General features: G+C 38.9%; 3 protein-coding genes and 1 pseudogene across 3 annotated transcripts in view; 1 reads left to right on the top strand and 3 right to left on the bottom strand.

Moving 5' to 3' along the window:
• Positions 1-14,374: 14,374 nt before the first annotated feature.
• LOC139309169 (U2 spliceosomal RNA) lies at positions 14,375-14,583 on the bottom strand (annotated as a pseudogene).
• Positions 14,584-28,117: 13,534 nt separating this feature from the next.
• HIBCH (3-hydroxyisobutyryl-CoA hydrolase) lies at positions 28,118-84,081 on the bottom strand. The gene is made up of 14 exons (XM_070956844.1): positions 83,997-84,081; positions 82,853-82,895; positions 82,025-82,159; positions 79,916-80,000; positions 79,491-79,571; positions 78,198-78,250; positions 59,477-59,555; positions 57,079-57,224; positions 55,716-55,802; positions 50,524-50,582; positions 48,764-48,845; positions 32,105-32,224; positions 29,619-29,652; positions 28,118-28,308 (listed from the first exon to the last, which is right to left on the bottom strand). The coding sequence occupies exons 1-14, from the start codon at positions 84,038-84,040 to the stop codon at positions 28,193-28,195; spliced, it is 1,164 nt and encodes a 387-aa protein (XP_070812945.1). The 5' UTR covers positions 84,041-84,081; the 3' UTR covers positions 28,118-28,192.
• Positions 84,082-113,410: 29,329 nt separating this feature from the next.
• On the top strand, positions 113,411-126,991 carry MFSD6 (major facilitator superfamily domain containing 6). Its single transcript, XM_070956843.1, has 6 exons — positions 113,411-114,963; positions 117,524-117,621; positions 120,227-120,388; positions 123,192-123,290; positions 124,479-124,756; positions 126,759-126,991. The coding sequence occupies exons 1-6, from the start codon at positions 113,411-113,413 to the stop codon at positions 126,927-126,929; spliced, it is 2,361 nt and encodes a 786-aa protein (XP_070812944.1). The 3' UTR covers positions 126,930-126,991.
• A 3,234-nt stretch (positions 126,992-130,225) lies between these two features.
• The window catches only part of NEMP2 (nuclear envelope integral membrane protein 2), a 15,207-nt gene continuing 1,253 nt past the window's right edge, over positions 130,226-144,179 (bottom strand). The window contains exons 2-9 of the mRNA XM_070956842.1: positions 143,668-143,783; positions 142,421-142,649; positions 142,233-142,305; positions 141,075-141,168; positions 139,260-139,374; positions 137,144-137,369; positions 132,388-132,564; positions 130,226-132,124 (exon numbers count right to left, since the gene is read on the bottom strand). Coding sequence (XP_070812943.1) covers positions 131,890-132,124; positions 132,388-132,564; positions 137,144-137,369; positions 139,260-139,374; positions 141,075-141,168; positions 142,233-142,305; positions 142,421-142,649; positions 143,668-143,783 — 1,265 coding nt within the window. The 3' untranslated portion in view covers positions 130,226-131,889. The remainder of the gene's footprint in view (positions 132,125-132,387; positions 132,565-137,143; positions 137,370-139,259; positions 139,375-141,074; positions 141,169-142,232; positions 142,306-142,420; positions 142,650-143,667; positions 143,784-144,179) is intronic.

The following is a 144,179-nucleotide window of genomic DNA, read 5'->3' as shown; positions in this document are numbered from 1 at the left end:
CTTACAAAACATTTTGCATCTCTAATAGTACCTTGCATTTTGCAGTGCTTTAATACAGTAGCCTAAATCTATGCTTGTCGTCCTTTATATTTAGATAAATCCTCTTAGAAAAGATTGGGAAGATGAAAAGTTAATCTTTCAGGCAGAAAGCTTTGGGGTGCTTTTCCCCTTAAAACCCAGAAACATGCCATATTTTCTGAGAAAATCTGCTTAATTTGGAGCTGTATCTAACACTTTCAAGGCAAATAAAATCGGGTTCCCAAGCTAACAGATGTGTTCAATAATTAAACCCGATAAATTCGAACACTGAAATTTCGTAGTAAACTACAAAGGAAAAGCTGTCCGCTCTTTATTCCACAGACACAGGAGGAGGCGATGTCCAACAATGCAACATTTCGAAGAAGTGGCCGATAACCCACCTACAATTTTATTTGCCTTTCTTTTATCAATCTCTCGTGACCGGGGACAAAATTGGAAAATCTTTTTTTTAAAAAAAAAAAAACAACGTCCTTAGGCTAGTAAGGCTCACTCTCCTCCGGGTGTCGCTGCAGAATTAATACGCGCGGCTGGATTTGGAGATTGATTGAATGGTTAATTGTGCAGGTTAAGCGCATGGAGGATCGGGTGAATTGGTTGGGATTTTCTATAAACAACCGGCAGCCTCAATTTCCTGGGTGGACCGGTTGGCGGATTCAGACGTTTTTAAGTGATCCCGATTTTGGGCCCACTCTGTTCTGTGAAAGATGCGTCCCTTTTATGTTTCCAGGCGAGCGGGGGTTGGAGCCGCAGCAACAGCCTCGAGAAGAGTGAGTAGCCCAGGCAGAAGGACAATTTGTCCTTTTTTAAAAAAAATATATATATTATTATTATTATTATTCGTTAAATAGTCACTACGGGAGGGGCTGCTGCCTGGCGCCCTTTGGTGTCTCAGGCAGAAGGCTGCGTCGCGGGGCCGCCCAAGGAGGCAATTGCTCAGTGTGCAACCTGAGTGAAACCGGAGAGAAAGGGGAAGTTGGGCGGGAGGGCGCTGCCCCAAAAACAAAACGGTGTGTGACGTTCCTGAGCCACAAGGGGGTGAAGAGCGATTTGTGGCTTGGTCGGAGACAGCTCGCGTTTGTTTTTCTGCCCAGCTGTCCCCATCACGATCAAAGTGGCTGGAAAACTGTTTGCTTTCCCGGCGTGGCCCCAGCTCCACCCATATAGTCAGCGCTTAATATCTATTCCACCTCGTTCTTCTCCCCCCCCTCCCCCACTAAGTAGTTGGAAAGGCACAGCCACCTCCTTTACTCCGGTTAGCTTCTCTGAAGCCGACAAAACTAAGGCGGGGCGGGTAAGTGGGGTTGAAGCGATTTGCAACCCATCCGTTGCCAAAAGGTGGGCTTGGGAGAGAGTCGTCAGCAGGGGTGGAGAAGCAGGGCTGGATGAGTGGTGTCGCTGTGTACTTGCTGAAGAGGAATAGCTCAGGCCGGCTGGCGAGTTCCTTCCCTTGCCTACTAGGTGTAAAAACCCTCATTCGCAAAAGGCTGTACTTGCGCGCCCTTTGGTTCCCTTAGGCTTAGATCTTGACCGGGGGGGGGGTGTCTTAGTCTTGCAACTCGCAGACCTCTGCTCTGGGGACAGTGATGAGATCTTGACAGCTGGGCATACACTGGCTCACAGAGAGATCGCTGAAGACTTCCTTGTGTTCCCCCCACCCCACCCCCGACTGCGATGTAGTTTATTAGGCGGATAGAATTTGCAAAAAAACAAAAAAAAAAAATCCGTACAAGTAGACACACCAGGAAATGTGGCTGGGTGCACTTGGCTTTTTACATCCATCTTGGAGGCAACTACACAGTATTGTAGAGGGGAAAAGCTTGCTTAGGTTTAAATTGATTTAAGCTGCCTTTTATCTACCTCTAGAGGATTTCCCCCATCTTCCTGCCGGCAATTTACAAGATAAGGGCTAAACTGCAAGGTAAACATGGCTAAAAGGCAGGCTTGTGGATAGTAACAATTTTTAAAAAATATGATTTTGTTCCATTGCTCAATTTGTGCCATCTAGGTGTAGGTATTGGTTTTACAAGTAACTTTCACTTATAAGAAGGACTTAGAAATAGTTCAAAAGGTAACAAACTATAGCTCCCCTTCCCTTGCTTTTCATAAGTAAATGGTAATATATTCTATTATTATGAAGTTTATAATAAATTCATTAGTTATAGTGAAAAGAGCCAGCATGGAATAGTGATTAAAGATACAGTGCTAGATACTGAGAGACCATGAGTTCCAGTCCTGCCTTAGGCATAAAAAAATAGTGGTGACCTTAGGCCAATCATTCTCTCAGCCCTAGGAAGAAGACAATGGCAAAACAGTTCTGAAAACTTTGCTAAGAAAACTAAGAAATCATCCATTTAATAGCTAATGACAATCTTGACTTGTACTGTGTACTGAAAGCCAAATGGTATGCCTATCTAATGTGCTATGATCATGCTTGTTAACCAGTTTATTTCTTAATGTAATTTACATTCATAGAACTACAAAGAATATTTTGCAGTCTGAGGAAAACGTTACCTATTTAAATTACTAAAATTAAAACAATATTTTGAATATTTGCATAGTGAAAACAAATCTTGATTTCAGTAACTCAATAGCAATAACTGTTTTGAGCTGCAAAAAAACAATGATCACTCAATAGCACCAAAGAGTTGGATCTTTTTATAGATCCTTGTTAGTGGCTATCTTGATTTTTGTTTATATCAGTCGTAACAGAATCTTGGGCTTCTGAAAATGGTCATTGTGTGGTTGCTAGGAAAACAGCAAATTATATTTTAGGAATTATGAGAGTGATGAAAAATGAAACTGACAGTATTGTAATGCCTCTATGCCAGACCTAGGCATGTTATGGTCTGCAGGCCTCATCTGGCCCTTCAGCCATCCCTGTTGGCCAGGGGGGAGGGTGATGGCAGGGGATGAGGCAGGGTGGAAGTGGGCGGTAGTATCAGCCCTCCACAACAATCCAAGTTTCTCATAATTTTCCCTTTGGGAAAATTAATTGCTCACCCAGGCTCTATGCAGATCTGTGATAGTGACATATTTGAAATCATTTCTGGTCAACCAGCTGACAAAAAATGTGTTACCAAATTCAGCCTTCAAAACAGGCTCTCAAATTGAGCGTTTTCTTTGTGAAGAACACCTGTAGAGTCAAAAGAATACTGACTTATCCAGGAAAGATGGCAGGAAATTCAGGACATAAAAGACTGCTTCGTTATATATTACAAAATTTTATAGAATTCATATGACCATAGCTTGAAAGGTAAAATTTCCTTTTGAGTTATCCTCGACTCCTGCTGATTTCATGGATACATAAACACAATTGTCTTATAAGTGGCTTTACAATAAAAGTGGATTTGATGAGTTGCCCTATTAATGGTTGATAGTCATTATGTGTTTAATTGTGTTATCTATTGCTTCAGTCTAAGCACTCTAGGATATAGTAGTTACTAAAATTATTACACAACAATAATACAGTTCAAACAGATAGGTTGCATAGATTAGAGACAAGCTTGTCTACAGAAAGAAAAGTTGGTTCAAATTTGAGTTCATAAACTGATGCAAGCATTTCTACTCAAAATGCAAGCAACTGTTATTGATTAATGTACTCATCAGACTTTATAGAGTATAAAAGGATATATTCAATTTATTGGCAAAATGAAATAAAGTTAAAGAATTTTTTTTAATAAAATTGTACACAAAGTTCTTGATACTAGGATTACTCTAAAATTTTAACTCGTGCAACTGCACAGACTGGGAAAATGACTGCAATGGAATAGTCTGAAATGGAACAGTGAGGAGTAACCATATCTGCTACCAATCTTGCATAACAGATGGTTCAAGGCATCCCTGTGCTTTGTTGGGAAAACGGTTAGATATTCTACAAATTAAACCATCTGATTTCTATCCCAGTTATGCTTTTAGGAGAAAAGGGACATATGTGGTGTCTTGAGATCCCATTTGGCCCATTTTCACAAAATTTTCACTGGTTTTCCCTGTAAGTAGATGGAGCCTCCAGCGAATAGAATGTAGGGTAGGATAGGATAGGATATCCAACTCTGCTTAAAGCAGGAGACCTTATACTATCCTCAACAAGTGGTTGCCAAATCTTTTTTTGAAATCTCAGAGATGGAGCACCCACAACTCCAGAAGGCAAGCTGTTCCATTGATTAATTGTTCTCACTGTCAAGAAATTTCTCTTTAATTCCAGGTTGGATCTTTCTTTGATGAGCTTCCACTCATTGCTTCTTGTCCTATGGTTAGGTGCTTTGGAAAAATAAGTCAAATTTCTCTCTTCAGCCCCTCAAATAATCGAGGACAGCTATCATATCACCCCTAAACTTTCTCTTTGTTAGGCTAGACATACCTCACCTCCTTAACTGCTCATTGTACAATTTAGCCTCCAACACCTCCAAACACCTTTATTGTTTTTCTCTGCTCTCTTTCTAGGGCCCCAGCATCTTTTTTGTATTTTGGTGACCAGAATTGGATGCAGTTATCCCAAGCATGGCTTCACTAGTGCAGTATAAAGCGGTACTATCACTTCTCTTGAGCTTGATGCTATCCCTCTGTTAATGCAGCCTACAACTGCATTAGCCTTTTTGGCAGCCCACTAAGATAGAGGCTGTCTTATTGCCTGAGCATATATGAATGAAGCAGAAGTAACACAGTATCACTTTGTGACTATATGCTACTTGCCTGGGTAGTCGGTATAAAATATATTTTTTATCCTCCATACTTGTATTTACTTAGAAAAAAACTGAGATGTGAGCCTAGCACTGAGTTTGTATTCAGCAAAAGTAAATATAAGCTCTGGTAATTGGATGAATTATAGTAGAATTTGAGCAACCAGTGAGATACTTTAAATATATCTAGCCATAGGAAAGAAGCAATGAAATCCTGTTGTGCCAATAAGAAAACATTTATGCAACACAGCCCAAGGCCACTCTTATTAAACTTTGCCCTATCAGTGAAAGTGGAAATGTAGGAGTGCTATTACACTCTGTGACACAATAACTGTCAGAAAGAAGTATATATTTAATATATTCACATTTGCTTTGGCTTTTTGCATGGAATTGCATTTCTGTACTGCATTTAAGGAATGGCTTTAAGGTCCTTTCCCCACTGTTGAGTTAAAAGTGTTAACTGAACAAGTTTGAGTATAAATAAGACAATACCCAGCATGAAATACACTTTCCAAACTGCTACTCTCCCTTCCTGCCTATTTTGCATCTGTGTGAAATCACTCATCAATGTTGTCTTGTGTTTCAAGTGTGCCGCTCATTACAGGCAAAGCGGTCAATTTCTCTCCTCGCTTTGCTGATATTTTCTATCACTATATCACAAACTGGGGGAATCTCCATTTAACAGGCATTATAGCAGGAAACAGTAGGCCTGACTTCTGAAATCATTGTGGGCCTCTCAAGGGTAGCTTAGTTTCTCTTCCACATACTGTAGTATTTGGGTATTTTCCAAGTTAAAATAATGTCAAAGAAAGAGAGAAACACTTGGGAGAAAATGTTAGGGTTAGGGTTAGGGTTGGAAATATCTTCAGAATGGAAAGTGGCAGACCATCATCCCATGATTTTGAAGCTAGCCAGGCTCTGCAGAATTGGAGCAGTGAATTAAAATTGATCAGCTGCTGGGCGACTATTTCTGCTCATGGTTATGACTGAGGACAATGATTGAAAATAACACATGCTGAGAAGCTTGTTAGAAGCCTGGAAGGAAGCTGATATCAAAAATAGGAAATATGGTGATGGGGCAGGGATGACGAGGATGAAGAAAACTCTGGGGGAGCATTGCTGATGGAAAGAGCAAAAGCTGGAAGAGAAAGGACTGAAATGGATGCTAGCTACCATGTTTTCCCAAAAATAAGACCCTGTCTTATATTTTTTTGAACCCTGAAGTAAGCACTTGGCCTTATTGCCGTGCTCTCAAAAACCTGATTGGTCTTATTATCAAGGGATGTCTTATTTTGGGGAAAACAGGGTAGTAACCAGAATAGAGATGTTCCAATATCACACAACACTCCAAAACCAAACCCCTAATCAACTTCTCTATTATATCATTTGACTTTTCCTCCAAGATATGCCCACACATATAAATATATTTACATATCTTGATTCTGCCTTTGGACAATGTTGAAATAAGGGAAAAATACTTTTATAGCGATTCAACTTAATGTAACTTAATAATTGTGTCTCTCACAGGCTGGTGATGAAACAAAGGCATCATGGGGACACTAAAAATTGATTTTGTCAATAAGATGTGCCCTGTTAAGTTGCACGTCTATAAGCCATATTTGTCATCTCAATAGGATTCTTTTTTAAGATAACTGGTGCATCTAATACCTTTTGCCTCATTGTGTCAGATCTACATTGAAGTTGGTCCCACTCAGATTAGGAATTAATTCTAAAGATGTCTGAAATGTATGCTCATATATGACTTACATAATAACTTACATTGTCTGAAATGATATTGGGTTTCCTACCTGAGCAAGGGCGTTGGACTAGAAGACTTCCAAGGCCCCTTCCAATTCTGTCATTCTATTCTATTCTATTCTATAAGCATTTTCTATTTAAATTTGAACAATTATTGTATAATGTTTGAAATATAATTTTCAGTGTGCTGGGTAAGTTTGACTATAGAACACTTTGCGTATTTTATTTTATTTTTTTGTTATACTGGGATTATATTTCATTCTTCATGTGTCTAAAACATCAATAAATAATGTCAGTTATTCTGAAGACCTTTGTTCTTTACCCTTACAATAAAAATACAGAAGTATATTTTGACCCAAGGTTGCATTGCAAAAGGAATGCATTTTGAAGACTGTGAAGTATTTGAATATAAACCTTTAAAGGTTGGACACATTTTAAAAAGCAGTTATCTAGTTGTGTCACTGTAGCTCTTCAAACAAGCAGAATCTAAAGTAGTTTGTCACATGAAAAGCTAGTAAAAAGAAAGCCTTATGCATGCTTCCTCAAGCACATTCATCTCAATACTGCATGCTCTAAGATGTGTGTGTAGAATTTCCCATTTCTGTGCTCTTTGGAATTGTTAAAACATTCAGGAGCACTCAGATTTTAACTGGATTTACAAAAAACAGAGCACTCTAATAGTGCTCCACCTCGTTGCACACATATCTTTCTGTTGAGAATTCTTGCTAAATTGAGGCTAGAAGTCTTAAACATGCTTTTACCATAATGTAAATTCCATTGAAATCAGTGAGATTTATTTCTGGGCAAACTTGAATTGGATTGGATTCTAGGAATCCAGTTGGGGGCAAAGAGGTGAGAGGAATTGTAATTCATTTGAAGCTATTATTATTTAACAAGAACAAATTCTCTCTTGCTACACAGGAAACTTGTTATGCCTCATATTCTGTGGATCATTAGGAAAAATATATTCAAAACAAGATACTAATTGGTAAGTGGCCTTCATAAACCCTTATAGAGATCATTGTGGTTACATTTTCAGTGGAGAATCTGGCACATCTACTTTTGTCATTAAGACAGAATATGCTTGCATATGCAAGGTTTTGTTTGGTGGTTTCATTACACTTTCATTATAAATCATAATGAAAGGAAAGTTACAGACCTAGCTAGCCAATTAGGCTTGAGCAATAGATAAAATCTGTACGGGATGCATAACATAGTTTGAGCAGAATGTTTAGATATTCAGCTTTTCTGGGTGTTTTATTACCATTCTGAATTCTAATCACATAGTTCTTGTATAGAATGTACAGTGTATAGTGCAGCTTTGCTAGTGGAGCAAATTCAGCCAAATGTTAGCCTATATTCCACTATTGTAAGTGGAGATTTAGACATTTTATTTATTTATTATTTATTACATGTATTTATATGCTGCCCTTCTCCCGAAGGACTCAGGGCGGCGAACACAAGTTAAGAAACATGTACAATAAAATCCCATTTTAAACCAAATAACTAATTAATAATAAATAATAAAACCCGGAATCAGAGTCAGCCTATTTGCTTGAACAGCCAAGTCTTCAGGTCCCGATGGAAGGAGTGGAGATCAGGAGCCGTCCGGAGCTCGGTAGGTAACTCATTCCAGAGGGTGGGAGCACCCACAGAGAACGCCCTACCCCTGGACACCGCTAGACGTCATTGGCTCGCCGTCGGAACCTTGTGGAGAGCGGCCCTATGTGAACGAACAGGACAGTGAGAGGCAGGCAGGAGAAGGTCCTGCAAATATCCCGGATCTAAGTCATGTAGGGCCTTATAGGTGAGAACCAGCACCTTGAAGCGGACCTGGAGAACCACTGGTAACCAGTGCAGCTCACGCAGGAGGGGTGTTATATGGGAGTAATGAGGGGCTCTGTAACAACCCGTGCGGCTGCATTCTGGATCAGCTGGAGTCTCCGGGTGCATCTCGGGCAGGCCCATGTAGAGGGAATTGCAGTAATCCAACCGGGAAGTAACCAGGGCATGAGTGACTCTGCGAAGGTCATCTCGGTCCAGGAAAGGGCGCAACTGGCGCACCAGGCGAACCTATGCAAAGCCCCCCCTGGTCACGGCCGTTAGATGGTGGTCTAGGGACAGCCGAGCATCCAGGAGGACACCCAAGTTGCGAGCCCTATCAATGGGGGCAAGTTTTTCCCCATCCATCAAAAGTGATGGGGCCTCTGAAACCCGAGATGCCGGCATCCACAGCCACTCAGTCTTGGAGGGATTGAGTTTGAGTCTGTTTCTGCCCATCCAGGCCTGTACTGCCTCCAGGCAATGGGACATCACGGAAAGGGCATATCTGGAGTGGTCTGGGGTGGAGATGTATAATTGGGTATCATCAGCATATTGATGTATGATCAATATGTATATATTCATACATTTTGAGTATGGCTTCTTTTTCATATCAGTTGTCTTCACTTTACTGGTTTCTAAATATCTGACAATTAAGTTTTGTGTTTCATACACTAGCTTAATTCATGGATTGTAATGGACAGAACCTGGGGCTAAGAATGAAGCCAGTTGTTCTGAGATCATACAATGAAAGATCCTAATCTAAAGTGTGGTTGAGTATTGCAAATGATCATGTCACTTCATAGATTTCATTTAAAATAGTAAAGATTAAACACAGTATTGTGTGTTTAGAATATAATCCAAAGTTGTTATGAATTTCCCATATACTCTAATTTATTATCCATTTGATTTAAATGTACCGGTAAAATAGTGGAGTAAAAATTTGTACTGAGATTGGCTGTTGCGAGAAGAAAGAAGACTAACATGAAGTTTCTACCCCCAGGTTTTCTCAGAAGTCTTAGAAGCCCTTAGTGTTGTGATGGCAAACCTATGGCACGTGTGCCACAGATGGCATGCAGAGCCATATTGGTGGGCATGCGAGCTCAGCTCCAGCTGATTTTTGGGCCTTCTGGGCCCACCGGAAGTTGGCAAACAGGCTGTTTTCAGCCTCCACTGGGCCTCAGGGGTTGGGTGGGGAAGGCCGTTTTCACCTTCCCCAGACTCCTAGAAAGGCTTTGGAGCCTGGGAAGAGCGAAAAATGAGCTTACCAGGCCCGCCGTGCCATCGCATGCCAAAAGTGGGGGAGTGTGTGGGGGGTCGCATGTACAGGGGGTGGGGCGCATAGAATTATGGGTGGGCACATGCACGCGCAACACCCCCCCCCGGTCCACCCGCTTTTGGCATGCGATGGCAAAAAGGTTAGCCATCCCTGCCTTAGTGTAATCATGACCCAGCTAGGTGACAACCCATAATTGACCTTAACTGACCTGAAAAGCTAAACAGGATTAGATCTGGTTATTATTTGCAGGTATCACCATGAAATTTGAGTACTCTAAGCTTGTTTCTAAAGTTAGAAAAACATTCTGAAAAAAGGAAATAGCAAGTAGCAAGCGTGGGCATATCCATGAAATCATCAAAATTGAGCTTTATTTGAAGGAGACTTTATTTTACATGCTCCTGTGTTTGCTTACTTTGCATGTAAGAAAAGAAAGTTTAAAGATTCAGTTCATGGGTTGTTCTGTAACTTTCCATTTTGTTTCCAGGATACAAAATTTAAAATATCATTAATTATTGTAGAGTTTAAACCAACCTTAGTTTATATAATCTAGTTTTCCACATTAAATATGGTCTAAAATTAACTAGAAATATAAATATTAACAAAATCAATGTGTTTTTAAATAGCTTTATATACTAATACCTGTAAAAGAAGAGGAATTGCTTTTAATGATTTTACAATACAGAATAATACAACATTGGTACAAATGAATATTAAAATAGGCTTCTAGTTTTGAAGGGTTTTTTTTTAATGATTAATTGCAAAGAGAATTCTTTTGATAGAGAGTTCATCATAGCGGTGAAATCCAGCAGGTTCTGACAGGTTCTGGAGAATCGGTAGTGGAAATTTTGAGTAGTTCAGAGAACCGGCAAATACACCTCTGGTTGGCCTCAGAGTGGGGTGGGAATGGTGTTTTTGCAATATCCTTCTCCCAGGAGTGGGGTGGAAATAGAGATTTTGCAGTATCCTTCCCCTGCCACGCCCACCAAGCCACACCACACCCACCAAGCCACGCCCACAGAATTGGTAGTAAAAAAATTTAAATTTCACCACTGGTTCATCATTTGAGATATTGTAGGGGGAGAGCCTTATTTGCTGTGACAAAAAAAGTCAAGTATCTGGTAACACCTTTTCTGACTAGCCAATTTTTATTTAAAGGCATACACTTTCATGAACTGCAGCTCACTTCATCAGATGCATAAAATAATGAGATTGATGTAGGGATGGTAGGGAGGGGAAAAAGAATTGGTTAGGCATTTGCAAGTTGCGTGGAAGACAGATTATAAATACCATATCAACAGAAAATTGTAATGTGTTAAATTGGACATTCCAATTAAAATTAGAAATATATTTTTGGAAGTATTAAGAAAATATAGTATACTATTTTATTTGACCTGTTGAGCTAATTAAACATCCAGTGTTCATAAATTAATGCCAGTAATAAGGCCTATATGGTTTCTGTAGTTCTATTTCACCCTACATATTTACTAATCTAGGTAAATGTTAACATATATTGCTAGTCCATGTATGAACTGCCACACGCTAAATAAATAAATAAGCCTTGCCTGTCAATAATTTTTTTTCAGAACAATAAAAATGAAACTTTGACATCATCACATTGATTATCATTTACTATTCCCTTGCCAACTCTAAAAGTGCTGAAAACTACCATGTGATAGGCATAATGTATATTTTTACTGTGTATGTAATGATTAAATAATTTTTCTCATAACCAAAATCAATCAAAATGATTTTGGGAAATTTAGACATATCAAGCTATTTGCAGTGACTGTCATCTGTGTCATGTATCCTCATGGCACAGGAAAAACTTTTATTTGTATCAAACTTTGTTTAGAAGTTGTATATTAGCTTCCATAGCCAGCATTGCAAATAATATTGGATAGCAGGTATTTTAACAAGATACAGTTAGCCATTATGCTAACAATGCTTAAAAGCATTGTAAGCCACCCTGAGTCTCCGGAGAAGGGTGGCATATAAATCAAATAAATAAATAAATAAATAAATAAATAAATAAATAAGTAAGTAAGTAAGTAAGTTAGTAAATAATACATTGGCTCCTCAAAATAACTGTGAAAATCATCAAAAGATTTTAGCGAGTTATACTGAATGAAAATAGTTATCTTAAGATGTGTGTGTGTATTTTCTCTAGAGAGAGTCTATGGCTGCATGAAAAAAAATTACACTGTTAATTAGAGAATTCTGAATGTTTATTGAGTAAAATTTTAGAGAGAGACTCCGAATAGTAAAGCTCTTGGAATAGAGTATACTGGGTATAAAATGGGTAGGCCGCCCATAAAGCTGTATAGCATTCTGATTTTGAAAGGAAAAATGTTTTAATTGTAGTTGCATTTGTAGCACCTATTGCCCTTCTCCCTAAATGAAATCTGCCTTTTCCTTGTTTTAGATGCAAATCTAGGAAAAGAACACAACTTCTTTAAAGGTTTTAAGGTTCTAGTTCCCACCTTCTTGGGAGCTTGATTGCTAACTATGCTGACTAAATGGGAGTTGGAAATCCAACACCCTTTAGAAGGCATAGATATTTCATCTTGATTTATTTACTTAATGTATTTCCTTTCCCTCTTTGGATCCTTAATGGGAGTTATCATGAGACTCAATAGTCTACCCTAATCGGCCATAGGAATGCATTTGATTGACACTAAGTGTCCTACAGTTTCCCCCATGGGAAAATAGAAGTAATTTCTCAGATCGCCTAGGAATATATATATATATATATATATATATATATATATATATATATATATATATATATATATATATATATATATATATATATATATTGCACTTTCAGATTTTCATGCTGTACAATCTTCCTATATATATATCTTTTTTTAATTGTCAAAGACATACATTGGAATACATCCAAGTATTCTATAATTGACAGCAGAGAATGCTTGCATTAATACACATATTATGTACTTCAGTGCTAATTAATCTCCTGTTCTTAAAGCATTTCCTCTTCGGTGAACTGTAGCAACAATTTGGGATTTGATGAAATCCTCCATAATTGATAAAGGATGTCCCTGAGAGCCCCCCCCCTTTATGAAAATTATGTCATGTGTTTTTTATCCAACCTATCATTTCCTTAGTAGTTTCATATATCGGTGATTTCAGAATGATCTCTTCTATGATGAGGGTTGCTTGATTAAATTTATTTATTTTTCTTGGCTTACATACCAAATTCCATGTGTCAAGATAATGATCTATTAAGGAATCAAAAAGATTTGCTTAGCATAATCATTTCTCAGGACCAAAAGATAGTCTTAAGACTCTTCAAAATAAACAATGCTTTGAGTTGTATGGTCAGCTGATTTAACTTTTTTATTATAGCAACATTGGTGGATATAGTACTCAAAGTAACAAATGCTCACACTATTGGAATTTAATGGATAAATCCAGCAGGATCAGGATTAATAAATGCCACAAAAAGTTTACACTTTTAGGTATGAATTATATCCTGACCAATCCTTACATTTACTTTAAACAGGTTATCCCAATACATGTAGTCCTCATCTTATGACCAATTGAGCCCAAAATTTCTGTTGCTAAGTGAGATAGTTGATAAGTAACTTTTGCCCCATTTTACAACCTTTCTTGCCACAATTATTAAGTGAATCTGCAGTCTTCAAGTTAATAACACAGTTTAAATCTGTGCTACCCCATTGATTTTGCTTCTCAGAAGGTCAAAATAAGTGATCACATGACTCCGGGACATTGCAGCTGTCATGAATGAGTCAGTTGCCAAATGTCCAAATTTTGATCATGTCACCATGGGGATGCTGCAACGGTTGTGTGAAAAACAGGTCACTGTTTTCAGGGCTGTTGTAACTTCTAATGTTCACTAAATAAAAGGTTATCAGTCGAGGACTACCTGTATACACTGTTTTCAATTTTAACATTTTCTTGAAGAAAATGCCTGAAAAGCTGTTTAGAGGAATAACCCCTGAATTATTTTTGAATTTGTATGGTTCATAATTAACTGAATTAGACAAAGAGCCTTGGTAGTACAGGGGTTTAAGGCACCCTGTTATTAAGCTTATTAAGACCAGCTGCCTGCAATTACTGCAGGGTTCGAATCTCGCCAAGGCTCAAGGTTGACTCAGCCTTCCATCCTTTCTAAGGTAGGTGAAATGAGGACCCAGTTGTGGGGGCAATAAGCTGACTTTGTATAAATATATACAAAAAGGATGAAGGCTATTGCTGAGCACATTGTAAGCCGCCCTGAGTCTTCGGAGAAGGGCGGCATATAAATCAAATTAAAAAAAAAAAAAGTGTTGGGAGGCTATGCAGTATAGTATTCAAATAGATAAAGTGATGGCTTTCTGTTGGTTCATTCCCTTTGCTTAATTACTGCAGCAACATACATATCTATTATTGTTGAGCTTTTCTGATTCAAGTATTCTGAATTTTCAAATAGCAACTCTTGTAGTTACAGATAAGAGGTATGTGCCAGGCAGTACAGAAAAAACTGCAGAGAAGAAATGTGTACGTGCACAGGAAAAATATTTTCTTAGTTCAATAATATTAGAATTCCCACCCAGTCACATAACCCCCCCCCCAGCCACACCTATCCAGGTTTTGTGGCTCCCAGTGTTTTCTGTGGGAAACGGGTCTCTCTCTCCCTCTCCCCCCAATCTCTGTCTCTCACAAACACACACTTAGAGTTTAGCATAAACATGCAGGGAAACCAAAAAAGAAATAGAAGCATATACATTTTATTGGCAATTAAAGCAGTCATTCATTCAATTTAGTGTTTGAAAGACTGGGAGACTCAGCTCTCAAAGGAAGACAGCCTACTCCATTCAAGTTAGATGAGTCTCAATAAAGGGGGCATTTGCCTTCTCTTTCATATCTCAGAGCCTAAGAATGGTATCCAAAGTCATTTAGAGTTCTACCAGTTAATTCCTTCACCTTATGTTATACCTGGTAAGAAGCATATTACAATTGATCTTAGCCAAAAGGCCGAGAAGCGATTGGCAACTAGCAAGATTTACTGTGTAGGCACTGTATGAATCTTCTACCTAACATTAGCAGTTGCATTTTACATCAAGTATAATTTCTAGACATTTTTCAAAAGTAGTCCCATATAAAGTTCATTATAAAAGTCAAGATGAGATGCAATAATCTAGTATATAACTGTCACCAGATCTGATGGTTTATTTAGGAGAAATCATAGCTATAGTAGTCATACTTGTGCACATTCAACTGAGTTTTTTACCAAAGCCACTACTTGCAGCTAAAGTATTAAGAAGTACTTCTAGACTTTAGCCCTACCCTTTCAGTACAAGAGAAGCCCTATCTAGAAGAGTCTGAAGCTCCATTCCCAAGAGTAGTGCCAATCTGCGAACAGCATCTCCATTTTCTTTGGATTTAATTTCAGTTTGGTCTCCCTCATTGAGCTCATTATCAAACTTGTTAGGTTCAGCTTGCAGCTTACTCCTAACTTGTTGGTCAGGCAATATATCTGTTTCTTTAAGAAACAACTGAGCCACGTAATCAGGGTTTGCTGAACCCTGTAATTAGGCTACAGTGCATAAATAAGCAGCACAGAGAAGCGTTCGTTCTTCCTGCTTCTTCCAGATTGATACCTGATTGTATCCTGTTGCTTACTGCGTATGGTACTGTATACCAAGAGTTACTAAAGTCTGTTTGCTTTGGTAAGGGAAGATACTTACTGGACTGATATTACTGTTTATGACCTTGGACTGTTTTACTTACACCGAGATTGCTTGTTATCTATAAAGTATTATTCTCACATGAGCTGGACGTTTATCTCCTTCCCTGTGTGTTTTTGCTCTGCTCGTTGCACAAGCAACAAATACTTTTTACACACACCCTAACAAAACTCATTCCTTGAAAGTAGATAATAAGTTGCAGTAGAAATACAGTAACTGTCCTTGGCATGCTAATAGCCCCCTAATCCACATCGCCAGATAAATTTTCCCAGTATGGCCCAGAAAGCTCACTGTGGATATTGAACACCATGAGACACAAGGTAGAGCCCTGAGGTACACCAGAAGACAGTATATAGGTTTTGAAAAACAATCCTTTGCTCCACCCTCTGGACCAGGCCAACTGCCAGATGATTTAGAATAGCAACCTCCAAACTTTTGGGCACCAGGGACCAGTTCTGTGGAGAGAGATTTTTCTGTGTACTGGAGGGGGCATGATTTTGAGTGTTGCCTGCACCCTGCAGATGGGGCTTTGCTTGTTTGCATGGCCCGGGTTCTGGCATGCCGTGGTCTAGTGCCGGTCCAAGGACCGGGGGTTGAGGACCCCTGATTTAGAAGGATATCATAGTTGAGAGTAGTAAAAGTAATTTCATCCAATGAAATCTGAAGCCAGAATGTCCTTTAGAATTTAAATACATTTATTTACTAATAGGTTTACCTGTTGCTTTCAACTTCCTGCTTGTCTGCCTAGAACATTAAGTGAGCATCCAGTGATAACGCTTAGTGACATATGCAATAATCAAAGCTAATAATTACATATAGCTTAAGTGGTAGCCTCGCCACTAGCCTTTCCCAAGGTGCAAATTCTTAGATTTCGACTCAGAATGAATTTGAGAAGCACTAGGCTGGAGAAGGTTGTCATTTTAGATCTTCTGAAGAAGTAGGGATTAACAAGTTCTCATCTCTTTTTGAAGGTAAGTATTAACTAATATTTTAAAAGACAGAGGGCTTGTGGCTGACAAGACTTCAGTTTTAAACATATTTTTGAAAAAATATATTAAGCCTAATTCAAAGCCATTAGTAATATTTAAAGACCTGGCTATTCCTCCAGGCATTTGTGCCAGGAAATTGAGCAAGCTCTGTTGATTGATTGAGTTGTAATGTTCTTTTTTGAAATTGGAATTATTTCTCTGATAACAGACACTTGTTATTTAGTCTGCTAACTTTTTTGGGGGGGTTGGTTTTAATCCTTGCATACCACGTAAAGTCAATTCCATGTGATCACTGGCCATCTAAATTGAATGAAATAATAATGAATTAATAAATTGGAACTACTGATAACATATATTGATAATAATATATAATAGATGTTATATTGATAACATATATGAGCCTTGGTGGCGCAGCAGACTGAAGTGCTGTTAAGTAACACCAGTTGTCTGCAATTACTGCAAGTTCAAATCTCACCAGGCTCAAGGTTGACTCAGCCTTCCATCCTTTCGAGGTAGGTAAAATGAGGACCCGGATTGTGGGGGCAATAAGCTGACTTTGTATAAAAAAGAACACCGCTTGGGAGGCCCCGAAAGCCCTACTAAGCAGGTATATACAAAAGTATGAAGGCTATTGCTTAACGCATTGTAAACCGCCCTGAGTCTCCGGAGAAGGGCAGCATATAAATCGAACCAATAAATAAATAAATAAATAAATAAATATATTCAAGTTTCATCAAGTTTCTGAAGGTACTTTAGATGCTAAACTGTTCCATTCTGCTCTCTTTAAACTGGAATATAATACTTATAGCTTTATATAGATTTAAAGATGAGTTGACACTGTACTATTTGGGGGGGTGGTCTAGGTTGTGCAACGTCCTGGACAGCCACAATTTGATTTGTTGAGACTATTTAATCTAGAAAATTAGTCAATTGTTGCAAGCTCAAATTGTTAATATTGTTTAGAAGAAGCATATATTCATAAATAAACAAGGGTAGGCTAATTTTGAAAATTTAATTTTGAACATACAAGAAAAGCTAGGCAGCCCTGCCCAGAAAACTCAGGCTGTTACTTCTCAGTTTAAAAACTATGTTATCAGTGATAGCTGGTTGATGAGGGAGGGGCTTTTCACCTCTTCACCTGTGATTGGTCTAAGTGCTACATGGTCATAAGGGTTTTATGAGCTAGAATACTACCACATTTCTATATATAGTATAAAGTAATCTTAATGAATCTGAACAATATTGCAGTGAGTATCAGTATTGATTGCTGCTTAGGGCCCACCTGAATATGGGTTTATAATACTTGTTTGTATGTTAATGCTTCAAAATATGCAGAACAGGTTTCCATATGCTCCACACAGTATCATAGTGTTTTAAACAACATTGTGTCTTCATGAGCAATTTAAGACAAACCATTCTGCTTTCGATCTATTTTCTAGTATTGGGTAGACTATTGTTAGATTCAAGGTCTACTCCTATTGTGCAATGAATTTCTGCTGCAAGGCTGCCAGTATTCAAGGAAATTCACATCTTCTGCTCCATCTCGTAAAAGATCACGTGGGTCAATGTAAGCTTTTTAAATAATTGAGGAGTGGAGGGATACGGCAAAGCAGTAGGCTTGAGAGGCAGTTCTTCAGAAGAGGTCACAAATGCTTTCCTGAGGTTTTATAACAGAAGGATGTTGTATTCAAAAATTGCTAACGTGAATTGGAATGTGCCTTCATGCATCCATAATATTTTTTTTCCTTCCTATCTTTGTAGCTGCTGTAATACTTTGCCAGCAGCCTATTGACTTTTCTTAAGAAGTAATTAATAAAGTATAGGAAGTAATGGCTATAATGTTAATTTAACATAATATTCAATGTTTGCTGAGTTATGAATTTTATTTATTTTATCTTTAAATAATCTAGAATTCCAGTGGTGTCTGGAAGCCCACATTCCTTTTTTTCTTAATAATTTTTAAAATATTTTTTTCTTTAACATCCAGAAGTGTTTAGTAGACAGTGTGTGTTATCTGGGTCGATATATTTTGCATACAATTCTAATAGTGATTTAAATATATATAATCATACTTTTTCAACTTCTAACATTTGTGTATATAATAGTAATCATAATATGTTCCATTATATTTTAGTATACATAATATTATTTTCCAAATTTCTACTTTCTACTTCTTTTTTCTAATACTTATTAGAATAACTACCATATTAAAAAGTATTCTATATCTGTCCATTCATGGATGGATGGAAGCCCCCATTCTTGTTTACTGTTCTCTATCTTACCATGACTTTAAATCAGTCTGAGTTACTGAGTTTTCTCCAATGTAATCTTGAATGAGGGATTGCTGTGTTAGTATGCTGCAGCTACTTTCTTTGATTATTAAATATCAAATATCCGAAACCAATTCAAGCTGTAAGTTGAAACTATTGGTAAGGTCATTATTTCAAGCCCTATAAATAGGAGGAAGGTATGATTTTTGAGTATTTATGATAGTTAAGATGCTGACAAGAACTCAGCTGGGAGTCTAGAACTTGAATTTATGAAAAACAACTAGTTCCATTTAGGGCCGAAACAAAAAGAAATTCCCAAGATTTCCTTCCTATTGGATTTTTTTAAAAAAATTAATCTGCTTTTACATGTGCCGAACACAAAAATAAATGGAAGAAGTAATATTCTAAACCCTACAATGTTAATTTTTTTACCCACAGATATTGGGAGAAGTGCATACTCTCATCTCTGCTTGCAAGAAAGTGACATTCTGTACCCTTCTAAAGGACAATACATCAAGGCTGACTGTGCAGCTAAATTGAATAGCAGTCGTACCATGGGATGTATAAAATCCAAAAGCCCCTTCCCGCACACTATTCTAGACGATGGAAGCAGGGAAGTCGGCAAATTCGATAGTGGATGTAACCTTGAAAAATCTTCCCTTATTCAGGCAAACTCTGGGATGCCATCTTCAACAAACACTGCAGTGCTGGACTTTGCTCACCGTCTTTCCCTTGAGATTCTGGATCAAGCTGTGAAGCAATGGGCAATAAATGAAAGCAAATACAGTGACATCCCGTTCATAGAAAGCGATGAGCCATGAACTGCAGGGCTTGGCTTCCCAACATGCCTGTGAGGCATCTCCTGTTTTGGTGCTAGCACAAATAAAGCAACATTCATATGAGAGCAGTTGTGATTTTAAAAGTCATCATACATACAGCTAATCCTGACTGAGGTAACTTTTTGCCTTTAGTTGTAATGGAACCACAATAACATCAAATGGTTCTAGGGCTAGTATGTAATTCAGTATTCCGGTAAGTCCCATTTCAGTATCTACAATACAGGATTAAAACAATGCAACAGAGCAAAGTATAAGTACCCTTAAAACCAAAATCAGTTCTCCCTCAACCAAATAGCTATGAGGGGAGGGAATGTTTGGGTCATAGTGTCAGAATAGGTTTTAGCTATATAATTCCTATTGAGCTAAACAGCAGGTGTCAAACTGGCAGCCCGCTGGCCAGGTGTGTCATGCGCAGGCCATGCCCACCCCAGCTCCGTGAAGGGAAAAAACGTCATGAAACTTCATGTTGTGGCAACGTGATGCCATGAGTTTGACACCTGTGCGCTAAAGTATCTTGGAAAAAAGAAAGTAAAGGGAAATATTGGTGCTTAACTTCCCTGTTTACATAAAGAGAATTTTAGTTACTTAACATGAGTCTGAACCTTATCAAGGCATTATGTGACTATCAAAGGTTTCTTTCCAAAGGCATCTCACATCTTGTTGAAGTGAGACTAATTATTTTACAATTTTACTTGGCTTGAGCATACTGAACTCAGACCAAAGACCTGCATAGATAGGTTTTATAAAAGAATAATACAGAAAAAATACATTTAATAGTTGGAAGGAAAAATTACTAAAATTATGATGATTTTGCAAGTTATTAGCAAAGTCCTTATGAAAGTGTACTAAAAACACTGGAGGGATTATTTCTCTTGATTATCAATTATCAGGACAACGGGGAAAGTAGACAAAGGGAAAGCAAAAATGCAATATATAACAAGTGTAGCAGCTTGTATATATGGAGAAAGGTGACTGCTGAAAATGTGGGAATAATATATTAATTTAGTATTAAATTCAAAGAAAACACAGTCTTTGTCCTCTTGGTTATTCAGGCAACATAATTAACTGTTCAAAGGGAAATTATAATACAATAATAGCGAAGAACTGCTGTTCTTAAACTAAACTGTATATGATTTTCTCTAAATAAATACACCATTCCTAGAATAGCAGAGTATATTTTCAGTACAGAATTGAAAGAAGCAAGGCACTTTTATATCAAGGAGAAAGCTATCATTTTGTTTGGGTATAATTCATTATAGCAAAAATGTCACTCCTAATGGTTTGAAATTACACATTTCAGATACTTTATAGTGTAGTTCCCCTTTGGAGCAGAATATTTTGTAGCAATTCTTTTTTCAACAATATTTGATAAGCACACACCAAATGGATAATTATTCTGGCAAGTAGTAGAAAGCAATTTGACTTCTCTAGAGCCAGAACTCCTTCAGTTCTAGTACTTGTACACTCATATATATTCTACATAATATTACCCCATTAGTGGGCAAGGGCCAACACAATTGTATATGAATGTCAGACTGACTTCATATTGGATTTTGTAAAAGCTATACTATAGCAAGTGTTATATAAATGTATCATCACAAACAGTCTGATTATGATTATGTCATAAAGTCATTGTTGACTCTTGGCAATCGCAAAATAGATTTTATCCATGATGACCTGTCTTTATTGGAAATAACAAGATACTTTGAAAAAATTTACTATTTAATTAATAAGGATACTTATTAATAAGGATATTTATTTAATAAGGATACTGAGCAATTTTACATGTTGCAGACTGGCTTGCTAGTAATCTCTTCATTTCTCTCTTTCTGCTCTTGAAGAGGTAGCAGCCAGCAGTTTCTACAGGATCTTTTCAGAGATATGGAGATCCAAATCTCAAATTTGAATTTCTAAATTTGGATCTCTTTACATAGGTTAAGTAGGCTAAATTCATTCTGTCCCTTATTCGTTAAACCACAGTAGCCAGATTTAAATCATTATTTGCAGTTTGACTATATCATTTAAGTAACAGTTTAAGGAAGTTTAAGGAAGGAAACTACCATTGTTTTCAGCATATTTATTTTCCTTCTAATTAGTTAATTGATTGAAATTATGTTTGAATAAAGGAAAAAACGTATAACTTTGTATTTATCTAGAACTCTATATGAGAGTTCTAAAAAGTTTGGGCTCTTAAATATTCATATAACAATTATTCATCTATGAAGTAAAATTGGCATGTTTAGACAATCATGTCCAACTGGGAATGAAGATTATAAAATTTTCTTTTGTTTTAGACATGAATGTTCACTCTGATGCCTGACGAGACCTTGCCAATTTGAGTGCCAATAAAACACTAAATGTACTACTAAAAATTCTCAGAGTACCATTTAGATAGGATGTTGGATGGAATGTGGAAAACAAAATAACACTCATGCTATGAATGGAATGGGACTATTCGCTGCAGCCAACTCGCCATGGCCAACTTGCTGTGGGATAATTTGCCATAGAACAATTTGACAATTAAATTTAATTATTTAAAACAAATATTTTAATTTTTGTCATTCACATTTCATTTTGTTCTTCCTTTTGCATCCTTTCTTTAATGATTCTATTCCACCATTTCTTTGATATTAGTGTAACTCTTGCCCCGGAGTGAGTTGGCTACGGCAAATTAACTGTGGTGAGTTGGTGATGGCAAATTGTCATAGACCCTGCTATGAAATATATAAGTGGTCTGAGTAAAACGAAAAATGTCTCTGTATTTCTGTTTTCAGATTTTTCAAGAGTACAACACAATGTTTGGATCAATCATTTCCTAGTGCTTAAGTCAAAAAGGGCACTGTTTTTTTGAAGTTGGAAAATGGCTGAAAAAGGCAAGGCATAGCAAATTAAGCTAACAAGATAATTATCTTTTTACCTGATCATTTCATTTTTTCCCCTTACAAATGAAAAATGCTTCAGGAAGAAAGAATAAAATTCAGCTTTCTAAACAGTGTAAAGAAATGGACAAGTGTGGCAAACATCCCAGTCAACAATAAAAACATTCACAGCTATCTTTGGTTGAGGATTGCACATTATCTCTACTCACTGAGGCTAGGAAGAATTCCCTTCTATTTCTTAAAATCTTGATTTGAAAGGCTGTGGGTATTTATTACAGCTGAATGATGTTCTGTTGTGTCGTACTTCGTTACTTCTTCATGGTTACTGAACACATTTCAAAGATTTCCCAGTTCTTTCTATTTGTGTTTTTTCCCCCATAAAAATCTAAATTCCAATATTATTACATCATTTATTGCCATGGAAACTTGTGGAAGAATGGTGATATGACCTATCCATGAAAAGATTTATACACAGTTGTGATATAATTTACTGGTTAATCACTAGTTACCTAAAAAAACAATAAAATAATTAAAGAATATGGTCATGTGAAAAATAATCAGAACAGAAGAATATTAAAATGCTAATAAAATGTAATTCTTGAATAGGACCGTGTAATGAAAGAATATGGGCCTGCCTGGTATCTATGTGCATATGCTATATGTACAGTAACCCATCTTCTAGGGATTACTTGCACAATATTTTCCTTACAAAATATTTCCAAATCCTCATCTTTCATCAAGTAATGATTGTTGGTTCCCAAAATGTGCACTTTTAAGTCATAAGCATGAGACCATGTCTTATCTTCACCATATAGTTTTGAGTTAATTTTTGTTTTGTTGTAGCTCAGGGGTGTCAAACTCAAGGCCTGCGGGGCCGGTCTGGAAATAGCAAAGGACTATCCCGCAGTGCCTCTGCTAGCACAAATAGGGCATGGGTGCCCCCCCCACAACTGCATTTGGCCTCCAGAATGGTCCAGGAAGCCTTCCAGGGGCCTCCGGAGTCACCCAGGCCCAAAATGGGGCTTCCACGCCCAAAATGGGGCCTCCGGAGTGCTGCAGGAGGCCGTCCTTGACTCAGAAGGTTACAAAAGGGAGGAAAAGTAAAATATTTTATCTCTCAGGCTTGTAGGATTCCGCTACTGTTATTAACTAGGAGTGGGCATAGGCTCCACTCTGGTCGACAAAACGGAAATACTCAAACCTCATTGGCCAAGCCATCTGACAACTCCCTATAAAAGGGCAAGTTGTCAGACGAACTGGCTGCTGTGTTGCAGCGATCTGCTCAATAAAGAGCTGTTGTTTTGCTACAAGCCGCGTCCTGCCTCTTCCATTACCCAATCTAACAGCTACTATAGCCTATGTCAATAATTTATAGTTCTAGTCTTCCTATGGAGTCAATTTCTTGATCTGGTCCCTCTCTCATAAGGTGATCAAGTAGATCAAGTAAGTATTAAAAAAACAAAATCACAGAAATGTATGCCTCTCTATTTTTATAAGTTTATAAAACCATGTCTGCGGAGGTGCGGTCTTGTGTTACGCCCACCATGGCTATGCCCCCACCTGGCCCTCCAAAGTCAAACTCAATCCTGATGTGGCCCTCAATGAAATTGAGTTTGAAACCCCAGCTGCAGCTGTATTTACATTAATTTAGAACAAAACCCCTTTCTAGTTGGCTAGCCACCATCCTAATTACAATTCTTTATCTTTCTAGGATTTCCTTCTTGATAAAAACCCTAGAAGTAGATTATCTAAACAGTGATAGCCCTGATTACACTTTGTAGATGGCCTATATAAATGACCTGTGGCAGAACCAGGATGGTAGTGTTAAATTCCCCAAAATTAAATAATCAGTTTATGTTTATGTTTATTTGGATTTATATACCGCCCTTCTCCCAAAGGACTCAGGGCGGTGAACAGACAAAGATAAAATACATACAATATAAAATTTAAAAAACAATTTAAAACATATTAAACAAATTTAGCACATACTAATTAAAATACCCCTTTTTAAAAAGCAAATTAAAATTAATATTAAACAGATAAAAAGAGTTAGGCCAGCCCAGCCTGTTGGAATAAAAAAGTATTGAGGGCACAGCGGAAAGTGTGTAAATCCGGGATCCTCCGTATCTCCAGGGGGAGCTCGTTCCAAAGGGCAGGAGCCCCCACAGAGAAGGCTCTCCTCCTGGGGGCCGCCAGTTGACACTGTTTGACCGATGGCACCCTGAGGAGCCCCTTTCTGTGGGAGCGTACTGGCCGGTGAGAGGCTACCAGTGGCAGAAGGCGGTCTCGTAAGTACCCAGGTCCTAAGCCATGGAGCGCTCTAAAGGTGGTAACCAATACCTTGAAGCGCACCCGGAAGACCACCGGGAGCCAGTGCAGCTCGCGCAGGAGAGGTATTACATGGGAGCACCATGTCACTCCCATTACCACCTGCGCGGCCGCATTCTGGACCAGTTGGAGCCTCCGGGTGCTCCTCTAGGGGAGCCCCATGTAGAGAGGATTACAGTAGTCCAGGCAGGAAGTGACGAGGGCATGAGTGACTGTGCATAAGGAGTCCCGATCCAGAAAGAGATGCAACTGGTGAATTAGGCGAACCTGATAAAAATTCCTCCTGGCCACAGCCATCAGATGTTCTTCTAAAGACAGCCGTGTATCCAGGAGGACACTCAAGTTGCGAGCCCTCTTCGTGGGGGCCAACGCCTCGCTCCCAATAATCAGTGATGGCACCAACTGGCTATATCGGGATGCTGGAAACCACAGCCACTTGGTCTTGGACGAGTTGAGCCTGAGTCTGTTTCTCCCCATCCAGATCCGCACAGCCTCCAGGTACCGGGACATCACTTCAAGGGCATCATTGGGGTGGCCCGGAGTGGAGATGTACAGCTGAGTGTCATCAGCATACTGGTGGTACTTCACCCCGAAACCACGGATGATCTCATCCAGCGGCTTTACACAAATGTTGAACAGAAGGGGCGAGAGGACCGACCCCTGTGGCACCCCGCACACAAGGCGCCTCAGGGTCGACCTCTGCCCCCCTGCCAACACAGACTGCAACCGGTCAGAGAGAAAGGAGGAGAACCACCGCAACACAGTGCCCCCCACCCCCAACTCTTCCAACTGGCGCAGCATGATACCATGGTCAATGGTATCAAAAGCCGCTGAGAGGTCTAATAGAACCAGGACAGAGGAATAATCCCTGTCCCGAGCCCTCCAGAGATCATCAACCAATGCGACCAATACCGTTTCCGTGCTGTACCCAGGTCTGAAACCCGACTGGAACGGATCTAGATAAACCGTTTCATCCAGGTACTGGGGAAGCTGTCGCGCCACCACTCTCAACAACCTTCGCCACAAAGTGGAGGTTGGAGACTGGACGATAATTTACTAACGCTGCTGGGTCCAGGGAAGGCTTCTTAAGAAGAGGCCTCACCACCGCCTTTTTCAAGGCGGCGGGAAAGTCACCCTCACTCAATGAAGCATTAATAATCCCCTGGAGCCAGCCTCGTGCAACCTCCCGAGAAGCCAGCACCAACCAGGAGGGACATGGGTCCAATAAACATGTGGCCGCGCTAAGTCTACCCAGAATCCTGTCCACATCTTCGGGAGTCACATAGTCAAACTCCTCCCAGATAACAGTCTCAAGACCTGCCTCCATCACCCCTCCTGAATCTACCCAGTCAGAGTCCAAGTCTTCCCGAATTTGAGTGATTTTGTCATACAGATACTGCACAAAGTCCTTGGCTCTACCCTCCAAGTTCTTGCAAGCTGGAATGAATCAGTTCAAGCATACCACTGGGAGGAACTGTCTCCAATTCAGTTCTACCAAGACTAAGTGGTATCACAATCTGGATATTTAATCTCTTAACTTTGGCCAAGGTAGCATTTCTTTTTAATTCAAGAATCATATGCAATCTGGGAGTGTGGAGTGGACTCACAGCTCTTGCTCAATGATTAGATATCAAATGTGGCCAGGAAGACCTTTCCACTGCTTCACTTAGTGTGCTGTTGTTTCCTAGATTGGGAAGCCCTTCACACAGTCACTCATCTGATAGCTAGATTACTGCAACAAGTTCTACATGCGGATGTCCTCAGACCACTTGGAAGCTCAACTGGTCCAGAATCAGTGTGGACAGTAAACTGAACTGGCTGACAGTTTACTTCTGGGTCCATTTCAAGGTGCTGTATATAACCTATAAAACCCCACATGGCATAGATACTGGTTATTTGAGGGATTGCCTATTTCTTATGGTGTTGGCCTACACCTCTCCAGGTTCCTTCAATTAAGCGATGCTAATGGGACCTGGAAATGTGCCTTCTCTGCTACAGTGTCTGTCCTTGGAATGAGGTTTTCCCTGATCTCTGGGTGGCTGTCATTGTCATGGAATTCCAGAGGACTTTAAAGACCTGATACTTTTCTCAGGATCTGGGCTAGGATGGGGGGGGGTGTCCAGTTGCCTAGTGTTGTATATATTTTGTTATACTGATTGGATTTGCCCTCTTGTTTAATACGGTATATTTTATATTTTTTTGATTATACTATTTGATATTTTGTTTTCATGATGTCATTGTTAATTTGGAGTTGAGGTCTGACTCAAATACATATAAATGACATATTTTTCAGTCATAGTAGGCTAATAGTTTGTTGAAGACAATTCTTGATGCGGGGATTCATTCAGATTTCATTCAGGCTTTGTGAGAACCCCTAGGCCCGTGATGGCGAACCTATGGCACGCGTGCCAGAAGTGGCACTATGAGCCCTCTCTGTGGGCACGTGCGCTGTTGCCAGCTGCTCTTCCAATTGTGCGTGCCGGCCAGCTGCTCTTCAAGCATGCCGTAGCGCCAGAAACCCAAAGATCAGTTGGCCGGCGCGCGCATGTGCACCGGCCAGCTGGTCTTCGGGTTTCCGGTGCTCCGGCATGCACACACACACACACACACACACACACACACGTATGCACACACATGTTCCGGTTTCAGCACTCTGTGCCGAAAAGATTTGCCATGATTGTCCTAGGCCCTGGTATCTTGTCTTCCATGCTGTTTTATAGCCAGAATGTGGTTTTACTCTGGCTTTACACACGTTTCTTCTATTTTATCCTAGGGAAGAAATCTGTAGAAGTCCTGAATAAGAGTAGAAGCAGAACATATTGAAAGTATTTAGGAAGAATATATTTCCTTTAAAAAAGAATCAGTATCAGTTTTGAGTGATTTTAGATCATCTTAGAAGGGCAACTGAAAGCAATGTAGATTTTGTTTTAGCTAGCTGTACTATTATCTTTTTTAGAGACAGTTTGTCTTGCTATAGTTACACATATTTTTTTAACTTTTAGATTAATCTTGTACTAGTGCACTTTCTCTAATGTGCAAAACCTAAGCTGGTGAAAAATGTAGTATCAAAATGTTGGAGAGGAGCTTTGATTAAAGATGGCCCAGTTACCATATGCATATGGTCACAGATTTCACTTAGCAGGAAAATCCTTTCACATATTAGTTTTTTCAGTGAAGTTGAAGTGGTGGAACAGATAGTTTTTTATAGCTGTTCCCAAACTATAGGGGGCAATTGCAGAACTTAATGAGTAACTACAGTCTGCAAGTTAAAAAAAAAAAAAAACATAGAATTTTATATAAAAGAGAACTAAGATACATTGCATCAACACTCATTTTGGACAGCTGCTCAACTCTCCTTTGAATTAGTGCAGTTCATTCTTGCCATATTTAACTGTCCATATAACAGAAACAGCTGATCCAGGGTACCAAACTCCTAGAATCTGGAATGATGTTTGTCTATGAAAAATATAAATCCACTTCAAAGCATTCCAATCAATTCCAATTCTTTTTATTACATGATGAAATAATTTACTGGATTCAATTCATCATACATTTTACTGGGTTATATAATATAGGCTTTGATTTTACATTAGTAAAACATCTTTATAATTTGAGGTCATCACTTCCAAGAGACTTAAAGCATGAGTCCAAAAATTCATCTGTTACTTCTTCAAGAACAGCTGGCTTCCATTTAGGGGATTGGTCTTTGTCGATAAGTACTAGTAGAGAAAAATGTTTTCAATTATGCTTTTCTTAATAATCATATTAGAAAGATCATTTTATAGTATTCTTACCAGTGGTGGGTTGCCCCCAGTTCGCACCGGTTCTATAGAACCGGTAGTAAAACCGACAGGAGGCCCTGCCCACCAACCCCAACATCACCAAAATGCTTCTGTGTTTGTGCAGAGCAGCCCCATTGCGAACCGGTAGTAAAGGTAAGTAGAATCCACCCCTGATTCTTACCATGAAAGATGAAAGATAAACCATTGTGGAGATCAGTACATTATGTATGATTTATGCATTTTCTATAAAAGATGAAACTGATTCATTGGATTTCTTGAATAGAAAAATACCTTATATTCCCATCTCCTGAAAACAGAATGACTGAGAATCCAACATTAAAGCATTTATTTATTTAATGGGGTTTTTTTTTGTGCCAGCCCACTAGAGGCATTTTATTATTTGTATTCCTAATCTAGTCAATTTCTGTCAGAAAGAGCAGTAATAATAAATGATTATTTTTTAAGCCAAACACCAACCAATTATTTAATATAAAACACTCAATCTCAACTCAAACTCAGTGGTGAGTCTTTATACCTCCCCCACACTGCATGTCCTTATCACCAGTAGCTGCATGGTTGGATTGAGGGGTCTCCTACAAACTCTCTGCACTGCTCCTCTTTCCAGCTATAATGAACTGAGATGTTTCAATGAAAAAACTCCTCTTACCCTGGAAGGCGCATTGAGCCTTCTAATATACTCCCCATGGTTAGGCTATGGAAGTTATACTCGCCAGTTGTATGGCAGTTGAAATATGCTTCTGTTTGGTATCTTCTGTTATAGATTTTGCATTGGCAAACCATATGCCTGGAACAATCTTACATACTAGCACAACCACAATAGAACGTTATTTTTCTTAGAGCAGCTCAATTTTGCATATTGCTTGCTACCCATTCTGCTACCCAGTGAAATAGGAAGCAATATGCTTGATGTTCTGAATAACTATTAACTCTTTTAATTATTATTTTAATTATCTTATTTGTATTTTAATTTTATTAAATTTTATTAATTTTATTTTATTATTATTTTCTACCATCTTTATTACTTAATATTACTAAAACTCTCAAATAAAAAGCAGTCGCCAGATAATATATTTTGCAACTATCCTAGAGAAATATTGTATCCAAAGAGCATGTCTTAAACTGTCCCTGCCACCAGAAACATGTCTGAACTAATTGTTTCTGAAGAATCTCACTAGGTCTGCATTGTAATTCACTTAAAATGGGCTTGAAATGGCTTCAAATTTTACCTGCTCGGACACCTTCATAGAAGTCATGGCCTCGCTGTAAGATAAAAGAAATCATTAGGTAATTTCCTAGTATATTTTGAAATACAATTTTCTTTCTATATTTTTTTCCCATAGCACTTTTTCACAAGAAAAATATCTTCCAATAGGAAAGAATATCTGTAGCTCAGGGTTGAATTGTTGGAGTCTTGGATGTTCTCCGGGGTTGATTGTTTGCTTGTAGATGTTTCATTAGATGTTGCTTAGTTGAGTAATGAAATGTCTGCGGGCAAACAACCAAGCTCAGAGAACATCAAGAACTCCACACACAAAAATATCTCATCTAAAGGCCACTTTTGTATATTGATTTTCAATCTGGTAACATTTGTAGCTTGCATCTTTGAGATTCCAGATTCCAGATCCCTACGGAAGTGTTAGATTTTGCACAGGATCAGTGGGAGAGTCGTTTGATGTAAAGATTACTACTTGAAAATAAGCCGTTGATGGTTTTTCAGTTATTGATTTCTGAGCTTCACATACAGAACGTGAAAGAATAGCAAAGCTCGCTTACTGGTGATAAACAGCCAAGTCAGTGGAGAACTGATGGCATGTGCACCTTTCAAATGAAATTATCTCACTCGGAGTGCATTCCAGATGATAATGCCAGAAGTTCATCTGGCAGTATGACAGATAGCAGGAAGGGACTATAATGGCCATTGCATCACCCCTGCAGAATGAGTCTTCATTGAATATGGTGGTGGAAGTTGTAATAATATGTAAGCTAGATGAGCCAGTTGCTGTAGTGATTAAAATATCAAGTTAAAAACCAGGAGACTAAGTTCTAGTCCTGCTTTAGGCAGAAAGCCAACCTCAGATACAAAGCTATAGAGCCAGGTGACCTTGGGCACTCTCTCTCAGGGCTAGGAAGGAAACAACAGTATACCATTTCCAAAAGACTTGTCAAAAAACTGCAGGGACTAGTCCAAGCAGTTACCAGGAGTCAAAAACTAACCTGAAGGCACAACAACAACATGAACGTTCTCTATCAACCAATGGGAGACAGAGGAAGGAGAAAATAGTTTTTTCTTTGCCTGTAACATAGCAACAGTTTTTGAATCTCTTGAAAGAGCCAAGTATAGTCAATATAGAATGCTAAAGCTTGACAAACTTTCAGAATTATAGTGTAGTCTCAAGTGAGGCGGGGGGGGGGGGGAAGAGAAAATGGATAGCAATGTTTTGATTGAACTAGAAACTCAAAATTACTTCAGGAAAAAACGCATATGCATTCTTATCTGAGTGGAACACAGCTTTATGAAAGATACATAAAATGGGGTCATCCTGAGTATATCTGCTTTGTTATGTTGATGAGATAACCAGAAGCAAGGACACTTTCCAAGGTACAATTTATGGTTGTTAATCCCTCAAAAGGTTTTTTTCATCAGCACTTGACAAATCATAAGGACTTCACTGAAGTGACAATGGCAATCCAGGTTGTTTTAGACCTTGAATTAATCTTTATAAGTTCTTTTATACATTCTTGGGAAGGGGTGAGAAAAGAGATTTCTCCTACACAAAACCAAAGGAAGTTGTAGCTGCCAAAAATAAAGCATAAGTGAAAGAATACAAACTCCTGAAAAAAACAGAAGTAGAGAAAGTACACCATTCAGCTTAATGTCACTTTTCCCACAGCCCACAAGAAAGTAGCAACATCAGACGCCAATCGGCCAAATGGATCTCAAATGTGGAGATACATGGAGATATATGTGACTAAAGTGTGATTGGTATGGACTCTTCACATCTTGGCTATCATCCTCTTTATTAAGGTTAATATGAAACAACGCTGAACAAAGCCAGTGAGAGAACAAGAAGTCTTGTAACTTGCGCTGCAAAGATCAAATGCTACATTATAACATTGATTAAAATCAATGGTATAAAACATAATTACTGAGATCTTGGAGGTCAGGCACAAAAGGGAAGCCAATTCTCATTTAGGAACAGTAAAACAGAAGGAAAAGAGCCTTGATAGTACAGTGGTTTAGTGCACCCTGTTATTAACACAGCTGCCTGCAATTTCTGCTGGTTCGAATCTCTCCAAGGGTCAAGGTTGACTCAGCCTTCCATCCTTTCTAAGGTAAGTGAAATGAGGACCCAGTTTGTGGGGGCAATAAGCTGACTTTGTATAAAATATACAAAAGAATGAAGGCTATTGCTTAACGCATTGTAAGCCGCCCTGAGTCTCCGGAGAAGGGCGGCATATAAATCAAATTAAAAAAAAAAAAAATTCACATTATAGTATGAAGAAGGATAGTTTGTCTATCTTTAGCTAAAAGGTTTGCCCCTTGTCTAATATGTTCACAGACAACAGTGTACAAAAATAGAACGGAATAGATAACAGAATTCCTGTTCATATCCTTAGTGGACTATAGGAAATACCAGCAGTCCTGTAAGCCATACTTAGTAACATAAAAATATACTTGGCTCAGAAAGTGCCAAAATGCAACACGTCTTACCATGCATGCTTGACTCAATCTATATTCCATTGTGAATACATCTTGCAGGTTCAAAGAAGCTCCCTCTTTAAGTTGCCGGAAAGTTATCTTGAGTGAAGTTGGGGACATTTTAGCGATTGTCTGCAGAGGGGGAGAAAAACAGCTGATGTGTGAATATTTGATTCCAAAGAAGAGAAACCACAAGTTACAGTTTCAGGTCAAAAGATAAAATAATGAGTAAATTAACCATACAAGATAGAATTAAAGATAAGCCTCCTAATAAAACAAACTCCTGAAAGACATACATTCAAACAACAATCATGAAACGAATACTCTTCACCTCATCCTCATCTAAAGCTCTCTGGTTGATTATTTTTCTCATAATAGATTTATAATACCATGTTTTCCCGAAAATAAGACCCTGTCTTATATTTTTTTGAACCCTATAATAAATGCTTGGTCTTATTGCCATGCACTCAAAAGCCCGATTGGGCTTATTATCAGGGGATGTCTTATTTTGGGGGAAATAGGGTACTGTAATTCTTCTCATAACTTTTGGTTCAGCCACATAAGACAAAGCTCTATTATGATGGCATAGAGAAGAAACATTACAAAAGAAATAACACATCTGCAGTTGATTCTTGAATAACCTGCTTTAGTTAATGGAGCTCTGGAATCATGGTAGATAATAATACTACATTGATATATTTTTGTTTTTTATAATTTTAATTACTGGGAGTATTTACCAATTATTACAGTATATAAAACAGATACTGTGTACATATAAAGCTAATGCTCTCTTGGCATCAAGGGAATTAAAAGATATCTGTGTATAGAAGAACTGGGAAAGAAAGAATGCAAAATAATCTCCAGTCTCAAGAAAATAATGGAACCTAGATAGAAAGTACACATTTCTCTGAAGAACTACAGTATTTAGTTATGGTGCATTATGAGAAAGGATGCATCTCTGTACAACTATTTTAAAAAACAGTCTTCCATTAAAACAAATGAATAAGAGTTATAGTAACGGAAGTAAAAAGCTTCACATGATAACATGGAGAGGACCAAGAAAGACTTGTCAGGAGACTACTGAATAATGGTGAACTAAATCATTCCTAAAAATTTAACCAGTGGACTAGAGAGAAGACAAGTATCAGCAGAACATTAGAATAAGGAAATGGCTGCCTTCCTCAAAATGCTGCGTTACAACTCCCACTATCCCAGTATGGTTGAAGGCTGGGAACTGAGGTATAGGTAGTCCTCATTTGGTAACTACTTCCTTTAGAGCATAGGTATCAAACTCGATCACGTCACGTGATGTATTGTGACGTTTTTTGCCTTTGCGGAGCCGGGGTGGGCATAGCCACATGAAGCATCCGGCCCATGGGCCGCCAGTTTGACACCCCTGCTTTAGAGACTGTTCACAGTTAAGATGGTAATCAAAAAGTAACTGCAACCAGTCCTCACATTTACATTTTATAGGTCTGTGAAGCAAAGGAAAGCTGAAAATAAGATTGCAAGCAAAGTCTCAGTTTCACTTAGTGACTGTTTTGTTTAGTGAATAGGTTGCTGGTCCCAACTGCAGTTGCTAAAAAGGGGAACTGCAACTGGCAACTCCGACGCTAAGCAATGTGATCATAAAGCACGATCTCATATGATTGTACTGACTTACAACAGCTGTTGCAGCCATTCTGGTTGCCACCATTAAGCAAATTGCAACGATCACCATTTGTGACCTCCTGCCAGCTTTCCCACTGGTTTTCCTTGTCAGAAGCCAACAATGAAGGTTACAAATGATTATTGCATGACTGCAAGATCTACAAGCATCGTAATTGCAAGCCAGTTGTCAAGCACCAGAATTGTGATCACAACCATGGGGACATTGCAATGGCCGCGTCTACAAGGGATGGTCTTAACAAGTGTCCTTATTCAATGCCATTTAACTCTGAACGGTTGTTGCACATGTGATAGTTAAACAAGGATTACATTGAAATATGGATATACCACTATACCGGAGCCAAGGTACTCCACAAGTGGGAAATCCAGGTTTTAACTTACCCTGAACCATGGAAAATCACTCTGCCTCAGCACAACTTGTATCATAGAGTTGTTATGGGAAAAAATGGAGGACGAAACATAGCGTACACTGCCGTGAGCTCATGAAGGAAAGGCAGACCGTAAATCAAATAAAGAAATAATATGTTACAACAAGCTGAAATGGGAAAGGCTGTTTAGAAAGATGGTTTGATTTTAAGTACCTCTAGGTTTCTGGATAAAATACTCAAAGCATTTATTTGAGTATTTATTTGTTATTAAAATGGGCAGTATTTGCTTCAAGAAGTTTGCTTGGTGCTTGTTGATGGCCCTACAGTCACAGAGAAGTAAAAGATGGAATTGTTTTGTTCACAGTCTGCTTCAGTTGGAGCCACTTTTGAGGCACATCGTCTTTTAATTCTCTTTTAAAAGACAGGAGTGAAATCAAAACTTGTTTAGCTGAGGGAAACTGAAGGAAATCTATCCTTGGGTAAGGTGATACACAACTTCCTTTCTCAAAGGAGGGGCCTTCTTGGGTGGAATGGCCATCTGTCTGCTGCCAAATAACGTCTATGTAAGTTTTTCATAAAATGTAGATACAGAAGCATCAACAAGTATAGAATGTTCATTATAACATTCTGCCTTGAAGCTAGCTGTGCTCAGCAGGCAAAGGAACAGATTTATCAATTGCTGTTCTTTTTATAAAAACATTAAAACTACCAACCCATTGGAACAAGTGGCAGGTTTCCAGCACCCAACCCCATCTCCACCCCAGGGATGGCCTTTCCGTGATGTCCCGTTGCCTGGAGGCGGTGCAGGCCTGGATGGGTAGGAACAGACTCAGACTCAAACCCTCCAAGACTGAGTGGCTGTGGATGCCGGCACCTCGTGTCCTAGAGGTCCCATCAGTTTTGATGGGGGGGGGGGAAGGTACTTGCCCCCGTTGAAAGGGCTCACAAATTGGGTGTCCTCCTGGATTCCCGGCTGTCTTTAGAAGACCATTTGATGGCCGTGACCAGGGGGGCTTTTGCACAGGTTTGCCTGGTGCGCCAGTTGTGCCCTTTCCTGGACCGAGATGCCCTTCGCACGGTCACTCATGCCCTGGTTACTTCCTGCTTGGATTACTGCAATTTCCTCTACATGGGGCTGCCCTTGAGGTACACCCGGAGGCTCCAGCTGGTCCAGAATGCGGCCGCGCGGGTTATTACAGGAGCTCGTTACTCCCGTGTAACAACTCTCCTGCGCGAGCTGCACTGGTTACCGGTGGTCCTCCGGATCTGCTTCAAGGTGCTGGTACTTACCTATAAAGCCCCACATGGCTTAGGTCCAGGGTACCTGCAGGACCATCTCCTGCCTGCCTCCCACCATCCTGTCCACTCTCACTGGGGACCTCTCCTCAGGGTACCGTCAAACAGACAATGTCGTCTGGCGACGTCCAGGGCTAGGGCCGTTCTCTGTGGGCACCCCTACCCTCTGGAACGAGTTACCCACCGAGCTCCGGACGGCGCCTGATCTCCGTTCCTTCTGTCGAGGCCTGAAGACTTGGCTATTTCAACAAATGGGCTGATTCAGATCCTTGGGTTTTATTATTTATTATTATTTGATTTTAACTGGTTTTAATTCAGATTTTTATTGTATGTTTTTGCTTGTGTTTGCCGCCCTGAGTCCTTTGGGAGAAGGGCGGCATATAAATACGTGCAAATAAATAAATAAAAATAAATAAACCATTTTTCTGCTCCTGATTACTCAGTTCTCCTATTTTTTTTCCAGATGTCAGCTGATAAAAGCAGTGACCCATTTTGCTTAGGCCTTTAGATCTGCTAATATGCAGTTGCTGGGCAGATGCTGCAAGCACAAGCAGCATAGTTTTATACCTCTGGTTTTTGAATACATGAGTCACTACCAGCTGGCTTAATAGGGAAGCAATGAGAGGACAAATATTCCTCTGCAAAATAGCAAAACAAAGCGAACATCACACATACACAAAACCCCAAACACAGACCAGCTTATTAATAGCATCTACTTTCATCCTTAATGTTCCAGTTCCTTTATTTTTCTCTACAGTTAGGAGCTCATTAAAAAGGGCTAATTTGATACTGAACTATCCTTCCAGTGAGGGACTTCTGCACAGGATAAACACCGTTAATCAATTTTATCTTAAGAATCCAAACTCTTGTCACTTATAATGCATGAATCTGTGGCATCTTGCTCCTTGTACCCATTGATGAACTAATGTAGATGCAACTTTATCTAAAGCGATAACCAGAATGAGCTTAACTGAGTTTGGCTGAAATTTGAAGCCTATTACAGTAACAACATGGAATGAAGGGAGTGGCAATCCTGAAAAATTGCAATGCATACTAAAATGCAGGTAGTCCTCGCCTTATAACAGTTCACTTAGTGACCAATTGAAGTTACAACAGCACTGACAAAAGTGACTTATGATCATTTTTCATGTTTAAGACCATTGCAGCATCCCTATGGTCATGCGACTTACATTTGAATGCTTGACAACTGATTCATATTTATGATGGTTGCAGTGTCCTGGGGTGTGTGTGTGTGTCACACAATTCCCTTTCGTGACCTTCTGACATGCAAAGTCAATGGGGAAGCCAGATTCACTTAACAGCCGTGTTACTAATTTAACAACTGCAGTGGTTCGCTTAATGTGGCATAAAATGGGACAAAACTCACTTTAACAAATTTCTCATTTAGCAACATAAATTCTGGGCTCAACTGAGGTCGTAAGTCAAGGACTACCAGTAATGCTGGTAAAGTTTGGCAAAACTGAAGCAATTCAGTAAAACTTACTTCAAGAGGAGCATTAGAGCTCCCAATTTCTTCAAGACATGGAATTCTCTACTTGGCTCTAAAAGTTCTGGCTAGGAGCAAAATTATTGAAAGGCCTTGGAACAATATAATGCATAGCAATGAATTACTATTTTCCCACTTCTCACTCCCTACTGGTTTCTAAGCAGCAGCAGCCTCTTTATTCGCTCTAAGATCATTCTAGAATTCCCAGCTTCTGTTTGCTTCCAGCAGCTTTTCAAGCTGTAGCTTTCAAAGCAGCACCTCTGCCAATTTCAGGAGACCTATATTCTCTTCCTGTTTGCAGGAGATCCTTTGAAACACTGCACTCGGGAAAACTAACAGTCAATGTGGATTTCTCCAAAAAGTAGCTTATTTTTCTATTTATGTGGGATTCAATTTTGAGCCAATCCTACGTGAGTCAGGATAGTTTATCCATCGCCAATCTTTTGATTCTACTTTCTACTAAAGTAGAAAGTCTGTTTCTCTTGTATCCGTGCTTCATCCAGAGCATTTTTCAGAATTAGATCAGGAGTGAAATCCAGCAGGTTCTGAAAAACCGATAGCGGAAATTTTGAGCAGTTTGGAGAACGGGCAAATACTACATCTGGCTGGCCCCAGAGTAGGGTGAGAATGGAGATTTTGCAATATCCTTTCCCCAGAAGTAGGGAGGGAATGGGATTTTGCAGTATCCTTCCCCTGCCATGCCCACCAAGCCACGCCCACAGAACCAGTAGTAAAAAAAAAAATGGATTTCACCACTAAATAAAATGTTCCTGTAACATTAACAGGTTGGACAGTTTTATGCACTGGTGGTTCAAGGTAGTTCTAATGCAAAAGAAAGGATGAAAAGAAACAGCTGAAAATATGAATGGTAGGGAAAGTACTAAGAAATGTGTCACTGACACTCTCTCTCTCTCTCTCTCTCTCTCTCTCTCTCTCTTTCACACACACATACACACACAAACAGGAGGTGACAGTCAAAATTAAGAATTTGAATTGAGGATAGATGAAGAACCAATCAGTTAAGTGAAAGACAGACTATATGCTAACGGGAGATTAATTTATTCTTGACAAAAATGCTGTCTAGAGAGAGATCCTGATTTTTGCAAGGAGGATTTAAATCTGGGTAAGCTGCAGCACCTGGTATTCATCAACTCGTGCAGACCAAGGAGACTCAGGCAGGCACGCAAAACAGCAGCATCCAACTACAATGTTTGAGAAACAGCTTCTTTTCTCATTGTGGAAAGAATAATAATGGATGAATGAACAGCTGTGCAGTCAAGAGAGGACTAGAAAGGAAGCTGCCCAGATTAAGGGATCTTCTGGGAAATTGCAGCTTTACTAATCAAGCATTTCTCCTGTGTGCAATGTTTATTAATTGAGTCTAGGAATATCAGCCCTTTGAGTTAAGTAAGGTCAAGAAATGGGTTCCAGAAATGTTATTTATTATTGTAGAATAACAGAATCTTGAAAGCTTGCCAGGGTTTCTCTCTGCTCCATCTTATAACTGAATTGAGTTCCACTCTGGCCTGTCAATAAACGTAACATATTCTGGGTTGCCATAGGGTCCAAAAGTCCAGAAGATAGAAAATTATATTTTGTTTTCTCCATTTTCCCCTTAATAAGCACTTATTAACTTTCTGCAGAACAACAAAGACAAAACATAGGAATCTGTTAACATCCAATCATACAGTAGATTTGAGTTTCATTAATAATTGCTTCAGGGTGTGTGATAAGAACTGATATCATGTGGCTGGACTTGGGGAAGGAACACAGCTACACTCATCCCACTCTATAGGTTTAAAATGTTAAATCCAATCTAAAGTGATGTTTTACAGAAATAAAGAGAAAAGAGCAATATGTATATTCACAATTGAATATACAATGAATGTCATGGGCTTTACTCCCAGGAAGGTGATTGCAGAATTGAAGCCTAAATAGTTAACAGTGAGAAATACCCTAGTTTTGTCTTATTCTCATATAAAAAAATATAATTGCTTTTAATCACAATTATAGTTCTTGTGTTGCTATTTACTTATGCAAACATATAAGCATTGCAAAAATGTAATTAATTTATTAAATAAGAAAGTTTTCTGTGACCACAGGCAAGCATATATACTGGAATAATTGGGCAATACATCTATAAATAAAAAATAAATTCCCCTAATATTGCTCTACCAATAATGCCTCCTATAGCAAATGGTTTAATATTATGCCTTTAATTTTATTTGAAATATACATCACAACTATACAACCCCAAAAGTTACATTTCACCAAAAGCACAATGAAATTATAAGTAACCATTTTCTCTCTCTCTTTCTCTCTCTCACACACACAGTATACACATACACACAAACTATGTAATTAGGACATGTAAGAAGTAGAAATAACAAAGTCAGTTCTACTACCACAAATTCAACTTGACTAAAAATAGATTGTATTTATAATATAAATAAATAAAATAATAAATAAATAATTTTATTTCTATACCGCCCTTCTCCCGAAGGACTCAGGGCGGTGTACAGCCAATTTAAAAACACAACACACAACAATAATTAAAAATTAAAATAATTACATAGATTTGGCCGATTTAAAACCCCAAACATTTAAAATACCCCAATTAAAATTATTAAGTTGATAGCCCTGCCTGGCGGAATAACAGGGTCTTCAGTGCGCAACGAAACACTCGGAGGTCGGAGATCTTGCGTATTTCCGGGGGCAGTTCATTCCACAGGGCTGGGGCTCCCACAGAAAAGGCCCTCCCCCTGGGCGTCGCCAGCCGACATAACTTGGCTGATGGCACCCTGAGGAGACCCTCTCTGTGGGAGCGGACTGGTCGGTGGGAGGCTATTGGTGGCAGAAGACGGTCTCGAAGGTACCCGGGTCCTATGCCATGGAGCGCTTTAAAGGTGGTAACCAACACCTTGAATCGCACCCGGAAGACCACTGGGAGCCAGTGCAGCTCGCGCAGGAGGGGTGTCACGCGGGCACAACGAGTTGCGCCCATAACCACCCGCGCGGCCGCATTCTGGACCAGTTGGAGCCTCCGAGTGCTCTTCAAGGGGAGCCCCATGTAGAGAGCATTACAATAGTCCAGCCGGGAGGTGACAAGGGCATGAGTGACCGTGCGCAAGGCGTCCCGGTTCAGAAAGGGCCGCAACTGGCGGATCAGGCGAACCTGATAAAAGGCCCCCCTGGCCACGGCCGTCATATGCTCTTCTAAAGACAGCCGTGCATCCAGGAGGACACCCAGATTGCGAGCCCTCTCTGTGGGGGGCAAAGATTCACCCCCAATAGTCAGCGATGGCACCTGCTGACTATATCGGGACGCCGGCAGCCACAGCCACTCGGTCTTGGACGGGTTGAGTCTGAGCCTGTTCCTCCCCATCCAGACCCGCACGGCCTCCAGGCAGCGAGACATCACATCAAGGGCATCGTTGGGGTGGTCTGGGGTGGAGATGTACAGCTGAGTATCGTAAGCGTACAGATGACACTTCACCCCAAAACCACGGATGATCTCACCCAGTGGCTTCACATAAATGTTGAACAGAAGGGGCGAGAGGACCGACCCTTGTGGCACTCCCCATGCGAGATGCCTCGAGGTCGACCTCTGCCCCCCTGCCAACACGAACTGCGAGCGGTCGGAGAGGAAGGAGGAGAACCACCGCAGAACGGTGCCCCCTATTCCCAACCCTCTTAACCGCCGCAGCATGATACCATGGTCGATGGTATCAAAAGCCGCTGAGAGATCTAATAGGACTAGGACAGAGGAGCAACCCCTGTCCCGAGCCCTCCAGAGATCATCCACCAACGCGACCAATGCCGTTTCTGTGCTGTGCCCCTGCCTGAAGCCCGACTGGCTAGCTTAGATAGCTTCATCCAGGTGCCCGGGCAGTTGTCGTGCCACCACACTCTCAACAACCTTCGCCACAAAACGAAGGTTGGAGACCGGACGGTAGTTAGCTAATTCAGCCGGGTCCAGGGAAGGCTTCTTGAGGAGGGGCCTCACCACCGCCTCTTTCAAGGCGGCGGGAAAGGCACCCTCACTCAGAGAAGCAGTTATAATCCCCTGGAGCCAGCCTCGTGTAACCTCCCGGGAGGCCAGTACCAACCAGGAGGGACACGGGTCCAATAAACATGTGGCGGCACTAATCCTACCCAGAACCCTGTCCACATCCTCGGGAGCCACAGGATCAAACTCCTCCCAGATAATATTCTCAAGGCCTGCCCCTGTCTCCTCCCCTGGACTCATCCAATCGGAGTCCAAGCCATCCCGAATCCGAGCGACTTTATCATGCAGGAATTGCACAAAATCCTCAGCGCGGCCTTGTAAGGGATCTTCCCGCACTCCCCCCCGAAGAAGGGAGTGGGTCACCCTAAACAGGGCGGCTGGGCGGTTCTCTGCAGATGCGATAAGAGCGGAAAAATGATTAGATTTCGCCGCTTTTATCGCCACTAGGTAGGTCTTGATATAAGACCTCACCTGTGTCCGGTCGGAATCAGATTGACTAGTCCTCCAAATGCTCTCTAGGCGTCTTTTCTGACGCTTCATCTCTCTCAGCTCCTCAGAGAACCAAGGAGCCAATTGAGATCGGCATCGGGTCAGAGGCCGCAAAGGCACGACGCGGTCCAAAGCTCCGGTGGCCGCACTCTCCCAGGCGGCCACCAGCTCTTCAGTCGAGTCGTGTGCCAGAGTCTCAGGAAACGGCCCAAGCTCCGTCAGGAACCTTTCGGGGTCCATCAGGCGCCTGGGACGGAACCATTTGGTCGGTTCCGTCTCCCTGCGGCGGGGGAAAGCGGTAGGAAAGTCCAAGTGAAGGAGCGAATGATCTGTCCATGACAAGGGTTTGATGTCTAGGTCCCCTCTACCAAGATCATTCAACCACTGACCAGAGACAAAAATCAGGTCCAGAGTGTGTCCCCCTATGTGAGTCGGGCCTTGAACTAACTGGGTCAGGTCCATGGCCGTCATGGAAGCCATGAACTCCCGAGCCGCCTCTGACGCCTCACCCGCAGACGGAAGGTTGAAATCCCCCATGACAATAAGTCTGGGGGTGTCAACCGCCACCCCGGCAATGACGTCGAGTAGCTCGGGCAGGGTCGCTGCCACGTGGCAGGGAGCCAGGTACGCAGTCAGCAAACCCATCTGCACCCCACGGCCCCACTTCACAAAGAGGGACTCACATCCGGCTATCTGAGGAACAGTGGTCTCCCTCGGACAAAGACTCTCCCTAATAACCACCGCCACTCCCCCACCCCTCCCCTGGGCCCTTGGCTGATGAAATGCACAGAAACCTGGTGGGCACATTTCAACGAGGGGGACCCCCCCCTCGTGGCCCAACCAGGTCTCCGTAATACCTGCCAGGTCCGCACCCCCCTCTAAAATAAGATCACAAATGAGGGGGGCTTTATTAACAACCGACCTGGCATTACACAACATCAGCCGCGGACCCTGGGCCTGAGACTCTGCACAACCCAGGACACGAGTCGCGCATTGGGGGGCAATATGAATTGTAATGTTATTTTTATATATTATAAGTTATATAATACACTTTTTTATGTTTACATATGGGTACAGCATCTATTTGTTATCCCAGTTCCTTGGTTTCAACTGTACCAAATTTAATACAAACTAGTTGTATAACCAATATACTGCAACTATTGAATTATATCACTTAGACGGAAGGCAGGCTTAGGTGAGTTCGGTATGACTAGCTAAAAATGAGCCCCCCTCCCCCTTTCAGGAACAGATCATTCTAGTGATTTCTGGAACATTCTGTCCTTCTTTGGGCCGTGCCAAGTCTCTTCCTGGACTACGCTGTTCCAGGAGTGGTTCAGCACTTTCCAGAAATAAATCCTTTGAATTAGAAGCAAATTGAGATATTCCGGACATGATGCTCTAGATAAAATAGGCCTAAATAAGTAAGGTTTGCACATCCTTACAAATCATATATTTAAATAAAAAATAATGTTAAGAATTCTTTTTTTAAAAAATAGAGATAAGCTAAGAAAAATAAAAGCAACTTTGTGGTTCACCGTAATGCAGGTTATTAATACATGGTTCAAAAGATTTAAAGGCTACTCATTCTGGGATGGATTTTAAAAAAAAGAGATAAGCAGCGAAAGGGGAAATATGGCAGTTTATATATTACAAAATGACTTAGCTGAACAGCTCTAGAGACCACCAAGCACTTGACATTTTTTTCTGCATAACTCCATTGTGTTTGGTCATTTTTTCATAGCATTGGTATTTGATGAGTCCCTGCTCTCTTAACTGGAGACAATATTGGAGTCCACTAGACCAGTGATGGCAAACTTTTTCGGCACCGAGTGTTTTTACTTGGTTTATTATTTTATTCATTGGGTTCCATCTGGACTTGTTTTATTCTATTGATGAATGCATTACTGTAGCTGTTATGTATTTCTTGATAAAAGAGTTGTAAATGTTTCATTATTGTTTAAAAAGAACTGCTTTAAAAGATAATGCTTAAGCATGGTGAAATCAGGAAAATCTTATGTTTTGCGATGATATATGTCTCAAATATCCTTTATCAGTATTCAGCTGATTTAACTGCTGTTGCAAAGCGAAAGAAATTTAGGCATTTCATTACTTGCTTAATTACTTCATCACAGTAATTAAGGACAGGAGAAGTATTGTATCATTTTAGAACTTTTTTGTGTCCTTTCATTACTTTTGTGCCACTGTGCTTTTAAAAGGGTGCATATGTTTACTGTTATAAGATAACAAGGGGAAATTGTTCCTTTGATACTTGTAAGTCTTGCTTCTATATATCAGCAAAGTGTGATATTCTCATTTTATTTCCTAATAGCTGAGGGCAGGGGTGAAAGTCAGCAGGTTCTGGAGAACTGGTGACGGAAATTTTGAGCAGTTTGGAAAACCAGCAAATACCACCTCTGGCTGGCCCCAGGGTGGGGTGGGAATGGAGCTTTTGAAGTATCCTTCCCCAGGAGTGGGGAGGGAATGGGGATTTTGCACAGGGGTGAAATGCTCCCGGTTCCGACCGGCTCGGGCAAGTAGGTAGTGATGGCGGTGGACAGTTCGGAGAACTGGTAGCAAAAATCCCTGCCCCCGCCCCCATGCCCAGCTGAGCCGCGCGATCATCAGAGCCTTTTTTTTCTTTTAAATGGCTCTCACGATCCAAGCTCTGACGATCTCAGCTGAGTTGCCTGCTAATCAGGCAACTCAGCTTGGATCGCCAGAGCCATGTAAAAGAAAAAAACTTTTTTCCTTTTAAATGGCTCTGACGATCCCTCCCCCCCCCCTCAGCTTGCTTATTTTAGCTGCTGGTCGCAACACCTTGCTGTAATCCCTGCAATCGATTGCATCAGCAAGCAACTGAATCTCCCTGCCTGCAATCAAGCAGGCAGGGAGTTGTGGACTTCAACTCCCAGAATTCCTCAGCCAGTAAAGCAAAGCTGGCTGAGGAATTCTGGGAGTTGAAGTCTACAAGTCTTAAAGTTGCCAAGGTTGGAGACCCCTGTTCTATTGGGTAAGTTTTTTCCCCCTTTGGAAACTTTAAAAAAATAGTTAATTGGGGTTTTCTTTAGTTGTTCTTTTTTTTAGACCTAGCCATTTAAAGTTTAGGAAGTTTTAAATTTAGCTGCTTTTATATAAAAATAAAAATAAATTAAAATAAAATAATATTTGTGCAGCTTTCTGGGATTTAGTGTGTTTCTGTAGTGTTTCACTCTAACTACACAAACACACAAAATCTCACAAAGCTGTATGTGGAATTTTGTGTGTGTAAAGTGTGAAAGTTGGTTTTTTGGGCTTTTTGTGGCTGTGTGAGGTTCCTGCTTGCTGCAGGGGCCATTTTGGGTCTAGCACAGCTGCTTTTACATTGTGGGTGAGCCAGTTGTGTTGTGTTGTGTTGTGTTGTGTTGTGTTGTGTTGTGTGTAAAGTGTGAAAGTTGTTTTTGGGCTTTTTGTGGCTGTGTGAGGTTCCTGCTTGTTGCAGGGGCCATTTTGGGTCTAGCTCAGCTGCTTTTATATTGTGGGTAAGCCAGTTGTGTTGTGTTGTGTTTTGTAGGTTAAAAAAGGGCAAAGAAGTGACATTGACTTGGCCACACCCACCTTACCACCAAGCCACGCCCTCCCAGTCACCTTACCACCAAGCCATGCCCACTAATTAAGCCACACCCACAGAACCGGTAGCAAAAAAAATTTAGATTTCACCGCTGATTTTGCAGTATCCTTCCCCCGGAGTGGGGTGGGAATGGAGATTTTGCAGTATCCTTCCCCTGCCACGCCCACCAAGCCACACCATGCCCACAGAACTGGTAGTAAAAAAATTTGGATTTCACCACTGGCTGAGGGCAAGAAAAAGGAAGGTGCTGATTTTATTTAATGAAGAACAAGTAGAATTTAAGTTTGCAAACAGTGTAACTTTGTCAAGATGGGAATGTAAAAGAATATATTATACATTATTCAATTTTATAGAGTCAATCAAAGTGTTTTCTATTATCTAGTCCTGCCTTAGGCATGAAAGCCAGGCAAGTGACTTTGGGCCAGTCACTTTTTCTCAGTAAAGCTCTTTTTTCAATAGTAAATAACTTATATCAATTACTTCAGTGGCATATGGTAATATATATTAGCTGTGGTGGCGCAATGATTAGAATGCAGTATTGCAGGCTAATTCTGCCAACTGCCAGCAGTTCAATCCTGACTGGCTCAAAGCTGACTCAGCCTTCCATCCTTCCGAAGTCAGGAAAATGAGGACCCATTGTTGGGGGCAAGATGCTGACTCTTAGAGAGGGAAATAAAGTACTATGAAGTGTATGCAAGTCTAAGTACTATTACATGGATGGTTGAAGAGATACTCCCTTCTTCCCTTTAAGGAAGGCACAGTAATGGAAATTTACTTCTTCAGCTTTCAAACAAAAAACAACTCTCAAGCGCCACAGGCCAATTGCCTTAATGACAGGCATAAACAAAATGGAAGGCTCTGTTTCCCCATCTGTTTGCTGGAAACCAAAAGATGTGCAACTGTTTAAGGAACATGTGGAAATGTGTCTTCTTTCCGATTACTGCTATCAGCTGCAGGTTACTTTCATTCAGACTTTTAATTTAATTTCAAGCAACAGAATACATAAATGCAGTCAAACTTTTAAAAAGCCTGGATATATTCTTATGTATGGTTACAGTAAAGCTACTGGAAGCCTATATTCAAGGAGCAAACCAAGTTACCCGCAGAAATGGATGAAACACAGCCTCATTCACTTTTAATATTGTAGCACAGAGAACATTACTAGCCGAAGGCAGATTAGAGCAAAATGTGCTAGCCACTTCATTGTTAATAATTTCATTTCAAATGAATGTCAGCAACAAGCCTAGATGTTTTAAAAAAAACCTGTGGAAACTGCCCTCCTTAAAATGTATAAACTGTGAAGGCAAAAAGATTTTCCAGGCCTTTCAATAACACTTTTTTTTTGTTCGTTCTAGCCTTTATTTCATACTTTTTCTATTTTTCCATATCTCTCAGAAGTGACCATGGTACAGCGCTATACCTTCACTGAAATTCACCCTAACTATGGTTAATGGAGGAAAAACCATGCAACCGCTACCTGATAATATTAATTGCATTTTTGGGGGGATCCTAGTTAATGAATAAGAAAAAAACCCAAGATGTTCTGCAGAAAATAAATGATGATCTGGGACTTCATTAAAGGACAAATCACTTCAGCATGAAAGTTTTAACATTGGGTATATCAAAGGATATATTCCATTTTTTTTACATAGAAAGGAACAGCTGATGATGTGATGGCTTTTTCAAGATGCTCTGTGATCAAGTAGGCTAAGGGTTGGCAACAACAATTTGATATAAAATAAGGAAGATAAAAGAAAAAAGAAATCAAAGAAAAAACAAAATGTGCAAGAAAAGTTGAAAAATAGAAAAGAAACAAAAATATATATAAAGTGAATAAATATTCTTCACAGCAGTTATAAGTTCAAACGCTCTCTCTAAAGTTACATCATTTACTGTTCTTTCTATAATCTAGACGCAAGTTCAATTTTTTTATTATTTTTATGCAAAAAGTGCCTGCCTAAGAGACCTATTATATTATTGTCACCAAAGGGTTGGCAACATTTTCTAGAAAAGAACTAAATTTGTTCTTGTAACTAATGAGCTATGTAAATTATTAATACTATTGTCATTAATAGGACTTCAGGTTTGAGTATGGAATCTGCAACAACACTATTCATTTATATTTTATTTATTTATTTATTTATTTATTTATTAAATGTTTATATTGCCCATAGGTGACACCAATCCTTGGTGAACTCCTTGATTTTTAAATTGTATAACTTATTTCTCCCTTTGGCTTATACAGGTAGTCCTTACAAAAGTTCTTATAAAAGTTCATTTAGTGACAGAAGTTACAATGGCACTGAAACAAGTGATTTATGACCATTTTTCACACAACCATTGTGGCATCCCAATAGTCATATGTTCAAAATTCAGATCCTTGGCAACTTATTCATATTTACGACTGCTGCAGTGTCCTGGGGTCATGTGATCACCTTTTGCGACCTTCTGATAAGCAAAATCAATGGGGAAGGCAGATTCACTTAACAACTGTTTTACTAACTTAACAACTGCAGTGATTCACTTAACAAATGTCTCACTTAGCAACAGAAATATTTAGCTCGATTGTGTAATCGTCCTTGTGTAAGTAGAGGACTACCTGTAGTATTTTATTAATTATGAAGTTCTTAGCTTGAGCTGCAGAGAGAGCACAATGAGCAGAAGAAACAGAAAATCCCTGTAAATAAACATAGTACTTGTGGTTGTGGTTGTAGTTATATATTTATTAAGTATCAGCATAGCCAGAAGTTACAGTTGGCACTACACATATGGGCTAATAACTCATTAACATAACTGCCACTCACTATTGGTATTTTTCCTCACATTTAATTTCATAATAATTTAATTATTATATGTATATGAAATCTTAATCTGTTCACCGCCCTGAGTCCTTCGGGAGAAGGGCGGTATAGAAATTCAATAAATAAATAAATAAATAAATAAATAAATAAATAAATAAATAAATAAATCAATCAATCAATCAATCAATTTTCAATTTGAATAATTTAAACAACTCAGCCTCCTCAGAGAGCGAATAACATAACAATCAAACAAATTCATAGGTTTACATCATGCTCTTGGGGCGGAAAAGAAGCTAACCAGGAAGGTAGGTAGGTAGACAGGTAGGCAAGTACATAAACAGAGAGACAAAAAGATTTGAGGAGGGAGGGAGGGAGGGAGGGAGGGAGAAAGCACTCTAATACCCTCACTAGGGAAAGAAGCAGAAGGTTGAAGAACATGACCAGCTATGTAGGAAAGACATTCATTCATCATTCAGTGGAGAATTTGTGCTATGAAGGAGGGAATTAGAATGAATATGGCTGGATTTTAAGGCTGGAGAGAATTTTAATGGAAAGGCATTATAAAAGATCCAAAGACAAGATATAGCTGTAACTTTTTTTCTGTAGCCGCAGTTTGGAAGGTGGGCAGTTTTATGACATGTACGCCTCCTCTGTCTCATAACATAACTGCAGAATGCAGCAGCCATTGTCTGAGTATCTGTTCTCGATCTTTTTAAAAGACAAATAGGCAGCAAAACTATATTAGTCATTTTAGGTCACAGTTTGGGAGGTGGCTTTCAGGTTAATATAAAAGTATCTTAAAAGGCCATGTGCAGGATACAAGTTGTCCTCCCTTGCTTAGGCAATGCATCAGGCATCAAAATGCCGCGTAAAGTGACTGGATATAGGCATCCTTCAAATAGGATAAAAATCAAATGCAACGTTACCTTTAATTGGTCAAGTGCAAAAGGAGATCCATCTTTCTTCAAGTTTTGGACAATTTCTTCCATGCTGTTTGCTGAAAAAAGACTGAAAAGAGAAAATGTTCTTTAATCAAAATGAGTCATATTTGAGAGGGAGGGAAGTGCTGCAACATACGATGAGCAATAGGTACTTTAGCATGCAAAAAAGGCCTTACAGTAAATGTAATATATAAACTGCAAGGATATCATACCTTTAAATTAAAATTAAAATAATCTGAGCAGGAAAACTATGAATTCCCCTCTCACCATCATGGTAGAACTTCAGTAAAAATATAAAATTTGAAACATTTTAAAATGAATATGGAACCAGAAATTTTGTGGGTTTTGTGATTTGTGTATGTGATTGTTTGTGCTGAATTAATTGTTATAAAGAGGCCCTGCAACTCAGAGTGGAACTGAGGTAGGCAATGTATCTGACTTACTGCTCCAGGCCCTTGCCAGAGTTCCCAGAACCAGACATATCAACGTCCTTTTGAGGAGGGGGTGTTTAAGTATAAACATAATGCCTTACATTTTGTAGAAGCTGAAAGTACAGCTGAATCCCTTGACTTTCAATCTCCGAAGACACCCAATTTATACCTTGTCTCACTCTCCCTACAACCTCCCTAGAAACTTCTCCAAAAGGTAAATCTCAAACTGCTACATCAGATTGAAAAATGTTATCCACCCAAACTTCCAATATTTTGCATTGAATTAGAAAGTGCTGTTTCTTCCCTTAAATGTTTATTCACTCTCATATCAGATTTTTTTTTTGTTCTGATTTCCTTTTTTAAAAAAATCCTACAGGCAGTCAAGCTAAAATATAGTCATTACTTAAGAAGCAGATGTTACTGCAGGGATTAATCACTTCCTTCTGTTTGTTGAAAAAAAAGAAAGTTGGAAGTCCACGATATGCTAGCATACTGCTCATTAGTGCTACTCAATAGACCCATACATTTAAGCAGTTTGAACAGTATATTTTTCTGCAAATTATGTTTGATTCATTGCACTTTAGTGAAAAGCAGGTAATCAACAAATAGATGACTTTATTACAGATCATAGACCCACCAATCATACAAAAATAGTAAGACCATTAAAGGACTACTCATAATGGCAATTTCCCCATCTTTAAATATGAGGAGTACCATAAGTGGGGAAGAATACCATTCTACATTTGTTCAGAAAGGATAACAAGAAACAAATGACAACTTGGCATTGGGTCGGCCACAATCATGTATGAAGTACTGATGAGTAACATCTTTTATGTTATATACAAATAGCCAGATGAACCAAAGTATCTTCACTACTCACAGTTCTATTTTCACAGCCCACAACTAGCACTGGTGTATAGCTGGGAAAACTTTGAAGACAGTTTACAGACGGAGGCAGGGGAAAATGTAAGACCCACTCTCTCCATCCATTTCTGGGGCGAAGCATACTATTCTCATTTATGGCCATAGTAGGACATTCAGCCCTATATAGAGCCACAACTATTTTTGTGCCATGATGACGATGATGACATCATGATGATTTAAATTTATATGCTGCCTGATTCCCAGCGAACTCTGGGCAGTTTTCAAATTGCTAAAAATATTTAAAAACAAGGAAACTACACAAAACGAAAGGAACAAAGATGGCAGAGAATACACGCCCAGATGGAATGCTTTCAGAATATCTATTAGATGTTCTCAAAACAAAAGAATAGTTGTGCTTTTGTACTACTGGCTGCACTAAGTGACAAGTACCTGTTAATTTTGTCCATGTGTTCACCAAGGATAAATTCTTTTTCTTGATCAAGTTTGCACTAAGAGGAAAAAAAGATAACAAAACTCCTTTCAGTGCCAAATCATTTAAAATGGTTACAAAAAACAAAGGCTCTGCTATTTCTCTTAATGAAAGAAAAATTAACCATTATGGCAACAGTTTATCTTTATCTTTGTTATCGTGATTAGAAATGAATAAGAATTTTTCCCCAAAAATTGTTGGGGGTAATATGTTGACTCTGTAAACCATTTAGAGAGGGCTGTAGAGCACTATGAAGCGGTATACAGTATACCGTAAATCTAAGTGCTATTGCTATTCCTTATTATTCTTAATCTCTGATCTGCAAGAGGCATTCTTGTGCAATTCCACTGATATACTGAGGACCATATTTGTGCTAGATCCTTGGGTGTAACTGTCAAGCACAGATTCCAGATACTTTTTAAAATATTGCAGATATAATTGACATAAGATCTTAGTGCTTCTGGAAGAAAAAAAAACCCTCCTCACATAATCACAGCTACATTCTTTAGTTGGTTGAATCTATTCTGATGCCAGTGTATTTGCCAACTTTTGTTGAAAAATAATACAATATTAAATTCCCATCAAACAATTGTGAGAGGTGGTAGCAGCAGCAAATGTGTCAATTTTATGTGTTAATACAGTAAATATTGATAAATATAAGCCATACAAACAAAAGCTAAGAAAAATTTAAGAAACACTGCAATTATAATGGGAAGCCCTTTCCTTTAAAATCAAACAAATCTAATGATGAGCCATCCAGGGGAGAGAGAAACTGGAAAGAAAAGGACTGCTGTATCTGTTTGTGAGAAAACATGTACTACCCCAAATTCTACCTTCTAATATTTTGAATTTTAGCTCCTATCACAAATATCCTATCTATCTATCATCGTATCTATCTACAATAGCCCATTGTGGCAAGGAAACTATGCTTAGCACATTTTAATGATGAGAAGGGTCAGTGCAACAATTAACACCCTATCTGTAAATGAGAATTGTCGGAATTGTAGTTCTTCACAAGTTATATGTCATGTTTCTGTAATATGAACGTATCTGTAATATAGTAACACTAGCTACAAATCATAACAAAAGGCCCAGCACTAATATCCTGGACACTCCACAGACTGCTTCTACTCCATTAACATTTAATCTTTGCAGATCATCATATCCTTTCCTCTTTGTAGAAAACATCTTGCTGTGGGCATAAATTCAGTCCATTTTGCTGACGGAAAACCCGAGTGCTAAAATCTGTGGCCAAACTGTAAGATGATTTATAGCTCAATTTCTGTCAGCGCACAAGGTTTCAAGGAATGCAGAGATGAGAGTCAACCATCTTATTTATTTATTTACTTACTTATTTACTTATTTATTTATAGATGCATTCTGTGTCTTTCAAAAGCCTAGTTCACTTGAAAGATAGCATTTTACATAGAAAAACTCTCCATGTATGTATTTGGAAGTAAACAGATGAGTTTGGATGCACCTTAGAAATTTCTAATAGAAAGACAGTAAACCTCCTTCTAAGTATTCCATGTAAGAATAACCCTGACAAAGCAGAAGAGCTAATATTTGGGAACAATATTTTATTTGATGTTATTTGATCTTTTATGCTGCTGCCTAAATCAACAAGGAAACAATCTCAAACTTAAAAACTCAAAGGAATAATTCACAAAGTTTTGTTTACTTCAAGCATGGTATGCCAAGTTTGCTGTACCAAGCAACTGCATCATTCAGATATCAACCTTTGATCATTATTTCAGTACTTCTTAGTATTAGAGAATTCATATGTCATATTTTTATCTTTCTAATGAATTTTAATTCAGGATTGCATCTAGTTTACCTTATTCTTTTTTTTTTTTTATTGAAAAAGTTTTTCAAATACAAGTTTTCCCCCCTTTTCCTCCCTTCTTCCCCAACCCCCCCCTCACCACCCATCCCCCCCTGTGACTTCTTCTTCACAACAATAAGCTAATTCATAATTAATTACATAATATTTTACCATGCCCTTACTCACTCCTCAAAGTACTGACCCTTAGCATAGTATTCTTATAACTCCGCTTTTCTCCGCTTTTCACAATCTACCCTTTTTCTCCTCCCCCAAACTTATAAAATATTATTATTATTACAACAACATAACCTTTACTTTTATATATATTAATTTAACATTTCAAAGCAGCCTTCTCCAAATTTAACATTTATTCAGTTCTATCCAATTCTTCCACTCCCCAAAATATGTGACTTAAAAATCCTTTTTCTTAAACTAATCAATCACTAAACTAGCCTATTTCAACCCAGTTTCCTGCAAGATTACCATGCACTACAATTCTCAATATAATCCACTGCCCACTCTGCTAAAATATACATATGTCTATATATACATTCCATTTTATAAAAAGAGAAAAGACAATAACTTTAAATTTATAATTCATTTAGTATCTTCTTTGATGTCTTTCCACTAGATTGTTAAATCCGTCATCCATAATAGGGTAACATAGCATCCTGGTGCAACAGTTTATTCAAAATCTTCAGTCATCTTCTGCTCCCATCAATAATGAATATCCTCATGTATATATAAAAGTAAAAACAACCACCCGAGTGACATTATAATTATATTCCATATAGTTGTAATTGTGGTTTTCATCAGGATTATAAATCCCCATCATCTTAGTGGGTAACAGCCAGATCTTCTGCATGCCCCAGCATGACTCTCTTGCCTTGTAACTCAAAATAGATATAATATATTTATCGGTAAAAGAAATCCAAAATAGATAGTTCAAATCCAACAATGTAAGGCTCTTTCCACATCCCAAAATCACGGCATTGCAGAGATCTGCCACTTTCCTCAAGATAGTATTAAACGATAATTCGCCTCCAATATCTTTTCACATATTCATTTATTTTTTTAAAATCCCTGGCTTCACTGTTGCTTGGTTTAGAAACTACTATTTCTACGAGATCTGTTTCTTTTCTTTTTCTTTTGCGGGTTGCATTTCCATCCAGATTTCCTTCCTACAGGTTGTGTATCAGCTGATCGGTTGTCATTCTGCTTTGTAAATTGATCTTGTTGGTTTTGTTTTATTATCTCATATGTCTTTTCCATCACTTGTATATCAACTGGTTGATTTACGCACTTGTCTGTAAGTTGATAGTTCATCACATTAGAATCAGATGACACTGCTCTCAAATTTATAGACAGTCCAGCTGGGGTATCCAGGGAGTCCAAAGACAGTTTATCTACCACAGCCTCTGTAATTTGATGTTTTCCCTTTATTTCCAACTCCTTTTGCTTGTCCTGTGTTATGCCTAAAGATGTTAGATTTATTTTTAAAAAATTTTGATAAAATTCTTCCGCTTTTTCGACAGTATTCAGTTGGTATCTTACTCCTTGGTGTCTCAATATTAAACCAACTGGGACGTCCCACCTAAATAGAATATTCCTTTTTTTTAACTCATTCACTAGAAAACCAAATTTCTTCCTCTCCATTAACATCTTAGGCGGGAGTTCCTTAAAAATCCAAATCTTTCTTCCACGAAATTGCAAAGCAGAATCATAAGAATTCTGGACAATATTATTTCTAATTTTTTTGTCTGTAAAATAAATCACCACATCTCTAGGCAATTGCCTTTGTTTTGCCAACCAGGAGTTTATTCTATAAATTCTGTCAATCCTGCAAAATACTTCATCAGGTTGAACCTTTAAAATCCCAGCCAGAATTTCAGAAGATATCTTCCTTAAATCTCTGTCATCTTCCTGCAAACCTCTCAGTCTAATTGCATATTCTGTAAAATTGTATTGGATCATTAAAACTTCTCTTTCAATCCTCTGTTGTACATTTTCTTCATTAACAGTCTTTTGATCAGCCTCCATTTTAAGTTTGTCTTCTGAACTATTATCCTGAATGTTTGCCAAATCCTTTTTAATTTTTTGGATCTTGTCATCCAAATTCTCCTCAGTTTCTTTCATTTTAGAGTTAGTATTTGCTTCCAACTGAGTCATAAAGTCTGCTAAGCCATTAGCTACTTTTAAAATCTTTCGATCCAAAAAGCCAAACTTAGATTTCACCAATTCACCAATTTCTTTGATTTCCAACTTAAATTTTTCAAGTTGCTGATTCACAATCTCATCCCTTCTTACAATCTCCTCAAGAAGAAATTCTATTATATTAAAGTCAGGTTTCTGAGACTGGAGAGTTAAAACTTGTTGATGTAATTTATTAATGGGGGAATCCCCCCCCACTGCCTGTTTGTCTAGTTTTATAAGTCTCAGTGCCATTTTTCCACGCAGACAAAATTTACTGGAAAAGAGAGAAAAAAAAACTTTTTTCCAACCAAGATCAATATCAGATCCTCAAAGAGAAAAAAAAAAAAAAAAAAAAAAAAAAAACAGAAGTGAGAGTGAGATTTTTGCCTTCAGTTACAGCCAAAAGTATTCATTCCGCTACTTTGTAATTGAAAACGGAAGGAGTTTCCCTTTCAGCCTCTCTTCAAGCCGCAGCAGCAATCGCCATTTTAAAAAAAACTTTTTTCCCTTCACTTCACTTCTTAGGCAAAATAGAATAAAAAGAATACTTGCGCTTCAGGATCAGAGGTCCAGCTCATATCTTCTTTAATTAATTTATTTGACAGATTTACAGGCTTGCTTTTGCCCCCTAGCTCTGCGTGTAGCAGAGATTTCCCAGAGCCCGGAGCATCGGCTGGGGATACGGGGAGTCTCTTCCACTCCCTCCCAAAAGTAAATAAAAAACTTTTGGGATTAGGCAGAGGACTCTACCCACCCCAGCCGGCTCTATCTCCGTTTCCTAATGGAAACGGAGTTTTTTTGAGCCGCCATTCCGCTGAAAAAGGCGGCTCTTACAGGCAGTGGGTTCTACGATCCCGGAGGAGCGTCCAGCGGGGACAAGCAGCAAACCGGAAGTCCAAGTTTACCTTATTCTTAAGAAGTTGGTGTCAACTTCATTTTCTCCCCAAATAGTTTATACACAGAACTCTATGGTAGCGTATAAAGAGAAAGTTTGCCATATTTCGAACGTTCCTCTGCTGCACACACACACATAGCAAAAATTAAAAATGGAGTCAGACTTTCTTAATAGAGGTGTGTTTTGTATATAAAGATTCTCTATTATGAAATCTACTGTATATTTTAATTTTCATTTACCTCCTTATGATAGGAATCCAAAACATCTGCAACATTTGCTTTTGTGGGGCATATTAATTCTATCAAATCTTTTTCGAGAGCAGCCATCTGCAAATAAAAGAATAGTTATAAAAAGTATACAAATCTATTGTCATATTCACAGTTTGAACCTTATCAAACAATCTAACATTTAAACAACAACCGGGGGGAGGGGGGGCAAAATTTTGTTCAATGCAGGCCTTAATATTATCCAATCACATTTTTGTCGGGAAAAATGAGGTAATTTTTCTTGATAATATCAAGAGAGATTTCAGATACCTACAAAACAATGTTACATGAAAAACTAGGCTTCTCCTTTTTGCTCCGGAAGCCTTATCTCTACAACTAGTATAGAATTCTAACTTCTGAAACATTATAATTTCACACAAGTGATTTCAAGACTGATGTTATGAAAAAAAATAGAACAGTTTGAAACCTTGAGAAGCTAGTTCACCTTTATTCTCTTTCATGACATTTTACAAAAAGAAACGGGGGTAAAACCAACTGAAGTTTGGGGCATCATTACTTTTTTAAAAAGTTCCATCTGCAGGTAGATATCTAAGGGAGAAAGCAGAAATTTCCAACAAGAGTACAGACTTCTGAGGGGCCAAACCACTTCACTGTAAGATGTTATGAAGTCTGGTGTACTGTATCCTACCCTGGTTTCTATCAATAAAAGGACTTGGGATTGGTTATTGAATGGCAGAACTGTCTTTTTTCCTATAGTCCACAGCCTATTTTCCAAAGGACCCCTCCCCTCAACCTCAAAATGAGACACAAACATAGGGCAGGGAAAGGAAAAAAATCCAGCAAAATCTGAATACAAGTATAGAAAACAATAGATTTGCATATACTGAGTTCTGAATTGGATGGTAGCCTGGAAATTTATTTGTGAGTGACAAATTAAACCAGACAGGGTTAAAAGACAAAGGGAGCATTGATCACCTGATCAAAAAGTGCACGAGGTGATCTAAAAATATACCTGTCTCACAAAACTAGGAACAAGGGTGCAGTATAAGCAGTAACTGTCAGGCCCAAGCCAAAAAGAAGAAACAGTGAAATCCAATTGAGTCCAATTTTTTATCTATTAGGTATATTTGCTTATACCTAATAGACAGAATCTTGCCAGACTAAAGCTATAAACTTCTAATCTATTAAATATATGCTAAGGAATTCTAGGGTCTGGCTATCCTGAACCTCTTCTTCTCTCTCCCATCCAGCTCTGGACTGGGTTCTCTCTGGAATGTACTGCCTCTTCCTGGAGAAACTGTGGTGCTACTGAAATACCCCCCCTCTCTTTTCCAGGTGCACATTCCATAACTGTTACCTATTTTGGCAGAATTACCTTCTCTGCTTCTACAAAATGAGTTGCAATTCCTGCTGTGTGGACATCTCTTCCTCTCAGCCTAAATCCTGTAAGAGCAAGAAAATAGCCTAGCTTCCCTGGAAGCCTTGGCAAGAAATAGCCTCCACCCACATCAGGGAAAAGACCTGCAATTAAAGGGGAAAAAAGATATGCAAGATGAAAAAAAGCTGTATAATTAAAACTTAAGTGCCGTTTTCCCCCCTGCTAATAACTAGGCCTTGTTAAGTGGGCTGCTTTGCTTGAAAATGAATCCTTTGCTGTTTTGCTCATCTTGTGTAAAAACACCCTGCACCATTTTTGCCCACACAATTTTCTTAAGATCTCTGCTGAAGTTGATAGCCACAAAAAGGAACGTTTCCACTTTTTAAACTTGAACATCTTATGTGAATTGTTGTGGGACACAAATATTAGCAGCAACATCACAAAATACAATTTAGTGCAGAACATGTGTAAGACCCTTTCCTCAAACTTTGTATTGTGTGAATTATCTTTTCAAAGCCATCTTCAGACTTTAGGATGATATTAATATGGAAAATGGTGTTGATATACTAGGAGCCACTGGGCCTTTTTCTTTTGTGATTGGAAAGATAGTTCTAAGAAGCCAAATCCATGATACTATTTTTTCATACCAGCTATTTTAAAAACCTTGTGCTTAAACACCTAGTCAGTATATGAGTAGTCTTAGGATCAAATAAAATGGGACACTTTGGAATGCATCCAGTTCACATTTCTAACTTACCCAAATCCTGGGTAACTCTGGGAAGTGAATACATTCAAAAACAAAGTATAAAACCAAACCACTGGTTTATGAATAAAGGGACCAGAGTTTGGCGCTTAGATTAGGGAGACTCTGTGTTCCCATGCTGCAGTCCCCAAACTGAGCAGTTCCCTTCACATCCGTATTGGAAGACAAGTTTTCTTAACCTATAAATGGTTAAGAGCCTTTGATAATAGTTTTTATCCCAGAGCTATAATTGCACTCAACAATGAACTAAAGGGCCACCATCAATAAGCTGTTGGACAGCATTACTTGGTCTGCTGTGTGGATGCTTGGGTGGTATAGGGGTGGGGAATTTTTTGGTGGGTGGGGGTGTGTCTGGGGATTGTCATGTGTGTTGGGCTTGGTCTCTGGGTGTTATGTGAATTTTGTTGTATGGGTATACCGTGTATATACATACAATGACAATAAACTTTATATATAATAGTTTAAGTCACAATGGAGATAAAAAGTCAATGAAAGTTCTTCATTACTGTCTCTATCCAAATCAGACCTAACCACGATGCCACAATTTGCACTCTTAGAACTGCCACTTGTTTAACCTTTTTCAGTCGAAAAAAAGGCTGTCTATAGAGTATCTATCTAAAGCAGTTTTTAATACCCTGCAATGGTATTCTTGCTCTACCCACCCTTGGATTTGTTTCATTAGATCTTGGAAGCCAAAAATACAAGCTCAACAGAAACCCTGGAATGACAGCTACACAGACGATGCTGTGTGATCAGAACATTGCATTTGATTAGTGTAATCACCCCAAAGCCTTTGGCTTTCTCTTGCTTCAGTTCATTGGGTTCCTTTTCTTCCAGATATTCTAATATATTCCAGATATTCTAATGATGTCCCAATCTTCTCCCCATGAACAAAATGCATTTATTCATAGAATAAACTCTGAACAAATGATTCCCAGCCTGTGGTCTATGGAATAAGTGCTAAAATAATTTCTAAAAACAAATGTATTGAATATTTTTGGAGATCCATCACATTTCAGGGGATGTTGGTGTTCTTAAACTAAACATAGTGAGACTTCAGGTGGCAGGAATTTCTTTTTTATTTTTAATGTTAATTCACCATTTTTGCCCTAAAGTCTATTTCCCCATTTTGGGATCCTGCAGACACTATGTGGTGCCCCCATGCATTATATTGTTGCTCCTTGGTTAATCTGGTAGCCAGTCTCTGATGACGATGTCCTAATTCTACATAAAGAAAAGGTTAATTTTTTTGGTCAAATTCCATCTCTTGCTCTGCACGTATTTCAAAAATAAGCAAAGAACTCGGGAACAATTGTTCCTTAGTATGAAAAAGCATACTCCATGAGTGGAAATGTTCAAGAATCCAAGAAATAAAGATCCAATAAAGAATCCAATCCAATTCAGATGTTATCTAATGTTCTAAGCTGTAAGTTCTAAGTGGTATATATGGAGGTGAATGATCTTCTCACAGACCCTTTGTGGGATGTTATTGTCAGAGTGTGTGAGTAGATCAATATTATTAAGTGCCGCAGCAGGGTAGGAATGTGACTCTTCATATTCCAGCTGGTATTTATACAGTAGTTTCTGCTTCTCTATGAAAAGTCAACATATAATGCAATGTGTGGTGCTTACCTATTGCTGTCTCTGGCATTGCAAAAACGGTCCTCTCTGTAGCAATTCTGAAATGCCCATGGACAGACAAGCCCACACCCTACCAAAGGAAAACAAAAAGGAAGGGAAGGGACAGTTACGACCTGTAATAAGTTCTGGTGGGAACCCTAGTAACCAGTTTCCTATTGTAGTCCATACTTAGGCCTAGCTACTCCCCATCCTCTCCATTTCTCTAATAATAAATTGCCACCATTTTTATTGGTGCTACAAGATTTAGGTCATGCATTTGTCAATCATTTGGAAACCATTTTAAAATGACTAAAATCTGTGCTTGATTTAATTAATACAGATTTAATACAGGTGCTTAGAAACCCTGCAGATGCTGAGTACTATTTTAAGTGGCATTCTCTCATGCCCTGCTTAACATAATACCAATTGCATATTTACATATTTCTCGGAAGGATATTGTGTCTTTATTACTATTCTATTTGTAAGATTTACATCCCATGTTTCCTCAGGACAGTCTACTTGGGGATCTCTCTGTGTTTTATCCATACAACAGATACATTCTCAGGTTACTTTGAGAGTGAGTGATTGGCTCTATGTGATCCAGTAAGTTTCTATGGCTGACAGTGGGCTTGACCTTTGATCTCCCCATTTCTACACTATTGCCTTAACCATTATACCAAACTGGCTGTCAAACTGCTACTTATTGCAGAAATACAATTTTCATTTATTCAGACATTTAAGCACACTTTTACAACTAAAGCTTACAATTAAGCACATTATATCTTTTAATCACACCATTGTTTTTATCTCTGGAAACAAACCCAGTTTTTCTCCTTCTAGACCAGGGCTGTTAAACTCCCAGCCCGTGGGCTGAATGCGTCATGCGCTGGCCATGCCCACGCCCAGTTTAATGAAAGGAAAGTTCCAATACGTCATGTGATGCCACCGTGACAACGTGGTTTGACACCCCTGGTCTAGACCCAATGTTTTTCATCAGATATTTCCATGCAAGTTGGGAACACTGCAGGCACATACTCCGCCTATATTTTTCAATGTGCATGTTCAAAAGCATTCACTATTCAGCATATTGGAGAGGTCAGAAGTATTTGGCTCATTGAGAACAGGAAAGGACCAAAAGGACTGGCTAGACAACCTATTTCTTTCAGGGTCAGGAATTGCCACTTCTGGCACCTGAGATAAGGACTTCCCTTCTGTAAAGAACAACTCAATCTGTCATTGCCAATAATAATTTAAAGGAACAGTTCCAACATTCAAAATATAAAGGAGCATAATTGAAGATTAGGAAATTTCTGCACTCCAAGCAGGGGTGAAATGCTACCGGTTCAGACCGGTTCGCCTGAACTGGTAGTAATAAAAGCTACCAGATCGGGTGAACCGGTAGTAAAAAAATTCTACTGGTTCGGATGAACCAGTATTTACGACAATCAGCTGTGCAGCATGATTATATTTCCAGCGACTCTAAATTGCGCGGCACAGTAGTTCTCCCTCCCCTTGCTGTTCTAATTACCTTAGAAAAGGCTTCTTAAGCCTCCTTTTTCAGCACTGTGTGGAAGCGCCTGTGGTGTGCATGCGCATGTAGCATGCATTTGGCGTGCACTGCACATGCGTGCACAGCAGCAAACCAGTAGTAAACTTCAGAGCATTTCACCACTGACTCCAAGTATTTCAGAATTACGTCTCCCAGCATTCCTCACCATTGTCCATACTCCCTAGAGAAGCTGTGAATTGTAGTTCAGCAATATCTGGAGTGCTACGGACTAACCACCCTTGCTTGACACCAAAATGCATCTCCAATGAATTATCAGCTCTGTTGATTGACCTTCTAAATTACAATAAAATGCTAATTAACTTAAGTCATTGCCTAGCAGGCCATCACTGTTGGGAAACCAAATTATTTCAAGAGATGGTCTAAACATTGCAAAGCTGCTAAATTAATCCTTTAGTAGGCAATCAAAAGGTTCCTCCATATGCATATTATGCTAATATAAAAAAGGATGCCTTGCTATTCAGTAAGGTCAATTCGGGTAAGGATGAGCTAACTTTTTGTAACATTTCAATACTAGGCACAAAAAAAGAACCACAAAATGCAAACACAAACCACATTTCTTTTTATCACACTTAAAGCTATGGCTCATTACAAGAGAGGAAAACTGGAACTCAAGCCTCCATAACACTGGAACTCATATTTAAAGAGACATGGAAGAAGCTTTGTCTTGTCAAGCAGTTCTTAATTTATAACTTTATAAATTACATGAAGCTGCAAGAAATAAACATCACAACAAGAAAGGTGAGGTATGGGCAATATATATTTTATGCACTTGCATGCTTGTATCTGATGACTCATGTTTAAATCAATGAATTAGTCAGTCCCTATTTTGTTTACATTTTAGTTACAGTTTCAAGCTTCTCAGGTTAGAATTACTTCTATTAGATGCCAACAAATTTCTCCCTGTTTAATACCCAATATAAAATATATATTTTCAATTGACTAGCAAGGCTAGCAATGTCCCAAAAAATCTCAGTTTATTCCACTCACAACTACCAGGAATTAGCCACTTATGAAGTCCTCTGTAGATGTCAGAGTTGAATCATAGAACAATGATTCAAACTAAAATGGGGTCATTCCAAAAAATGACAAATTTCTGAGTATACAAAGATGGTGCTGGGGAATTTAATTATTTTTTCCAGTTTTAAAACTTGAAAAATCAATAACACTGTCTATCACTGTTTTTCCTCTTCTGATAAATTTCTGTAAGGAAACCCTACCTATATTCCCATCATCTTTGGATGCAGCCTTCATGACCCCTCCCAAACTGGCAGGCTGTACTGTAGTATAACAGAAAGCACATTATATACATATGGACTGCTCATATTAACTAATGGCAATTAATTTAGTGTTATTCACTATAGATGTAAATCAAAATAAATTTAATTAAATTAAATCAAAGTTCCCCAGCATCAGCTGTTTTCTTACTCTGAACATTCCACATTCCCAGAATTAGTAAAAGAATCCATGGCAGCACTATTATACAACACACCCAACCTAACTAAATATTCTAAGTTTAAAATACCCAGAATCCTGGACCTTGTCAATCTTTGCCTTACTACTACTTTCAATTTGATGGAAAAATATACCAACAAATCAGAGGAACATCAATGGGATCACCACTTTTAGGACTTATAGCAAAGACTGTAATGCAATGTCTAGAAATTATAGTATATTCCCATGTATACAATCAAAAGTATGGATCCAGTATATTCATGACACCTTTGTCATAGTAAAGAAGGAATAAGTCGAGAAGACATACAAAACATCTTCTAAAGAATAAAATTCATAAGGAACAAAGGAAACAATAACATTCTACTCTTCCTAGGTATTCTCAGCAGCAGAGCTAATGGTACCAAATTAGAAACACATACTGTATCTATCATAAAACCATCCACACTAAGTGCTCCATTACCAAGGTGACAATCCAATCTCCCACAAAAGAAGCTGTGTAAAAACACTATTTAGAATACACACTACAACCCTGAACATCAGGAAAAGCAGACTATTTACACAACATCTTCCAACAGAATGGATACCCATGCAATTTTATCAAAAAATTAATAAGATCATTTAACCCTCTACTGCAGCGGTTCTCAACCTGGGGGTCGCGACCCGTTTGGGGGTCGAACGGCCATTTCACAGGGGTCGCCAAAGCCCTCTCTTGCCCCCCCCCACGCCTTCACTCACCCTCACCCTCTGCCTCTGTTGGATCGCCCAGTCGCTGTTTGCTTACCCCGCCCACTCCCAATCTATTGCTGCCTCTGGAGTCCCAGCTGATGGCTAGAGGGAAAAAAACCTTTAAATTCTTGCCGCGGGGCTTCAAAGAGCTAGCTGCGAAGAGGTAAATTCCTGGAGCAAGTTTTTTTCCCCCTAGCTATGCTGAAAAGAGAAAGCGAAAGCAGGGTCTTTGGTGCAACGTGACAAAATGAGGCAGAGAGATTTCTTTTTCTTTTTCCTCACCAAAAAAGGTAGGTACAAAACTGCAAACAATGGGAAATTTAGGGCAAGAGGAGGTTCAAGATTTTAAAATACAAAAGAAAAAAAGCTCTACTTAACTAGGGAATTGTAATAATTGAGATACTATTAATTGTATATTGTGTTGAAAGCAGAAACGGTTAGTTGTGGTTTGGAGGAATATATGGGGGAAATTATTTGGTTTATTATTATTGGTAAATATAATTAATTGATTTGTAAGAAATTGGATTGCATGGAAATAATTGGAATAATCATGTTCATATTGATTAATATACAAAAAAAGATAGTTATATAACTAATTGATTTATATTAAAATGTTGAATTTGTATTAAACAACTGTATTACATAATTAACCAATGTGAGGATGGATATGAAAATAGATGACAATGTGAAGGGGTATAATATAGAAGGGAAAAATTGAATTTGATTAAGATTAGAGATGAGGATGAAGGGTAATATTGGTTTTTTTAAAAAATAGATGAGGAATAAATATGGTAAAAAGGAAATATAGAAACTGTAAATTTAATTGAAATGACTAAATACTGTGTTGGAAGAAATATCCTTCTGGGTTCTGCTCCAAGTGGGGAAAAAGACACTGGAAACATGGAGACTGTTTGGAAAGATGTTTTAATGGTGGACAGGATCACATGGCTTGATGGGGCCCATTGTGTTAGTTTCTGTTGCTATTGTGTTGCAAATGTCCTTTGACAAAGGATTGACTTTCTGCCTCTGGCCCATTAACAAAGGGTGGGGGGCAGGAAGGTGGGAGCTGCTTTGTCTGTAAAATATGCTTCTCCATTTCTCATCCAGGGAAATATAATATTCTGCCTTTTTAATATTTCCCAAAATATTTCATTCTTCTAGGAAAGGGGTGGGTGCTAACCTCCTACAACTGTTTAAATTTGTGGACCGGCCAAATACTCTGTTCAAAGAAAATACGTTGTATGTTTGTATGTGTGTTTCTAATTATTGCTATTTATTCCTATTTGTTCTCTTTTATTCTTTAAAGTTTAACAATTCATTATCTTAATATCTTTATATTTGTTTGGGGTTGGCTTTCTTCCCTTTCATCTTTTTTATTGTACAGCAATCTTTCTCCTCAAACCTACCACCTCTGTCTTTTCTTTCCTTCTTACTTTCTCTTCCCCCCTTCTTCTTCTCCCTACTTCCTCTTCCTTTCTCCTTCCCCTCCTCTCTTCCTCCCTCTCTTACCCTCACTCCTACTCTAATTTCCCTTCCCTTCCTTCATCCTTCTCTATTGCTGTATCCTTTTATGCATATGGACTACTCAGAGGGCTGAAAAAGTTATTTTTGACTGATCCTCGCACTTTTGACCAGTCCTCAAACTTATGACTGTCCTCACAATTTATGTTTTGCCCTATCTTGTCACCATGGTGAAGAGAAGCAGTTGTGAAGTGAGTGACACGGTTGTTAAGAATGGTACAATGGGCATAAATGATGACCAGTCATAACTGCGAAGACAGGTCAAAAGTGCGAGGACCTGTCAGAAATCACATTTTTCAGCCCTCTGGGTAGTCCTTTTGTGCACAGGGACTACTCAGAGGAAAAAGTTATTTTTGACTGGTCCTCACACTTTTGACCAGTCCTCGAATTTACAACTGTCCTCACATTTTACGTTTTTTGCCCTATCTTATACCATGTTGAAGAGAAGCAGTTGTGAAATGAGTGACATGATTGTTAAGAATGCTGCACAGGCATAAATGTGAGGATGGTCATAAGTGTGAGGACCAGTCAAAAGTGCAAGGACCTGTCAGAAATGACTTTTTTCAGCCCTCTGAGTAGTCCCTATACACATAGCCATGGGCACCTGGTCACATGACCAGCTAGCCACGCCCACCCAGTCACATGACCTCCAAGCCACGCCCACAAAATAAGCTACGCCCACAGAACTGGTAGTAAAAAAAATTTAGAACCCACCCCTGGTTGGGGGTCACCACAACATGAGGAACTGTATTAAAGGGTCGCGGCATTAGGAAGGTTGAGAACCTCTGCTCTACTGCATGAACAACAAAAGCTATGAAAATATCAAAACACCTCTAGAAGATTCCCATCATTTTTATTTGTAGCTTTTCTATTCAATGTTTATAGTGTTAATTGTTTCCTAGTACTTTTAAACTTTTTATTACATAAGCTGCCCAGAGTCACTGATAAAGCTGCTGCTGCTTTTCTTCTTCTTCTTCTTCTTCTTCTTCTTCTTCTTCTTCTTCTTCTTCTTCTTCTTCTTCTTCTTCTTCTTCTTCTTCTTCTTCTTCTTCCTCCTCCTCCTCCTCCTCCTCCTCCTCCTCCTCCTCCTTCTTCTTCTTCTCCCCCTCCTTCTCCTCCTCTTCCTCTCCTCCTTATCCTTCTTCTTTTCTTATCCTTCTTCTTCCCCTTCCACTCCTCCCCTTCTTCATCCTCCTCCACTGAAGTCAGGAGGACAAAGATTTGGGTCTTGATTTGAGAGGACTGAGATGAGTTTTAAAGGATAAAACGAGCACCTTAACCTACAATATTTAAATCACCCATTTCACTATTTAAAACTTGTCAATTCCCCCAAGTTCCCAAAAGCTTTGTGCCGGGAAACACAAAAGAAAAGGAATGCCTCTGTTCCCTTTATCATCTGGAGAACAGTGATAGAAGTGTCTCTGCCCCACCATTATGCTTGGTTGAAGTATTATTTAATGATAAGGTTATCCTATTTTCTTTAAATGGCAAAAGGGCGACTTCATAGATGTGATTCTGTAGCCTGCTTGGCAACGTTACAAAAGAGGTTTGCTAGCACGTCCGCTTTGGAAGCTTTTATCAACTTCCGGATTTAATCTAAAGCCCTGGGATTCCTCGGGGTCTCCCATCACTATTTAAAACCTTCCTGAGTATTTTCGAGATCAGCCAAACATGGCTAACTGCTGCCACCTGCCGTTTTACAAACTAATGTCCACAGTGCCAGTTGTTTGTCTTTCCACACTGGCTGCAAATGCAAGCCAGTGCAATTTTGCTTTTGTTTCTGCAGCCAATAAGGAAATTAGGTTAGTAGCCTTTCCACAGACTTGGTTTTCACAGGCTTACTGAAATGCTTCACAGTGTTACTTTGGTCAAGCTTTTCCATTGACCAGTTCTTGAATCATTTTTTTTTTCAATTATCAAGATTTATTGTGAGATAACTCAGGATTAGCTGCAAAACAAACTGCACCATTTGTCTCTGGGATTATGTCTGCAACTATCTGACAGATTCACAAAGATTCAATTTTAATTCAAGGCTGCTTCCAGTGTTTTCAGCCTTTACAGATAAATAGTGTGCAGAACGATCTCATACAAATGCTACTGTAGGAGAGAAATTAAGATTACCCTCAGCCAGGAAAGGGGTTTTGAACCAAATTGAATTCTCGGAGCAGTGTCAGGAAAACAGAAACTGAAATTTCTAGATAGGTACGTAAGGCATACATACTAGGAAAGAATAAACACAGTAGATCAGCCAGTAATTTATCTTAAGTTTCTATGAAAATAACTTCAGTTTAATGAGAGATGTCCAAAACAAGTATCACTGTAAACCATGGTTAGAAACCAAAATTTGGCCTTAAACAAACAAAAGCTATATACCATATGGATATACTACGATGTGATCACAGTTTTGTTCAGCTTTCAACAGAGCAAATCACACCTATTTCAAAATGGAAGCAAACATTTTCAATCCTCTTATGGGAATACTGAGAGAGTTGAATATACACACCCTGTACTGATGGACATAATAACCCTTTGTTACAATCTGAAAGCAACCAATACTTTCCAAATTGCATCCCGGGCTGATAAGCATTGGAATCTCAGTGACTGGAAGCCCGGAAGTAAGAATATATCTTACTTTGGGAAAGACCGCTTTAGCAGCTTTTCTGATAAATACAAAAACTTTGCTTGGTAGCACAACTACTAACACAGAAGAAAAGGATGGTAACAAAGATGGAGGCTCTGCTAATCTGCTAACCTCCAGATGCTCTCATCTCAGCAACTTCACTAGCTATGTAGGCTGAGAATGATCAACATTGCAGTCCAACATATGTAGAAGGCATCAGGTTGAAGTGGGATGAATTATAACAATCCTTTCCCATACATCAAAATACAAAAAAATTATAATCATCATTCATAATCTTAAACATTTGCAAGATTTAATGCAAAAAATGGAACAATCCCCATCTCCCAAACACAAGCATTATTTTAAATGACATGAAATGGTCTTGCTAAAGATGTTATACTAAGCAACTTAATAGAAATTTTAAACCAATTTCAATGGAAGGGCCCTAGTTTACAGCTCAGTGATGGTGAACCTTTTCGGCACCAAGTGCCGAAAAGGGAGTGCAGCCGCGCACAGCATCAGATGCCGAAAAGAGAGCACTTCGTGCGCACGTACTTGTCAGGGCTGCAACCAGGAAGATGTGCTGCCCAGGAGGCATGCGCCCATCGGATAAAGTACTTCCGGCCAACAAGTCTTTGGGTTACTGCCACGCATACGCCAATCAGCTGGCTGGCACGCATGCTCATGCTGGAAATTGGAAGACCAGCTCTTCCGGTTTCTGGCACTGCTGCACACACAAAGGCTAGCTGATCGTCACGTGCACATGCATGCCAGAAACCCAGAAGAGGAATGGGCGATGCTGCGTATGCCAGGCGACATGGCTCCGCGTGCCACTTCAGGCATGCGTGCCCTAGGTTCACCATCACAGTCATAGCTCATGTGGTTTGCACGCAAAGGTCCCTGGTTCAATCCTTTGCAGTTCCCTGCACAGCTGGAAAAATTCATCAATTATGGACACTCACTGCCAGACTAAGCTACTTGGAACAACAGTATAAACAGTTATAAGCAACTTTCTATGACTCTACCTCCTATGATGCTAGGGACAGGACGATATTTCAGTACTTGTAAAGACAACTAGTCCTATAGGATGTGATGCTGGAACCCTCCAAGAGGAGTCTAAAACTCAAACATATTCCATATTGTTCCATCTTGAACTCTAAATCCTTATCCTTTGCAATTACTTTATTATATTTTTGGCTGAGCTGAACGTTTTATCAAGTGCACAAAAAATCCCCAGAAATAATGGCCAATTATATGAAAAATGGCATCAGTGGCTATTTATCAAAATGTACAGGTGACAATGCCATAAGAACGTTCAACCAAGTGCTTATTAAAAAAAGGTTCAACTATCTTTAGCTGTGTCGTTATCACAATTCCTTACAAATTTGTCATCAAGCTGTAGATAACTTGAAAATGGGAGATGGATTTACTTAGTACAAAGGCATAGGAGCACATGGCTAATTGGATGTCACTGAGCTGTGAATATATTAATAGCTACATCACACATTTCAATGTGTGAAATATTTTAAAGCTGTTCTTCAGAGCCATCACAAGAATTCATTTATTATTCTTAACTTTACAATTCCTCTTTTTCTCAGAGTACAAAATTTTGTTTGCGACTTCCATATGGGAGGGGATACACAGAAGTGGGGGAAAAAAAGGGCAAAGCAAAATTAATATATATATATATATATATATTTAAATTTGATTTATATGCCGCCCTTCTCCGGAGACTCAGGGCGGCTTACAATGCGTTAAGCAATAGCCTTCATTCTTTTGTATATTTTATACAAAGTCAGCTTATTGCCCCCACAAACTGGGTCCTCATTTCACCTACCTTAGAAAGGATGGAAGGCTGAGTCAACCTTGAGCCTTGGAGAGATTCGAACCAGCAGAAATTGCAGGCAGCTGTGTTAATAACAGGGTGCACTAAACCCCTGTACTATCAAGGCTCTTTTAATCCCAAAGCTAAGTGGCCTACGTACAACACTATGTAGTGTCTAATATTTGTATGAAATTACAGAGAACAAAAAGTGGCATAACATATAAAGAACGGTTGCAGGAATTGGGTACGGCGAGTCTAGAGAAAAGAAGGACGAGGGATGACATGACAGCAGTGTTCCAATATTTGAGGGGCTGCCACAAAGAAGAGAAGGTCAACCTATTTTCCAAAGCACCAGAAGGCAAAACAAGAAACAATGAATGGAAACTAATCAAGGAGAGAAGCAACTTAGAATCAAGGATAAACTTTCTAACAGTGAGAACAATTACTGTACTTTTCGGCGTATAAGACACACTTCCCCCCGCCTAAAAGAGGGTGGAAATGTTGGTGCATCTTATACACTGAATATAGCCATTTTTGACCTCCCAAAGACCCGCCCCACACATCCTGTTTTTGTGAAAAACGGGTCTGTTTTTCACAAAAACAGGGCGCGCAGAGGCTTTGGGAGGTCTGCAGAGGGCTCCTGTGGGCTGGGGAGGGCAAAAATGCCCCCGTTTTTGAGAAAAATGTCCCCGTTTTTGCAAAAAACGGGATGTGCAGAGGGTTTGGCAGGCCTGCAGAGTGCTCCTGTGGTCCGGAGAAGGCAAAAACACCCATTTTTGAGAAAAATTGACTTGTTTTTTGCAAAAAACAGGACAGCAGAGGGTTTGGGAGGCCTGCAGAGTGCTCCTGGGGGCCGGGGAGGGCAAAAACTTTTTTTCTTGCTTACCTCTTCAAAATCTTGGTGCATCTTATACACGGGTGCATCTTATAGTCCAAAAAATACGGTAACCAGTGGAACAGCTTGCTTTCAGAAGTTGTAGGTGCTTCATCCCTGGAAGTTTTTAAGAAGAGACTAGACAGCCACTTGTCTCAAATGATATAGGGTCTCCTGCTTGAGCAGGGATTGGACTAGAAGACTTCCAAGGTCCCTTCCATTATATTCTATATCTTAGCTATGGGAAGAGCTACATGTCAGTGGCTATAATAAGCCACTGGCAACCAAACTGGATTGATGAATGCTCTCAATTGTCAACACTCCCACTAACAAATGTTAAATAATAATTTCTCAGAAGAGCTTTCTATCCTAGTCCCTGAATTCCATTTTTATTGATCTTCATCCAAGAAGGTGTACACTTCAAATGTCTCATCTAACTCAGAATCCAGAAATAAAGTCTTCATTTGCATACTGTTGATATCTTTAATCCTTAAATGCCTTCATCTGGCACCTTCATGCAGATGTTAAGATTTACAACTAAGAAGAATTCTATACCAGAAATGCAATACTATACCACTATATGGACCTGGCTCTACAGTTAAATAAATTAGACATACATACATACAATTAGACGATTAAGAAAGAATTGTGAGTAAAACATTAGACAGCTACTGTCATTTGATGTTAACAGATAGTACATACTAATGCTGAGATGTATGGAAAAGCAATGAGGAAGCGGGAAACAAAGAACCTGTCATTCAGAATTACTGCAGGAACATCATTAATGGAAACCAAGGAAGGCCATGACTCCAAGCTAAAAGACCTTTTGAATCCAGTTGCCAGAGAATTTAATGGGAAGATAGTGTCACACTGCATTTTCCCTTAGGCATTCTATAGAGCAGGGGTGTCAAAGTGAAGGCCTGCAGGCCGGATGCGTCACGCACCGGCCACGCCCACCCCAGCTCCACAAATGGGAAAAACATCACAAAATGTCACGTGACAGCAACATGATGTGGCGAGTTTGACACCTGTGCTATAGAGGCATCTGCTTGACCACCTAAGAACAGAATGCTGAATTAGATGCTGGTTTTGGATTAAACTAGCCAGGTTTTTTTATATGTGCTTTTGAGCTTTGGATAAAGAAATGTATTTCATAAGTACACCAACATCCATATCCCAGTGTGCATGTCTGCTTATATGCATTAATTTAAAAATGACTATCTTATTGCAATCCAAAATGTATCTATGCACACATACAGCTCTTACCTTTCCTTCTATCCATATTAATACAACTTTTAGTTCAAAACCACATTGTGTTTTCTCTGTCATTGAAGCTAGATTGGCACATATTTACATAAATGATATAAAAACGGGAAAGATAACACATCTTGAACAGAAATAACAAAAATAATGCACTATAGTGGCTTTAGCTGGGAGATGAATAGATTATTCCCAATCACTGCAGTACTTCATTTACTTAGAATTCATTTAAGCTGGAACAGGATTGTCAATACCTGTACATTTGGCTATTGTTAATTTAAACCATGTTTTAATTCCCATCTGTATATACCAGTGGTGAAATCCAAATTTTTTTACTACCGGTTCTGTGGGTGTGGCTTGGTGGGTGTGGCATGGCTTGGTGGGTGTGGTTTGGTTTGGTGGGCATGGCAGAAGGATACTGCAAAATTTCCATCCCCACCCCACCCCAGGGGAAGAATACTGCAAAATCTCCATTCCCACCCCACTCTGGGGCCAGCCAGAGGTGGTATTTGCCAGCTCTCCAAACTACTCAAAATTTCCACTACCGTTTCTCTGAACTGCTCAAAATTTCTGCTACCGGTTCTCCAGAACCTGCTGGATTTCACCCCTGGTATATACCCCTCCCAACTAAGGATAATATACGTATAATGTAAGTTGGTCTTTGAGATGCTTCAGGGCTCTCGGCTGTTTCTTTCAGCAACAGCCCAGCCCAGCTACCCTTTTAGATATTCTAGGGCCTAGGCAATTTGCACATGAAAGCAAACTAACAGAAGTCAATGAGGTTTGCTCCTCAGATGCCTTTTATTGTTGTTCTTGGTGAGAAATAACTTCCATAAACTCTGTGTGAGGACATTTTTTGAAAAACAATAGTAAATAAACCACTCCTGTTATATAATAAAACGGCTGGTATCTGAAATTTTTCTTGCACATTTTATCCTGGTAAGTTATTTCTCCTTCACTATTCCCAACAGAAATAGGAAATCATTGGTCTTCAATTCATTACATTCATTCCACCTAGTCACAAACAGAGATGTTACAATCTGCTTTTATTCTTACACAGCCATCTGCAGCTTTATTTACTGATGCTCCCCGTAAGAGGAGCTTTTACTACATGCTGCTAAAAATAATATGGATACTTTTAACGTATTTCACACATGCTTGTAAAAGTCAGCTGCTAACACTGCCTAGTCTTTTGGCCTTGTTCAAGTGCATTCAAAAATTAGTGGGGAAACTTAATACTGAATAAAGGGCTATGAATATTTACTACAGATGTCATATGATCAAATAAAATATCCTTATTGCCGAATTACCAGTCAAAACGAATCTGGAGGAAAAACGGGATTCTCAGAGACCTTCAAATCATACATACTTCCTCGCATAGCCTATTTCTCACTTTTGGGGTTGGGGACTTCAAGTCAGGGTTGTCTCTTAGCAACTGCCTGAACAAGTCCCTTCAGTTTTCTTGGTGAAATTTTTGGGAAATGGTTTGCCTCTGCCTCCTTCCTAGGGTTGAGAAGGAATGCCTTTTCCCCCAAAAACCATTCAGTTGGCTTCCGTACTTAAGGCTGGGCTACACCTTCATTTTTATAAGCAGTGACTCTGTGGTAGACCAGATTTAATAAATGAGTAGAAAGTATAACAATACATCTAAAAACCAGTCTTGTGAAACATCAATTTGGTTCCTGCATTATATGCCTTATTAGACTAATGTAATCCATTTAAAGCTCAATTTATTCCATTTAACATGCATTTCTGGTCAACCGATGGCCTGAAATGTTCTTAAAAGCTTCAGCTGCCTTGTTCAAAAGGAAGTGGTCTGCTTTCTGTTCTGTTCCACCTCCAACATTTTATCTGAATTGCTGTTTGCCTCTGTTCTGCCTCAGTTCCATTTGGGCACAAACCATCTGAAAACATATGATTTCAACAGGAAACAACTACCGGACTCTGGTCAACTGACAAAAAAAAAGATACAATTATCTACTATTTCAGGATGCATTTTAACCATGCAAAGCCCATCAACAGTTTTGCTTTAATTTAGCTGCTACTGCAAACAATTGTGGGACACTTTTACCCCTTGCTATGCAATGCATCGAAGTGTGATTTAGGCATAGTATGAATGAACATTGACTAAATGTTATTTATTTAGTAAACTATAGTTAAGCAAACTCTCTTTTAAAATAGATCCAATCTGCATTTAAATATCTTGCCCTTTCAAAGATGTCATTATTACAAGAATGTTTAGATACAAGGTATTCCTCGGCTTGCCACCATAATTGAGCCCGGAACTTTGGTTGTAAGTCATGCCGGTGGTTAAGCAAGTCATCACGACTGACCCAATTTTATGGCTTTTTTTGCAATGGTCATTAAATGAATCACCCTGTCATTAAGCAAATGCCATAGTCGTTAAGCAAATGCCAGTAATTTTTGCTGAAACAGGAATGTATGTATGTATGTACAGTATCTATCTATCTATCTGTCTGTCTGTCTGTCTGTCTGTCTATCTATCTATCTATCTATCTATCTATCTATCTATCTATCTATCTATCTATCTATCTGTTTCTCATCTCCCAGTTCAGACATTGAGTTGATTATATCAAATTAACAAAAAACCCAACAATTATAAATATAAAAACGGATTAAAATTACAATTAAAACAAGCTAAAAACAAAGGTTTGGAAGGGAGAGGCAGGCTGCCTTCTGTGTTAGTGTACGATCACCTTCAGCCAGCAGCTTTTCCTAAGGACCCCGTGCCAGTCGGTAAAGCCAGGTTTTAAGGCTTTTTCTGAAGGCTAAAGATTTCTGGAAAAAAACCACTGTAAATTGTGGTCAGGTGGCCACGGGATGCTATAAATGGACTGGCTGCCAAGAACCCAAAATGCAATCACATAACTGGGGGGATGGCAGCCACTGGAACTTCAAATCCTGGTCATAAGTACCGTTTGTTTGATAAGCGGATGCTAAGCAACTAGTCAAAAGTCAACTGTAGACTGAAACAAGTAATTTTGCCTGGGTCATTGGATATCAGCAAGGTTACTTGATTAATCCAATTTTTACTCTCCTTTTAAATTTCAATTTTATTTGTGTTATTATGGATGATTAGGGGACTGGAGACCAAAACATATGAAGAATGGGTATAGGAACTGGGCATGGCTAGTCCAGTGAAGAGAAGGACCAGGGGAGACATGATAGCCGTCTTCCAATATTTGAGGGGCTGCCACAGAGAGGAGGGGGTCAAGCTATTTTCCAAAGCACTTGAAGGCCAGACAAGGAATAATGGATGGAAACTGACGAAGGGGAGATTCAACCTAGAAATGAGGAGGAACTTTCTGACAGTGAGAATAATCAACCAATGGAACAGCTTGCCTTCGGAAGTTGTGGGAGCTTCATCACTTAAGGCTTTCAAGAAAAGATTGGACTGCCATTTGTCAGAAATTGTGTAGGATCTCCTGCTTGAGCAGGGGGTTGGACTAGATGACCTACAAGGTCCCTTCCAACTCTGTTAATCTGATCGATCGATCGATCTATTTATCCTGTTTCCCCAAAATAAGACATCCCCTGATAATAAGCCCAATCGGGCTTTTGAACACATGGAAAATAAGGCCAAGTGCTTATTTCAGGGTTCAAAAAAATATAAGACAGGGTCTTATTTTCGGGGAAACATGGTGTTTTTGTTTGTTTGTTTGTTTATTTGCATCATATATAGCATTTGAGACCCAATTTTGGGAAGTGGTTAAAGGTACCGAGCAAGTTACCAGGAGACTGTGAGTGTTAATCCTGCCTTAGGCCTAAAGTGAGCCAGATGACCTTGACTAGTCGCTTCTTGAAAACCCTAAGTAGAAGGCAAGGGCAAATCACTTATTCTTGTCAAAATATTGACAAGAAAATTACATGGATTTGTCCTAGTAATCACTAGGAATTGAGACTGGTCTGAAGGAACGACAACAACAACAACAACAAAATACACTGTAAATTGCTAACTTAGATCATATAGTTCTTTTTAATTTGATACTTACAGTCTTTTATTTATACTATTATTATATAACTACCATTATTACTTTTGTTCTTTAATAAGGCAAAAGCACACACACACTTTCAAGCCCCCTCAGTACCTGGAAGTTAAACCTGGAGGAATTCCACTGACATCCTTGTATATAAGAGGATAAAGAAATACTATGTGCACATCGGACCTCAATAGCACATTTTGGAATGCAAGTCTCCATTTAATGCCACAAGCACTGGGCAGCCCAAATACCATTCTGGGTATGGCATAAGGGTTCCTGGCCCAATGCAATTAAAAGACCATTCCTCTATCCCGAGAAAGATGCAAAATCATGGAATCAAGTTGTATAAGAAGCCAGAAATGGAAAAGAGCAAGCAGACTTCAACAACCTCTTGCCATTGTGTTACATCTCTGCTCTAGTGGCTGAGAATGTGCTGAAGGCTCATGGGATTGGTCAGTACAGCTGGAGGAACCGAGACCAATAAATCCTGAATAAACATTGTTTCCTTTGCTCATTCCCCTCCTTCAATACTAGATTTTCCCGGCTGGCTCAAATAAATGTGTGAAAGTCAAGCAGCAGTATCAGTGATCTTGATACATTGGTTTCTCAGCCTACAGAGATTATGACAGCTTGATAAACTAACTGATCTGCAAACCATGTCCAATCTTGCTTTGGTTGTAATGGGTGACTGTCTGCAACTGTCACTGCCCCAATGAGAACCGTTCCAGAGCTTCGAGCGCCCTGGGAAAACTGACGTAGCTTCCTCAAATCTGGCTATATGAAGTTGGGTTTTTTTTGCTTTTTGGGGATCTCTCTGCTTTAGTTGTCTGTATCCTGAGTATTGCCTAAGTAAATAAGACACACAAGGAAGGAAGGTCCAGAGCAGGGGTGAAATGCTCCCGGTTCGGACTGGATCGCCCGATCCGGTAGCGATGGAGGTGGCTGGTTCGGAGAACCGGTAGCAAAAATCCCTGCCCCCGCTTCCCAGCTGAGCCGCACAATCATCAGAGGCTTTTTTTTTCTTTTAAAAACATTTTTTCTACAACCTCTTCGGCCGAAAAAAATGCTTTTAAAAGTAAAAAAAAAAGGCTCTGATGATCACGCGGCTCAGCTGGGATCGTCAGAGGCTTTTAAAAGAAAAAAACTCTTTTTTCTTTTAAATGCCTCTGACGAGCCAAGTTGAGTTGCCTAATCGTCAGAGGCATTTAAAAGAAAAAAAGCCTCTGCCGATCAGGCAACTCAGCTGGGATCGTCAGAGCCTTTTGAAGGCATTTTTTTACAACCTCTTCGCTGAAGAGGTTGTAGAAAAAATGGTTTTAAAAGTTTTTTTAAAAAAATTGGCCATACCCACCCAGTCACATTACCCCCACCACAAAGCCATGCCCACAGAACCGGTAGTAACAAATTTTAGATTTCATCACTGGTCCAGAGCTTGTCTGGTCAAGCAATTTCAAAATACAGAATGTTCAGCTAAGACTTCGTTTTGGATCAGGATACACTAATATAAGGTGGTAGATTTGTCACAATGCTTGCCCACAGACAAAAGAGCTCAGCTGCACATTTGAAATCCAAAGCTGGTCCTAGGATCAAATGACACTTTTTTTTTTTAAATCTCAAATGAAAACATTGTCATGGGAGAAAACACAAAATATCCGTGCTACCATTTAGCAAGGAAGAATTTAGGGAGAAAGAGATTTTACCCACTCAGCTCTTTCAAGATGGGAAGGGGGGTCATATATAAATGCATATAATGAAAAGGGGGTCGCCAAAAGCCTGGTGACTAGAGTACATCATTTGCAGTCAGACACTGATTACATCCAGCTTTTCAAGGATTGACTATTCCCAAGGGAGCAGAAGAAGAGGAAAGATACAAGAGACAACAGGAGAACATTCCCAATCAGGGGTGAAATCCAGCAGGTTCTGACAGGTTCTGGAGAACTGGTAGTGGAAATTTTGAGCAGTTTGGAGAACCGGCAAATACCACTTCTGGCTGGCCCCAGAGTGGGGTAGGACTGGAGATTTTGCAGTATCCTTCCCCTGGAGTGGGGTGGGAATGGAGATTTTGCAGTATCCTTCCCCTGCCACATCCACTAAGCTATGCCTACCAAGCCACGCCCACAGAACCGGTAGTAAAAAGATTTGGATTTCACAACTGTTCCCAATCCTATGTAAGACAAAGCAGGCAATTGCTTTTCTTTGCAAAAGGCATGCATAATACAGTGCTTTGTTTGTACTCAACCACTGCTTATGTGACACCATCCAAATATTAGCAGAAGGAAACTAGATTCTTCAAGTAGGATGTTTTTTTTCCAAGAGGACAATCCTTTAGCACAACCAAGGTAAGATGGTCATTGGCATCATAGTGCTAGTTACGTAGCGGGACAAACAGTACCAGGCAGAAATTCCTTCAATATCTTTCTCAAAAAATATTGTATTTAAAACCTGGTAGAAACCCTGATTATCTTGCTTGTTTAACCTTTATTTGCTGTAGATATTGTTCCTCCCCAATGCTGTTTCTTAAGTTAGTTCCTCCCTACTCTTCGTCTACTGTTTTTTTTTAAAGACACTTTTCACCTTGTACCTTTAGATATTCTTCTTCCTGGAATAACTTCTTGCAGAGTATTCTCATTTTTCCTTACCATAATTCTGAGGGTTTTTTTTTTTTTCAGCCAAAAATAGTTTTTACTATTAGTTTAACAAAGCAGCACAATGAACATTCAGTATGAGAAGACAGTATTGTGAACCTTCTTCCAATATATATAAATGTCGATTTTATCCATCAGATTGCTTGAAATTGCTGTAGCTAGTTCACCCAAAATTTTTAAGACTAGTTGTGAACACAAGGTAAACCAATCTGTTTATTTTGCAAAATGTTTCCACTTACACCACCCATTGTAATTCCATCGATAAGTGCCACATAAGGTTTCTTGCAGGTGCCTGTCAAAAATTATAGAATACGTTATCCTACTTAAGATATTAGAATGCACACTTATCTAAGGAAATACATCTTTATAATGGGAATAAAATATTCAGAGGGGTAAATTAAAAAAATTCAATCCTTTTTTTCATTGTTAAGAGCATTTTTAAATATATTTTTATGTTTAAGATACTGGGTTTTCCCCCCTATTCTTAATGTTGTTTTGGGAGGAAAAACCAGCTGTTCATTTAACCTGATTACAATAGTCATCTTGTAAAACATAGCAGAGGTAAAAACAGGCCAGAACAGAAAAAAAGAAGCTGGCGATACTCAAATTAATAATTAGATTAATATGGATAGGGATAGGGATAGCACACAAGAAACGGTTATTTGTTCATTGTCAAAAGAACAACATATTAAATGTTAGATAGGTCTCAATAAGGAGGGCATTGTGTAGTCACAGTTTTACATTTTAAATCTGGAGACACTGTTCTTAGAATAACTTAAAAATTAAGAAAAAGCAAACAAGGAAAAAGGAAATTTATTTAAATATTCCACCTTTAATGTTTTTGTTAGCTTTACTTATATAGTATGCAATGTAAACAGGAAACGGGGACACTCCTAGGAGGAATTGCAAATAAATATTACTAAGCATATATTCAAATAATATAAATTTTGCATATAAGGCAGGGGAGAAATCCAGCAGGTTCTGACAGGTTCTGGAGAACCGGTAGCGGAAATTTTGAGTAGTCTGGAGAACCGGCAAATACCACCTCTGGCTGGTCCCAGAGTGGGGTGGGAATGGAGATTTTACAATATCCTTCCCCCAGGAGTGGGGAGGGAATGGGGATTTTGCAGTATCCTTCCCCTGCCATGCCCACCAAGTCACGCCCACCAAGCCACACCACGCCCACCAAACCACGCCCACAGAACTGGTAGTAAAAAAAAAATGATTTCACCACTGACATAAGGGGTTATAGCACTCACTCTTTATCTTTTGGGATGTGACATTAAAATGATCTAAGAAAATAACTGTCCTAATTTTAAAAACCTTTCATAAAGTTTCATTCTCCTCTGCTGCTGTGCTTCTTTAAATGAATAGCTTTCACTCCTGAACATGGAAAAGACTTCCCCATCAAAGATACCAAGCAGAACAGACTTTATTGGCTTACACAATAAATATCTATTATCCTAAAACAGAATTTTCATTGCAGAGGTCAAAAGACGTTATTAAGAGGATACTATAAAAAGTACACATACCAGTGGCATTATTCAACATGTATTCTTCTCTAAATAAATCTTTTGTTAATCTGTCTCCATGTTTTCCTGCTTCACTGATAGCTGAAAAAACAAAACAAGTGTCAAAGTTAATGATGACAACATTTTACATCCCAAAATATTCCTCATTTTTTCTTTCCTTCTGGCTTCCACAACTCCTTTCACAAGAATTAGCAAATTCTGTTAACTATGGTGAGCTAGGATAGAGAGTGGATCACCCAAAATCAAATGAGGCCTGAGGAAATGGCTCCCTATGAGATCCTCTCAGGTTCAAAGATAAGAAGTTCATGTCAATAGGCCATCCTGGCATTAGCACTCAATGGGTGGGTAGGACGACATTTCCTTGGATTCAAAATCAAGGACATAGCCCTGAACTTTGTAAAAAAAAAAAATGTTCACATTCTCACCTTTTATATCGCCCCCAGCACAGAACACTTTTTCACCAGCTCCTTTTATTAATATTAAGAAAGTTTCAGGATCCTGCTCCCACTTCTGAAAGAAACAATGGGAAAGACTATGTCAGAGCATTAGATGTTTTAAATGTGCTGTCTCTTTTCTTTCAAATTATGCAACACATGTAAAAGTCACCTAGATCAGGGTTGGATTGTCCAGAAAAAATAGAAAGTCAAAGCGTTGGAACTGTTTGTAGCAGGCCTGAGGAACATTGTCTATTGTCAGCCTCACTCAAATAGACCAGCCCAGGAAATCAACTCCACAGGAAGGCTAAAACTACTGGATATAATAACAGAATCTTACAAGAATGATTGTGATGTACCAACTCCCACTTTCTATTGTCCAGTAAAGCAGAAAGGTATCTATCTGATCCTACCAAATTTTATCTCAATTCTCAGTCTTAAAAGAAAATTTCAGTCCCTTTTGCCTGGGTAATTGTTCCTGCATATTTCCATCATGAGCATCCTGACTCTATACCCCACCCCTTGGATTCCCAACCACTGCATTTGCAGGATGAGAAATTGTAATTCAGGAATGTATGGAATTCACAATTTTCTACCCTATTATGCAGTCCTACTAATGCCTTTTTGAAAGTTGGTCAAATCTACCCATACGCCCAGATAAAAATGTGTAAGGATAAAGTTCAGGAATAGAGTGTATCAAGCTGAAACCTTATAAATACTGCAGTTCTACTTATTGAATGATGGTCAAGGAGAGGCAAGGCTACCCTTTTCTGTTGCTGTTCCCACCCTTTAGAACACCACCCCATTTAAGATTAGATTGGGACTGACCCCATACAACTTTTGGAAAGCCCTTAAGACTTCTTCTGTTCTTCTGGGCATGGGGATCAGGAGATGAGTTGTGCCCCTGATTTAATTACTGTTGGATGATTTGTTCTTAGTTGCAATTTTTCCTTTTCTTTGATTCCCTTATTTTATGATATATGTTTCTTATTTCTGTTATTTATTTTGTTATTTGGAAGTGTGTTACTCACCAATAGCATTTTGCAAGATGAGCAACCATATCAAATCAAGTAACACAGAGGATTGAGAGAAGTTTTTTCCTTATTAGAATATCCATGAAAGAGGCTGGGAATATTAGCAGATTAGACCCCCATCTCTCTTCATCCTCTTTCCACTATACAAGCCAGCATGCAAGAGGTACACACCATCATGATAGTTACATCCCTTCTTCAAAAAAAAAAAAAAAAGCTGGTAAGAAAGAGAACCCACTATGAAGGCCCAAACAGAGCTTTGCTCTGAACAGAGCATCTACACAAACAAAGAGAAATTCACAGTTTCCATTTCTCCCCATCTCATGGACTCCTCATTTTTTCTGAAGAGAGCAGAGTAAGATACCAAAGGAGGAACATGAAGATGCTCTTGCAGTCAATGTATTTTATCACAAGGCTTGTGACATCACTACTATATTCTCAAGCCATGCCATGAATGTCCCACTGAAGACCTGTGTCACAAACAGAACCTTCAACTCTCTTCGAAGCAATGCTTCTCAACAGAATCTATTTATACTTTTAGTGGCAAAATGTACTGAGAAATCAATGTCAACGTGACTAGAAGTGCCATCTTTGTTTAGGTAGTCTCATATGTCTTCTGTCAACCCATTCATCAATTGATTTATAGACAGACCTCAACTTACAACAATTCATTTAGTTCATTCAAAGTTACAATGACACTGAAAAAAGTGACTTATGACTGTTTTTCATACTGCTATCCTTTGTAACATCCCCATGATCATGTGATCAAAATTCAGATGATTGGCAACTGACTCATACTTATGATTGTTGCTGTGTCCCAAGGTCATGTTGCGACCATCTGACAAGCAAAGTCAATGGGGAAGCCAGATTCACTTAACAACCGTGTTACTAGCTTATCAACTGCAGTGATTCACTTAACCACTATGGCACGAAAGATTGTAAATTGGGGCAAAACTCATTTAACAAATGTCTCACTTAACAACATAAATTTTGGGCTCAATTGTGGCCGTAAGTCGAGGACTACCTGTATTTAAAACATTTTAGTACTGTGATAACCTTGGCCACCAACCTTTAACTGGGGATAGATCTGTCGAATCATGGAAAGAGTAAGTGCATTCAGAGCTTTTGGTCTGTTCATGGTAATAATGCCAGCACACCCTCTTTTTTCCAACAGAACCTCAGCTGAATGATCCTTAGTCATACTCTGTATGGAATGACAAAGATTTTAATTAAGCTGATGCTCCAATGACAGATTGGTTGGCAATTCTGCAGAAGATCTTAAAAACATAATTAGTACATACTAAAAATGGCTATTTTTAAGACAAGTACTTTGAGCAGAAATCTACAAAAGTAGCCAATACTGACTATAAGAACATCCACCAATTTTGAACCGAATACTCCAGACATACAACTCTTTCTTACATTCCTTAAAACACTTTTGGGTTAACTCTTGTTCTTAATTCTCTCATTCTTACACTGTCAAATATACCCAACCTATTACAGAATTGAATTGTATCTAAGAAGTTCCACAGTTAGTAAGTTTATAAGCCAAGGTGAAATCACTAGGAACCTGTTTTATAGAACTGTTCATTATGCTTTATGCATTTGGCTTGAATAAGATTAAATTGTTACTTTTATATTTTAAAGAAAGCCATATTATTTAACTATCTGATGTTCTTCAGATTTTACCCTTATCCCGTCTTGAAACAAAAGATTATCAGATGATAGTTTTGTCAGAAACTTCCTTCATTTTCAAAAGTATTTTTCCTTTTGCCTTGAGAGATAGCTATTTAAAAAACACAAATCAACAAACTCTCATTGGGACTGAGGAATTAGTCTGTGCATTCTGGCTATTGTGTTTTAAACAAATATTTATTCACCCAACTTCCATACTTACTAAGTGTCGTAGTGTGATTTGCAACCTGTTGAATGGCTTCAACCTGAAACAAGAAACTCAAGGTCAGACATTTTTCTGCCACAGCAAATACATAAATACATAAAGCAAACTATGTATTTTTGTTAGACTTGTTTTTAGACATGTCTTTCATTCCACTGCATATTTCTCAAAATGATACATCCATTTAATGTACTTACAATTTTTTTCAATATACAGTACAAAGATTATTTCCCTCTATTGCTCTAATACAAACAATACATAACTTCAAGAATACTGGCCAGACATATGGAACTTTACATGGCTTTGGTACATTTTTCTCATAATGCCCTTTCTTCCACTGTTTCCTCCAAAACACTCTAGGATCTGGGACTGAATAGACTGACATAAAACATGTGGGAAATATATTTGTACTAATTAATAAAGTCCATCCTTTGTTTTTAATTTTAGATTTTTTTTATCCTGTCTTTATTATTTTTATTATTTTATATCAGGGGTAAGCTGTTTGGAAATTAGGATAGAGAATCGGGCTTTGCATATACATATGCAAATGATATTTTTGATTGTTTATTTTGTAGCAGAAAATTAACTATCACTGCCCTTGGATGCAGGGCAAGCTCCAAATCACTGCTTAATCCTGCAGCGCAAATTCGGTTGATAAATCAAAATGTTTGCCCTTAGAGTTCAAGCTTGCTTATAACTAGGAATACCGATCCAGGCTTTTATTATCATGTGCAGTGCAGTGCCATGCCTGAGAAGATTTTCACTGTTTTGGTGCTGATCAATCAGGATGACAGCGAAGTATTTTTTGCTCGCTTGCAGCGAGTTGCCTATCTGTGAGAGAGGGAGCAGCAGCAGCAGCAGCAGCTGTAGTCTACGCTGGGACGCCCAGCTGCCACCATCTCTCTAGGGTTTCATGTGTTGCGATACACGCAACATGCGAACTGGTCTTATTCAAAACGGCAGAGTTCCACCATCAGAACTCCGAACTCGGTGGGACTTTTCAGTCAATCCCCGGGGACAGCGGGACCGCTCAGAGCAAGCGGTGGAGAGGAGGGCTACGCAGGGCACTCCTTCAATCCCCCTGCTCCATCCTACTCAGGTGGTCGAAACTGAAGGTAGCCTTCTGAAGGTCGTCGGAATCTACCTGGGAAGACAGTTCCGCATCACAGGGGTCACCCGCAACCACATCACGCCAGCGTCTGTTCACGCCCCCTCCCGGCCCTCCCCGCCCAAGCAAGGAGCCGCCGAGAAGGCGCACCCTGATGACATCATTCAAGCGCGCTGGAAGCGGAGCGCCCGCTGCCGCCTAGCACGTGTACGGAGGCTACTAGAAGCGAAGCGAATAGTGGGGAACGATTTCGTAGTCTGTGTCAGAAATACCTGGATTTGGATTAATTCTTCGCCAGGAGAATTATTAATTGTTATTAATTAATTTAAACACTTTAATTGTTATTAATTTATTAATTGTTAATTTAACAATTAATTACTAAATTTATTGTTTATTGTTTATTGTTAATTGTTATTAATTACTAAATTAATAAAGAATTAATTCTGCTGGCGCAGAAGTCTCTCACTAAGGATAACTTTGTCATGCACTCCACGTTTCACGTTAAGAATGGAGTACAAGAGGCACCCAACGATTATATTATGGCCCTAATTTAATTATATAATATAAATAATAATAAATATTAAAACAATCATGGCCATACGGCGGTGACAGCTCTGAGTTTACAACAAAACATATCCCTCCCCTGTTAGTTACTCATCGGTATTTTTAGCGGTTCAAATAATGCATTTCAGGAATGGACATTTCTTCAATTCCTAGCCATCACTCTCTCAGTCTTAAGAGAAAAGCCAAGCCAAGGGTAAACCACTTCCTAAAAACTTTACCCCACCCCCACCCCTACCCCAAAAAAACCCAGCCCCTGTAGAAACTGATACGTAAGCAATTTCCAAGGGTCAATACTGACTCAAAGAGACTAAAAAGAAATTTATTTGGCGGAGGAAATAAAGGGCAGCTGGTAGGGTCAGGTCACCGATATATCCGATAGAAATCTGGATCTTGCCCATATTCCCCAGTGTTGCTTTTCCTGATCTGGAGAGACCCGTGCTATAAAGTTCTTCGCGCCCAAAAGGCGGAGTTCCTAAAACCTCAGATGGGGAGCGTTGCTTTGCTCTCGATTTTTGTGAATGAAATTAATTACTTGGAAATACTTTTCAGAGTTCCCTTTCAAAGAGCGCTGGATTGCCGTATACGGCGTCTCCTGGTGGTAATTGAAGCAACTGCGCTAACCCGAATTCTTTTCTCTTCCTCCCGCTGCAAACGCCACTTTTTTCAGCTACCAAGGTTCGTGCGCTTGGCCGCTGGTGTTCCCGTCGTGTGACAATTGCCAATTTTAATACGGTATGTAATAAAAAAATAATCTAGAGTTGAATCATGTCTGTTGTAGTTGCTAGTCACTCCACTTTCAGTGCCTTGAAGACAGAACAACAACCAAAAAACCACAGATTTTTTTCTGTCTTTTCCAGGGAAAGCTGTTATTTTCTACTCCCTACAATTATGCAACTGTTGTACAAAGGTAGCCTGTCTGTGGCGATTCAGATGTTGGAAATAGGAGTGTGGAAACTCAGGTTTACCCTCAGCTATGGATGGATATTTTTAAAAAAAGCAAAACTCTGAGCAACAAATCTGATCATGAATTGAATATGTTTGTATTGTTGTACTTAATGTAAAAATAGGATAATACAATTTTAATAACCAGGTGAGAAGAATGAAAACAATTGTATATTACCTGTTTTAATTTTCAGTTATCTGATAATGCTGAAGTTGAGATATAGTTTCTTACAATTGGTCTGAGTAATGTTTAATTAAAGATAACAAAGAAGACTGTAATATGAAGATTTGATAATGAATGATAGTATGAAACTGTTATCCATGGACATATATAAAGAAAATCAGGAATAGTGCATTAGGATTTTTTGTGTATGTACTTTGTGACATGCTGTCAAAAGTGATTAGAATTTTTTTTTTAAGTTTGGGAGGCAGCATCAAATAATATTAAAAGAAATCTAAAATGCTATTCATAATAATTAAATTAAAAGTATTGTATGCACTTTTGTCTTCATCAAAAACAACCATATTCATCAATATTTTACTTGGATTAAAAGCTATGTTAAAAAACTCAAAATTTAAAAATTCAATTCAAAATTACTGTTCTCATAGTTGATGAACCGGAAGACCATTATGACATAAGGCTGTCCATTGTGACATCATATCCCTACTAACTGGTTCTCATGTCAAGTAGGTACAGTAATATTGTTCACAGGAAAAAGAACACAATTCCTTATCTCCTATTTCAATGGTTTTTACCCACAGCTCTGTTGAATGAGTTTGTAAGACAAAGAATCGGTAATATATAAGAAGAAAATAAAACAGTTAAACATGTAAGTAAGATTTCTCATTATCTAAGATGGTCTCAAGAACTTATTACAAATCAATTTTAATTATTCTTTACCTTCAACTACTGTATGTGTACCAGAACTGAGCTCATATAAAAACTCATTCCATTTTCCTTCATACAACAATATTTCTCTTTATTTTTCTAACACACACATATAGTTAACACTGGGAAGGGGAAAATTGAGTATTCTCTGTATTTGTTATAACTGCTTTTCTCTATGACCATTTGATTGATGTACATTGTATAACAAGCCTGTTCTCTTAAAAATATGGTGGGACCACCTTAAAGCAATCCTTTTGCTAACAGTAATGATGCAATATTTATTGTTCACATGGATGTACATATGGGGATTTCTTACCATTTTTTCCTACTAGGTTTTTGGCAAAACAATACTAGTGTTATGAGATACTATGGGAAGTAGCTTTATTTTTCACTATAACATCAAATAAAATATTCTAAGCAATCTGAATACCTTAATCTAACATTCTTTGAAATGTACCCTTGGACCAAGGTATCTTGCAGGACTGGATTGGAAAGCTAGGTTTAATTGCTACAAAAAGTAGCAATTATGATCTTTCACTAGTGACCTAATTTAGGGAATCTGAATCCAATCTAGTTCTAGTAAATAGGGCGGTCATGTTAGTATCTGTCACATTCTTGTTGTCATATAACGCTACAAGAAGTTCCATTTGATGTCAAGCTCAAGACTGTAATATGGGTAAGGGAAAAATAATCGGAAAATCACATATGCACTCTCCCTCATATTTTTCAATGTTTTTTAAAAAATTATTTTTATTGTTTTTAATGTTTTTTAAATTATTATTTAAAAATAATCATTATAAATTATAAATATTTACTTACCAATAAATAGGAAGTTGATGTATGGTCATATAAGATTTTCTTACTGTATTTAATCTCCAAAACAATACAAGAATGAAATTATTGTCTTAGTCTTCAATCTGAGGGGGAATCTCACTGTGTGAGATTTAAGGGTCAAGGAATAATAAAGACATTGATTATAGCCATATTAAGGAATTTTTCCCCTGGCGATCATTAATAATGAAGTCCACCAACACCCTCCCTTTTGAAGCCCAAATTGTATTTCTTTGATACCAGAAGTTGCAATATCAAACCTCCCAAGCTGGAGATGGAAATTCCATATTTATGCAAATCAGAGTAACATGTAATCCACAAGAGCAGAGGTGGTAAACTAATGAAGGTGGGACTACAGAAACAGATTTATTAAGAATACAAGAGAGTGTGGATTAGAATAATGATTTTTGACTGGTGTTTCTTTTGTTTCCCTTCCCCGTAGCTCATCTCCAAATAGCTTCATTTCCAAATATCCCTTCTCCTTGTTATCAACATTCCTTTGCCTTCTAAGCATTTTAGGGCATTTTTATTGATTCTCTAATGGATCTGGGGAGCAGGTGTATAACCATTTAGCCTACCTAGCATCATTTGTCATTTTCCGCTTATCAGTTCCTAAAATCAAAAAAAACAAAACAAAAACCCAGACAAGACAGACAGAAATATTAGTGATTGGCTTCTCATACGAGATTCAATAATTGCAAATTAGATTTCCCCCCCAATGAATTAGAATCTGTGAATGTTGTGCAACACTAGACTTTAGTGCTTTCTACTTTTATTTATGTATTTCATGTAACTGATTCGATTTGGCAATGGAAGATAAATAACCTCTAGCAGAATTTGGTTGATTTCTACAGGTATGAAAGGCTGCCCCCCACCATTATTACTTAGATCAGGGATGTCAAACTCAAGGCCCAGGGGACGGATTTGGCCTGCGGGGGGCCACCCTGGAAACAGCAAAGGCCCATGGTGCCTCTTGCAGTGAAAACGGAGCTCACCAGCCCGTTTTCGCTGGTAAAGTGCTTGGGCCACCACAGGTGCCCCTGATATGAGTGACGTTGAACTGGCCACGCCTACCCTGGCCACACCCACTCCTGCCCCCTGAGGTCAAACACAACCCTGATGTAGCCCTCAATGAAATTGAGTTTGACACCTCTGACTTAGATGAAGGAATCTCCTAGAGACTCCAGATCTAAACTGCAGGCTTGACCTGAAAGCATCTTTAACCTCTCTTATTTGCCCAATAACTACACTATTGTCTCTACTTTCCTTACACCTATAAATCCAGAAACAACTATTTTTATGTGGCAGCTGCTATAATGTATGTCAGTTTAAAGATGTAGAAATATGCCCATACATTTCTCCTTCTCTCTTCAAGAGTCAACTTGAATTGTGGCCTTTTGGCCAATTTCTGCCTATAACTTGCCTTGTAAAATCACAATCTATCTTTCAACATATCATTAGCAGGGCTAATGTCAATATGAAAGCACTATCCACCTAGATTTTTCACTTGTAACCAGTTGTGCTTGCTGAGACATACCATCTGTTTTTAGTTCTCTTCCAAAGAATATTTTATCTTGTAACAGCTGCTCTGAACATCCTACCAGTCACAGAGAAGGAAAAATAGCCACCCTTACATCGTGGATTCTACTAGTTCCTTCTCATTAGTTTAGTTTATGCAGATCCTGCACATGTATATTTTGAACAAAGACTATCAAAAATAATGCAAACAAATTGGCCAACAGAACCATCTGTACTTCCTCTTTTATAGTCTGTATGTATTGTCACTAATTATTGAAAAGGGTGTGGAAAAAAGTATACGGAACAAGGTAACTCTTTTCACAGCAAAACTCAAAACGTATTTATTCAGTTTCAAATTATACCTAAGATTACAGTATTTCATGTTTACTCTGAAGTCCCACTTTATTTATCTATCAGGTTTATATGTCCGCCAATCTCACATAAAGTGACCCTGGACAGGGGAAAATAGAATGAAATATTCCATGATAGGATGTCCAGTGGTGGGTTTCAAATTTTTTTACTACCGGTTCTGTGGGTGTGACTTGGTGGGTGTGGCATGTCTTGATAGGTGTGGCTTGGTGGGCATGGCAGGGGAAGGATACTGTAAAATCCCCATTCCCTCCCCACTCCAGGGGAAGGATACTGTAAAATGTCCATTCCCTCCCCAATCCAGGGGAAGGTTACTGCAAAATCCCCATTTCCTCCAGATCAGCTGGGACTTGGGAAGCAGAGAATAGATGGGGACAGGGCCAGTCAGAATTTTTACTACCGGTTCTCCAAACTACTCAAAATTTCTGTTACCAGTTCTCCAGAACTGGTCAGAATCTGCTGAAACCCATCTCTGAGTGTCAGTTCTGAGCTGCAAGAATCTGCACGGCCACTGGATATTAGCAAAGAGCTAAAGAGGACCCTCTGCTGCCATCTAATAGTAATCCAGATTTTTGCAGATTAGATCTGGTAACTCTATTCAACAAAGCATTGTCCGGAGTACCTTTATGTAAATTGCTACCTAAGTCAGTAATAAGAGATGAAAAAGAAGAGCCCTAGATAAACCTTTGCAAAGTTCATATAAGTGAGCAATATTTCCTCTGTAGTTAAAAAGAGAACACAGTCCTATGTAGGTTGATTCAAAAGCAAGTCCCAGAGAATTTAATACAATAAATTCTGACCCAATTAAATGCAGCCATAAAATTAAGTCTTAACAATTCCTTAGCAGTTGTTAGGGTGAGATACAATATCAGTACAATGGCTATGTTCACAAACATCCTTAACAAAGTCAAAGACTTAGCAACTGAATTCACATCACATGCTATCTTGACTATTGTGAACCTTGGTTAATTTTTGATGTCTTAGCAAATTGTGTCATACCCATCCTATTTAGTTGCTTTATGGTTCACTAACTTAACTGTCAGGCCTGGAAGCCATTTTGGGCATTGGATCTTCCAGCCTGCCACATTTAGTGCTGTGGGAAACTGGGAGGGGGAATTGTATGGAGCTGGGAAGATATATAGTCAAAATAACACTCCTTTCTCCAAGAGTGAAGGCCATTCTGCCCTGCACCTGGAGGGGTGTGACTGGGAAGTATCTCCAGTTGGGACAGTGCATTGATTGGACCATGTGATGGACATGCAGGTACTGGGGCAGGGACTTGGACTTTCTTTGGGTGGGGAAAACCTGGAAGCCTTCAGATTTGGGTTTTCCCAGATGTGCCAATATGACATCTCTAATAAAATGGAACTTTGAGGAATGCTTAGCCTCGGAATCTTATTTAGTTGGGGGTGTTACTTGGAACCCTAACATTAACTTTGTTAACTTTGAAAGAGCAATAAACTGTATGAGTGTTTCCGTAAGTATGTGTTTCCAATTTCAGCAATTGCATATATTCAGTGATTAGCAAATTATATGCATTGTTTATGTAAATGCTTTGACATAATTCCTAGCACAAACTGTATAAAGGAGTTGATTCTTTAATGCTGCCTTCTTTAAAGCCTGTGAATAGACAATGAGTAGGATGATTTTATAGACCCAGAGGCCTAAAGTTGCAGAGGGAAAAACCACAAAACTCAGTAGGAGTATTACATGTATAAGCAAGATAATTAAATGATAAAATCTGATAATAGGATGGCTCCAAGGTGACAGAGAGAAAATAACAGGAGTATTTTAAAGTAGAAAAAACTGCTTTAAAAATATTGAAAAAAGAAAGAATTATTATATAAAGGAAGCTGCAAGAATTTAAGAGTTAAGTTGATCAATATTGATGCATTTCCCACTAGGAACTTAAAATCACAAAGGCATTATAGATACAAGGTTTGTCTTCATTTATGTTTTTGTTTTTGTTAAAAAGAGGGGAAATAATTGTAGATAACTCTAGAACATGCTACAGGTTACTAGGGAAAAATAAGTTTTAATGCATCTGAAAAATGCATTAAACTGTACTCTAAGGAAAGTGTTCTCTAGTGTATAAACTTTATATGGGAAATACCAGTATGATAAAATTGAATTGTACTACATGTAAGTGCTGATCTCACTTATGAATTGTTCAGTATTCTTCTCTATTAAATCTATAATTTGGAGCCAATTGCCATATTTAGGAGTAAATTTACATGAGTTAAAGTTGTGCATTTAAAAAATCAAGTAAAAAGGGTCATTTTTGTACATCCACAGAAAATCTGAGGTCGCTTTATTCCAAAATGTACAAGATGTACAAGAGCCAGTTTGGTATAGTACTTAAGGCATCAGGCTAGAAACTGGGTGATTCTGAGTTCTAGTCCTGACTTGGGCTCAAATCCAGCTGGGCAATGGTGGGTTGCCCCCGGTTTGATCGGTTCACAAGAACCGGTAGTAAAACTGGCAGGAGGCCCCGCCCACCATCCCGGATGTTATCATCAGCGATTTGCGCACACGTGATCCCATTGCTAACCGGTAGTAAAGGTAAATAGAAGCCACCCCTGCAGCTGGTGACCTTAAGCTAGTCACTCTCCCTCAGCCTTGGGAAGCAAGCAAGGGCAAACCACTTCAGAAAAACTATGCGAAGTAAATGTTGTTATTTAGGGGGGGAAATGATAAGATGGGATTTTAAAGAGAAAACCAAAAAGAACTAAAAATTATAATTAACGAAGATTTAAATTTAATTTATTAATATAGAATAAACTTTAATACAATTATTGTATTTTTAAAAGGAAACAGAGCAGTTAGAGAGTTCACTACCTATGAATAATTCACTATATATGCTTTCTTCAATTTGGGGCAGTTCAAAAGTATTAGATTACAACTCCATCATAATTTTGCTGGTCCAGCTGCTAATGAATAGTTGGAATAGTAAAAGTTGTCATTATCAGCCTTCTATAGCAGAAATATTGGTATAAGTTTATTTTGGTCACATGAGTTTTAAAAACAGTATTCACTAGATCATGGGTGTCAAACTCAAGGCTCGGGGACTGGATCCAGCCTGTGGGGTGCTTAGATCTGGCCCGCAGGACCTCCCTGGAAACTGTGAAGGACCGGCCCATGGTGCCTTTGCCAGCAAAAATGGCGCTCAGGAGGGCCATAAGCAGCCCTCCCAAGCTCTGTTTTTGGCTGCGCCGGCCTACTGCAACTCTCTGCCAGCAAAAAGAGAGCTCAGTTTTTGCTGGCAGAGTGCTCGGGCCACCACAGGTGCTTCTGACATGAGTGACATTGAGCTAGCCATGCCCACCCTGGTCACCCCCCTCACCCCCCAGGTCAAACACAACCCCAATGAGGGCCTCAATGAAATAGAGTTTGACATCCCTGCACTAAATGAAAATTGAAATAATGGCATATAATCATATGCAAGAAATAATATTAGGCATATTGCTGTAACTCCTGTTATCAATTGTATAATGCTTCTTTGTCCCACTATTAATATTCATCTCACTGGTTAGAAGTCATTATGATAGTTCTGAGATCTTCAGAGTGCCCAAAAAACAATAAGCATTTGGTTATGAAAATGTGTTATGTGTCATCAATTTTGAGATTGAGTTTCAGTATTAATAGAATGGATTTACCCAGGTTTTTTAAGTACTATGTGAGTATGTGCATGTAATGTTTTAAATCTTACTGTATTTAGCATATGCTATCTCTTTCACACAGAACAATGAAGCTTCCAGAATTGGCAAAGAACCCTTACAAATTTTACTAATGAGCTATGAAACAGTTTACAAACCTCTCTTAAAGTTGCACAGATTTTTAGCCCTTATATTCAAAAACTGAAGCTTTTTAATCAAGTACGACAAACCTTGAAAGAGGAGGTACAAGATATAGTATAGGCTTAACCTTCTCCAAAATGCCTCCATTGTGGCCTGAAATTATACAATACTCTGTTCCAGATACCTCCTGACAATACCTTAGCCTAATGTTTTTCAAATCAAGCCAGTTTCTTAAGCAAGTTACTTGCCATTGTTTTGACACCACTTAACTCTTCCAAATGTTTGTTCATGCCGTAAACCAAGACTAGCTATAGAAATAATATCGACTCCTAAAATCTACCTAGATTAGAACATTTCAGAAGATAAATATGTGTATTTATCGGGCTTAGTCAAAAGTCTTGTTTTTAAAACAGAGCTGTTTTTAATTTTTTTAAAAAGGCTAAGCCAATATTTCTGGTTCCAGTTTTACCAGCCTATACCAGCCTCTAAACTGATATTAGATTTTTACCCCACCTTTATTATTTTATAATAATTCAAGGTAGCAAACATACATAATACTCATTCTTCCTCCTATTTTCCCCACAACCACCATCTTGTGAGGTGAGTTGGTCTGAGAGTATGTGACAGGCACAAAGTCACCTAGCTGACCTTCACACCTAAAGCGGGACTAGAACTCGAGTCTCCAGTTTCTGGGCTAGTAGCTTAAGTACTACACCACTCTTATCATACTTTCCTACACCATCTTTCTATGGTCACCTTGATCAAGCTATCATATTTCCATTTTATAAAAGGACTAAACTTGCTAGGCATGGTGAAGCAACGAGGAAGAATTGGCTGTCAGCCTGGGTTGTGAATTTTGAAATGCAGCTTGAAAATCCCCTTTTCCTGGACCTATAGTGATGGTTTTATAGCACAAGAAAAATTTCATTGGTAAATTCTCCTTGCTCTGATTCGCAAATGGAATGATAGTAACACTTTCTAAATGCTTTTTAGGAGTCTCTCAGTTAGTTTGGAAAGAAGCAGTACCTAAAAACCTTAATTGCACTTCTAATTTATATAAATTGTCTTGCGTCATGTTGTATAAAAAGCCCTAGATAAAGAAGTGTATATTTGCAGATAATCCTGTTCTGCTGAGCATTAAGTCCTGCAGGTTCATATCATAATAGCCAACATCAAAGTAAATAGATAAAAGAAATTAGAAACCTGACACTCTCCTAGGAAGATTGCTGTCTCAACTGATATCTACCTTTAAAAAAAACAGACTGACACAATCCCACTTCAGGCTCCACTTCCTTTCCTTTAAGAAACCAGTTCTATTTTGTTTTTTTATGTTTTTGAAGGACACTTATTGGTTAGTTTCTCTGAGATGTAAGAGGTGAAGAAATTATTGAAGATTATACTTCATGCATTAGTCCTTGGAAAACATGACTATAAAATTACAGCAAATGCATACTTTTCGTAGATTATGCTGCTGCTAAGCAAATGGGCTTATTACTACGGTATTATCAGTTCAAGAGTTGCGTATAATGTCTTTTAAAGGATCACATATATAAATACTTGAGTGCTCTTCCTTGGTTTATCTTCAATAATGCTGGTTTGGCTTAGTCCTGACTTCCAATTCATTAACCCCAATTGGTGTTGTTTCCTTTCTCTCAACTCCAGTGTTCTTCTCTCTCCAGTGCTTTGATGACAAATTTGTGAGTGAGTGATTGCACCTAAGCCACAAGTCATGTTTCTCACACTTCTGTTGTAACAAAGCTCCTGGTATGGGACTATTGTATAAAGGATCCTTTCAGATGTAGAAAGAACGGTCTTACATTGCCTTTAAATATAAGTGCATACCAAATAAATATACTAAAATCTAATGTCAGTGCGGCTCTCCAAACACACAAGGATTGGAGAGAGCATCTTTGTATGCTGCCTGGAGTAATTGTGTGTGAGTTGAGTGGCTATATAAATCTGTTTAGTAAATAAAAATATAGACTGCACTCTCTTCGAACTCTTGAATCAGAGTTCCTGTGCAAGCAGTTGTATTTAAGTAAAATGACAGGAAGGACATTTGCACTATAGGCTTTTTCTAATTCTTTACATGCTGATCTCTTTTAATCAATATAGAAGCAGATCCTAAATAATTATGTTTACTGAAAAGTAGTTTGAAGATGTTTTTTCTGCCCAGCTGGAAGATTTCTTCTATATTTCACCAAGCACTGCCTGGAAGTCAAAAAGGAGAAGTCTCAGATTAAAAACCACAGGTTTCAGTCACGAAGTTGCATTATTCTCTCTTCCTTTCTACCTTACATTTTTATTTTCTGGGGAGAGTGGGAGCAGGTACAGTAACAATTTTAGAATGATTTCTTTATGAGATTCACTTCCTTCGAAATCTGGATTTAAATTTGGAAACAATCTGGTTTTCTTGAGCAGCTTCAGAGAAGCTATGCCTCACCTCAGAGGAAGTCCGTTGTTGTTTTTTTTAAGCAACTCCTTCGTTTCTGTATTTGAGTTTTGACTTACTCCTGTGATGTTTTCAGAAGTCATTCTGAAACAGAGGTATATTTAGCCAAGTACAAATTGCATAACATACCAAAGCAAGATGCTCTTCCTCCAGCTGCTTAGGAGTCCCCTTTGAAGCAGTGAAGATACCTCAAGCCCTGGATGCACAGTGCTGAGAGTTCAACCCTATGCAGAGGCTCAAAACCAAAAGGGCAATTCTAGGGGTGTTTATTAAAATTTGGTCCCAAACTTCATAGCTCTGTTTCCATGGTCACAAGCTGCACCTGACCTAACTTTTACAAATCTGGATGACAGTCTGAAAACTTTCACAAATAAGGCAGTGCTAACCTAAACAATCAACAACTGTGTGAAGCTTCCCCTCCATTCCAGCAGGAGTGAAAAACAAACAGATTAAAAGCATAGTTAAGTATGAACGCTAAACTTCTAGAATGTTCTTAATATGTAAAAATCCTAAATCCCTGAAATCCAATGGTCTTCCATATTGCCACTACAGGAATGTGCTTATATTATTAGAATCAAGTATGTCTCTTATATGCTATTTACTCCTGAACATTTTGCCCTTGTTTTCCATCATTCACTTTAATTGTATGTTTAAGCAAATCATATTCTACTTAAAAATGAAGAATGGGTTAATATTTCAACTGCTTTGATTCTGTAAATACTGATGGGCCAGATGTTGCAACTTTATATGAAGAATATTTACAGGGAAATATATGTTGTGAAGAACTCGGGAAGGCGGTAGTAATAAGAGAATCCCGACAAAATTGTCTGTTGGATTTCATAGAGCTGTAGTCATATAAACCAAGTATTTCTAAAAACTATTTGCAAATAATATTTGGAGCTTTTATAAAACCAGAGATAATTCATAGAATGTAGAATCTGATCATCTCCTTTTCTTAACATGAGGGACTAGCAAATTAAGGCAAAATAGGACTACTGATTAAGTATTTAATTATATTTATACACATATAATTTATATAAACATATTTATATAATTTAATTCTATATAATTAACATATTACTTGTTAATAGCAAAACTTAATGCTAATATTCCAATAAAATGCATTAATTGCACTCTACTATGATACTTCATTACAAGTACTGTATCCAAGTTTAGTCATCATACTTTAAAAATAATTCAATTGCAGTAAAAACAGTTTTTAAAAATGGCACAAAAATGGTCCATTGTCAATTCCCAGTTAAACCTGGACACATCTGTCTTGAGGACAGTATGTTAGAGACTGTCCTGTTCCAAGATGTTTTTGACTCTCCTGACAGCCTAGAATTCCTACCAGGCAGGCCAGTGCAATAAATAATTGCATTGAGCCTTCCTGAAAGTAACCCAAAATGATGAGGAGAATGGTCTACTTCAATTGGCTCCACGTTTGTTAAGAACTGCAGTTCTTAAATTAGTGAATTGGCTTTCCCCATTGACTTTGCTCATCAGAAGGTTGCAAAAGTAGACCCCAGGTCACTGCAGATCAGTTGCCAAGAGTCTGAATTTTGACCATGTTGGAAGAATATCCATCTGGTTCAGTTCCAAGCCGGGAGAAAGACATAAAGGCTGATTGGAAAGGTGGTTTAATGATGAAACAGAATCACATGGGTTCTGAATAGCTGACCACATGGAATTGAGAGTGAGGGGTTAGGGTTAGGATGCAAGAACATGTATTCTATTGGCTGTTGTAGGGGTCATAGCTGGTTCTTTAGGTTGCCTGAGCTAGGTTTGGTTGAAGTTTGGAGGGTGATGCAATGAAGGGGCTTTGGGCAATTCCTATTGTGGCTGAGGGCTAATCCTACCTTTGTTGGATCTTGGGTGAGGGTATTTGCTTATGAATAGAGCTAGCTATCTCTTTATTTCATAAGTGCTGACATCAGCTGAGGGCTATTAAGAAAGGTGGGAGCTGCTTCCCAAGAGCATGTTTCTCCATTTCTCATCCAGGGAAATATAATATTCTGCCTTTTTAATATTTCTCAAAATATTTCATTCTTCTAAGGAGAAGGGTGGGTGCTAACTTTCTACAATCACAAGGGCCGTAAGTATGCTGCAATGTCGTAAGTGCGAAAAATGGTCGTCAGTCACGTTTTAACTTCGAACGGTCCCTAAATGAACTGTTGTAAATCGAGGACTACCTTTATTTCTTGTTAGGCCAAGGTGCTTAGCGGCCTTATGGTGATCTTTTAATATTTCAGATCAAAACGCTGCATACGCTTTCGGCCGCTCTTCTTCGTTCCTGCGGTGAGTAGCCACGGCTGTTCACCATCAAGCGATCGAGGTTGGAGCGGCAGAACCATTCTCGTTGCGACTTTCGGCAAACGGAAAGAAAAGGGAAGCAGAAGGAGCAGCCGCACCGGGAAGGCGGAGAAAGGGCGCGGCGCTGGGGAGGAGGGCGGGGCTGCTGGTTGCACCTGGCGGCTGCTGGGTCCTGCCTTCCCTGGAAGCGCCTTGGAGCCGGAGTAACCCCGGGAGGCCGGCTGAGCGTCGCCCTGCACTTTGCAATCCGAGAAGGCGGGCCTCGCACAGAAAGCCCGGGGAGAAGCGGCGCCGGGGCAGCAGACGGGCGATGGTGCGCGAAGCTGGGCAGTCGCCAAGCCGCCCTCGGAGCGGGGCCGGGAGGGCCGCCACCTACCGTAGCTGCGCCTGCCGCCTCGGAGAAGTAGCCTCGGGCAGCGCCCCGCGTTTGATCAAGGTGAGCCTCTCCCAGCCGTAGCCGGGGGAAAACGATCGCGAGGGAAGAGGCGGCGAACAAAAGGCTCCGGCAGGCCGGGTTAGGTGGGTCGCCGGTAGGGAAGCGTTATTTCTGGGCGCGCTCCGTGGGATGATGATAACGATGCCTCTGGTCTATGCAATATGCAATAGGTGGGAATGTCGGAGCCATGGCGTCAGCAACCCGAAGCATTCGCCCTGGACATCCGGTGTGCAAGGAGAGCTTGGAAGAGTGGCTCCGACTCCGGGGTTTGATCTTGGAATGAAAAGGGGGAGGAAAGACAGGCGAACTCTTCAGAGATGAGTCCCGGCCCGGGCTTTGGATTTAAGACCCCGATCGCTTTGAAAGTCAACATCGCGAGCGTGGGTCAGGGGGGGTTGCCAGTCGCCTGGTGGGAACGGGTTGCAAAACGGGTTTTAAAAGCGTCTCGGAAGGCTTCGGTTGCGAGCCGGGACAGAGTTGCGGGCGGGAGTGGTGGTGGTGGGGACAATCAAGGGGATCTTTGCCCTTCTTTTATTTCCACATTTACCTGGAATAAATCCCTTGAGTTGGGAGTTAACTCTAGAATCGGATTGGATTGAATACTTTTTCTCGAGAAGCGGGAACGCTGGCACCTCCACTGTGCTGAGGAAAATATCTCGGGCTTCCCGACCCTTAGGATTGCTACGACGGTTCTGTAATTCGCGCTTTTCCTTCCAAGACCGCTTCAAATGGATCCCTGAAAACAGGAAATCATTGAGCACCGGCTAGGCGTCGACTAGATCCTCCTCTTCTGTCAGCCGAAGTCCGCCTCTCGTCTGTTTTCGCGACATGCCAAAGAGCCGGTATCGCCCGGGCGGTGACTTCCGCAGAGCCTCCGTGGCCAGGGGAAAGGAAAATACGGTCAAGCTCCGAGCTGGTCTGGAAGCCGAGGAAGCCAGCCAGCCAGCAAGCAAGCCAGTCACGAACGGGATCGGCGGCGTCCTCTAAGGAAGCGCATCCTTTTCACGACGCTGGCGCGCCCGCTGTTGTTTTTGCTGTAGGCTTCGGGGTTTTTTATTTTTTAATTCTGTCTGTCTGCATATCTATCATCCATCCATCCATCTATAGATATATATATGTGTATATACGTGTGTGTGTGTGTGTGTGTGTGTACGTGTACAGGTAGTTCTCGAGGTAGGAGCACAACTGAGCCCAAAATTTCTGTTGCTGAGACAGTTGTTAAATGAGTTTTGCCACATCTTATGATCTATCTTGCCACAGTTGTTAAATGGATAATACTGCAGTTAAGCTTAGTGACATGGTTGTAAAGTGAATCTGGCTTCCCCATTGACTTTGCTTGTCAGAAGGTTGTAAAAGTGATCACATGACCCCCATCATAAATTCATGCCAGTTGCCAAGCATCTGAATTTTGATTACCTGACCACAGGGATGATACAGTCGTAGGTGTGAGAAATGGTAATAAGTCACTTTTTTCAGTGCCGTTGTCACTTCGAATGGTCACTAAATGAAAGGTTGCAAGTCAGGGACTACCTATGTATGGATTAGTTATACGTATTTATATTTTTACAAATAACACAAGGTGGCGAAGATACCTATTACTCCTTCCTCCCCCTATTTTCTCCACAACAACAATCTTGTGAGGTGAGTTGGGCCGAGACCAAGTGACTGGCCCAAAACCACACAGTTGGCTTTCATGGCTAAGGCGGACCTAAAATTCACTTTCATCTGTTTCTAAGCCAACACCTTAACCACTAGATCAGTTAATGAGTTTATGGCTAGGCATACAATTCCTGCTTTTGTTTTGCAAGTTAGTGCCAAATTCAGTATGTTGACGGTCACTAGGTTCAAATCAGGACATGGGATTTATTGTAATCGCTCAAATGAGTTTAACTCTTTAACAATTAGGAACCAATAGGTTAGAATTGCCCAAGGGGAGGGGAGGAAGATGAATGCTTTCCCTATTAGAAATTATGGGCCTTTCCTCCCCTGCACCTTCTTTCAAGAAACCCACCCACCCACCCACCCAGCTTTCCCAGTTGCTTTCATTTCATCCCTATTCTGTATCTGAGCACTTTAAGTAGTCTTTAGTTCCCCTGCCAGTGCTTTCCACTATAAAACAGATCACAAGTCACAACAGTGTTCCCGCATGCACACTGATACACCTTGGATCTTGCTTGGTTGAAGTTACAGCCAGGTGATCAATCCTTAAGGGGTGGGATCAATTGGATTCTGTTGTCCATTTTAGCCAAATTGGATAACATCCATGCTACTTTGGGCAGAAAATCGTTTTTTTGCTTATACCAGTTACCAGTCTCTCTCATTCTCTCTCTCCCCTCCGCTCCCCTCCCATGTTTCTTGGTTGTTTTGAGTTGCTTCTTGAGTTTACCATAGTTCTGGGATGACACTGAACTTGTGATCAGAAGGAGCCTTCTGTGGTTTGTTACAAATTCATTTAAAGGCACTAAATCCAATGCTTTGAAGTGCTTTCTACCTATAATTGACAAACTACACTGATATGAAATTTACTGGCCCATTGTTGATCTTTCAATTGCTTATTTCTGTCTTCTAGTGCCACACAACCATTATTTAGCTACCAGAAGGCCTCTATTACTGTTATAGTGATGGATGAGTGACCGGAGGTCATAAAGCCCTCCAGTCTTCCCATTTGCAGTCAATTACAGCACAATCATGGCCTGTCTACAACTGTTTCCACATCCTCATGATATTGCTTCCTCGTGATGTTGCTTTTATCTTGGCCCCAGCCTAAGCAGGAGGCAGGTACAAGCATGCCTTAGTTGTATCTATTATTAAAATAACATTTTCCCTTTACTCAACAAAGGCCAGAGATAGCTTTGAGGTATATCAAATCTGTTAAGCCTTTTTACCCATGATCTTGGAGGTAAGTCAGGTTTAATCATGACAGGGAAAAAGAGGGAGTAGAGCTAGAGCAGGAATTTGCAATGAGGAAAGCAAATAGCATACCTGTATAGTGTTCTTCCAACTTAAGCTTAGATAGAATGCACTAACTCAGTTATGGCAAGGATCAGTTTGATGGTCTTGAATTGCTTATATTTGTTGTAATCTCTTTTGAGAAGATGACAACACTGTCCAAATACTGGGTAGCATTTTCATTTTTACTGAATAAATAAAGTAGTTGAGTTAAAAGAGAAACTTTTATTGCAGATAACCTGTTTGAGCAGAAATGAGGAACAAGAAAGCTTTAAAGCTAAACACCCCTCTAAACAATAATTTGATGTCAGCCTTATTCATGCTGTGATGGTGATGTACAACCTCAAATATTTGAGGATTGGATTGCAGCTTTCATTGTGTTTCATGGATGGTTTACTGGCTCCAGGATTTTGGACAGGCATCTTTTTTCAGCAGTATCCAGAAATATCAATCAACTCGTACAGCATGTATCTTATGAATGAGTTATGGCCCTTCATTTATCAAACTACTACTCTCACTGGATTAATTTTTTAAAAACTCAGCATTCACTGTTTCAATGTCCCAGTGTAATTTCCTTTAGCTTCTGGTCAAGCAGTGGGTATTCACCCTGGATTAAAGCAATGCTTCCCAAATGTCTTCTTTCAATACCCAAACATACTTGTCAGAAAGTCCTTTTTACTCAATGTAGGTAAAACACTTTAAATCTGGTTAAGTGTCCTTGTTGTGATAACTAACGACACATGAACTCATTACCTGAAGAAAAAACACCCAATTAATGCAAAGCACTACATTAAAGGGTAACAAACAAGGACCATCATTTTCCTTATTAAAAAAAAAAGAGGACCTAGGGATGTTACATAACCAGAATGCTTCTCTCTATCAGTATATGCTCACACTGAAATTTAAATATGGAGATGGCTTTAATTGTGCAGAATTGAGAGTGTTCTTTTAGCATTTGCTATTGCCATAGCCATAATAATGATTGGTTTCCCCAAAGTTAATAGCAATAGCACTTACTTATATACTTCTCCATAGTGCTTTACAGCTCTCTCTAAGTGGTTTATAATGTCAGCATATTGCCCCCAACAATCCGGATCTTCATTTTACCAACCTCGGAAGGCTGAGTCAACCTTGAGCTGGTCAGAATTGAACTGCTAGCAGTCAGCAGAATTGGTCTGCAATACTACATTCTAATGTCTGCACCACCATGGCTCTCTAATCCATAGACTTGAGAGAACCTGATAGTAGACAAACACAGAATGGTTCTTTTGTCACACTGAACCACAAATTAACCAACCACTGTGTATCTTAATGTACTGCATAGACCCAGCCTTGAATGCTAGTTTTTCTTTATGCAAATATAGAAAATTGGGTTAAGTTAACTGTAGCTAAAACATATTTGCAGAAAGAACCTCTAGGGTAATCCATTTGACTTTCTGATTTTATTGTGGTATAGATGAGAAAAAATAATAGTGACGTTTTCCCCCAGCCATATATTCAAGTTTCATGTTGAGTAGTATGTTGTTGAAAGCGATTGTCTGGCAACAGAGAAGTTACTCATATTTTATATAATTTACACAGATGAAATGCAGTCATTCTCTGCTCACAAGGGCCTTTTTTCACTTATCCTATAGCATGGATATAAATATAGGATCAGGGCTTCAGGATCTTTGTGTTAATTACAGTTTAAATGACATCAGTCCAGTGGTTCATCTTAATTGTAGTTGTTGAAACAAATTACCGTTCAGAATTATAGTTTGTTTTCCCAAACTATAAATCAGATTAACAAGAGACTGTTAGATTCTGGAGATGAGAGCAAGCGTTCTTAATATCAAAACAGAATGACAACTTCCAAATTGCCTACTGTGTGTCTAAGTCTTGATTGTTCTGTAATAAACAATAGTTGGGTCTGTCCACTGTGCATTAAGCTGGGATCTGTTTAACTATGCCAGTTGAATAAACTAAGCTCCACGGGGAAGATTCACCCAATGTGCTAAGATGCAGACATACGAGTTAGCACATTGTGTGAATGAGTCCATTGTTTTAATGTTATGGTTAAACAAGTTGAGAAAGAGATCAGCTAACTTACCTGTTCCATTCTTTTATTTACTGTCAAACCTTTAATTAAAAGTTATTGAGAGCAAGTATATGCAATTAACTGAATGTCTGTTCTAAAGGAAATGATGAGAAACTTGTAATAAGCTTTTTATAAAACTCCTGTTAACAAACATAGGATTTGAAAGGGTTGGTCAAAAATGGCAATTGAAATATGCATTTTGATGCACTTAATGTCTGCTCCAGGATGTAGTTTACAATTAAATAGGGCTGTGTGCACTTTAAGAAGATTTGGAAGAAATGGTTTGTACTTGACCCGAGCGCCAGCCAGCCGTTTCTGCTCTTCATTGAGGGACAAGACTGCTGTAATGAACAGAAGAAGTACTATGCTTCTGTGAGTTTCAAGTATTTCTTCAAGCCATTTTCCAAGTATGTTCAGTCACATTTATAAGTGTTCTTTATTATGAATAGTAGAAAGTGTTTCCCTTCTCTTTCCTAATACTGAAACTCAGGGTTGCATAGGAGCCTAGTTGGTTATTATATGATGGCAGCTTGTGCTCATCCTTACCTACCCAGTATGCCTGATGCCTTTTAGTGTAGCTTAATGTATCTAAAGGCTGCCATGCTTCTAAATTGTAATTCAGATTCTAGGGACAACTGCAGCTAGCTTTAAGATAATACATAATTTTCTTTTCTTAAAGTACAACCGTGAGAAGGAAACTGATCCATTCCCATTTTTAAAACAATTAGTGATCTGATTCATATATTATGCTAAATCAGGATTCTGAACATGATCTTTGACCAAGCTATAGAAGTCTGATTCATATGTAACATGAAATCACATTATACATTTGTCCATATATTACTGTTAGAAGAAACCAGGCCATGTGATGATTTATTACTCTAAACAATGCCATTGTAGATTTGAGTAACAAGAAGCTATGAACTTAAAGCAACCTGTATATCAACAAGGCAATTCAGTACTTTGAATTGGTTTTTATTTCTAGTTTATTTACTTAGAATAGAATAACAGAGTTGGAAGGGACTTTGGAGGTCTTCTAGTCCAACCCCCTGCCCAGGCAGGAAACCCTACATCACTTCAGACAAATGGTTATCCAACATCATCTTAAAAATTTCCAGTGTTGGAGCATTCACAACTTCTGCAGGCAAGTTGTTCCACTTATTAATTGTTCTAACTGTCAGGAAATTTCTCCTTAGTTCTAAGTTGCTTCTCTCCTTGATTAGTTTCCACCCATTGCTTCTTGTTCTATCCTCAGGTACTTTGGAGAATAGTTTGACTCCCTCTTCTTTGTGGCAACCCCTGAGATATTGGAACACTGCTATCATGTCTCCCCTAGTCCTTATTTCATTAAACTAGACATACCCAGTTCCTGCAACCGTTCTTCATATGTTTTAGCCTCCAGAGTCTTAGTCATCTTTGTTAATAATCATCTTATATTATTTTATAATATCTTCAATGGGACTATAACTTACAAATTTCAAATCTGCCATTAAGTCAAGCTAAGAGCAACATGGGTGTTGGTGTTGTAAGGTCTAGCTGTGTCCTAATGTAGAAGCTGGCATTTTTATCTTGATTTTTCTTTTTTATTTATTTTATTTTATTTTATTTTATTTTATTTCGAATTTATATACCGCACCTTCTCCCAAGGGACTCAGGGCAGTGTACAGCCAGATAAAAACATACAATACAAACATTAAAAAACAGTTAAAAGGATATATATTAATTTGGCCCCAATTTAAGATAACAAACCAATTAAAAATTAAAAATATGTTAAAAAATATGTTAAGCCAGCCTGGCTTGCTGAAAAAAGAAAGTTTTAAGGGCACGGCGGAAGGCACTGAGGTCTTGGATTCTCCTTATCTCTGGGGGCAGCTGATTCCAGAGGGTAGGTGCCCCCACAGAGAAGGCCCTCCCCCTGGGGGTCGCCAGCCTACATTGTTTGGCTGATGGCACCCCGAGGAGGCCCTCTCTGTGGGAGCGCACAGGTCGGTGGGAGGTCATCGGTAGCAGCAGACGGTCTCGAAGATAACTAGGTCCTATGCCATGGAGTGCTTCTTAGGGTGCTTCCTTAAAATGAAGATAGAGAATGTACTCCAGTGGGGAGTCTATAGAAATACCAGAGAATATCTGTAGCTCAGGCTTGAACTCTGGAGTTCTTGGTGCTCTTTGTGCTTGGTTATTTGAATGCAAACATTTCATTTGCATGCTTATCTAGAGTAACATCAGTATATTTGCATCTAGTTGGGTAATGAAATGATTGCAAGCAAATATCCAAGCTCAGAGAATACCAAGAACTCAGCATCTATATTAGTTGGCTCTTGTGCTGCGTGCTCCTATAGAGAACAATACAGTTTCAAATGAGAGTACAGAGATAAATGGATTAATAATCTGATTCAAGACAGTATAAGGCTAGCTTCTTATATTTGTTTATGTTTTGGCAAAATAAATTGTTTACCTTATTTTTTTTCTCTGCCCAGTATTTTGTCTCTCTCCCATAGCAATCCTCATATCTAAATAGTTGATATTTGATGTTTTCATTTGAATATCTTTTATTCCAGCTTGCAAATCAGTGTTTTAAATGGTCAACCTCACTTCCTCCACTGTATAACTTCAGTAATAGCTAATATGTAAAATAACATTTAAAACCTTACTGATCCCTGTGGTCTTGGTTTTAATTTTCTATTTAATTCTATTTTAATGTTTAAAATTATTTTTTTCTAGTTTTTTTTTTTAAAAATATCATTGTAAGCTGCCCACATTTGCTGTATTGGTGAGACAGGCAGCATAAAAATTTAATAAAGCAGTAAGGAGTAGTAACATGTTTGGACAAATGAAAATAAGTATAACCATACATAAATTTAAGATCTTAATAAACATGTAATGCTTAAGGAAGGAAATTGTTGTGGTGAATTCAGAAGACAGGACAGATTATGTAGGTTGTTTCAAGTTCTCTTTTAAAATATAAGGCTCAGTAAATTATATTCCAGCAGCTATGCTCATTTTAAAAAAGTAACATTTATTTTCGCAGCTGTGCAGCTGTGTGGATGCATGTTGAAAATTATTTTTGGAAAAATGTGGCTGACTGTTACCATAGTCAAAGGAAAATAAGCAAGATGATAACCCTTAGTTTCTTGTGTGCAGTTAAAGGTGAGAAAAGAACATACCAGTTCTCAGGCATAAATCACACTCATCATGTGTCTGAAGAGACTGGCTGAAGCTTCCAGGTCCCTTCAGACTATTTCAACCAGTGACAACCAAAACATCCTCTTTAGGAGACAATAACCCTGCCATCAACTTGAGGGTACACCCTGAAATCTCTTACATCATTGACAGAGGCAGATGGGGTGACCTGGTGAATTGTGACATAACAGTAGGACCACAGGGATGTCAAGTAGTTGATTGGCAAATTGCGAATTTCAGTCAGTGGGGGCCTGGAGGAGTCAGAGTTAAGGTAAATTTTCCCAAATCACTTAAAATGTGGATTGATGTATGTTGCTAGAAAGGTCTGCAAAATTGAGGTAATTAACAGGGTTTTTATAATGTAAACCATTTTTTTCCAGAGATTAAAAACAAAAACTGAATACTGTATTTTTCAGACGATAAGATGCTCCAAAGTATAAGATGCACCTAGCTTTTGGGAAGGAAAACAAGGGGGGGGAATCTGCCTCTGCCTCTGCCAGCAATTTTATCTCCTTGCAGCAAACATCCTGGTCAGCTTCAGCACAGCTTGATTTAGCAAAAGCCTATCCCCGCCGCCTGGAACGGGCCACAAACGGGATGCACGGAGGCCGAAAATGGGGTGCGGAGGCTGAAAATGGGGTTTGCGGAGGTGGCGATAGGTGGCAGCAGCAATGGGCAGCCACGGCGGCGATGGGCGGTGGTGATCCCTGCAGCCTGGAACAGCTGATAGGCAGTATTCTGGAGGCCGATCCAACCACCAATCAACTGCTTGTGCTAAATCAGGCTGTGCTGAATCTGACCAGACTGTTTGCTGTTTGCTGCAAGGGGGTAAATTGCTGGGAGGCAGAGGCCAAAGGGTGGGAGTGGGGTGGGGATGGGGCTTTCGTAACATTCACTGTATAAGATGCACAAACATTTCCACTCACTCTTTTGGGGGGGAGGGAAGTGCATCTTATACACCAAAAAATATGATATATATATTTCTAGGATACAGCTGCACTTGGAAAGAAAGCTCAGTGAGTTTAATAAGACTGCCAGTGACTGTAAACAACAACTCTTAAATAATATTTGGCATTTAAAAAAAAATTAATAATAAAAAAATTCAATTTGCAATGAATTTAGGCAAGACTGGATCACTGTACTGTACTAGGCAGCCTTTTTAAATGTTTACAGTTAATTATAATAATTTCTGTTGAGGAAACCAGCCAGCACGTGAGCTTCTTTGAACTCTTTTCATTGGAGTAAACAAGTCTGATTTCCTCACAAATCCTTGGAGTCACTCTCTGGCATCACTTGGTCTTTTAAAGCGAATAACTGCTATTGTGCATAGCAATGATGCTGGTCCCTTTCGTCTTTCAAGAGCAAATATATCCGCTTCTATGGCTAGTTTTCCCGTCCAGAAAACAGCTCCCATGAACTGCTAGCTTTATAGCACAACCTCTATGAATGGATGGATTTGAGTCAATTAATGTGTAGTTTCCTGGGTTCCAGGGCATGGTGGCAGCTCCAAAAAGCATATGGAGCTGAATCACCTGTTGGTACCACATGGAGTGTGTTGTTCATAAGTATGGGGAAAGTTTAGGAGATGTTGGCACCATGTGGTCTGTGTAGTTGCAGGAAAAGCACTTGCCATCATTTTTTCTGAACTTACAAACTAGCTAAGCTGCTGAGTACATACTGTAGTTAAAGCTATTTTTTTTTTGTCTATGGGGGGATTGATTGATGTTTGAATCAGTGGACTTGATGAAGGAAACATTCTTTGCCTGAGATGTCAGTGATGATGGGGAAACTTCACTAAGAAAAAAGTGTTTTGAACAAGAGCGAGCAAGAAAATGTACAGCTAAGAAACAAATAGGAATGCTGACAAACAGGCTTCTAATTGTCTTCAGTGGTGCATTGTGACAGTATGAGGCCTTAGGCACAATAAAAATGTAAGGGTCCCCAATAGTCATTAATTCCCTCTAATAATGTATCACAAATAATATCTAAACAATTTACAACAAATGATTATCTATCTACCTTTTAATTATAGATTTTGTTCTTAATAAATTGTTAATACCTTTACAAACAATAGAGTTTATATTAAAAGATATGTCTTCCATGATTACAAAAGATGCAAATCACAATAAATAATAGAGAAATACAATTACATCATTTCACAGGCATAGATAATTGATATTTTGTATGTATGTACATCATCATTGTTTTGTATTTAACCCCCCCCCTTTTTTTTTTTTTTGAACTCACAAAATGGTATGGTCTGATTTCATACGCAGGTGAGTTTTCTATTGGCCATCAGGCTGTTAAAAATTCAAATAATAACTGTGCAACATGGGGATGGGGAGAATCACCACATGTACCAAAAACCATGCTAGCCGAAGGCCCCAAAAGTTGCTCCTGGAAATCCCCACTGATTTGAAAAAGGATTCTTGAAAAGAGGGGGAATCAATTTTCTGAAAATGTAATTTTTGGGAAACAGATTTAAAAGGATGGCAAAAAACAACAGTTTGCTTTTTGGTAAGTGGATGTTTTATGACTGGTGGCCTGTCTAGAGAATGGGCATACATCTCAGGCCAGCTGTTTTTTGTTCTAAATGAATAAAGGGATGCTACCCATTATTCTGTATTTTTTTAAACTTTGAAGCCTGGTCAAAGGAATGATTGTACTCAAAGGGTTTCAGTATGTGCCTTTTCTGAAATATACCCCCCCTCCAGTGTATGTTTCCTCTTCATGAGCAAACAAACCACCTTGTGTATTTTTATCAATCTTCCCTCCAAATTTTACCCCTCCCAAGCCTTCATTTATCTAATCTTTCTGTTTAATAGTTTATTAGTGTCAATTGAAGACTTCCATGTGTATTTTTCACTGTACATTTAGTTGTTTATACTTAATCCTCACCAAAACTTTACTGAAGAAAAAAAGGTTTCCTCTTTTTTCTTTTCTTTTTTTGTTGAGAAAATACAGTTTAGTATCCAATCTTTTTGAATAGAACTGGAAAAACGGATTAAAAGTGTCAACATTTTAATTATCGCTGTAGCTATAACTAATAGGTGAGACAAAGTCTCTGCTTTAATACTAGTTTAAGTACTTATTCAGTTTCTCTCTGCAGAATCCTTTACTTGCATTAAACCAACGTTTCAGTTCACAGACAAATTTATGCAGCCTGTATTAATGCAGCTAAATAAATACAGGTTTTAAAAGGCAAATGTTACTTCCTTCTTCATTCTGTAGGAAAATCTGGGAAAACTACAGAAATACTAAAAATCCAAAGGGGAATCTAGGAGAGTTTTTCAAACCAACACATTTTATTAAAAGGCATAAGCTTATGAAGGCTACCTTAAACTAATATCTTCTTACAATTTGTTCAAAGAGAAATCATATACCCTCCTTTAGGTTGATCTGGACTTTTGGTAATTTCATGGACAGAGTTATGCTGATGTAAGAAGATTCCAGATTTGCAGAATTTCTCTTTTCTTGTTTTTTTGTTGTTGTTTCTTTCAATACAGTTACTCCTTGATTTATGACCACAATTGAGCCCAAAATCTCTGTTGTTAAGTAAGACATTTGTTAAGTGAATTTTGCTCCATTTTACAACATTTCTTGCCACAGTTGTTAAGTGATTCACTGCAGTTGATAAGTTAGTAACCTGGTTTTTAATGTGGCTTCCCCATTGTCTTTGCACGTCAGACGGTTGCAAAAGGTGATCCCATGACCCTGGGATGTGCAATGGTCGTAAGTATGAACCAGTTGCCAAGCATCTGGATTTTGATCACATGATCATGGGGATGTTGCAAAGTTTGTAAGTGTGAAAAATGGCCATAAGTCACTTTTTGCAGTGCTGTTGTAATGGTCACTAGGTGAATTGTTGTAAGTCAAGGACTACCTGTACTAATTTTTCACTTCCATTATGCAAGATGCCTTCCTGCTTTCACTAAAGCTCCCAACCAGTTAAGATGGTTTTAGTAGGGAAATGGAAAAGATGCCTATAGGGAACTGAAATAGAAGGGGTTTGGTAATAGTGATGAAACGCAGTAGCGAAGGAATATCCTTTGAAGTCAATAGTTGTGTCAGCCACCTGGCTCCCCTCTTTCATTCCCCATGGAGAAATCATGAACCGTACTGCCATGCAATGACAAACTAGAAAAGCGAGGCACCAAGGGGATAAAATGCATTCTTACTGGTTGAGCCAATTGCATCCCACAATTTGAAAAAGAAATAATAGAATTACTTCTAGGAAAGGGAGAGACTCCTGCGTGAACTGCCTCCTGAGATTCACATGGCTCTTGATGCAATCCATCTCTCCCTAATGGGAGCGCTAATGGTGAATGTCTTTCAGCCTATTCCTTTTCCTTCAGCTAAGTGATGGGGTTTATTTCAAGCCAATATCACATGGTTTAACAGCAAGTATTCTTCCTCTGAGGTCCATAATGGCACTAAAGTGTAAACTGGAGGTCTGTTCAAGCACCAAATGCTAAATGCTTTTCTGCTAAATGCCATCATTTTCTTTATCTCTGAGCAGCATCCATCATTAGTTGAAGTCAAGCTTATCTCTGTAGACAAGCATCTGAAAACGTGTCTTTCTTTTACACTTTCATCTTGCAGCAAATGTGGAAAGCTAGTCCCTTATCAACAATAATTAGGATGGATAAATAGAAAAATAAAAAGAACAAAAAGGATTTGAAAAAATAATAAAAAAGATCTGAAAAAAATAATGATCTGAAAAAATATTAAAAAGAATCTGAAAAAATGTGACCTGAAATAATGAATCCCCCCCCAAAAAAACAATTGATACCATGGCTCAGTTTTCTAATAGACTTTTTAGCTTAAATTATAATTTAAATGATTTATTTTCTACAGACCAGTTAGATGACCACTTAAGTTTTTCTGTGATCAAAAAGCCAAGGAAGTTTGTTGCGTAAGTACTGTAGCAGCTGATATAAACTCTGTTCTTTTACAGATGAATACATTAATCTTTACATAACCTTTTGTGGGTCATCATAATAACAGTCATCACCATACTTTGCATTATTGCTTTGTTTTCCAAAAGTAAGAGCTAGCAATACCTTAAAATATTTTTACAATGGATCAGACATCTTTATTGCAATATTCCTAATATGTTAAAAACAACTAATTACAGCAATAGTTAATTTACTTTTGTGACTGGTGTAAGTATTAAAATTGTTTCTGGCTGAAATATGCTTTGTTTGTGGTGGTAATAAGGCAAACACTTTAAAAACATCAGCCCAACATTTTGACACAGATAATTGATCACTGCAGTCTTATGAATTATTTAAAAAGGACTCCAGAATTCTTTAGATAATATGACCATGTTATCTAAGAGTTGTACATGCTGTGGTCCAAGATAAATTGCAGAGTGCACCAGAGTGAGGAAGATGTTCTAGCGCCTAAAATATAAGTGTAACCTAAAAAGGAATTTGTGTGTGCCTCACTCACCATAGCATAGTGTAATATATCATACAATTTATCACTCCTAGTAAATTATGGATGATAACCTCAACTGCATTCTCCCTCCCAAGCACTAAATAAAGAGTCCTCCAGCCTATTATATAACTGCAAGGTAAAATGTCTGCTGAAATAATTATTTGTATCCTTCCAAATGGTTATATGGGAACTGCTAAAATAGTCTCAGTTACATCAGTTTATAATTTATGTTTGATGAATTAGCCAATCTGTGCACTGTTCTCTTCAACATCACCACAAATCTGACGTCAGGAATGATTATGTTCTAAAATTAGCAGGGGAACATTAAGAAACAACAAAGATCAGTTTCATTGAGAAATAGCTTACATGGTAATTTAAGAATATGAATTAACTTGCTTTTTTTCACAAAGCCTTATGGATTAATACAACTATTTTTGGAATGTCAAATTGTTTGAACTGGTTTTGTGATAATATATATATTTCTGTGTGTGTCTGTGTGTATGCTTTGCAATAAATCCTTTTACTGAGCCAAGAAAAGGGATGCTCTTTTTGTCTATTCTAAAGCATCATTCATTCACAAAGTGACCAAAAGTTTTTGAATAAGAATGAATTTATGAAAGGTTCCTTGATTCTGGGTCAGGGGTCTGGCTTTTCACTTCCTATCAAATGAGTAGTTGACTTGAGATATGATTCAGCTTATTTCCAATGTTCCTGATCATTTTTAAATAATTTGCTTTGTGAACATTCCTATTTCCACATCCGATTCTCTTCCTCCTTTAAACCTATGCCTGCATATAATTCTTTCTGTTTTGATTAAGATGGAATAAGGTACTGGTGGTATAGCAGACAAATAAAAATTGATGTTTTATGAAGCTAAGCTAAATGCTATTAAGAGATTGTATGTTTTTACATATTGCAAGGGTCTCTTATTAGAAGACAATGGTAGCCAATTCTAAGATGCTGATTATTTAGTGCTACTATTTGGCTTCAAGAAGCAATTGGATGAATGAGTTCATGTTCAGTGCTTATCTTTGCAATTACCCCCATTCTTTCTGTTTTCCATAGTCTCGTTGGCATTTGCCTGCCCCCCTTCCCCCCCCATATTTCCTCAGACTGCTACCTATGTATAGACTAGTGCCCCTTTCAGCTGGCCAATAGGAAATGTAAAAAGTAATGCTCCAACTGGTGCTTTTGCTTCTGCATGCCAGTCACTATATGTGGAAGGTGGGGGGGTGGGGGTGGGGGGGAGAATAATCAACAGAAACAATAGAAAAGGGAAGAATAGCTAGACTTAAGGAGACTAAACTGGAGAAATTCCAGCAATGAGGCAAGGAGGGAATTCCTAATGATCTACCCTACATTTTTTTGAAGGAAACTCTACATTAATTTCTTCACAATATTTCCTCTGGAGGATCAGCTATGTAAGCTGGAAGTCAACTGGCTCAGCTAAGAAGACTTCCAGATATCACATAAAATCATGAAGATCTAGGAGTGATATTGATCTCAGATTAATTCAGATCTTATATATCTAGCCATAGTGAGAAGTGAAATATTTTATTTTTTGGAATGACAGCATTCTTCCCCCCGAATATTAAGTACTGTCCTATTAACTGCTGATTTTTCTGTGTCTGCAGGCTCCTTGAACTGAAGACTGGAGAATCACATGTATATCTCATGTTTACAGTGAAATCATGGCAACCAATGATAAAGTAGCTATCTTAACTGATGATGAAGAAGAGCAGAAGAGAAAATATGTGCTTGCTGATCCTTTCAGTGGGATTCCCAAGGAGCAAGACCTCCAAACCCAAAGTGATACTCCTTCAACCGAGACCACTACTATTCCAGACGAAGAGCTTGATTGGCTTGAAAGACACTGCGTGAAAGTGAATAATGATCTCTTGATCTCAAAAGTTTTTTATTTTTTCTTTTATGCTGCTTATGGTTCCTTGTACCCATTGCTTCCTGTATACTACAAACAACTAGGCATGACCCCCAGCCAGAGCGGACTTCTAGTAGGGATTAGATACTTCATTGAATTTTGCAGCGCTCCGTTTTGGGGAGTGGTAGCAGATCGCTTTAAAAAGGGGAAAGTTGTTCTTCTCTTCTCCCTATTATGCTGGGTGCTGTTTAACTTGGGAATTGGATTTGTTAAACCAGCAACCTTAAGGTGTACACTAAAGAAACCTATCTCCGTTCCCCCTACCAATGCCAGTCATTTTACAGCAGCATCCCCGCAAAATATCTCCATTTCTTCTGTCATGCCCACTCTGGCAAGTACGATAACAAAAGGTCAAGGGAAAAGAGATTTGCTGACTTACAACTTGCCAACTCTGAGCTCAGCTTTGTCCACAAATTCTAAAACTACCTTTTCTCCAACTATTCAAAATGGAGCTAGGAAGCGTGCTTTAAAAGAAGAAGAGGGCACAACTGTTGCCAGCACTACAAAAGCTATTGTTACTGCGGGTCTGTTGGGAAACACCAGCCACACAACGGCATCACCTACAGTCGCCACAAAACCAGCCCTTCCTGCCCATTTTGCTCTTGTATATGATCATCAGGAGGTTGAAGCAATCTTCTTGCTCATCCTCCTTGTTGTGATTGTGGGAGAGTTTTTCAGTGCCTCTTCAGTCACTATAGTAGACACCGTGACTCTGCAGTATCTTGGCAAACACCGGGACCGTTATGGGCTACAACGAATGTGGGGATCTCTGGGCTGGGGACTGGCCATGCTGTCGGTGGGCATTGGCATTGACTCTACCCATATTGATGTGCTCATTGAAGGCCAAGGCTGTAAGTCTCCAGACTACAAGAACTACAGGATCGTTTTCATAGTCTTTGGAGTCTTGATGACGCTCTCTTTGATTGTGGCCACCCAGTTCAGGTTCCGGTACAATCACTACAAGCAAGAGGAAACCCAAAGCACAGAGCCAGAGGATTCCCACTTGGACCGAAACTCCTCCACAGATTCCTCCCATGACACTCAGAGTGATACAAGCCAGTCCCAGACTTTTAATTTTTGGGACTTGATTAAGCTGCTCTGCAGTATCCAGTATGGCTCAGTGCTGTTTGTGGCATGGTTTATGGGTTTTGGTTATGGCTTTGTGTTCACCTTCCTTTATTGGCACCTCCAAGATCTGAATGGCACCACCACGCTCTTTGGAGTTTGCTCTGTTTTAAGTCACATCTCTGAACTGACGGCGTATTTCTTCAGCCACAAGCTGATTGAGCTGATTGGTCACATCAGGTAAGCCAAAGCTATAAGCATGCTAGAACAGCAATAGGCAATACTATGTGGGGAACCCAGATGCTTCTTTTTGTAATTTGCATGTTCTTATATATTAGGATACATAAACTTTCTGCTTGATGTCGTACACTGAACAAGTACAGAACAAAGAACTATATTTTCGGGTACTACTCATGTAAGCTAAACAATTATTTTTTACAATGTCATGAATCTGCAAAATTAGCCATTCCATGGTCGACCAGATTCTAGGTCAGCACCCTTGGATGTTCCATTTCTTCTCCTGATCATGCTGATCCAGCCATGCAGAGAGCGATCTAGTAGTTTTCTAGAGGTTAAAACCCTGAACTGAACACAGTCGATGGTGTTCCAGTTGGAATAGGCTTCTTTCAGGGGCTGGATCAGGTCCAATGCCACAAACTGCTTCAAATCAAAATTGAACTCTTTCTTTTTTCATTTTTTCCCTATCCTAATAACATTTGGTCTTGGTAAGTGTTAATGATAACTGTAAGAATGTACGTATGTTTGAAAGTACTTTAAGAAAATATCTGACAATAGAGAGTCCTACGAAAACCGCTCGCCCGCCTTTTCCACGGCCCGGTTGCAAACATCTCATGGCCCACAGTTTGGGGACCCTAGCTGTAGGAGACAACCTGTGGTGTTCTGTTGTTCTGTCTTTGTGATCTGTCTTTTATTAGGTGCTTCCTGGAAATTGAATTTTGTCTGTTGATTTGATTGTTGATCTTGTTGGGTAGATAGTCTCCTAAATGCATGGTTTAAAGTAGGAGTTTGCTTAATGACTTGTGTGGTTGCTTAACTGCAACTGAGAGAACCAAGATTGTGATCATTAAGTGAAGCTATCAGGTAGCATCTTGTTTAACAGCCCCCTCACTCAATGACCAAGATTCTAGACACAATTGTGGTTATAAGTGGAAGACTCCCTACTGTATATCCAGTTTCGGCAAAGTAAATATTTATAATTATGAACATATTTCAGATTTCAGACATTCAAAAAGACATTAAATATACCAGTGAATCCATATGGGCTCTGTTAATATTGAAATATATTTGTTTCCAATATTATGCATTTAAAAAGACAGCTTATTCTGATAAAGGCATGACATATTTACAATAAATATCCTCTTTTTTGCCAGTTACTTTTTTTAATTATTACTATTTACTTTGTATAGTTTTACATCAAGTATAAGCCAGGAAATATTTTTGGTAATTAGTTGAATATTCTTACCATTGTATTTATACCTGGCACTTGAGACTCAATAAAATACAACATATGATTTATATTTATTCTTTTTTTTTTAAAAAAAAAGAACCCCGCTGGTTTCTCTGCAGTAGTACTCAGAATGAACAACAGGAAAGCTATCTTAACAATTCAATGCCAGTAGATATTTAAAGCGATCAGCGTATATATAAATACATCTAATAACATACTAATATATTATGAAAAATAATAAACATAATAAAATGCTTTAAAAGAAATGTGCAACTGCTACTGTGCATAACATTTTCACTGCAAATACAGGTAATTCTCAACTTACGACCACAATTGAAGCCAAAACTTATGTTGAGACATTTGTTAAGTGAATTTTGCCCCATTTTACAACTTTTCTCGTCGCATTTGTTAACTGAATCAATGGAGTTGTTAAATTAGTCACATGGTTGTTAAGTGAATCTGGCTTCCCCATTGACTTTGCTGGTCAGAATGTCGCAAAAGGGGATCACATGACCCCAGGACTCTGCAACCGTCATAAATATGAGTCAGTTGTCAAGCCTTTGAATGTAAATCACATGACCATGGGAATGCTGCAACAGTCATGAGTGTGAAAAACAATCTTACGTCATTGTGTTCAGTGCTCCTGTAACTTTGAACGGTCACTAAATGAATTGTAAATTGAGGATTACTGGTAGATTGAACGGTAAGTGGGATTCTGCAGTGAAATGTTGCAATGTCATTTTTCACTCTATGTCATTCCTTGCTCTGCCACCCTACTTGTCCATTTTCCCCATCAACAAACAATACTCTTCAGTATCTGCTGTGTGTGTGTGTGTGTGTGTGTGTGTGTGTGTGTATGAGCGTACACACACATACCCCTTTGACTCACTTTTTGTTTCCTGGTGACTGAACTACATTCTTCAGTTTCTTGACAAAATTTCAAAACAATTGGCTCTTTCCTAGAGCTGAGAGAAAGTGACTGAATGTCTCCCAGCTGGCTTTGTGCCTAAGGCAAGCCTAGAACTCATGGTCTCCTAGTTTCTAGCCTGGACTCTTAACCACCACACCAGCTGGTTCTATTTGTTGAGTAGAGTGGGCAAAATGTGTCAAGTTTAAATAGTTTGGCCGCTACTATCGCTGCGCACTTTCCCTCTGCATTTTAAGAGGGTTTGTGAACAACTTGATGTCCAGTCCTGGATAATTTTTTTTGAAATCTTCATGGTTTGTGAAGCTGGAGTAGATCAGGTTGAAAGCAATACAGATAAGTTATTGGTAAGAATACTAAAACACATCAGAAGTAATCAGCGATCTCTCCTCTCATTTGCTTTGCAGAGTCCTGTATATCGGTCTTGCCTGCAATACAGCTCGTTATATTTACATCTCCTATCTAGAAAATGCTTGGACTGTTCTGCCTATGGAAGTCCTTCAAGGTAAGAAAACAGGGTGCTTCTGTGTTTGAATGCTTCGATTCAGGTTCCTGCTTGTAATGCCTGCTGAGCCATAACTAAGCATACAGTAAATCCTCCTGGGCTTCAGCTTTCGTCGGGAATTAATCCAAAGGGATCCATCTCTTTTTGTGCAATTCTATTATGGCAGGTGGCGAAAAAAAGGCGAATGACAGGAAGTGGTTTCTACAGTTGGCGGACATAATATTCTGCCATGTGATCTAAGCCAACAACATGCCCTTTCACCAAACAAGGGACTCCTGATGAAACTTGCAGCAGATAAGGCTTAGTTGCTAGCAGGGCTGTACCTAGAAGGCATTAATTTCTTAAGCCTGTTAATATCCTATTACCTGTAATTGAAAGGAAAATATTGTTTTTTTTAAAAAAAAAAACCAACTACAGATTCAGGCAGAACCAGTTTTGTTCTGTTTTGGTTAATATCAGTCATTTTCTGTGACTGAGGTGAAAGTTAAAGGCCAAGTAGCTGATAATGGATTTGGGGAGGGAAGAGGACATTCTGAGATCCAGACTTGTTGAGATGTATCCTGCGCCCTATGAATTAATGCATCTGATTAGAAGGGAGGCAGTGCAAGTCCAAGAGAAGCTTCCAAGTCCAAGAGAAAAATGTTGCAAATTGAGGAACAATCAGGTCCACCAACCCCCCCCCCCCCCCAAAAAAATTAAAGATTAGCCCATCCAATAGAAGATTAGAATAGCTGTGCTCATAAGGTATTTTCATCCATTAAACTTAAACTAACTTTAGTTTTTTCCCTCACCCAGGTTAACATTCTTCCCTCACTTCGGTTAACATTCTAACTATGAATAGAATATTTTTATTTATTTGCTATTAGATTTATATTCTGACTTGTACTACTCAAGGCATCTTATATAATGTTCCCACCTCCTATTTTTCCCCACAGCAGTGACCCTTTAAGGTGGATTGGTGTGATAGACCACAAAGGGGAAATGGTGTGGTGGACTACAACAAATGGTAGTTTACCAGGAAGGAGGAAGCACATTCCAGGGTGGGTGAGACAAGGGACAACACAACCCAGAGCTGGATTACAGAAGGAGGAAGAGATTTAGAATAGCCACTCCCTAGAAACTCCCAGGGTATATCAGTTAGTGTTAGAGTAGTATAGGTTTGGTCTGACAAGATTCTACCTGGTATGAGCAAATAAAGAACTGAACTTTTGCCTTGATTGTTCTATGTTGTTCTTGGGCTGGGCCTGATAAGAGTGAGAGTGACTGGTCCCAAATCACACCTTTTGTAGTTAAAGGAAGACTAGAACTGAAGTCTCTCAGCTTCTATTCTAGCACCTTAACAGTTACATAAAACTGGTTCTCCAATATTCATAACATTATTTGTAGTACTATGTAATATTTTAGTACTAGCAAATATATGACTGAAAGAATGAAGACTGCAGTAACCCTAGATATTCAGCAATATTGGTTGAAATTTGAGCTTGTTACTTTTTGAAATTTGTTTTTTGCTATCTTCTAACTTAGAAATAATTCATTTTGTTTTTACAAAAAAAAAAAAGAAAACCTTCTAGATTAGTTACGAGATGTATTTAACTAAAAGTTATATTAAGTACTCTATTAAAAGTATGGAAACTTTATTTAATTTAAATGTGACACTATACAGGCAAGTTAATTGATCAGCTAAATTTATTTTCATGATTTTTTTTAAGTAAAATATATTTTGCTGAGTTTGTACATCTGAGTTTGTACAATAATTTAAAGATTATTAGTCTTCTAGCATATTGATAAAACATAATACAGGTAGTCCTCAACTTATGACCACAATTGAGTCCAACATTTCTGTTGCTAAATGAGACATTTGTTAGGGGAATTTTGCCAAATCTTATGACATTTGTTACCATAGTTGTTAAGTGAATCACTACAACTGTTAATAACGTGGTTGCTAAGTGAATCTTGCTTCCCTGTTGACTTTGCTTGTCAGAAGGTTGCCAAAAATGATCACATGACCTCGGGACATAAATATGACTCAGTTGCCAAGCATTCAGATTTTGATCACATGACCATGGGGATGCTGCAATGGTCGTAAGTGTGAAAAACGGTCATAAATTGCATTTTCAGTGCCTTTGTAACTTCAAACGGTCACTAAATGAATTGTTGTAAGTCAAGGATTGCCTGTAAACTTTTTAAGATATATTTCATGCCCCACTGTTCACATGTGGGCAACCTGAGGACAATGTGATGCTCAAGTAGCATTCCTACTTTGCTTACTTACTCTGCATTCAGATGATGAGTTATCACTGGCTTTTGGAAGACCTACATTGTTTCTTTGGTTGCGAGTGGAAGTATGCTGGGAAATAAAGAAAGTCTTTATAATTTCCCCAGATATGATGCTGATGAAGGAAGTGACAGGTGCTAGATGTATGAATGTGTCCTGGCACTCTTTACCACCAGCCTCATTCAGTTTTATAGCTCTTGAAGAGTACACAGGGCTCAAAGTGCAGCCGCACCCTAAAATGGCTACGCACTCTTGCCATGATCAGTATTTGTGTTTAACTCCAACAATCATCTTTAGAATACATTGTGTTTATGTTTATGTTTTTTGTAGGTGTAACCCATGCAGCCATCTGGGCAGCTTGCATTTCCTATCTAAGCGCTGCAGTGCCTCCGGAACTGAGGACGTCAGCCCAAGGGATCTTGCAGGGTCTTCACCTTGGCCTGGGCAGAGGATGCGGAGCAATGATCGGTGGAGTGTTGGTCAATTATTTTGGTAAGGGAAACCTGGGCTTTCGACTGTTTGAAGAGAGCCTTTTCCTCAACCGTTGTGGAAATGGAAGAACTGTGGTAGCAGTCAGAAGTAGCAGACAGAAGTGCTAATTTGGCTTTCCTCAACCAGATGCTGTCTTGAGGTCTATGACAATTCGCCACGGCCAACTCCATGGCCAACTCACTGCAGGACAACTTGCCATGGCCATCTCGCCACAGGACAACTCATTGCTGGACAAGAGTTGCACTAATACCAAAGAAGTGGTGGAATAGAATCATTAAAGAAAAGATGCAAAAGGATGGATAGAATGAAATGTGAATGGCAAAAATTAAAATATTTTTAATCTATTTTAAATAATTAAACAGAATTGTTAAATAGACCCGTGGTGAGTTGGCCATGGCAAGTTTTCCTATTCCCGTCGTCTTGGGCTGTAACTCTCACTGTTGCAGGCAACCATAGTCAATTTGAGTGCTTTTCTTTGTTTGGCTGTCATATATATGTGTGCACACAAAATGCACAGAAAGAGAAAAGTCACACTGGGGAGAATGCAGCCTATATCAAATCAGCAAATACTGGTATCAATAACTCAACTTTCTCTGCTGTGGTTCAAGAAGCACATCTACAAGTCCTCTGAACTTCATCTCATAGTGACTTTGCTCACCATCTTCTAGGAAATATTCCACATGGCATTCCACTTTCTTCTTATTCTCAACCCAAAGCCAACTAAGTGTGAGATTTTCAATTCAGTGCGGAAGTAGAGATTTTCATTTTCTTTCAGCACAAACCCTGCTATTTGCATGATGGATGGTGCTCTTGCAATGACTATGGTGATTTAGTAGCTGGGTAGACTGGCTGCTTTGGGATGCAGCCTCCTCTCCAGTAATTATTGCCATTATTAGATTTGTACATGGCCCAAAGTTGCTCTATGAGAAAGATGGGCGGTTTCTAAATGTGATATATATATATATACACCGTGTTTCCCTGAAAATAAGACCCTGTCTTATATTTTTTTGAACCGTGAAATAAGTGCTTGGCCTTATTGTCATGTGCTCAAAAGCCCGATTGAGTTTATTATCACGGGATGTCTTATTTTGGGGGAAACAGGGTATATATATATGTATGTATGTATGTATGTGTCTGTCTGTCTGTCTGTCTGTCTGTCTATCTATCTATCTATCTATCTATCTATCTATCTATCTATCTATCTATCTATCTTTTTATGTCACTCGAGAGAGAGAAATAAGAAAGAGATTGTCCTGATAAACACATAGAGAGATTTGCAAACTGTACTAGGAAGTTTTCAAGCAGATAAATTTGGTGGCACAGGAAAGGTGCATGCAGGCTGTACTTCTGATCCAATACTGTACTCGGAAGTTATCCACATGGCTAGAAACGCCAAAGTCCAGAGCTCTCTTTGGGTTCTTTTTATCTAGTTTTAAGATTTGGGTGGAGAATAGATGATGGTTTAGGTCACATTTATGCAGAAATACTGAAAATTCAAAAGGTGTCACAAATGTTTAAGCACCGCTATAACTGTCAGATGCCTTTGCCGATTTGCAACAAATCACCCAGCTCTACTTTCTACCCACTTCTGAATTATTCAAGCTTGCAGATTCAGAAATCATGAAGCGAAACTATAGTCTCTTTTCTTCAGAGTTTGCAGCAGAAAATATGGGGTCTTGTTTGAAGGAAATGGGAAAATCTTCCAAGTGTAATATCCAATGAGTACCAAACTTTTAGTATTAAAATGATTTTTTAAAATACAGACTTCTCCTGGGAACACTTCTTTTCACACTTCCAATTCCAGTTATATCGAAATAGACAAGTGTGCACATTTCTAATGAAACCTGAGACCCCTAATGAGTCCTTAATGAACAATAACTATTAAAAAGCCTCTTGTATTGTAGCATAAATAAAACCTATAATAATCACCTTGGGTAATTTCCTTAATGTGTACCGTAAGGTCATAGCTGTTCAGCAATTGTTAATGAAAAGTATTCATAAATGAAGATAGCTTCCTCTGCTTTTTTTTTTTTAAACGGCATCCATTTTTGCCTATTCAACTAAAATACAGTTCTACTTGTCTCTTTGATCTCAGCGTTCATGGCCCAAGCCATCTTCTGTCTTTTGAGGGAGAATAAACAAAATGGTGCAGTGATCCACTACTTGGTGCAGCTGCTTCCTTGAAGGATGAATCCTCTCGTATGCTTTTGCCAGGGAGAAAGTCTCGTTTAAATGAGGATAGAGTTTTGTTTGTTTGTTTGTTGTTGTGCCACTGAGTCAATTTTGACTCCTGGCAATTGCCCATTATTCTTGGCAAGGTTTTTCAGAATTGATTTCCCATTCCTCCTTCCCTGGGCTGAGAGAGAGTGACCTGGCCAAGGTCACTTGCTGGCTTTGTGCCTATAGCTAGTACTGTGGTAATAGTCTCCTGATTTCTAGCCTGGCGTTTTAACCATACACCAAATGGGTTCATTTCTTTACTAAAGCACGAGTAGGGCATGCTTTAGTAAATATATGTCTACCTTGTCAATTGCTGCCATTCAACTGAATAGCAATAACGCTTAGACTTATATACCGCTTCATAGTGCTTTACAGCCCTCTCTAAACAGTTTACAGAGTCAGCATTTTGCCTCCAACAATTTGGGTCCTCATTTTACCCACCTCGGAATAATGGAAGGCTGAGTCAACTTTGAGCCAGAAAGAATCGAACTGCTGGCTGTTGACAGAATTAGCCTGCAATACTGCATTCTAACCACTGCGCCACCAAAATCAGACCTTATTCTGTGTGCTTTTTCCTCTACAGGAGCAGCCTCAACCTTCAGAGGGATAGGAATGGCTTTTCTTGTCATCCTCTTGCTTTTTGCTTTGATTCAATGGATGGCAGTTCATGATGAGAAAGAAGGTAAAATGCTTATTCCTTAGGTATACAACCTTACTTACCTAACCGGTTTTTCTCCTTTGGGTTATTTTTAGTTTGCATTATCCTGCAGTCCTTTTTGCTTTTTTTTTTTTTTTTATTTGCTGTCTCTAATCAATTAGCCGGAGTGATGACTTTTTATGACTTTGGATTGGATTCATTCTTAGTTCATGTGACATATTGTGTTGTTTACCATGTAGCTTTGTCTACTGCAGCCCTACTAGATCTGAACTCCCAACAATTCAAATAGCTTCTAATGGCAGCAAGCCTAAGCAAAATAGGTTAATATTTGTTGCCATCTAGTGGGCATTGGTAGTTTTGCAGTCCTGTTACACTATGCCTATACAGTAGATTGGGGATGTCGGATTGAAGCAAGAGTAAACCTGGTTTGTGTTCTTGATATAATACAGATTGATTTAAAAGTAATGGAAGGACATGGGACAAGGATACCAGGAAAAAAGTGGTAAAATCCAATGTCTATAAAAAATGGTTTCTACTAATAAAACAATTTCTCCCAGTCCTCATCCCATAAATTTGTAATTTTCAACTTGCAGATCCATCTGGAGGTTGTCTCTGGAGTTTTTCTGACTGTATAGAAGGATGTAGAATGGGAAGAAATGTAGAATGACTCACATACAAGCTAAAAAGCTTGCTAAAAATAAGCTTGCCTCTTATTACTCTACCTCTTTGTATAATAACTCAAGTCTGTTTTAAAAATTGGTTTTGTAAATGCTATGATACATTTCTCTGAACTGCATCTTAGAAGAATTAGATGACCTAAAGTTACATGACTTGAAAACTTGGCTCCATTTGGCTGTCCCTGTACTATTTTCTTTGAAAATAAGATTGGAAGTTAAATATTATTGATAATTGTTTTATACATTGCTTGGTTTTTCTTCTTGCAAACAAAAAGAGCTATATCGCAATAAATTGAGAAAAGATTTCTTACTTCTGTTGTATTATATTGGGTGTGAAGTATTTTTCCCCAGTACAGTAGCTAGCAGTCAGTAAGTGCTAACTTCATAATTGAGGAAATGGAGCTTGCTATCAAAATCTAGCAATGGATTCGTATTTCAGCTAGAGAGAAGCTAGGATCAGAATGCTGGTTGCACTTAACTCTTAGATGGTGAGTTCTCTTGAAGTGAACATCCTGTCTGTTGTTTGAAATTTTAGAAAAGACCATGCTGGCCGAAAGGATCCCAGTGCCTTCAAGTCCGGTGCCCATTGCCACGATTGATCTGGTACAACAGACTGAAGATATCATGCCTCGCCCGTTGCCCAAGCTTCCTGCCAAAAAGACTAAGTACCAAGAAGAGCAGGAAGATGTACACAAGCCTGCTTGGGGTGTCAGTTCTTCACCCTGGGTTACTTTAGCTTATGCTCTTTATCAGATAAAAGAGATGGTCCAGCTCTCCAAAACCAATCAGGCACTTGAAAACCAGCCTTTGCAGGTAACCAGGGCTTGGGTGCATGAAAGGTATTTCCAGGCAAAAAGTTGTACACACCTGATACTCAAGGCTTTCCGATTCTAAAACAGAAGCTCCAAAACTACAGTATTAGTACATAACATTCTTCACATATTAAATATTTGTTCTATTAAAACAATAACAGGGGTTACAAAAAGGTAACATAGATTTTGCTTGTATAATGCAGTTAGACACAGGAGAGTCTCTATGCCAGGGGTGTCAAACTCACGTCATGGCGTCGTCACGTGATGTATCATTACTTTTTTCCCCTTCGCTAAACCAGGTGTGGGCATGGCCCACAAGTGATGCATCTGGTCCATGGGCCGCAAATTTGACAGCTCTGCTCTATGCCTTGCATTGGATTGATTCAGTATTGTCATTTCATAGGAAGAAAAAACTTTAGGGTTCATTTGTCGTTTAACTTAGGATTTGGAAAAGGATTCAGAGTATGGTTGGAGAGAAGGAGCAGCTAGCAAACTAGAGGATCTCTGGGCCTGTATGACAGGCACAAAATCCAGTGGGATATTTTAAATGGAGAGATGTAATCTTACAATACATATGTAGTCAAATCTTCTCAGACTGCAGAATCTATTAGGTTTTTTTTTTTTTTTAATCCTAGAACTCTTGAGCAAAGCTGAACTTTTTCACTGGGTGCCAAAGAAAGTCAACACCTCTTAAAAACATCAAGGGAAAAAAGGCTGTTGACATTACTGTTTTTGCATAGTCAATCCACTATTGTCTCAGACAAGTGGTGGGTTGCCCCCGGTTCATACCGATTCTATAGAACCAGTAGTAAAACTGGCAGGAGGCCCCGCCCACTGACCCTGACATAATGAAAATGCTTCTGCGCTTGCGCAGAAGAGTGTGTGCATGAGCGAAGCGAGCACGCGCACGCGGCCCCGTTGCGAACAGGTAGTAAAGGTAAGTAGAACCCATCCCTGTCTCAGACCTACAGAGGTACTCTGTAGTATCTCATTCCATGCTTTGGCTTCGTTGTGCAAGAGAAACAGTTCGTCAGCACCCAATCTGGCAAAGCGATCTGAACACACGAGGTTGCTTTCTTATATCAGTTGGTTCGTGAACAGGATAGAAAATTTATCTTGTTACCGTGTTTCCCTGAAAATAAGACCCTATCTTATATTTTTTTTGAACCCTGAAATATGTGCTTGGACTTATTGCCAAGTGCTCAAAAGCCCGATTGGGCTTATTATCGGGATGTCTTATTTTGGGGAAAACAGGGTATTTAGTATTTTTATTTGTTTAGCTGGAGAAGAATGTTTTACAACACATTCTTAGGTTTATTTATTTTATTTTATTTCTATACCGCCCTTCTCCTGGGGGACTCAGGGCGGTGTACAGCCAAGATAAAACATAGCATATAAAATTTAAAAACATTTTAAAAGACAATTAAATAATTTTGGCCCGAATTTAAAACAACCCAATTAAAACCAAATTCGATTAAAAAAAAACAACAACAAAAAACTGTTAGCAATGTCTTTCTTGTAGCTATCCCTTTTGTGATTATTAGGAAAGATAATTTACTTGTCTGCTAAAATATTCATAGTTTCGTTCCCAAAATAGCACAGTGCTGACATTCCAATAGAAAGTACTGCATAGAAAGTCTATGCGGAAAATATGTCCAAGTGCATAGAGAAGCATGAAATGTGTTAAGCTATGAGGAATGTTCTTTCTTACCTACACAGAATTATTGTTTGTCTTAAAATACACTAAGTCTTTTTTCTACATGCTTCTTGGGGAAAAGCAGTTAGGAAAATATAGGACAGGTAAGTTTATCTGATCTGTTACCTGTGTATGATGGCTTTTGCTCTTGCCTGAATGCTTGTGCGCTGTGCTGTGTATATGATTTTGTGATCCTTGTTAAGAGGAAGCTACCTTGGCTTACCAGGAATGACAGTTTCTGTGTATTTTCTAAACAAATCCACATAGCCAGATGTTAACTTGTGGTTTTTCTCTTCTTTTTCTGTAGAATGCCAGCAGTAATCATGATTCCATACCAGATAGTCCTCTGGATCAAAGACCTGATGGTTCAGTGGAAGAACCTTCGGTACCTACAGCTACCCTTGAAAATCACCCCAGTTTGGACTGCCCTGTTCCTTCGGAAAACAGAGCTCAGTCTCCCGAGAGGAGGCATGAATAGGACTTTTCTTGAATCCAGCTCGCGGCACTGAATACTGCTCTTGGCAATCAGAAAAAGACTGACGTGGGAGTTTGAGACCTCACTTCTCTTCCTCTTGGCAATAGTAACCTGATACAGCCAAAGCTTTTAAAATATTTAATGCCTTTTCTGTGACAAAACCTGAGGCCTGTTGCAGGAACAATTTGGAAGGCTAAGCAAAAGCGCCAGGTTAATAACTAGCAAAGGAGCACGCTATTTCATCTGAAGTTGTTTTTTCCCTACCTGAATGGAAGTGTTGTAAACAAACACATCTGATTGTCTTCATAATTTTCTGGATTGTAATTAATTTTCACAGACAAAACCCCCCGCCATTCAGTTCCATTTCTTCTTGCTTAATGCACTTGAACATTTTAATTCAATATTAGGGAAAGGGAAGACAAGAACTCATAGCAGTTTTTCTTAGACAGTGATTATTTATTATGAGGTGCAGGCTTCCCTAGAGCAGTTCTGTAACCTCTGAAACTTCAGAGAAAATACAATAGTTAAATACGGAAATGAAGGAGGGAGCCACATAGAATTCTGTCTTTTGTAAAGACTTCTCAGAGATGCTGAAGAACTTTTGGCTGGTAAAGTTCTACATGAAACATCTGCTGAAGCCTTCCTAACCAGACAAGCAGCATTTATGTTGCTATGGCCAGGCCAGAGCGCATTAGCATTTTAGAAAGAACCAGAACCAGAAAATGTGATTGTCCATAACCCTGCAAAAACAGGATATGGGTTGAGATGTGTGGTGTTGTGTTTGAAGACCTGAACTGTGATGGTACGATACTTTTGGAAAATACTAATGATTTTATATGGGATGAATTTGCCCTAATCACCGAAGAGGGATTGTCCTACAGAAGCAGTCTATGTGGATTCTTTTTCGCCTCTCTGGTGTATGTGATAGGGAAATATGACTCCTTCACCTCAGTCAGATCTGAGAAGTTCCTACTTGTGTAACACAATAACAACGAAGGGTCTAGCTTTATTAGATTTTTGGGAGTGGAGATGCTGATACCACTTCCCTAACAGAGGCCTGCAGTATGTTCTGAAAACCGGTAATGAGAGGATGTTCAGCAGCAGGCATATATATCAGTTGCTTCTTGAGAAGTTTTCTTAGCCAGGCCGATATAGTTTTATTTTACGATAGAATATGTTTATTTAAGGGGAAAGGGAATAAAACTTTATAGAGTATATTTAAAGTGCCTGTGGATTGGGAAGGGGTATAAATCCTAATTATTGTATAGGAAAGGAAGACATAGTTAATAATAAAAGCAGCTAGAAGAGAAAAATGGATATTGATCATGTTGTCTTAGCACTACTTTGTCAAGACATTGACAGATTCGGATTTGACATTTCACATTTCACTGAATTGAACCCAGTTCCCATACATTCTTTGTTATTATAGCTGAGGGAAAATATTAGAATCAATTTTGTAGCGCTTAGGCTTCAAGCATATACTCTATATCAAACTTAGCCTTCCATTAGAGGAGTCCTATTCACGCGTGGTTTGACCAGATGGTTTTTGACTTCTGCCAGCCAGTGGGATGCCATTTATGCCCAGGAGCTGGTGTGGCTCATAGAATTAAATTTCAGATACTTTACTTTGAATGCAGAATATAGAATACCTTAAGATAGATGTTAAGGGTGTTTTCCTTACATAAACCTTAAGGGATTATAACAATCTACCTGGGACCAAATATTGGCAAGTAGTTATTAGCTATTTTTTGCACTTCAACTTAAATGTACTGTAAATTTCTCGTTTAAGTGACCTTTAAAAATAAAATCAGAAATCTATTTATTATATGTTTATATTGCAGAGGGAAGGAAGGAAATGATTTTTTTTAAAAAAAACAAAGTAGACTGAAAATGGTTATTTAAAAACAAACGGTGGATCCTTTAGATGAACTTATTTGAAGTCTACATGATAAACGCTTTGGTAATAACTGTTAATATTGAATACCCGAGTTGTAAGGCATTGAACTTGCACATTATGTTTACATATCCAACCTGCCTGTCAAATCGGTTCCTTCCTTGTTTGTGAATGGGCTGTAGACAGCTCTCGTATTTGTGAAGTTGTTAAAATGTAGTGAGATAAATAAAATTCCATGTATATGTCAAAAATGTCATGTCCCGTTAAAAATACGACCATAGGAGGGGGTGGATTAGCAAGCTTTTGTATTTACTAAATACGGTACTTTGGGCTTTTATTAGGCTAGTTTTGAGATACTCACCATTCAGCGTCTCTTCTCCAGTTAATGGCTCTGACTAGTGCCAGGTCTTTAAAGAGTACAGGATGAAACACAATATTAACAAGATTTTATGATCTAATCTGTTTTGTTTGCAGAAGTGGAAAATGGGTGACTCATCTCATTCAGCCATTGGATGACTGCAGGTATTCAGCACATTTGTTACCTGCTTTATATGCACTGAGGACCTCAATGCTGAGGGAACCTTTTGTTAGTCTCTTGCTGAAAATAAAGAAAAAGGATTCACTAACTTTTTGGCAAGTGATTGCACAGCAAGAATTCTCTATAAAATTAGCAAGGAACCCTCAACTCAATAATGGCCATATTTGAAATCATCATAGCTCTTAAAATGGTTATGACACTTGTCCTGCAAAAAGTTGTTTTTGTTAACCTCCCCACACTGAGTTTGACTCCCGATTACTAGGTGGCTTGTCCCTTTTTTATTCCAGGTTGCTTTTTCAACTTCCCTACAGCCTGGGATTTTCTGGAGGTCTTTGTTTTTTCTAAACACAGATTAAGTGTCACTCTTTTATCTTTGAGATTAGCCAAGGTTGACTTGACATGGTCACTTTTTGCAAAACAAAGCAGCTTTTCTTCTTTGACACCTAGAGTGCAATCAAATTGTTCCTGCTCTAATCTAACCCTTCCCATTTGCTGGTACATGAAGCACAGAAATTCGTTGCAAGTGCAGACAAGTATTGATCAATGGTAGTCTGGCTAGTTCAAGAGCTGCCCTACAGGGGATGGATTTAACTGTCCCCTCGTGATATCATAGACGAGTTCCCCTCCTCCCTTTCCTTTTCCTTGCCCAGAGGAAGTTAATTATATCCCTTTTCTTGTTTTTATTTTTGGCATCAAGGGGTTCACGGAAAGAATTTGAACCCAGGAGATGAGCAGTAAATCAACATTATCAACCATCTTGTTCAGCAAGGATCTCCATCTTTAGCACTATCAGATGCTCCTTGCATAGTATCCTGTGGGCTGCTCTGTGCAGGAGTTAAGATACTTTATTAATACATTTGAACACACTTTCTATTTACAATGGCTCATTTTATTTGAAAGTGAATATTAAAAAGAAGTTGGGATTTACAAAATCCAAACAATTCTCTAATTACTCCACAGTGCATTTTGTCAGCAATGCATCAATCGACACACATACATATTGTTTACATTTATACTTCAACTTTTTAAAAAATCAAGGTATATAAGACGACCTCTCCATTTTTTAAATCTTCACAAAAGCCAGTGGGATAGGTTAATCAGAGAGATCATGATTACATTACAGCAAACTTTAAATCTTGTATGCTAGACTAATATGAAGTAATTAAACAAGATTTCCTTGGTTCCCTTTTCTTGTTTCTAAGACCTCTATCCTAAATCAGCTGGTTGGAGCCAAAGCAAAACTTAACTGTCTTTCCTTACAGATATGCTTCTAAGCCTTTCATACATTCATTTAGGTACTTCAGTTTCAAGGCTGCCTGACTCCATAGTGACCATGTGACTTACAGAAAAAACATCAAACTATATCATCAAAAAAAAAAAAAAAAACCTGACCAAAGACAAACAAATAACCAACCAAAAGACCTTGCAATCTGCAGAAACATGGGTCAATACAAATCCCTCTTGTGGACTTGGAAGGTTTTGGGATTTAGGGCTCCATGTACACAGGAGTAAACGCTAGTTCTGTCCTACTTGTACTACTAGCCCCTGAGTCACTATGAGTTGGGTGGCATATTATTTAATAAATTTTATTTTTGTTGGTCACACCCTCTACCAGACATTTAGACTGGATTTGGCATTTTTATCCACCTATTGAGTCCTTTCCAAGGACTTTGGATAGGCAGATGATATTTGATGGTGTTAAAAGGTACCGTCACAGGATGTGAGCTGTTCCAAGTAAAGCTGCCTTTTGCAATTGACTGATGGTGATTTTGTCCATTCCGACGGTGTTCAAGTGGTGCTCCAGATGTTTTGGAATTGTGCCCAAGGTACCTATTATTTCCTTTGCTTTCATTGCTGCTACTACTACTATGCTCCAACATTTCCCTGGGCTTTTCTAAAGATGAGTGCCCTGTGGCAACTGTAGCATCTAGAACGCTCAATTTATTTGCAAATGCTAAAACAACTTAAAACAGCTTATCCCAATCACTGGAGAGAAATAATTACCATAAAGTGGTTAATCACCAGTAACTTCAACTTCTCAGCTCATTTCCCCAACATTAGTTGTCTTCACTGGGTCACTGGTCTCAAACGTGATTGTGTTGGGTTGCAGCTGTTGTGATTTACAAACCAAAAGTTATGGCTTAACATGTTGGTGTGAACTCAGCAAATGAGAGTTAAGCACACCATGGGTTAATGTGCAAACTTAGAATCCACGATCAGGCCAAAAAAAAAGAGAGACTGCTTGTAAATTGGCAGAATAACTCAGAGGAATTCCATGCTCCAGCCCTCCACAGGCTGCCTCATCAAATTTTCAGCAAATGGTTCCTCTAAGCAGAGACATTAACTGAATCCAGTATTGTTCAGATGTGCCTGGATTCCCTCCTTACATAACTCTAATCATGATGGGTTTGCAGACTTAACTGCTTCCTGGAAACCAATGAAGTCATGGTAAGTCCTTCAAAATGTCTTGACTGCCCTCTACAGTTCAAAAAAGTATGTTATTGCATGTTTTTGTTGACCTGGGCAGCTGCTCAAAGAAATTCTCTACTGTGGAAATGCCGGATGTTTGGTTGTAATAGTCTCAGTCCTTCCTCTTTGTTTCTCTCCTCCACCTCAGGAGAAGTGTTTTGGGGCTCTGGTTCTGCCTCGGTCTCTGGGTGGAAAAGCTGTTGCTCCAGGAGGGCTCCTCCGATGCCATACTGTGCCTCATGGGCTGTCATTTCTTCAGCAGATACATGAGGGGAACCTAGAACAAAGTTTGCAAACCTGGAGAAAGGAGAAAGAGGGATCAATAACGAGAAGAAAGCAATGCACCAAACACTTAAAAGTGATGATAAAAGGGAGGGGTGCAAGGAAGAAAAATACTGGCCCAACCCCACCTTGCTTTAAATCGCATCCACAAAGGCATCAAGTATAGCCTGCCAGAGACGATTCCTGTGGAAGAGCAGCCTCAATGGAAAATAAGCTGCTGCTATTTTAAAACCACAAATGAAGCCTTGAGATATGGAAAAGAAAACAAATGCTCCTACTTTTGTGGAGATTGCAGTTTGACCACAGCTACCCAGGAGGGAAAAGTGGGATTCCTACAGAATACACGCAGCTCTTCCAGGGCCTTCGCGGTCTCTGTTTCTCCTTGTTCCCGGTATTCGTCTTCTGTCAGATATCGAGGCTCCGATTTTTCTGGGTGGAAATACTGAGCAGCTTTTCTAAACCAGGGAGAAAGGGAGGGCACTGTAAAGGTTGCACTATGGATTTGAAACATAAAGGGTATGGAATACGTTTTTAAAAAAGAATAAATAGAATCTGACAGGCAGACTCTTGACTACACTATACTAAATGGAAAATCCCTACCAAGTTAAAATAACCAAAGAATTACATTCAAGGCAGTTTGAATTTATTACTATGTTGTTTGCTTCTAAGTAAATTCCAGTGATTCTTTCTGAGCAGTCATATAGAGAGGACTGTGTTGTACCACTTTGCAATAGGAGAGCCTTAAGAAGGAGATCTGATCTCCAAGGTGGCAAGGTTAGAAGGTCACTTCTTACCTTTCCCACTTTGCAATAGGGAAAGGTAAGAAGTGACCTTCTAACCTTGCCACCTTGGAGATCAGATCTCCTTCTTAAGGCTTCTCCAAGCACAACCGAACCAGAGTTCTTGACAAAGTGCCAATTTTGTACCTAAACAGTTCTGCAGCCCTTTAATGAGATTCCAAACACAATTATGATTAGAATTCAAAATGCTAAAAAAATCTTTTCCCCAGGTTCCTGAGTTTATTGCTAAAAGCCCTTACATACAGGTATCTTATCATTGTACAATTTAATGGTGAACAGCTACCCGTTGAAGGCACTTGTATTTAGACATACAATGAATTATCTGGCAAATAAAGCAGAAATCCTAGCATATGTTTTCATCCAAAAGAGTGATAAAATTAAGTCTTTTTGCATGCGGTGTCTACTATAGCATTAATACTAAAACGTGCTGAATAAAGTATAATAGCTTAAGTGCTAGAACATAACCATGTGTCAGAAAAATCTCTAATAATGCTACTACTTCTAAAATGACACACCCAAAATATAAAGAATACTCTATATTGAACATGGACTCAGATGATTGTTAAGCTTCCTAGAATGATTGATTCTAAGGTAGTACAGAAAATAACAAAACAGAAACTTGGATTTCACATAATGCTAAGCCCGGGTTTCATGTAACTACAGACTGTTTGAATCTCTTAATGCATCATAGGTAATAAAGCAAAGGGAAACTATGGTTACACAGTCTGATTTGTTTTAGTCATGCTTTATTAGGGCTGATCCCAGAATCCTAGATTTTTCCTTGAGTTTTGTGCTGCTCCCTAGAACCTTTGCCAATTTACCAAGGTCCTAAGGCAATTGTCTAAGCAGACTCTGTTTCTCAAAGCAAGCAATGCTTTCTTGAGGGTATGGGAGCAACCAAACCAGGAAATTGTTTTGCTTATCCTCAAAAGAATGATCCATGCTTCCTTAACTAAGGATCGTTAACGTAATTCCTGCTTTGCACTGGTTACAAACATAGCCAATTTATCTATAGAGTGATATAAGCCATTTCTCAAAAAAATGTCATAATCCACTAGAACTGTGATGGCGAACCTATGGCACGTGTAGCCATATCAGTGGCCATGCTAGCTCAGCTCAGGCGCACTTGCGCGTGCCGGCCAACTAATTTTCAGGCCTTCTGGGCCCACCAGAAGTAGGGAAACAGGCCGTTTCCTGCCTCTGGAGGGCCTGGGGAAGGCCCGTTTTTCTTTCTCATCTGGCTCCAGATCCTCTCTATGCATTTGGGGAAGGCGAAAACAGCCTTCCCCACCCCCTTTGAGGCCCTCCAGAGGCCTGAAATGGCCCATTTCCTGGTTGGACAGGAAGTGACATTTTTTGCTGTCCCCAGCCTCCAGAGACTCCTAGAGAGGCTCTAGAGCAGCGGTTCTCAACCTGGGGGTCGCGACCCCTTTGGGGGTCGAACGGCCATTTCCCAGGGGTCGCCAAAGCCCTCTCTCGCCCCGCCCCCCGCCTTCACTCACCCTCTGCTTCTGCTGGATCGCCCGGTTGCCGTTCGCTTACCCCGCCCACTCCCAATCTATTGCTTCCTCCGGAGTCCCAGCTGATGGCTAGAGGGAAAAAACTTTAAATTCTTGCCGCAGGGCTTCAAAGAGCTAGCTGCAAAGAGGTAAATTCCTGGAGCAAGTTTTTTTCCCCCTAGCTATACTGAAAAGAGAAAGGGAAAGCAGGGTCTTAGCTGCAACGTGACAAAATGAGGCAGAGAGATTTCTTTTTCTTTTTCCTTACCAAAAAAGGTAGGTACAAAACTGCAAACAATGGGAAATTTAGGGCAAGAGGAGGTTCAAGATTTTAAAACACAAAAGAAAAAAAGCTCTATTTAACTAGGGAATTGTAATAATTGAGATACTATTAATTGTATATTGTGTTGAAAGCAGAAATGGTTAAGTTGTGGTTTGGAGGAATATATGGGGGAAATTATTTGGTTTATTATTATTGGTAAATATAATTAATTGATTTGTAAGAAATTGGATTGCATGGAAATAATTGGAATATTCATGTTCATATTGATAAATATACAAAAAAGATAGTTATATAACTAATTGATTTATATTAAAATGTTGAATTTGTATTAAACAACTGTATTACATAATTAACCAATGTGAGGATGGATATAAAAATAGATGACAATGCAAAGGGGTATAATATAGAATAGAAGGGAAAAATTGAATTTGATTAAGATTAGAGATGAGGATGAAGGGTAATATTGGGTTTTTTTAAAAAATAGTTGAGGAATAAATATGGTAAAAAGGAAATATAGAAATTGTAAATTTAATTGAAATGACTAAATACTGTGTTGGAAGAAATATCCTTCTGGGTTCTGCTCCAAGTGGGGAAAAAGACACTGGAAACATGGAGACTGTTTGGAAAGATGTTTTAATAGTGGACAGGATCACATGGCTTGATGGGGCCCATTGTGTTAGTTTCTGTTGCTATTGTGTTGCAAATGTCCTTTGACAAAGGATTGACTTTCTGCCTCTGGCCCATTAACAAAGGGTGGGGGGCAGGAAGGTGGGAGCTGCTTTGTCTGTAAAATATGCTTCTCCATTTCTCATCCAAGGAAATATAATATTCTGCCTTTTTAATATTTTCCAAAATATTTCATTCTTCTAGGAAAGGGGTGGCTGCTAACCTCCTACAACTGTTTAAATTTGTGGACCGGCCAAATACTCTGTTCAAAGAAAATATGTTGTATGTTTGTATGTGTGTTTCTAATTATTGCTATTTATTCCTATTTGTTCTCTTTTATTCTTTAAAGTTTAACAATTCATTCTTTATCTTAATATCTTTATATTTGTTTGGGGTTGGCTTTCTTCCCTTTCATCTTTTTTATTGTACAGCAATCTTTCTCCTCAAACCTACCACCTTTGTCTTTTCTTTCTTACTTACTTTCTCTTCCCCCCCTCTTCTTCTTCTCCCTACTTCCTCTTTCTCCTTCTCCTCCTCTCTTCCTCCCTCTCTTACCTTCACTCCTATTCTAATTTCCCTTCTCTTCCTTCATCCCTCTCTATTGCTGTATCCTTTTATGCATATGGACTACTCAGAGGGCTGAAAAAGTTATTTTTGACTGGTCCTCGTACTTTTGACCAGTCCTCGAATTTACGACCGTCCTCACATTTTACGTTTTTTGCCCTATCTTATACCATGTTGAAGAGAAGCAGTTGTGAAATGAGTGACATGGTTGTTAAGAATGCTGCACAGGCATAAATGTGAGGATGGTCATAAGTGTGAGGACCAGTCAAAAGTGCGAGGACCTGTCAGAAATGACTTTTTTTCAGCCCTCTGAGTAGTCCCTATACACATAGCCATGGCCACCCGGTCACATGATGAGCTAGCCACGCCCACTCGGTCACATGACCTCCAACCCACGCCCACAAAATAAGCCACGCCCACAGAACCGGTAGTAAAAGAAATTTAGAACCCACCCCTGGTTGGGGGTCACCACAACATGAGGAACTGTATTAAAGGGTCGTGGCATTAGGAAGGTTGAGAACCACTGCTCTAGAGGCTGGGAACAGCAAAAAAGTCACTTCCTGTCCAACCAGGAGTTGGGAAATGGGCCATTTCAGGCCTCTGGAGGGTCTCCGAGGGGGTGGGGAAGGCTGTTTTCACCCTCCCCAGATGCATAGAGAGGATCTGGAGCCAAGTGAGAAAGAAAAACAGGCCTATCAGGCCATCACATGCCAGGAGCGGGGGGCGGGGGGCTGTGTGCGCATGCGCAGGGCGGAGCGCATAGAATTATGGGTGTGAGAACGCACGTAAGCAAATCTCGCCTGCCCCCCCTCCTGGCATGCAATGGCAAAAAGGTTAGCCATCACTGCACTAGAACAATAACGTTTAGAAAAAGGGCACCAATGCCAAAAATTACATCCTCAAGGACAAGTTGTTCTCTATACATTGCGATGCTACTCAGTTTGAGCTGGAAGGCCCCCATAGCCTTGCGCTGAATGACTTACAGGTGAGGACAGAAACAAACTACTCTGGGACATTCTGGGACTGTGCAAGCTCCACTACATATTAGACAAAGAGAAAACAGAACATAGGAGGCAAACAAATTTAATAAATAAATAACTATACGGTTTTCATTGACAGTACAAAATTACCTGAAATGTCTGACTACATTATACAAGAACAGTTGCTTCAGCTAATTTTGGTAAGAATATTGTTTTGATTTAATAAGTGAAAGGTTACTAACTTGCCAACGTAGCAGGATGCTCGAAGAGGATAATGCAGGAATTTTGTACAGAGCATAGCAGTTGTGACTGCATAGGCAACCTGGGGAATTGCAATGCCAAAATAAATTAAGATCAGGCCTTTCAGCTGCAATATCCACATCAAGAGATTCATACTTTGCTCACTGCTGAATGGCCCATGCTTCTTGCAAATAGCAAAAGAGATCAATCCAACTGATAAAATATACCCTGAAAAACAAAACACTTAGCCGTGAAATATCGGTAGATTAAAAAAAGTGATACATTTACTTCATTTTAGGCTTGCAACTAACCATTCACTCAGAGCTAAATCGTGTTAAGTAACATTTTGTTTCAGGGAGGGATATTTAAGTAAACTAGAAATCATTTCTTTCCGCTCCTGATTTTTTTTCTATGTTAGTGGGATACTTTTCATGGCATAACAACAGCTTACAGTTACGCCAAGTATGCCCATCTGAAGGACAGATCGGCTGCTTACTCTGGAAATGTATCTGCCCAGCATTTTCTGGACAGATTAATATTGATTAATACGAATAAATGGTAGAATGTGCTCATTTTCAAATGGCATCATTTAAAATAATACTCATGGAAAGAGGGTTTTTTGAACTTTCTGATCAAGATTCCAGTAAAAAAAGAGTGACATTGTGTACTATATAGTATATGCGTTCATAAATATGTATGGCTATTTACTGAGAAGTAAGTGTCATAATACAGGTAGTCCTCAAGTTACAACTGATTGCTTAATGACCAAAGTTACAATGGACCTCTCCAGACTTACGTACAACCCATTTCGAATTTACAACAGTTGCACCCCTTCCCTTTGGCCACATTTTGCACACTTAGTAACTGGCTCACCTTCACGCCATTTGCAGTGTCCCTCAGTCATGTAACCATGATTAATTACTTTTTTGCTGGTTTCCAGTGTTAACTTCCGGTTTCTGGCAGTAAATATCAAAAAAATCAGATTCGGTCACGTATATGGCTCAACTTACGACTGCAACAACTTATAACCATAGTTTGAGGCTCAGTTACGGTTGTAAGGTGAGGACTATCTGTATTTGCTAAGATGACTTTAAAGCAGGAGTTTGCATAATTGCAGCTACATGGCAGAGGTTGAACAAGCACATCTCTTACTCAGTTATTTAGTTCACACATAGTCAATCTAGCATATGGATATTTGAATCTACCCGATTGCTCAGCATTATGACCCAGCATTATTTTAAAAAAATAAATAAATCCTGGTTTAGTGCTATGAACAAACACAACCAGCGATAACTAAACACTAAGTGATTATTTATCATACATATTAAAGGACACTACATAATGTTTCTATCACTTCACATAATTCCAGATGCTCTTGAAGTCTCTGGACAGCATATTTTGCAGATATGAAGTGTCATCTTTCCCATCAGGGAAGAGACAGCTTTTTTACATCCAAAATAATGTAAGGCTGCTGTTTCCCCCAGAGCAAGGGGAAAGAGAACAATAAAATCTCAGTTTTTGAAGGTTTTCGTCTATGATTCAAATATAACTGTGTAAGATTCACTAGGAATACAACTAAGACTTACAACCACCGCTTAAAATTTCCATTGCTAAGCAAGGCAATTGCTAAGTAAATTTTGCCCCATTTTTATGATCTTTTTGTTGCAATTGTTAAGTGAACAATTGCAATTATTAAGTGAATCATGCAATCAGGCTTCCCCCATTGACTTTGCTTGCTGGAAGCTGGCTAGGTAGGTTACAAATGGTGATCACACAGCCCAGGATAGTGCAACCATCATAAATAGATGCCAGTTGCCAACATCCAAATTTTGATCATGTATTCATGGGGATGCTGCAACGGTCATAAGTGTGAAAAATGGTCGTTAAGTTACTTTTTTCAGTGACATTGTAACTTCGAACGGTCATTAAAGTAATGGTTGTAAATTGAGGGCTACCTGAAATAGGCATGCCTAATGAGGATATAGTTAGTCTGAATCTGCAACCTTTGGGAGATAATGTACTTCATTTGACAAGCTTTCCATTTTAGGACTGAAGAGAATTGTAACTGCAAAAGAAGCTCCTTTTCAAAGTCTCTTATATTGTTATTAATTCTCATACCCAGTATATAATATGTAGAATTGTTCCACATCCATTTCAGTTTTTCTCTTGAAATATAGAACATATACAGAGAAGAGAACCAGCCCCCACTCATTAAAATCCAGAAGGTACTTAGCTAAAAGAAGGGAAGAGAAAAGAAGAATGACGTTTGATTAGGGTGCGTGTTTGTCCATACAGATATACAAAAGTGGAGTTAGTGAAACCACCCAAATCAAGCTGAAGCAAATCTAGACTGAAGAGAAGAGCTCACAATTAAACAAAACTACTGTATTTTTCAGACTATAAGACACACTTTTTTGTCTCCCAAAAGGGGGTGAAAATGTCTTTGCGTCTTATAGACCGAATATTGCCGAAGCCATGCCCACCCACTGGCCATTTTTTTTGCCTTCACACACCCCATTTTGGGGCCTTTTTTTGGCTCATTTTTGAGACTTTTTCCAGCCCGTTTTCGAGGCTTTTTTCTGGGCCATTTTCAAGGCTTTTTGGGCCATTTTTAAGGCTTTTTTGGCCAATTTTTTTCAGAAAAAAATGGCCTAAAAAAGCTTCAAAAACAGGCCTAAAAAGCCTCAAAAATGGGCTGAAAAAAGCCTAAAAAACGGGCCAAAAAAAGCCTAGAAAACGGGCCGAAAAAAGGACCAAAAATGGGGAGCGCGGAGGTCAAAAACTTTTTTTTGTTGATTTACTCGTCTAGATTTAGGTGCATATTATAGTCCGAAAAATACGGTAATGAGAATGTCATCTTGGAACTTAAAAATCAAAAGGTTCTTCTAGCAAAAGCCAAATATACCTCTTGTCCCACAGGTAAATAACATTTTCACCACAATTAGCACAAACATTGAATGTAAGGTTACAAGTACCTGTTACCAGTACAGGATCAGCTCATGCCTTTCCTGTGATGAACATCTAATGGTCACTGGGAAGGATTTTTTACAAATACAAGTGCATGGATGGGAAGCCCGTACATTTCTACTTGATAAAAACTTAGTAGAGCCACAAAAAGCAATTAAAGTATAACCCAGGACTAAATTCACACGGACCAAAACCAAGCAGAACACTGAACAAACATGGTATTTTTAATACAGCACTTTAAGGACTGGTATTTCTTGGTATATTGCTAGAAAACTAAACTTTGTGTTTCGCTGACATGGAAAGTAAAGTCAACTCTTCTGTTTTATGATCAAAGATGAAGGAATGATTGGATTAGCTATATCAAGAACTGCCAGATTATATTTCAGTGATTTTTTCTTTCTACTACAGCTCCCTGTCTTCAAAAAACCTGCTTTGAAGGGTTGAGGGACCTCTAAAATAATGGGAAGAAGTAGCATCAGGGATTTCCTGAGGAAAGAGGCACACACAAAGACAAATTATCTTCTTCTACCAGTACAACATTTTAAATTGAATTCCGCTCCAGGAATACTTCGGGTGGAGAAAAAGAATCTGGATTCAACTGTTTTCTTGAATGTGCTTTGCTTATAGAGACAACGAATACCAAAATGCTTTGCCCACCCTGTTACCTATCTTGATTTTGAATCTTCCACCCATAGTGAAATCTTGTCCAAAAATAAATAACCAGTTGACTCTGTCTCTATAAAAAACATTGAATTCAAAACTATTTACCCCAAGCTGCAGGAATGTTAAGGTTTTATTCTTCTTTACCAGTTAGTGACCATCTACTAGCTGGCTGCTGAAATATTTATCCCATGGTTAAAACCACTTCAGTAACTTTTGATTCACCACAAAACTAAAAGCTCAGTTAAGATTAGGGAAGTACCAAATACTTGCTGTCTTACTATATATTAAACGTCATAAACTTACCTTGGGAATAAACCTTTTAAGCATGAAAACGAGAAAGACTAGAGGTATGAAAATGCCAAATGCTATCCCAGCACAATAGTAGAAGATATTACTTCTGTTTGGAAAAAACACATGAATGCTAGTAAATCTTTTGCGCACGGAAAACAAGTTCAAGAAAGTAGAAAAGCAAAGATACAGCTTTATTTAAATTCTACAGATCACTTCACTTACTTATACAGCCCCCCCAATCTTGCAATTAACATCCCATGAGAATGCCTTGTTGCATACTGCCTGGATTCACACGCTGTAGAATAACAGAGTTGGAAGGGATCTTGGAGGTCTTCTAGTCCAACTCCCTGCCCAGGCAGGAAACCCTACACCACTTCAGACAAATGGTTATCCAACATCTTCTTAAAAATTTCCAGTGTTGGAGCATTCACAACTTCTGCAGGCAAGTTGTTCCACTGATTAATTGTTCTAACTATCAGGAAATTTCTCCTTAGTTGTAAGTTGCTTCTCTCCTTGATTAGTTTCCACCCATTGCTTCTTGTTCTACCCTCAGGTGCTTTGGAGAATAGCTTGACTCCCTCTTCTTTGTGGCAACCCCTGAGATATTGGAACACTGCTATCATGTCTCCCTAGTCCTTATTTCATTAAACTAGACATACCCAGTTCCTGCAACCATTCTTCGTATGTTTTAGCCTCCAGTCCCCTAATCATCTTTGTTGCTCTTCTCTGCACTCTTTCTAGAGTCTGTGTTAAGCTATAATGTGGTTGGTTCAGTTTCAGATTATTTTAATGTGTAAATTCAGTCCTTTTGGTTTGTATATCATGATTCATAGCTGAATGTGATGGGTGAATTGAATCACGGTTTGCTAAATACATCATGGCTAAGCCAACTACTCAGCCCTGGTATAGTCATTCAATTTATTTCTCATTATGTGTCTTTATTCATTCCATCCACTTACTGATCACTGATTTAGACAATATTGCATGTCTAAATAAATACACTCTTTAAAAATTGAAAGGACAGAACAACAGCCCTACCCATGGTATAGCTTGTCTCAAGTCTTTCTGAAATCAATGCAATTTCTTAGGTTTGCAGATTTGCAGCTCATTATTATTTTCAAAATTGTCAAGTTCATGTAATTGACAGACTCCAGTAAAGCTAACACGTACCTACTCAAGTTATAGGCAAAATGAAAAAGAAGTCCACCAGCAACAAATAACAGAACGAGTTTGCTCTCCAACACTGGAACAAAACAAAAAGATGGGAAATCGAAACCTGTTTCACTTATGTACTGAAAATGTATACTTCTAATAATACAAAAGTATTTTATAAATGGATTTCTCTTAATATTACTCACTCTTTTGTTGTACGCTCACAGTGAAGAGTACTTTATTTGTCGGTTCGATCCTGAAACATGTTTTGCCAACAAACTGGTCCACTGTTATGATTGTTTGATTAGACACACTAGGGCGCCAAATATTGCTAATCAGGCATTTCAAAAAATCTAGGAAATGTTCGGAATTTTGGCATTCACGTTCATCTGGGATATACACCACTTGAAATAATTCAGTGCTGTTTATGGACACCTAAAAAAATATAATAATTCTTAATTATATATTCAAAAGCTAAAAGGAATTGTGAAATACGGAACAATAGGATTTCTTACACCATTGAAGTTTGCCTATATTTATATACACTTTCAATCAGAAATCCTGAGGCTACCACAGCCATCTGCACAAGTAAGTGAACTAGTACAAACATGGGTAGTTCTCAACATGACCACAACTGAATCCATAATTTCCACTGCTAAGCAAAGCAGTTGTTAAGTGAGTTGCACCTCATTTTATGACTTTTATTCCACAGTTGTTAGACAAATCACTGCAGTTGTTAAGTGAATAATGCGGTCATTAAGCGAATCTGGTTTTGATTTTGCTTGCTGGAAGCCAGCTGAGAAGATTACAAATGGTGATTACATAACCTCAGGACACTGCAACCTTCATAAACGCCAGGTGCCAAGCATTCTAATTCTGATCACATGACCATGGAGATACTGCAACAGTCATGTGAAAACCTGTCATAAGTCACTTTTTTCAGTGACAGCCAAACGGTCACTAAACAAATGGTTGTGAGATGAGTGCTACCTGTAAATAATGAATTGCATTTGAACTTGGAACTTGCTCTTGGAAGTGGAACAATCTGTTGCTCCAAATCCAAGCAGTGCTTGTAAGCCTGTAATTCCTGGCTTGATATCTTGCCTTGATTGTAAGCTACAAACTACAAACTCAAGTTCCAGTTAATACAAAGGATTTATTCTGTATTCAATCATACAAGTGGAAGAAAAAGCAGGAGGCAAATACTGATGTTTGTCTGAAAAATTACAAGATTGCTCTCCCAAAAATAAATCTACACATAGTACTGGGGCTCTACATGTAGATGCTACTTTATATAAGACCACATGATTTATTTAGAATAAGGGTGAATGTAGCTCTCTAGATGCTGATGAAATGGAACATGTAAAATTCTAAGTAGCATCAATATTACCAAGAGCTGCTGAGAAAAACCCTAGCCGCTTAATTTATGAGTGTATCAACAGCATGACTTTACCTGAATAGTTGACCAAGTATTTTGTAAGTACATTGCTCCATTGGGAATGTAGCAGAAACAGGTTGATTCTGTACTCTGCATTATCTTCATTATCTTCAACTGTTTACAGCTACTATCTATACAAAAGGAAAAGGGTTAATCACCGCATCATGAAATACTGTATTTGCAAGTTGTTTAGACATTTTTCCAAGAATTATAATTGTCACAAACCAAATCAAGCTGCCATATTGAAATATGCCTGCCTTCTATGATTTGATGGATTTGGTTTATCAGCCCTGCAATCCATTACTGGGGTCCTAAATTCTTCCTATGAAAAACACACCCACATATATTTGGGGCCACTGTTGTCCCATCTACAACCATTTGACAGCATAACTTTCTTGTTCATTCCCTCTTTACTCTAAGTTAGTGTTTCTCAATTTTGGCAACATTAGAAGTCTGGACTTCAACTTCCCAAATTCCCCAGCCAACATATGTGTAGCCTTAAATCAGCTTAAATCCGAGAGTTGAAG

This window comes from Pituophis catenifer, unplaced genomic scaffold (assembly GCF_029215685.1).
Source record: "Pituophis catenifer annectens isolate HBS135680 unplaced genomic scaffold, rPitCat1.0.hap2 SCAF_1, whole genome shotgun sequence".
Classification (NCBI taxonomy): Eukaryota; Metazoa; Chordata; class Lepidosauria; order Squamata; family Colubridae; genus Pituophis; species Pituophis catenifer.
Note: the sequence above shows the minus strand (reverse complement) of the source record. Positions and strands in the feature narration are given on the sequence as shown.

Excerpts from the sequence above, each read along its gene's own strand:
- MFSD6 (XM_070956843.1), top strand. The coding sequence starts at position 113,411 with ATGGCAACCAATGATAAAGTAGCTATCTTAACTGATGATGAAGAAGAG. Across the intron at positions 120,389-123,191 it reads AGTGTTGGTCAATTATTTTG|GAGCAGCCTCAACCTTCAGA; the intron begins GTAAGGGAAACC and ends TTTCCTCTACAG. Across the intron at positions 124,757-126,758 it reads TTGAAAACCAGCCTTTGCAG|AATGCCAGCAGTAATCATGA; the intron begins GTAACCAGGGCT and ends CTTTTTCTGTAG.
- HIBCH (XM_070956844.1), bottom strand. The coding sequence starts at position 84,040 with ATGTGGTTGCGGGTGACCCCTGTGATGCGGAACTGTCTTCCCAG. Across the intron at positions 78,251-79,490 it reads CATGTTGAATAATGCCACTG|GCACCTGCAAGAAACCTTAT; the intron begins GTATGTGTACTT and ends AATTTTTGACAG. Across the intron at positions 48,846-50,523 it reads CACATGGACAAAATTAACAG|TCTTTTTTCAGCAAACAGCA; the intron begins GTACTTGTCACT and ends TTCTCTTTTCAG.